General features: G+C 37.6%; 1 protein-coding gene across 1 annotated transcript; it reads right to left on the bottom strand.

Moving 5' to 3' along the window:
• Positions 1-44,245: 44,245 nt before the first annotated feature.
• PXDN (peroxidasin) lies at positions 44,246-128,785 on the bottom strand (the record flags this gene model as incomplete). The annotated part of the gene is made up of 23 exons (XM_080342528.1): positions 44,246-44,368; positions 45,015-45,128; positions 46,172-46,304; positions 48,702-48,822; positions 57,252-57,460; positions 59,547-59,681; positions 60,466-61,969; positions 66,293-66,450; positions 66,897-67,005; positions 70,754-70,910; positions 71,937-72,049; positions 74,414-74,572; positions 75,738-75,854; positions 77,260-77,532; positions 78,480-78,649; positions 80,695-80,812; positions 82,416-82,585; positions 84,546-84,617; positions 85,148-85,219; positions 93,547-93,618; positions 100,413-100,484; positions 102,119-102,190; positions 128,559-128,785. The coding sequence occupies 23 exons, from the start codon at positions 128,783-128,785 to the stop codon at positions 44,246-44,248; spliced, it is 4,470 nt and encodes a 1,489-aa protein (XP_080198654.1).
• Between the last annotated feature and the right edge of the window lie 15,394 nt (positions 128,786-144,179).

Genomic DNA, 144,179 nt, shown 5'->3' with positions numbered 1-144,179 from the left:
ATAAATTGACATCTTTAACAATTTCAACTATCTTATCGAAGTTAGAACAAAAATGAGAAAATTTCAGCTTATTCCTTGAAGTAGATTCAGAATTTATGGTATCTTACAGAGAAAATGATAAAAAATCCTCTAAAATCTCGTTGTTTAGTTGACTGCAAAAAGAGGCTAAGACTGCCACGGTTTTGGAATTTTGTCTGTAATCCATAAAGAAACGCAGAACTCAGACAAAGCTGAACTGGATTTTTGTTTCGCTCCATTCTTTTTGTGCTAATGGGCTGGCAAGGTGACAGGAGCTCAGCCAGAGCTGTGGAGGATCAGAACTCCATGCTCCGCAGCCTTGCACAAATTGTGGCTGCTTTTGTGAGGAAGCATTTGGGCAGCATTTGGGAGGTAAGGTAGGAAGCTAACAGAGAAACCACATATGTGACATCCTCACACCTTGAGTTTTCTGGAAGAGTCATTTTATGCATCAAGAAGGTGTCATACATCATATTCTCAGGCTGCCATATGTTGCTTTTTCTTCTAATAAACCAGTAACTAGCTGAGATGTGAAAGTACTTCCATTTTTTAAGTGTGACCTTCCTGCCAGAAATCATTGACGGCAAGGTCTGGACCCAAACAATTTGTAATTGCCTCAAAACAGATAACTACCATTATCTCAAATCTGCACTGGAAACCATTATCAACTTTCCCAAGGCACCCTTAACAGAGAGTTTTCCCTCTCTCAAAAGCACTGAATGTGCACACAAATCAAGGAACACCTTACTGAAGAAAGAAACACATGCAGTATCTACTTGGGAAAACACAACTGTGATATATTTAGTGATTTTAATACATATTTTCCAAATCAATTCTCTGATTGCCATGATAACACAATAAGTGCCACTTTGCCACCTGGCAAGCCTTGCTAACATTTTAGAGTCAGTACAAAACCCCAGATGCAGGAGTGTAACAGCTCAGGTTGGCCAGTTGTCAGTGTCTAAGGTAGTACCTCTTGTTCCTATACTGTCCTTCCTCTGGAAGTGAGTAAGCACTGGGATCATGCAGCCCTGCAGAGTCTCCTGGCAAAAGACCACCTGTGGTGGCTCTCAGACACGTTTCTACAGTGGACGCTCTCCTTGAGAAGGATCTGTACCTGAAGAAGGCACCGCAGTTTCCCTAATTTCCCCAATTTCCCTTGCAGTGCCACTTACCAGTGACTTTTAAAACTACACGCTGCAGAGATTTTGGAAGCAGTATCCAGGTTTTCATTTAACAGAAGAGCTCATGGTTAAAGGGATCACTTCATTAGCATGGTCTATCCACACAGGAGATCTGGAGCCTCTGTCCAGATGTAGCCATGGATAAACATACCATATAGAAAAAAACTGCAGATTTCCTGCTGATCACCAAAAGATGGGAGCAGCGAGCTCCTTCCTCTGCAGAGCACTAAGACACAGTGTTTACATAACGTCCTTAATAATTTTTTTCAAATGTGTCACGCAGAAGTTTTACAGTGCTGCTCATCTCAAAGCTTCTTCCTTTCAAGGTAAGAAAAGGGGCAGCTCTTGAGTCTGATCCAAGGTATTGTTGCAGCTAAAGACAGATTATGGCTCTGCATTGAACAGAGCTCTGTTTGTAGCAGAGGTTTTATATTTTTTTTGTATTTTAAAGGTAAATACGGGTCTGACCTCATCTCTTCAGACATTTAAAAAGATCAATAGCATGTATTTCATGAAAAGAAGGGGTTAGATTTTTGTTGTTGTTACATTTGAGGTGCCTTGACAACATATAATATGTAGAGTTTGTATACTATATGTGTACTATGTATAAAATGGAGGCTCAGTCAGTATAAGAAGGGCACTGAATGAAAAGCACACTGTAAAGCATTGCTAAATTATGATAAACAACTTGATTTTGAGTATCGTAAGAAGTATATCACAGAACTTACTCCTAAACTAAATCAACAAGACCTTTAAAAAGTTTTCCATTTGGCCCTCACTTTCTCAGGTTATTCAAAGAAAATACGCACTGAATGAAGTGCCATTGATTCAACATACAAAGCACAAAAAGCCAAAAATAATGTTAGCTGGAAATCCTCCTGCTTTACACACAACATTTTATACTGCCAAGATACTTTGTTTTCTTTTACATCCTGGAGATTTTAGCATAAATTATTGGTTTACAACTGACAGCTGTTAGCAGTCATACTGTTCAGCCCACTCTAATGAACTTAATTTGAGATTAAATTATGTTAAATCATTCCCCAATTAGCAAGCTATCCACTAGCAGTGACTTCTAACAATTCCTTACAAAGGCAGGAGACACTGAACGTATTCTTCACTACATCTATGAATCATATGTCAGGATCAAACAACCTTGGGATTGCCGAGAAACACTAGAATCACTTCAGATAATGTGAAATAAGATGCTGATGCTGCTGCACAAAGACAAGAAAGATACTCCTTCCAGATCAGCGCTGGAGGAGTTGTTTAGCATTGGCAGACTAGCAGTCTGGAAAGAGGATATGCATTTTCAAGCAAGCATAGACAATACCTTTCATCTGCAAATGTTTGTCCAACCATTAAACCTCATCTAGAATGAAGCTGAAAGAAGATAAATCTTAGGAATTACCTCTTGAAACAAGCATTTATTAAGTTATTTATTTTTAATTACCTATTAAATGTCATTTTGGCAAGTTAACAGCAGTAACAATAATTCCAAAACTGCATGATGTCAGTGAAGGAGAGTGAGGGCGCACGTTAGAGCTCCTATAAAGCCGCTCCACTTTAGCAATTCTATTGCACTTCTGCTCTTTAAATTCCACTCTAGATTAACTGCTAACTCTTCTGAGAGAGGCTGCTACACATAGCTTCTTGCTCCTTTTATAAGGGCATTATAAGACAGTTGAAAATACTCTACAGGCTGAGGGGAAGGATAGTCACAACAGTCAGTTTTATACACCCACCTTAGCTAAGTTGAAAAGCCATTATGCTTTGAGTTGTGTGTGAAACCAGCTCCTTTGAGGGATATTGAGAACACGAATACTTCATGTACTGTCTGGTTGGATCAGCACAAGCAACACAAGGCTGGAACAAGGCAAACAGCTAAAAAGCAGAGAAGGGCCTGGGTGTCCCAGTGATATGAACTTGACTATGAGCCAGCAAACGGCCACCACAGCAAAGGCCAACTGCCTCCTGGGCTACATTAGGGAGAGCATTGCCAGCAGGATGAGGAAGGTGATCCTTCTCCTCTGCTCAGGACTAGTGACACTCATCTGGAGTGTTGGGTACAGTCTGAGTCCCTCGGGACAAGAGAGACATGGACATACTGGAGCAAATCCAGCAAAGGGCCATGAAGATGTTAAGCAACTGACATATGAGGAAAGGCTGGGGGAGCTGGGACTGTTCAGTCTAAAGAAGAAAAGCCTTCTTATTCCTGTTTCAAACTTTTTCTCGCTTCTTGAAATGTAACTTACATCACCGGTATAATTTTCACATCAATAAATCACTTCTAAATTATCCCAATACCATTACTTAGTGGCGGGAATTTTGAAGGAACTAAGGGAAACTGATTTACATATCACCCTCATGCTTTTGGTCAAAGGCAAAGAGTATTTTAATCTGTTCACATACCACCCTTACATATAAAGCTATTCATGCTGAAGCAAGGTAATGCAATTGTAAATATATAACCACAGAATGAAAGGCCAGCAAGTTAGAGCCAGATTTCTGTTCTGGGATCGGCATTACATTGCCCATATACATAACTTGCTAATTCTTCTCTGTGTATCTTATTCCTTCACTCTAAGAGTTTTTACTTTTAAGAAGTGCAATCTTGCTAGCAAGAAATGTACCAAGCATAAGATGTGAAAATAACCAGTAATAACAACAGAATAAAAAGTCCTTGAGCCATAAAACAGGTCATAAATAGAAAACATATTTCAGGAAGCATCTTGACAATAATGTTACAACTGCCTGGAAGAATCACACATCAGGCTCCTTTTACAGCCATTCTTCATACCAATTTTACTGTCTCTACCCCAGACAGCAGGCTAAGTGTAGTATCACTAATATATATCAAACCAGATGGCAGCCAGTGTTCTTGCATAGCTTCCAGCTCAGCTGTCATCCCAGCTGATTCTCAGTGGGCTCAAATATAATCCATTGGAGATGTCATTCCCACAGGAAATGAGGATCAGTTCACACAGGACTTTGTGTTTGTTTGCATATGTGTATTCACTGTAGTTAATGTCATTTTACTGACTGCACTTAAAAATTGCCTTCCCCCCTGCACCGTGTGAAATGAGATTAAGTCTCAAACCATGAGACAGTTTCTGACAAAATATACTTGAATCAAGCCACAGAATGTCTCCCACGTTCTCGAGAACTTCTGATTTCAGGGGAAAAAATAAAAAAGGGGGGGGGGCCGCAAAAAAAACCCTAAATAGCTTCACATCCTATTTCGTCTTTATTACTCATTACTCCTAATAGAAATAAAGGAAAGGTTACCTTGTTAAGTTTATAGTTCAGAATGACTACAAAGTGATTACAAGCAAATCCTTTATGTCTCAGGCAGAAATAAACTTCTTATGTCATATCATCTTCCCAGGATAAATTTTGAAAAAAATGAAATTGTTTTAACTCAAATGAAATTACTGTAAGGATGAATGTGAAAATAAAAATAGCAAAAAGCAGAATTAAATAGCAGCATTCTTATCGACTTTTGAAAACGTTATAGCATCTCCCATCGTACGAAGTATTGTTAATAACACAACCAAAAATCTTGACTTAAGAATCAGTTCCCTTATAGATAGAACTAGAAGAGATGCATTGCCACTGCTCACTATGCCATTGAGCAGTGAGAGGTAAATAACTGCTACAAAATGACCTTAAGCTTCTTCAAATTAGTTCAAACTCACTTCCCGTAAGCATTGCCTGCCAGGTTCTTTTCCGCTCCAAATTCTGTGAATTCACAAATAAAAATAAAAAAAAAAAAAAAAGAGGCAAAATTCTGCATTTAGTATGCTAAAGAAACAAGGATTTGTGTATATGTTCATGTCTGAATACATAATACATCTGTGTCTTTATGACAGGCAAAAGAAAAAGGGAGCTAAATTGAAAAACATAACAACTGTAACAACTGTTGAGATTAGCCTGCAACAAGAGCAAAATAAATCCTAAAGAGCTGTGTAATCCCATATCAGCGAAGTCCAAATGAGTATTTGTAGTACATCTGTGACCAGTTTCTGACCAGTACATCTGTGACCAGTACATCTGTGACCAGAGTTTCAAGAAAAATCTTTTTACAACACCTTTTAGCCAGGTGAAACTATTGAAGTCAATGGAGGCACATCAATTATTGAGAGAAGAGTTGCAAGAGAAAGGTTAGAAGAGAATGAAGAAAAAAGAGTTTTTAGAGAAAAGCTCTGTAATAAGTGTTCCACAGCACAAAATACAAGAATTACATTTTTTGATACCCAGACTGAAAAAAAAAGAAAAATACTAGAGAAGGTGGCAAAATTCTATACTAGCAACAAGCATCTCTTCACAAATCATAAGCAATCATCATGTGATAAACCTGTGAAGTTCCACCGCTGACTAGAAATGCATGGCTGTAAGACTATGTGGAGAACAAACGTGCATTCCACAAAGCTGAAGAACACATATAAATAAGAAAGAGAAAAACAGAAACCCAAATGTTGGCAGCTAGGATAATAAAAATGCAAAAATAACCATCTTGTGTGTATCCTTAACCATAGGAAGTCTGAGATCTTTCTGTTTCGTGGTGTCTTAGTCATATCTTAATGTCTTATGTATAAGAGCATAGCATCTCATACGCCACAGTTTCCAACTATAGCAAAGGCAGCCAATACCCAGTCGCCAGTTAGGATGCATTAAGTGCTAGGTCTTTACACTGATGGGACCAATCACCAGTTTACACTGTCTGGATGACCGAGTACCCAGTATTGGTATTACAGGACAAATCTTTCCAAATCCTTTAGCATCACTGACAATACAAATATTATCCTGTGCCAGCAAACTATCAAGAGCTGTGATGCTGTCCACAGCAATCTCACAGAAGAAATGAAAGATGTAGAAGGTGAAGAAGAGCAAGTATGAGATCATGGAGAACAGGTTGGAAAAGAGGAATAAGGAACTGAGTACAGACCCCCCGCCAAGGGCAGAGACACCTTCCACTAGTCCAGGCTGCTCAAAGCCCCATCCAAACTGCTCTTGAATGCTTTCAGGGATGGGGCACCCACAGCTTCTCTGGGTAGCCTATTCCAGTGTATCACCACCCTCGTGGTGAAGAATTTCTTCCTTATGTCTAATCTAAATCTACCCTCTTTTAGTTTAAAGGCATTGACTCTTGTCTAATCACTACATGCCATGTTTAAAAGTTCCTCTCCAGCTTTCTTGTAGGCCCCCTTTAGGTACTGGAAGGCTGCTATAAGGTCATCCCAAAGCCTTTTCTTCTCCAAGCTGAACAACTCCAACTCTCTCCCACTGTCTCCATGGGATTGTTGCTCCAGCCCTCTCATCATCTTCATGGCCTTCCTCTGGACTCGCTCTAATAGGCTCATATCTTTTTTATGTTGAGGGAAGTGTGGAAACAACCTTTCTTTTCCCATCAAATTTTCCCTCTCACAGTCTTCAGCCTTTGAAAAAGATCACTCTTCTGGAAATTTCCTTCATTTCTTGACCAAGTCTCTATTAAACAGGCAAACTCTTTGATAATGGCAGAATAGTTTTATGCTTTGACATGCATAGTTGTGTGGCATCCAGATATTGAGGTCTATAGTCCCAAAAAGTCTCTTTTTTGGGACTCAAACTTTGTTTCAACTGAGGAGGCCAATGCTGAAATATACTTAATTAAGTATACTTAAATCTCTTAAGGAAAGCATCAAAGCTGATGGGTAAGAGATTTTAAAGATTACACCTAAGTTCCTTACTGTTTTCTGGTTTATTTTTGTTTGTTGGATTTTTTTACTTGTTAGTAAATAAAAACAATTTCTAATAGGTATTGTAAAAATGGATAAATATTCAGGCATAGTTTGGCCTAACAAATATTTTCAGGGAAATTTGCAAGGTACTATGGAAACAAAAATCCTACCTGGCAAGAAGCCAAAAGCCGTTATACATGAAAAGGTTTTTGCATTGGAAATGAGCATGCTAACTGCAGAACATAATATGAGAGAAGTTCTAATAAATCTCTCAACTTCTCTAGCCCCAGAAAAAATCTGTTCTACACAATGGTTACTGTTGCTGTGTGATGATCTCCTGCATGTCCCTGTGAAGAACTAGTATGCCAGGGTTTTTTTTGCTTTTGATGACTGATCTTCAGTCTCAGCAGCCAGCAGGAGTTTGCCCTTGACTTCTACAGAAGCTGGGTCAAGATCCAGAACAAACAGTAACAGAGATTTCTATTCTCAGTTTCATGAACTGAGTGGGGAAAAAAAAAAAAAACGAAAAAGTATAAGTGTAAGAGAAGGGGACAATTAAAGGAATTTAATGCTAGTGCAAATTCCTTACCTGGGGCACCAAACAATACATTTTGGATCAATGTTAGAGGCCCACATTCCTTATATCAAAGCAGAAGCATGCAAATAAAAATAGCAGATCCAACTTGGCAAACTGATCTGCTGTTTTAGTGGAGAGGCTAAGGATTGACCAGACACTAGATCTGGCAAAAATCCTCATGGTTGTACTAGATTGATTTATGCTGACTGAAGATCTAGCTATACATCGTCCTCTAATAAAGCAAGGCATCCAGGAGGCATTGTGCAAAACTTGTTTGGTGGCTTTCTCTGCACTGTATCTATATTACTAACAGAAGACTTCACAATTAATTCTGGCAACATTCAAAGCATCTATTTGCAAAACATTTAGAGTCAAACCATTCTGGCAGCAAATACTGGGAAAAGATTTGAAAGGTATTATCCATGACAATCTTTTATTGAAAAAGAAGATTTGTTTCCAAAAAATGTGCACAAAAGTGTTACTCTATAGAGCAGCAGAAATGCAAGAACTTTTCATTATGTGTAAACTCTAATTTAGCAACTAGATGTAAAAAAAAAAAAAAACCAAAAAACCAACAACTAGCATTGCAGGAAATTCAAGAGATTGCTACTGATTGCATCCAAGTATAATTTCAGTTAGATTATTTCTGATGTGAACATATCTAAATCTGATCCCAGAATATTTTAACTTTTCATCCATCATAAAAATGTTGTGTAATCCCAAAAGTGCCACTTCACACAAACTTACTCTAGAATGTGCTAATTTAAAAATCTCACTTGCAGCACTCAGCTAAAAGTTTCAAATCTGAAACCAAACAGGTAGGAAGAAATATAGAAGATGGTCAAGCATCTGGAAATGTGTCATTATCTTTGTTCCACATCTCTTCAGACTGTTGCATTATCAGCAAATCTCTACTGCTGGTTGTTCATTTTCACCAACTTTTAATTTGACTTCATACAATACCTCCATAAATGATTTTAATATAGATTCTTCTTCCTGTTTTGGCCTTGATCTGTGAGACACCTGTTATTAAATGATATTTCTGCAATATGTGGGAAAAAAAAAATTGAACCAACTCTTCACAGATCACAGGGGATTTTTTACTTAACCATTTACTGTTATCACATGTTGATTTATACCTAATGTAACACAAATGCAACTATGCAAAAGTCCTGAGGGCTGGAGTAGCCAAAACTTGTCATTTAGTACTGGCCCACTGTCGGGCTGATTTCTGCTTTACTCCCAAACCAAACCTGCGATTCTCTGCCAAGATTAAGAGTCTGCCATTTTAAGTAATTTTTACAATTAATGTAGCCCCTTATCCTTCAACTTTCTTTCATGTCATGCTCTGCAAGACCTGCATGGAAAAAATGTGTTTTAAAGCCCAAAGTTGCAAGTATAATAGCAGACATACAATATTTAAAATATATGGTCCAGATCCCCAGCAAGTATCAACTTCACTGCAAATATTGACAAAAGGACCTGTTTGTGATGTTCTTTGGTTCTACAGTTCTCATGTCTGAACTGGATAGACTATAGAGCTGGATTTTTTTGCTTATTCTTTGGATTTGAGCTGTGCCAGGGAAGGTTTTGACTGGATACCACAAAAAGTATATTCACAGAAAGAGTTGTCAGGCATTGAAACAGGCTGCCCATGGAAGTGGTTGAGTCACTCTCCCTGAAGGTGTTTAAAAGATGTGTAGATGTGGTGCTTAGGGAGATGGTTTGGAGGTGGACTTGGCAGTGTTAAGTTTACAATTGCACTTGATGATCTTAAAGGTCTTTTCCAACCTAAATGATTCTATGATTCTCTGATTATCTCACTACATTGGATGCATCAAGGAGATGGGAAAGCCATCCTCACTTCTGACACAAACCACACACTCCTAATGCAGCTGTTCGTGCAAGCAAAACCATCTGGTGCCCAGTGCAGTTACGTTAAGGTTGACATTAGACAGTTTACGGAGCTCTACCTGGTTATTCTCCAAGTATTATTCCTGCTTACATTGCTACTATGCGCATAGCTGCTATTCACAAAGTGCAAGGTGCAGAGAACTCTTCTCGACTTGAGACATACTATTTCTCTTCTGAATAAATGTTTTCTAGACCATAAATGTTTGTGGATATAAGGGCTTTCATGGCGGGACAGCATTATGACAGCACCATAGTAAGTTTGTCTGTATAGAGGTCTTTAGCGAATGATGCAAAAACAAGTACCTTAGGAGGAAAAAAAAGGTGGGACATTAAAAATCCTATTAAAAAAGAACTTTAAAAGTCATTGTGCATTGTCTTCCGTGGAAATATCACTGGGTGACTTCTATTGAATCTTGCTGTTATTACAAACCTCATTGCCACACATTATAATTTCCCAGCTTTGAGATTGGTTTGTATGTTTTTTTAAATTTCCGAAAAGCTTTATTGAGAATGTTATATTTACCAGTATGTGCCTGATTCACAACCTATTCTGGTCAACTGAAATACTCCCAAAAACATCAGTGTGAGTCAATTTGCAAATTTTTTGCAAATCGTTAGAAATTATATCAGGAATCAACAAGAAATCATACTATTACATTATATGACTTAGAATTTTGGGAAAAATAATGCATGACTAAGACTGCCTGATTTGCATTAATAACCATATAGTGTAATTATTCAATGAATCCAAATTAGTATAATACATTTTTTAAAGCTAAAATAGTGTGAAACATTCACACAACAGCTAAACTCTGACATATATTCTCTCAGGCAGATATACTGGCAAATACCCCTCAGAATTCATGCTTGTCTTTGATATAGGGTATTCACATGGACAATTAAAACTCCTATACTCTCAGCCTGAGGCCAAGCAAGGTTTTGCTGGAATCCTTTGGCTGCCAAATGAGCAGAGTCCCAAAACTTTCACAAACTTTCCTTGCATTCTCCTACATTAAAATGGCTGCCAAGGTTAACTGTCAAATATTTCTAAGGAGCAGTAAATCTCACAGTGAGAAAGGTATTTCCCATTGTTTAGTGATATATTAATATAGAAATAAATAGATATAGATACATAAATATATCTCATTGGAATATGTCTGAGAGAGAAAGAAAAACTGTGCTTTGAAGCTGGACCTTTTATAAGACTGAACATCTTGAGGCTTTGCACCAAAAACATTTGCAAAGAATTAATATGTGAATGGGAGCTAGCAATTCAGCAGCTCTTATGGAGCTAATTATGGATCACAGTCTGAGACTTTCCAGGGCACAGTCAGTTTTATATACTGACAGAACAAATCTATTAGCTTAATTTCTCCTGGACTGACTATGAATAGAGCTCATAATTAGTTTACAGTTTCTTTAGGGTGGTTGTCTGATTTTTCTCAGTATCTAAATATCTAAATAAAATTCCTTCAGTAGCGCTTTATAGAAAACAATATTCCTGTTCTTGTATATGTAGCACTTCCAAATTGGATTTTTTAAGATATTTTCTTACTAGAAGCTAAAATTGGTCAGAAACACCTGTGAGTTCTGCATTCTTTAGCATCTTGGTTTTTATAGGTCAGAATCTTGTATTTACACTGTAAAAGCAGTAAACCTGCTGTTCCTCTAGGAGACAAATAAAAAAATGTAACCAAAACTGTGGACAGTACCATTTTTAATCAAGATAAGAATGCAATTAAAATGGACAAAGCCTCAGGATTGGTAGACAAAGCTAAAAGAGAAGTAGACACCTTGCTTTGGTGGCCAAGATGACAACGGATTCTCTTCTATGCCAATTGGTCTCAGTGCCAAAGCGTAGTCCCAGGCACACAGTTCCCTTGTAAATGTGTAGCCTTTTGAGTTGTGTCAAATAAAGCCAATATCCTCTCACACTTTTGGCTAAGAGTTTTAACTGTTTCCAGAATTAATTTACTTTATTTGACTATTTTCAACCTGTACTTTGGGTATAATTATGGTGGTACTATAAGCTCCAGTTTTCTATCCACTTTGCATGTTCAAATCCTGATAATATAAGTTTCCTTTAGACAGTTTTATCAGCTATAGTGTGCCCCTTTTCTTTGTAAAAAACAGGTTTAGTACAGAGTGTGCCTTGAATATTTCTCAGTCATTTTAATCTGTCTTTCTTTCTTTTCCCTGGCTCTGTTAGTTCCCAGCACTACAAAACAAATCTGGTTGCTTTCTAAAGGACAGTATGCAAAATCCTTCAAACCTATAGTTTCCTATGTTGTTCCTATGTTGTTCCTATGTTGTCTTTCAGGCTTAGAATCATCTAGGCAGGGAGCTGCTGACATTTTCCTGCTGAAGGTTCCCATTTAATAACTGCAGTATAAGTATGAAATGAGCATTTAATGAACTTATGGCACTGTCTATCTGAATAACATTTAAAGTATGCTATTTGTGAACCTGAAGTCTGCCTGTCTAAAATTAGTGCCTGAGTTCCCTGTTCAGTGGACAGAGACACCTCTCTAAACCAGAAAAGGGACAGCCTTTCTGCCCAGCAAAAGTACCTTCTGCAGCTCCAGTGGTATACAACAAGCTCACCTTCCTCTTAAGACTTTGGGTAATTTAGAAGTCTACATCTGCCTTTGAAAGTACACAGAGCAAGGATAGAGTCTATCCTTGGACTTCTCTTGTTAAGGTCATGTAACCATATTCAGTGGACATATTTTTATTTGGCCTAACAGATTAATGATTAGAGAACTCAAGCAGGAAAGAAGAAATTTGATTTCTTGGCTCAACTTTGTTCAAACCAGAAATCTTTAAGCATACACACAAACACTGAGTGGATGAGCAGAAGCTTCTTGCCTCACATTCTCTTTTGAAGGCAAAGAGCTGAGTACTGAAGTAAGCCAGATCTTGTGCTGGGGGAGTAATTGAGAAGGCACCACTTTCCTGTGCTGTTGCTCAAGTAATCAGGTGAGACAAAATAGAGACAGAAATCTGCTGCCTGCCTGCAGGAAAGTTTTATTTGTTTCTTTTTTTTAAGAGTCGCAGATAAAACATATGCACCTTCCAAGAAACAAGATCTGAAAATCTGAACTGTATCAGCACTAGCCAATTGGCAACATTTAGGCACCTCTTCTCCACTCTCTTTTCACATGAGTAGTAGTGCATGTAGAGTGCTCGTAGACTGAGCTGCACAGTGGGCTGGAGTTGAAGTGAATAATATTTTCCTTCATAGTCATGACTTATGAATTAAATAACTGTCTAGTAAGGTGATTTCAATATGCTTACATTGAAACCTGTGCCTCCCACTTTCTGAATTAGTGCTTTAAGCACCTGGGTATCTTACATGAAATAAGTGCTATGGATGTCTGTTGAAAAATGGACAAAAGCAAAACTCCCTGTAGAACAGCACCTCTGCAGATGAATGAAAAATGCCCAAAAAGTGTCATGGGAACTTCCAAGCAAAGCTAGGATGTGCCTAATAAATACTGGTGCCCAGAATTTTAGAACATCTTGAAGTTAAGACTGTTAAGATTCCTGTCTGAAACCTAGATGAGTTTTAGGAATTCAGACTCCAATTTGGGAAGGAAGAGGGGCTTTAGGACTACATCTAACTGTTCAAAAACCACTTTTGGCACCAAGGCAAGCTGGCATGAAATAGCCCATGTCACTAAAAATATATGTTTTTACCCCTCCAAGTCAGTGTGGCTTCATTCAAATTGCAAAGGGGAATTATCATAATGTTATTTAATTTATTACTATAGATGTTTCACGTGGAATGGAGCTCATCCAAAATTATCAGAGTTCCATATCTGAGACAATCTTCAGCAAATTACTGTATTTTACCAGCTTGTTTTTTGCTCTGTTTTCCTCCACAAATGTATAAATTTCTTCTATGTCTGATTAGTGGAGCCCCTACTCTTTAACTGGTTCTATGGTTATATGATCAATATTGTTAGAAGAAAGAAGATTTATGTTATCCACAATGCTCATTTTTTCCAACTTTCCAAGAAGCAGTCATCTTAACACACATCTAACCTTCTGTTACTCTTGATCATCATTTGCATCTGTTATTGCTATAAGTGGGAGTTGGATACGGGGATTAAAAACAAGCTATTGCCTTTGAGGACTGATGTTAATACTTCTGTTTAACAACACTGAGTCATCACACTTGCTCCAATGTTGTTCACTTATCGTGTGCTAAACTGAAAAATCCAGATCTTCTTTTGATTCCAGCTCACAATTTTAGCAATATCTCTCTCTGCTCTAAACACTCAATTTTATTCTCTTTCCAGTGCATGAGTTTTGTTAACTTGAATTTTCGCTGTGTCATGAAATATGCCTAACGTTTTATGGGCTATGAAGAGCAAAGACATTTTGACAACATTCAGACATGACATTACTGAAGCCAAACAGCTTAGCTGTTTTCCAAAAAGTGTTGAACTTTTGTATGAATAGTAACATTATCTAGAGGATAGAAAAGATTCAGGGAGCTTTTATTTGATATACATGTCCTCAGATCTTAAGGTATGAACCAGCTAACTTCCAACTGCTGAAGGAGAAGGAACTTCCCATAGGTAATATCTGCCACAACAGCCTATTAAACCAGGCTGAAACATCTGCTTCCAGCCACTGCTGGACTGAACACATGCATAGTTGTCTGGCAATAATTAACATATTTTGTTGCTTTTACCATTATTAACATTCTCCACAAACATTTCCCACAATTATTCACAGTTTTAACATAGTGAATTTGCCAGTGTCATAACCATTGTTTGTTATCATCTTTCATCACATACGCTTGTACAAATGAATGCAAATAAAAAAGGTGGGAAACAAGCTGGTGTATGCATCCAAGTCAGAAAGGCAATTATAAGAAAGACTTTCAGCTAACGGGAAAAAATAAATCCAGATAACTCATGCAAACTTTTCAAGTCAAGGAACAGTGGCTGATTTCTGGGTTTCTATGTTTGACTGCCAAATAAAACCGTAGAGAGTCAAATAGTAAGTCCTGTCAAAACTTACTGAGAATCCACTGAAGCTCAAAGAGTAAAAATTTCTGGGAAAACTGGAATGCCATTGTATGTTCTTCTCAAAGAATTCTTACAGCAAAGCAGACTGGACGCATGTGCATGATTAATTACAATGACCTGCCAGGAGTATCCACACTACCATGATCCAAAAATGGGAGCAGAAAGGATAGCAAAGCTACAAAACAGGCTATGAAAAAAGTCTGAAGGAAGGCAGAAGTGAACAGGGAGCCAGCAAATTAGCTGTCAGGCTGAAGAAAACAAGACAGGAAAAGGAGTAGCTGAACAGGAGACAGAATGTTCAAGGACTCAAGCTGTCATAATAGAATAGCTGGAACAGAAGAGCCTTTTCCTATGCTGGTGATTGCTTCACATCTCTATTCTATGCTGGAACTCTGAGAGAAAAAACAGACTACATGTGTGCCTTCCCTTTTCTTTGTTCAGAAATGCATTGGAGTATGGGGACTCTGATGACGTGAAATCATTTAAGACAAATAAATTAGAAATTACATCAGCAGAGATGCTTGCCAGTGTAGTGCTTTCTAATATGACCTAGCAAGCTGATCGTGTTTGATCCAAGTGTGAACATGCACAGCATTCACCTAGTTTTGAATATCCATTAAAACTGACAGTAGTTAAAAAAACAGCTCTCCTGACAGGAAACAGGCAAAATTGTCTAAAGCTTTGAACACTGCACTGGGAGGAATGCATTTTGTTCCCAGTTCTGCCAGTGAGCTGCTGTTCTTCCTCCATTTGTCAAGTTACTCAGATCATGGTTGACAGTAATGAAGTTTCATATGAGAAATAAATATACCATAAACTCGATAAAGAGGCTTGATTATAAAATGCTATTAATTTTAATTAAGGTTGTTTGTATTAAGTAAATGTCAGTTGTTACCGTGGACTATTTTTTTCCTCTCAATTAAAAAGGCAAATAACTTAAGTCACTCATGCTTCCTACTCTTCTCTTCTTCTAATTAAAAGTGATGTGAAAGCATCTAGTGTTGCTTTGATTTGCATATTGTTTAGAATAAAATAATTTTGGTTGGTAGGTATCTCTGGAAGCTGTTTAGTCCAATATGCTCCTCAAACCAGGGCCAGCTACCAGGGTCTTGCCAAGCGGCGTTTTGACTGTCTCAAAGATGAAGATCCCACAGCCTTTCTAGACAACCTCCTCCACTGCTATCACAATGAACATTTTATGCTCATATCCATCTGGAATTTCCCTTGCTGCAGCTTGTGGCTGTCTCCTTTCATTGATCACATCTAAAAAGAGTTTAAATCTGTCTTCCCCTGCTTAAGTGGCCAAAGATAACACTTAGATATCTCCCATTTTCCTTCTCTTCACTGCAATGAATAAGCCCATCTTTCTTAGACTCTTCTTATACTTTATGCACATGACCACTCTTTGTCTTAGTGGATGTCTGCTGGGCTTGATCCAGGTTGTTAATATTTCTTTTGTCTTGAAAGACCCCAAACTGGACCAAACACTCCAAATGTTATTTTTATGAATGCAAGGCAGAGGATAATATTCACTTTTGACCTGCTAGCTACACTCTGGCTAATGCAGCCCATCATATGGTGGCCCTGCATTGCAAGCAGGCACGGATGACTTGTACAACTTGCTATCCCCCAGGATGCCCAAGTCCTTTCTAGAAGAGAAACAGTGCTAACTCCAGCATCACCCCAAAGGAACACAATCTGCAATTAACTACAAGTTAGATTTTAAATCACTGACCACTGTCCTTTGAGACAAAAAAGATCCATCCGTTCAGTCCATAGAATAATTTTATAGGAATGATATGCAAGATTGCATTAAAGCCTTGCTAAAATCAAGTTAAACAACATCCACTGTAGCAAAGATAAGTTATTTTAGTGCCAGCTGAGCCTCAGCAATTTTTCTGCAACATTTTGGATCCATGCCTCTGGTAAGCAGTGAAACTGCTAAGACAGCAGCCTGCTCAGCAGAGAAGTGCTGCCTTTCCCCACAGAAGGTGGTTTCTGACATCTGTCACCCATCGCTGCTTCTTTGAGACAGATATTCTACCCTTAGACCAGGTATGGGCAGCTATGACACCTCCCTTGGATAGTCTGGAACATTTCTTATGGAAGATGAATTCTTATTGACCTGGAACAAAACTTTGTTTCTACAAACTCCATGCTTTGCCTTGGAAAAATTAGTTTTTCTCACTTTTAAGGAGTCTGACAAAAAGGTTTGAGGTAGTACTCAGGAAAGTACAGAGCTTACAGCCATCATCCCTGAAACTGAAATACTATAAGGGTTTTCTTTGAGATATTAGTAAATCAGAAATGGATTACAAACATTTTTCTCATTTAGAATGGCAAATAACCCCAAGGACTAGAATCTAGTATTACAACAGTCCTACTCCTGTATGTTGAAAGAAAGTTTTATTTTTTTGCTTCCTTTGCCCATCATAAAACATTTCTCCGAAAAGAAAGAAAGAAAGAAAGAAAGAAAGAAAGAAAGAAAGAAAGAAGGAAAGAAAAAAAAATATTAAAAAAGGGCATAAAAGAGATGTTGAAAGATGTCAACAAATTCAGTTCGGAATTTATTAAAATGTTTAATGTTAGGGAACACTGGGCTTTTCTGGAGTTCTCTAGCAAGTGAAGACCTCATTAATCTTCGATTATAATAGATCCTTGCACTTCAAGGAAAATTCCCAGTCATTATTTAGGCCTCAGCAAGTAAGTCAGCTGAGCAAAGCTGAGATTGTGTATCCATCACCAAATGTGTGCAATCATCTTGCACTTCTACATGCTGCCGTTACCATTCATTATGGATTTTAATTTTTCTCTGTAACGAGGAGAAAAACCATCACCTAAGACAGCATGTCCTAGGATTTTGGTGAAATTCCTACTCTTTCCTTTGTAATCTCAGCATCCTATTTTCTCTTTTCAGAGAAGGGAGGAATTGTGAGAAACTCCATTATATTGCATTTACGTGAGGATGAAAATGACCATTCTCTTCTCAGCAATGGAGTTACTCATCATGCTAGGCTATATTAAGATCTTAAATTTGCAACTAAGACATGTAAGTATCTGTCAGTGTGACAGGCTAAGTTCCAGTTATAGTGTATGGAGTTCTAATGCATGCTGTCAGTGGAGTCCAGAGAGCACTTCAGTCCCCCCTCTATTAAATGCATAAGGGCTGATTCAGTTTATCAGAGGGATTCAGTGCTATTTGTAAGATGCTAGGCTCTCCTTTTTGACACCTTGCAGCCATCTGGTAGGGTACAGACATCTCTGAGTTCCTTACCTTCCATGTCATTCTGCTGTGGATGTCTGGATCAGCCTATGGCATCTTAGATGGCACTCAGGAACAACTGTGCTGATGGGCTGGCTAAGTAAATAATCCTCAAGTACTCAGAAATCACATTGAACCTTATTTTCACTGCCTGCAGTGGAAGTATAAGCACTTAAAATGTATGTAGATATCTACCCTCAAACATTTGAATGGAGGTATCTTCAGTGTCATCACTGCCTGGGCTACTCTAGTGCAAAGTGGCAGAATGGCACTGCAAACATTACCTGTGCTAATGAGGCACCAGTGACAGTGGCTTTAGCCACCTTCCGCTAGCAAGAGTGGTTCTAAAAAAAGGCTTACAGCAGAATCGCTGAGCAATTTTAAAGAAATCATCTGGGGAATAGTGCAATGCAAATTCAGCAAGAATTAATGTCAAGTTCTGCACATAAGTAAGAACAATCAGCTGTACAATGACAGGATGAATAATTATGGTCTCTGGTGTGACAAAAAAGGGTCTCTGAACTACAGTGAGTCACAAGTTGAAAATGATTCAATATTAGACTGTTACAAAAAAACCCAGAACATACCATACTGAGATAGATAAACAATAGTTTTGTTTGCAAAACACGTGAAGTAACTCTTTCATTCTACTTGTCAGCAATATGACCTCAGGGGGCGTACTGTGACCATTTTTTGGGCAGTGCAGATCAAGAAGAATGTGGGTCAGTTCAGACAAGCAACAAGAATGACTGAAGGTTTTAAAAACATGTCCCATAAAGAAAAGTTGAGGGAATAAAGATTGGGTAATCTAGATAGGGCTGAGGGGAGAAAGCCTGGCATGACTTAAACTTTTCTGCCTCTGAGAGTAACAAAAGCGATAAGTAGGAGAGAAAGACACAAGGACATTTCTGGTGCTGACTCCTACTAAAGATTTTTGGCCACTATGATTTATTTCTCCCATGTGTGTGCATCAGGAGCGGGGCCCATGCAGCCAGTTCGTCCTTCACTACTGCTTAGCTCACCCTCATGAGCTAGACTTTTGGCAGGAGAAGGTCCTCTGGAAACATGCAGCTACTGCCAAATACTGAGGACTGTCCAATCCTTTAACCCTTTTTCCTCTAAACTGGATATTAGCTTGCATTTGTACAAAGGGTGTTTACACCACATGAAGAGCTGCCTGAGTCAGAAACAGAGGCAAGCTACACAAATCATTTCATGAAGAAGCTTGACCATCTCTCTGTTTCCTTAAAGGCAGAAACAGAGTGCAGCTATCAGCTGAGATTTAAGTGGTGCTGTGGAGTTGTACACAAAATGTACTGCTGTTTAAAAGAAGAAAAAAAGAAAAAAAGAAATCCATTAATTAAAATCTGATGTCATGGAGTAGCAAGGGCTAGCTGCTGCCTAAGGACATGAGAACTGAAGGTGATCCAGTGCAAGCCCTGCTCTCACCAAGAGCATAGAGTCCCACAAGGGCTGAGCATGGCAGGCAGAGCTGGGGGCTAGAAGCAGAGTCCACCAACAGCCCCAAGTCCAGGTCCATAGTCAAAACTGGGGATCCCATCAGGAGCAAAAGATGGGGCCAAAGAAATGACTGCAAATAGATGCAACTACAAAATAGTTTGAGTAGTTTGAGACAGGGAGCCCCAGGCAGAGCTTAAGTGGGGTCCTGGGCCTATAGGCAGGGATGGGGGAGGCTCAGGCAGGGCTGGGCAGGGCTAGCAGGGTCTGTTGGTGCTCTCAGTGCCCTAGAAAATTTTAAATGAACAAAAAATAACATACTCTTGATTTAGCACACACCTGATTGATTCTGATTGATTTCAAGGATATATGTATTAAAAAAATAATTGATTCCACATAGCATTTTGAAGTCCTAAAGATGACAGAAAAAAAATCAATAAATACAATGATTTGTTCACTACTATTGAGTTCAAATACAGGCAATTCTACCAAAAGTAAAATGTTAGATGTATATGCTGGTAAATATGGGCTGAAGGAAAGATTTTTAGTCTTGGTTTAAGTTTGAAGGTTAAATTTCCCAGAATTACAGTTTGAGTTGGTGGCAGAACCAATCATGCCAAAATCTTTTTTAACAGTTATGTGGTTTTGCAAAAATCTCATGAAATCTCCTGAGAATTGTTTTTTGAGAAGCAGGCTGCATTTCAAATGGGAATCAGGCTCTTCCAGCTTTGGGATCTTACTGAAAACCATAAGTAGTCAGAGATGTTGAAGTTGGGAATTCAAATGTTTCTCCGCCCTTCTTGGCCACAGATTAAATGAGTTGGATATGACATCCTAGTTTCGATCCATCTGTTCTTTCAGGCACATTCAAATGTGTAGCTCATTTAACTGACAGCAAATTCTCAGAATAATTTGTATTACTTGCATTCTGCAATAGCATTAGTGATCTCTTCTCCTTCTCTGCTTCACTCACAGACACAAACTTAGCTATTCATCATGTGCTCCTCACCTCATTGTAGTATGAGACAGCTGTGCTCTCATGGCTTGCTTTAGACCATTTGGCTGCAAAAGCTGGCTGGCAATACTGTACAGCTGTAACCTTGGCCCGCTAACTTTCTAATGAAAGCCATGCCACTGTGGGTACCAAAGGGAAAAATATACCAGTCAGTCACTCCTTTGACTTTTTGTCACAGTTAGTCAAGTTGACTGAATAGCCAAGAGCACAAGAAGATCTACAGTACTTCAGGCTACAGCTTTCAATTATTTGAAACAAAGGTTCTATGAACAATTAGTGAAGAAACTCTGCTAAAATAATTCTTAGAGTACTGCCTTACTGGGAGGTGGTTTCATTCCTCAAACTGGTTTCTTTTTTGTACACACACACACACACATTCAATAAAAAAGCCTTGAGCAGTGTGGAATGTCTGGCATTTCTGCTGTCAGTGTGCATGTACATTGGAGTGCGATATTTTTAGAAGCCCGTCACATCCAAGTACGCATGAATTCTCACGTAACCTCATAGTGCGAACAGCTCACAGAGTCAGGGATGTGAGGGCTTATCAGATTAAGCACACAACTTGGTTCCTGCTAAGCATCCAGCAAATACTGAAGATGTGAAGTTTTCCACACAAACAGACACTGCATGTTCCAATCCAGGGGCTTTCTATGTTGTAAGAGAAGCAGGAAATGCTATGGTAGCCTGGGTATGGCATGGCTCTGCAGGGCAGAGCTATAATTCATTAGCCTGGAAACTACATGTGGAAAGCTGGATGTTCAGTGCAGTTTAGAAAGACACGTCTTTTGTAAGTGTATCTAAGAAGGTGTTCCTTAGGGGAAATTTTCTGTAAATAGCAGATTACTGCTGGGTCTACTGTAGTTTTCTGGTCCATACCTAGAATTAAAGCCTTATTTCTTCTCTCTTAGCTGGACCATCTGACACACAGCTTCTAAGTGCCTTCACAGAAGAAGAAAGACAGGGTCAGCTTTACAAAGAATGCCCAGGGAAGGTCAGCTTCAGAGGATGTCCAGTTTGAGACATACATTTATTCACATAACAAGGTGTATGTCAGAAAAAGGGGCAAATTTGGACTAGAATCTTTCTGGAGCTTTTCCATTTCCCTTTATTTCTGAAAGGATAAAAGTACCATTTATTACAATACCAAAGCCTAGCAAATACAAGGAAAACATTTAAAAAATATCACAGTGCTAGGGATAGAGGTTTTACTAGTTGAGCCATAGAACAATTTTACAGCAACCTTGCACTGAAAGAGGGCACTTTTTTAAAGATAGGGTAAGAGTCTCTAAATGGCTAAGTGACTTGACATCCTTGAAATTTTGTAGGCCAAGCAGAGAACAGTTTAAAGACCCTTGCATTTTGCCCTAGCACTGAAACATCCAAAATCACTTGACATATAAATGATTAGGTGGACTGAAAAATCAACAGGATAATATTCCACAGAGTACTTTCGAAAAAAAATGAGTTTTTTGCAGTAAAATGGGGCAGAAATAAATGTGAACCTTGGGTCAAGTATTTTTTTTATTTTTTTTCTCATTAAAGTGCTTAATCAGACTTTAATTATCTAATTTAATCACCAAAGCTTGGGCCTAAAGCCATTTGCTGAGTGAAATCAAAGTTTAGAATATAAATACAACATTCCTGCATAATGCAGCTTTGATCTAATAGCTAGAAAGGATAACAAGGAAGGATTCTTGTTCTGTTACTCCCAGAACACAAACGAAATGGCCTTTGTGTTAACTTTCTCTAATCTTGATTACATCTGTAATTCTTGTATGCCTAAGAGGGCAAGACAAAAGTAATTATAATTGTGCTAGTTTAAGGGCAATCTCTGCTTTTGGATCTAGATAATTTTAAATTGGTTGAAGTGACTTATTTGTTTTTTCCTTTTTTTTAAAAAAAAAAAAAGTTATTTTAAAAAGAGAGAATGAAGAAATGGAAAAAATAAATGAGCTAATGAGATGGCTAGTGCTACTTATTCTTTCTTATGAACTTGTCCAGAATTCAAAAACCATTTTATCTTGAGAGAGGAGATAAAGTCTTAAATAAATAAAGATAGCATGTTGTCGCGCTACTGGAATTGTGCAGGCTTGTAGAGTAGCCTGCAAAAACACTGTGGAACAATATGCTGAATATCTTTGTAGTCCCTATGGTAACCACTGGAGCAATAAGTTGTTCTGAGGACAAGTGGAAAAAATGCTATGAGAAAAACAGACCCTTCCTGACTACAGCAAGGAAAAGGCATGATCTCTGTAGCTTCCTAGCAATAAAGTACACTGTGATTATAACTTTAAGTATGCAAACAGAGATCCCAGTGTCACAAAGGGGACGAAAAATAAAGAGCTGGCCCAAGGTTCTGTGGTTTTATGATGGGGCTTGAGGTACAGAGGTAACTTGCAGACTGTAATTAATATTTCCCTGCTGCTGCCAAGGCTTCCACAGACTAACCTCTCCTCTTTCAGGGTTCCTAATTGGATATCCTCTGAACAAAGTCCCATGGCTCTAAGTAATACAATGATCACAATAAAATTACCACATAGTAGCAGTTCTCCAAGTAGTTCCTAAGCACTGTAGGTGGCTCTGCTGCTGTTTCATTTCCTAAATTCTCGCTTTCTCACATGACCATCTGTGCATTTTGCTCAGTGCCCAACATCAATCATCTCTAGAGGTGCATCCAAGGCATGAGCAGGATTTCCTTACTCCAGGACAGAAATACTTATGAATTGTTCATAATTTAATGTATAAAAGATCAGGTTGGTACACTGAAGACAGGGAATCATGCTGTTTCTGCTGGAGAGATCTCAGAGAGCAGGAAGGAAATGTTGCTGAGGAACAAAGGGGAAAGGAAGAGGATCAGGAGCATGAATGTTCCGCAGAGAATTGGAGGAACTAGCTGGGGAAGATGAACACCTGGCATAGTAATTGGAGTTCATATGATTTTACATTTGAACATCATATCTGTACCAAGCATTTAAACCCAGGTATGTTAAATACAGTTTCTAAAAACATGTATCTAGAATCCAAAACATATAAAAATGTCACTAGCATACAACAATATATTAATAAGTGTAATAATGAACAGCTTCTCAGGGAACCAAAACACAGGAACTGTGGTTCTGCAGGAGTCCAACTGCAAAGCAACTAGTAAAGCAAACTATTACATAGGAAAATACCAGCAGTTCATAGTAGCCAGATAACTGTTATACCAAATTTTAATCATAGTCTAAATAACTAATTGAACACTCCACAACACTCAAACTAGCAAAATAGTCTTTTCTACCAATGCATGATTGCTTTAAAGTATTTAATTACACCTCACTCTAAAGGTCGAAGAGCTTTCTCCTGCAGCTCACTAGAGCAACGATTGCCACCCTTCAAGTTATGCCTCTGATCTAGGAAACACTTACTCTAAACACAAATTTAGAAATTCTTCACCTCATCTTTCTCAGCAACCCTTGCCCCTTGACATATCTCTCTCCCATTACTTTAAAAGGAGGAAGAAAATATCCAACACATTTAGTTTGTTAAATAGAGAAAATATATTCTTCCTTCTTGTATACTGTTTCCAGAATTTCAGCAACAGATTTAAGTCAACTACTGAAGCCTCTGAAGCCAGAAGGGTTGCAAATTCCCTTCCTCCTGACCTAGGTAAGGTAAACTGTTGTCTAGGCAGTTTTTGACTGATATTTCTTAAGCTGAAATACATGTGCATGTGCTCCACAGCACGAATGGAATATGCTGGACATGGATCCAGGACACATGGAACCCACCATATATGCGATGTACAAACTGACCTCTCTGGGTGGAAGGGTACATTTGCAATATGTCTGGTCCGCCCAAAACATGGGCTATCAGTGAACCGTGCACACAACACACTAATCCAGCAGTCCCAATACACATAGTGCACTACTGGTCTCCATCATAGTAGATATGGTTAGTGGCTAACATAGAATGTCCTGAGTTTGAAGGGACCCACAAGGATCACCAAGTCCAACTCCTGCCCTGGCATATGACAGCTCTAGTCCTTGAGCAGAAACTCGGGCACACTCTGCAGCCTGGGACGCAGACAGCTGCATCTTCCCTCCCAAGCTCAGTTTGGGTGGCTGCATCAGTTCTTGCAGCCAGAGGGACTATGAGGGACACTGAAGGCACTGCTCTTCTATGGGTGGATACCATGCCTCCTACTGTACTTAGCTCCTTGCTAGCTGCTTCACCCGTTTGCAGGCCCTGGTCACTGTGCTTTTGGTCACCTGTGCTCCCTGAGGGTCATTTAAATCTCCTGGCAAACCCCCGCCATGTCAGCTTCTTGTGTGAGATCAGCCGGTTTCCGGGTGGTCTCTCTGCTTGTCTACGGCTTTGCCTGACACCAGGTCTGCCCCTCTAGTCTCCTTGATCCAAGACAAATTGTTCTCACAGATCTCCATAATCATGAAATTCTATTCAGATAAAATCTTCAAGTAAAAAGAGGACAGACCCAGGACATGATCATGACCATTTGGTAAAAAACTCTACTTCTGGGGAATATTAACAGCCTGTACTAATTTGCTCTCCAAATCCAGAAATCGTATTTTTCATCTCTTATACCACATGAGGCAGAAATTTTTGGTCATTTTTGTTGTAGTCACTCTCCTCTTGAAGCAAGGAACTCAAATCCACTATGTTTCATTTTGCTGCATTTATTTAGTTGCCAATACTCCTTCTCTTTCATTGCAGAAATCAAATCTCAGAAAGGTCATGGCCGTGAAAGAACACAGCAGCAGCAGGAAGAAGATGGATGGAAGATCCAGTTTTGACAAAGCTTCAAAGCAAAAACCTGTGCACTTTTGTCGCCTTTTATCTCCCTTCCTCTTTATCAAAATTCATATCTTGCTACTCTTAGCAGGATGCTCCAGGGCATCCTAAATAGTGTGAGATCTGTCAGCGTACTTTATAAAATCAATGAAAGTCCCTAGGTCTATAGGGTTATGGGGGAATGAATAGTGTCACTTCAATCGCGTGAACACATAATTAATCAGACAGTAAACGAGCGCTAAACTCACAAAGTCGTACTCCTTCTCCAGTTACACTGGACTTTATCACTTTCAACAAACGGTTGGGACAGCATGACAAAAGCCGAAAAAGAGCAAGGTCTCTGGATTATGACAGCTCACTGTTAATCAATATGTCAACTGCAAATATTGATAACATCCTGGGCTGGACACCCAGTTCAGGCATCCAAGTGAAGAGCCATTTTCCACTCTTGGGTGTGCAGAGGGAGAGCCTTCAGGAAGCTGTCCACAGGCGGAATGAGATCATTGTGCTCCCACGCCACACGCTTCCCAGTCAAAAATAGGAGGGGAACTCGTGAAAAATATAAATAAGAGAAAAAAAAATACAAAAAGATAGAAAAGTGGTTAGAATAAAACAGAAATTGGAAACAGGCGTAAGTTAAAAACAAGAAATAGTCTAAATAGAGACAGGCTGGCATCAGTTCAAGCTATAGGACTTAAAATAGTTGAGATAGTCACCGTTAAAGAGAAGTCATAAAAATGCCTTGCCTGTATCAACAACGTAAGCCCTACTATACAATAAATCCTCCGTTTCTCTTTCTTTGCCATTTTCTCTGTTTTCTCATGCATCTTGTCAATTCCCTCAGGTCCTATCCCTCACATATAATTTTCCTCATGTTCAGAAATTATTATATAGACCACTTAAAACCATGTATTTTTTTTTTAATTATACTGTTCTGCATCTTTGACAAGGGGTGAAGTTTTTAAATACTAAGTTAATATAACAACACAACTGACACAACAATTTTTACTGTATTATGGCTCAAAATAATAAGTCAATCAAAGGTATAAACATGTCTGAAGAGATAAAAATGCTTAAACATTGCCATCTATTAAGATGAACAAATAAGAAAAACTAGCATGTGAAAATAAAGGTAGCATATTAAAACAGCCCAATATCTTTAAGAGTAACTGTTTTGTTCTTTAAATGAGGATAAAATGTTGTTGAAAATTCTTTAAAAAAAAACTTTTATAAAATACTCCATCACAGAAAACACGAATGGTGTCGGCTGTGTCCCAGGTAGACCCAAGCTAAAATATCCACCGTGAGGTCATAATGATTGTCCGGGACCTCCTTGAAAATGTGAATTGTGTCACAAGGAGGATTTTCCTGATGAAATAATGTACAAATAGCTTCAATAAAGTAAGCAAGGGAGTTAATTCTGGCAGAAGGGATCTGCTTTGAGTTTTTGGGAACATGCTCTCTTCTCATATATCTTTCACTGACAATTTAAATCAGTGGATACTAGAACTCAAACCACCAGAAACAAGTAAAACCTGGGACTGGTAACTTGTTACCTCATTCCCAGTCACAGATCTTGGGCTGCCAGGAACCTCCTCGGTCCCTTTTGGCTCAGCACAGTCCACTGTTCAACCCATCTGTCTACCCTGTTGCCTTCCTACCCCTTTGCTCACATGTACAGAGGAAAACCTAGCTACAGCTAACTTGTTTAGAAAAGATAATTTGTTCCAAGCTGTTATGTTTCTCTAGTGAATATCAGATGAATTCACAATTGTGAGAACTCTTGAAACATTTCCAGCTTTACACAATATGTTTGTTTTAGGGCTCTGGTGATGGCTGTAATATGTGTGTCTGCTGAGATTTGGAACAGATGCATTATTTTCCTCAGCCACCTGGAAGAAAGTAAAATATTGAGAAAAGCTCGTTCATAAGGACTCCCTGGTGTCCACAAACTGGTCTAGTGAGTAAGAGAGAAAATATTTCTGATTTTTTTCAACTGCAAAACAAATGCCTAAATGTGTAATTGTTGCTTTATTTGAAGGAAATAAAAATGTCAAGAGACTTGCAAGGTTTGAAATGAACACACAGTAGTTTGCCTAGTGTGCTCTTTTGGGGAACACTAAGGGTTTGGGAATGTGTTCTCAGACCTTCTTACAAACCTGAAATTGAAGAGACCAAAACCTCAAAACTGTGTGCAAATTGACAGCTTTAGCAGGAGTTAGAGGACATTCAGAAGATTATTTTAAGTTCTTAAATTCTTTTACTGAGGAAAAGACACACTTTAAGTATACACTTGAGGTTGAGAGCAAAAGATCTCTGCAAAAAAAAGTGGCCAATTTCAAAAGGCAGCCTAGAAAATGGGTTTTTACCCAGAGAGAAGGTGTTCAGCTTGTTGCAAATATCCTTGAAATTAACAGGCAAGCTACTTCCCATACAGAAACATCACCTGCCATGTAATTCATTGAAGTTTTCCTTTGCTTCCACTCAATAGAATTAAATGTCATGCAATAGCTTGCAGTCCCCATTCTCTCTTTTGAAAGACAGGCATCTGACTTCATCTTTAGGCTGAAAAAAGGAAGCCAGTCCCCTACAACCCTGAGCCTGTGAGCAGACTGAGTGGACTTCATCTGCCGGTGGTGATTTACTAGTTGGAGCAGAGCCTCAGACGGGGATCTGGAGCCCCTTGAGGTGATCCTGCTAAGCTGCAGAGGAATTGCAGGGCTTGATGTGCCATTTTGTTCACAAGTAAGTCATTGTATGACCTTAGAGAGGCCATGGTGGCCTCCATAAAAAGAAATGCCAAAGTTGGCTTAATATGGAGCTTCTCTTACATAACTGTAATTTCTTATCAACTGTGTATAATGAATCTTCCTATATGCAGAGGCCACAGGTTGTTACACGTCAGTCTACAGAAGCTGTGTATTTAGTTCAAACCTTTAAAGTACACCTATAGTGTCTCTTAGTTTTGGCCATGCTATAGCATATAGACCAGAACCCCCAGATCCCTCTTCCACAGAGCTGCTCCCCAGCATCTTGTCCCCCAGTCTGTATGTACAGCCAGGGTTGCCGTGTCCCAGGTGCAAAATCTGGCACTTGCCCTTGGTGAACTTCATGTGGTTGGTTGTTGCTCAGTTCTCCAATTTGTCCATATCCCTCTGCAGGGCCTCTCTGTCAACAGCTCCCCCCAGTTCTGTGTCATCAGCAGACTTACTTAAATTCCCTCAGGTCCTATGTCCGAGTCATTGATAAAGACATTGAAGAGGTCTGGCCCTAAGATGGATCCCTGTGGAACGTGCTAGTGACGGGTCGCCAGCCCAACATAACCCAGTTACTATAACACTTTGTTCATATTTAGATAGGTAATCTTCTAAAAGAGAGAACTGTTTGTCCAGCTGGGTTTGCAGGCTTTACAACCCTGAATCTGCCTCTCCTTTACATGCTACAGCTCAGCTCCAAGACATATACACTGGAATTTCCAAAGGATGAGGTTTTAGCCCTATATCTTCTACTGGAATTATTTCTTTGGAACTATGAAATTTCCAGGAAAACGATCTGCACCTATTGTCAAGAGAATATCAAGTTGAGCTGAATTTTTCTTTTGTCTCTGCATTTTGGAGACTGAATGGCACTGATTAAAATATGATTTTGTAACAGATTTTTATGCATCACTAACAAAATTCTTGCATTGTTGTTGTGTGCTGGCTATTGCATAAGATCAATTCTTTGCCACAGTCAGTTCATCTCATCTTTGAAATACCATGACATTTACATAGTAAATGCTGTGTAAATCAATGTGAAAGTAGTTAGCATTTCTTAAAAAAAAAAATAAACCCAGTAAAATGTTTATTTTTCAAGCCTGCCCTCTTCTAAGTAAGCTAGAACATAAAAACATTTTATTATAGTACGAGGAAAATAAAATAATGTATACATTCCTCTCTTCTTCACCCCCCAAAATTTAAATCTTCATTATTTAGAATGTATAATTAGCTACATCTGTGAAGCTGCATTACTGCATTTGAAAATCCTGAAAGTCCTAGTGCAATTTCTAACAGATGTATCGCTGCTCTTACACAAAGGGGAATAATGGTTCGATCAGCTCTTCAGCCCACTAACCACAAGAAGTACATCAAGATATATATCCCACATCTGGTGATGATATAATGTCCCAGTTTGTTTTCCAGCATTTTACATGGACCTAGGGCTAGGTCTGGCTGTGAAGCTCAGCAGAGAGTTACACTACAGTTCACTTCTTATTGCCTTTTCAGAAGTGCTATGAAACATTTCATTGAAATGATAATGCATTTACGAAGTTTATTATTTAGTGAGCCATTTGTCATCCTTGTAACGTGGAAATAATCCAGGTATCAGGTTTACAGGAAATGTCTGCTTATGTTAGACTCAAAATTGCTCTGCTGAGTCTTGTTGACATGCTTGATTTTACCAACTAAGCCCAACTTGGAGCCAGTGTGGGAGTGAGATGAGCAGATTTGGGTAAAAAGCTAATGGGAGTATAAAGACCAAGATAAGGAGTTAAGGATGGAAGGAGAGGGAAAAGAACTAGTAACCAATATGACAGAGAAAGCAAGCTGAAGGATGCACTAGAGAAGTGACAGCAGAGCTAGATCCAAATAGGGATTGTCAGCTAATGGGGGGATTACATAGAATTGTAGTCTTCAAGGAGCTCATGCAGTTGCCACTTATCTCAGGCATCATCTAGCTCACTGGTTTTTAATTGTCTAAAAATTGCCACCCTTTACAACTGTTTTGCCTGATTGTGCCAACCGTTTGGAAAGCACTGGCTGGAATGAGCTGAAAGTATGCAGGTTCTTTCTCAAAAAACAGTCAAGTTTGCAGGTGTGGAGCCTGCGATTGATTATTTACTATCACACAGAGCCTCATCATCCCGATCTCTGGGAGTCAGCTGTGTGTCCGCATCACTGCCCTGGCTTACAATCAGCTATTCTTGCATTTGTTCTCAAGTCACTACAGTGACAGTACTACTACCACTGCTGTGAATTTTCTCTGCCTTCATTCCATGAACATTTAATATTAGACAACACCTAGTTCTCAGCCTCTCAAGTACTCCTCTGCCACTTTACAAGTCATCAAATTACAGTAAAAGCATTAAAAAAATAAAATCTCAGTAGAGTTTTAAATTAAGTGTCAACAAGTATCTGAAAATTAGCAGTAGCATGCGCTTTCTCAGTTACATATGAAGGAAAATGTGAATTCACAGCAGTTTTGTTTTAAAAGGATGGCTAAAGCACTTTTTCTTGGTACAAGGAATAGTGCTTTGGACTCATGGCAAATGGAATATTAAGTCCAGACGGGTGATATTTGATATTCAATCTTATTCTCAGGGTGTCCCTTTGGGTTAGTGTAGGTTGCTCACTGTTCAGCATATTCTTTATCATACATCCCATTTTCAGTTTCTTAACTCTCATTATGCATGATATTAAGCTTAATATCCAACACTCAGATTTCAGACTTTTTTGCAGGATCTGAGTACATCAAAGATAAATATTTATTTAAGGTAGTTACTTCTTAATATTTTCAAATGTTTAGCCAGCTGGTGAGCTGTTCTTCCTATTAGGGATATAGTTTAATAAAAATTTACTTTTGATGTTACAACATCAAGCAATTAATGGTGGTACAGAAAATCCGTCATTTTGTAACAAGATCACTGGTAATTCTCAAACGAATTTTAGCAAAACCAACCAGGCAAATGAGGTAAGGAATTCAAAGACTGGCAGGGAGTAAGAGCATATCTAGGAAATGCCCTGCTTCACTTTAACTCTGCTCAACTTTTTATAGGGAAATCTCTAATTGAACCTCCTAAATGGAATGAAAGCTGTCAGCCCCTGTTGAGGGATGGGAATGAAAATGTAATTCATGCCTATAAAGATACAGGTAACTTCAGTCAGAAGAATTTGAATTCAGCAGTGGAATCCTGTTCTTCATCAGGTGCATTTACAAAAGGTGCATCTCTACAACTTCATCAAAACGCCTGTGATGCAGAAGTTGGAAGAAATAAACTCCTTACTGAAGAAGATTGGACATTGCATGGCTGCAGAAGCTCTAGTTTGTTGAATAATGGAAGTGTGTCTCATCTGACCTCACGTCTGCCTGGGAAAACCTAAGGGAGGGAGGGATGACAGCAGGCTGTGAATTCAAAATTTTCCAGATAAATTTAGGCTTAAAGTTGTCTGAAAGAACATAAATTCTGACAAAAGATGGTCTTGAAGTCTCATTCAACATCTCAGAAAGTGAAACTGATAAAAACTTAATTCTATCTATCTGCTAGCCGTGTCAATATGCTTGTGTATATCTCGCCTGACAATTATGACTTTAAGTGCACTGGGGTTCAGTGAAATTCTGGGATGTTCTACGATTATTTTCAAACTATATTAACTGACATTTTTTTCTTCAGTTTAATCTTGGGTGACTAATCTGATTCAAGTGATTTGAGGATTTATTTTTACGGGTATAGGCTATCTGACTGGAATTAGATATGCATATATACGGTCTCACTGTTACTGATTCTCCATATGCTTAATTCTATGTACACGAAAGGAAGGGAGGAAGGACAGCAAATGTCACTTCTAACCCTTAATCTCCCCTGCAAAGCAGCTGGTGGGAAATGACAAGCACAACAATGCCATTATCAGCCACTCTCAGATTTAGAATACTTCTGTAATAATCAGATCATCTAAGACTCACTTTCCCCTTCTAGTTAAAAGTTCACAGAGATGTCACGAAAGGCAGATTTGTCTTCATTTGGTCAACCAAATGCCTGTTCAAAATAAAGGCAAGGATAGTAAAAATTAAAAACAAACAGGAAAAGGAAATAATAGAGCAGGAGGAACAACAGAAAGCTTTATCTGAGAGGCAACAGACCACCAGTGAGATTCAGAAGATTTTAAGACTTTACAGAGGCCTGCGTTATTGCGTCTCTTGTACAGATGGGAGACTTAAACATTGATAGATTACATGAATTGCCCAAGCACGCTGAAAGCTAAGCCAAGAGTAAAACCATCCTGTTTCTTATCTTCAGGGCCATCCTGCCTTCAATTAACTGTTCCAGGTTCAGCCAGACAATGGTTAAGAGATGTTTTTCCCTCTTTGTGGCTTGGTCTAGATTAATTTTTACGATCAAGATGACAAACAGTATCAATGTAGAATCCAGCAACTCTGGGGACAGGAGGGCCAGCAGCTCTGTTAGCCACGCATCCCTTCCAACCATCCAGCGATCCAGATGGTTTCTTTAGAACTCTTCTGATAAACAATCTCTACAAACATGTTACAGCCAAACCCTTTTAAATTACTCATTCGAAACACAACCCATTTTGATGTGTTTAACAGCAAAACTTCCTCCCAAATTCTATTTAACTGCTTGGGCTAATTTACAGTTTGACTGGAAGAGCTGAAAACTTTTTTCTCTCTTTCTTATTCTACTTTGGACAATTAATTCTAACTTTGACATCTACTTTAAAAAGAAAAAGTTTGATTTTAGTTACATCACTTATATAAAACACATAAAATACAGGGTATTGTACACAGACTGCAGAGTACTCCCGAACAGCACAGTTCCACTTCTCAGTACACAGGTCTGTGCTGCCTTCAGGCCAGGGAATAGAATAGGCAGATACTGAAAAGCAATATGTAAAAAATATGTAAAAACTATTAAGCTAATATCAGATACTGGGAACTTACTCCTAAGCAGGATAACACTGTCATGTTAATTTCATTAGTAAAGGAATACGCAATTTAGTAACATGGTAGTAGCAGTTTATCTTCAAAAAAAACCCAAACATTTCAAATACTGCAGATGGTTCTTACACCATGATATCCTTTTCACAAGGAATGGAACTTTCTAGATACTGATGAATAAATCAGCATAAAAATAAAAGCAGGTATGACGTGTTTAGTTATGCTGCAATTCTTGCAAATAAGCAATTTATTATATATTTATTTTTGCGCACCCTGTACTGAATTTTGTGGAAATTTTACCATGAACCGAACAGATTAATCTGTTCAGTTTACTTCAGGGATCATTCCACACTTTGAGGAATTGAACAGAGTTACCTAATGCTCAGTAATCCTTTTTCTCTTCCAAAACTGCATTCTGTTTAAAACACCTCAAACAACCCTTTTGTTCTATTATAAATATTTTCTTCAAAATAATTTGGTCACTCCATGATGGCCATTTGGCAAGAGCTCTTTCAACCTCCATTATGAAACCAGTCCCTATGGTACCATAAATGTTGTTTTTCGCTTACATCCACGCCCTTTGACAGAGTGCTTTGAAGAGAACTTCAGATCCTTTTTAAGGTGCAGGGTCACCAGTGCCACGTAACAGAGAGGCATGCAGCCTAGTCGTCACTAGACAGGCATAGGAAACACAACATGAATTGTAGAAATAAGTACGTGTAATCACTACAGTCAGAGAAGACTTAATGCATCATAATATAAAAGATTTCATAATTAAAAAAATATGTGTAATAAAGCAATACCCTATTCAGTGAAAATTTCTTTCCTGCCTACAGCTGGAAATTCATGTATTCCATAGAGATATTTTAACTAATTGTCTCTCAAGTTTACAAGACAAAAGGGAAGTATAGTTTTTCTGCCTGATTGCCAAAGATTTTCTTCAGAGCTTGAGAGAGAAATGTATTCATGTAAGTCATGACCCTGTGCATGCTTCCTCAGTGTGCTGTGCCAAGACTGATGTAACAAGCTTTGGGAATCTTCACTGAAGACCAAAATGCGCTAACTGAGATCTGAGATAGCAGCCATCATCCTGACAGCCTGGCAAGCTGCCCAGGAGAATTCACTCTATCTGTTGGTAGGGTTACGCATGTTCTCTGAAGAATGAATTCTCTTGAATTCTGGCCAAAACCACTTAAATTTGTTTTTACACAGATTTCAATTTCATTCGTAGCTAGGCACTCACAGGGATGGCCCTTCTTTAATAAAAATGACCCAGAAAAAATAAACTCTAGTATAATATCACCAAGGTTTTTATTGTAAACTGACAAACCTGATGGTCTCCTGTGAAAGGAATACTGTTGGTGAAACCCTGTCCTTAAACTGTAGTTACGTATTATCACCAGCAATCTAATTAGGAAAGATTTGTAAGTAAACTGGTTATAAATGTTTCTTGGGATACTTCCATGTTCAGGAAGTGCAACTGTCACTTTTCTGTTCATTCAGTTCTGTAGTACTGAGCACATGCGTAAACAAGCCAGAGCCAGGACACCAGCCTGGGCTGTTACAGAAAACAGGATTTCTTAATAAAAATATATTGTTCAGTGTTGTCGTACTGACCTGTAGTAGACCGACATTACTGAAACTGCCTGATCATGTGTTTTAGACACCAAATTCCTTCTTCCTCTTAACACATAAAATCCAAAACTACAGGAATATTACATTATTTGGGGTGAAATCTTGGCCCAATGAGGGTCCTTTCCAGGACTGACCACACAGTGTTGATGACATTACCTCATCTGCCTAGTGGAGAAATTATTCCAGACCTGTTTTTTATAATATCCCTTGTTAACAGATTTTCATGGCATTTCAGGATGAAAAAAAAACCACGTCTGGATGAAGACAGGAAAGTGAAATGGAAGAACAATGGTCTATTTAGGGAAGTAGTTTCTACAGTACTTTTGCTACATCATACCTTATTAAAATCTTAAATCATAAGTGTTTAAATTTTCCATAGGAAAATTAAAGAACGTGATTTTAAAACAGCTGAAACAAGCTGGCACTGTGATTGCTGTTATCTTTCTTTAGACCAGACTTACTGCCTTGTTTCCTTTGCAAGAGTATATAGTGACACTATATAATTTTCTGCAAAGACTGGGATGAACACTCTAGTTTTTATTGTAGTAATAAGTAGTCAACCACTCAGTGTTTGGTTTATGAAATAATTTTGTGTGATTGTTGTGGTATTCACATTTTCTATTCTAAAACTTCCCCTTTATTTTGACAATTTAAAGTAGTAATCCATTTTTTTAAAAAGCAGCTTTTCTGCGTATAAATATTCCAATATTCCAAATAAGAAATGTTATGGGTTTTAAGGTGCTCACAGTCACAAACTACTGTTAATCTGAATGCTTCTAGAAGACAGGCAAGCTGGCTTGCGCTGTTTCCACTGGAAAGTAAAACTATTATCAGAAATTCTGCACAGACTAGTTACTCCTTTCTAGCCCCTTGCAAACAAGTAATTGTCACAAAACCCACCAAGACTTGTACTTACTTGCAATGCTAGTCTCAATAGAGACAGCAAGATTTGAATGAACTCAGGTCTTCATCTGTGTCTGAATAATTTTCCAGAATTGTGGTGAAGTTCACTGGCGCTGGAAAGTTCTCACGTCTGGAAACCATGGATGGCTGTTCAGTAGGCCAGCAAGGCATTTTATTTTCCAGTGGTGCAAATCCAACACTAAAATATGCAAAATTCCTGACCACAGCTATAGCTTAATGTAGCCCAAACTCTTTAAACATTTTCATTTCAAACATTTTCACCAACCATATTTTTCTGCTCTTTCATAAGTGTGGGCTATTCTTGTTTCGATTTAATTTAAATTAAACACAGAAGTACAAGCTGCAGTACAGACAAGTTTGTGGCCTGCGAGGGAGAGACAAGATTATCACTAGGAACACACAACCTACAAAGTATGTTACTACAGTGCTAATCCTGACTTTGCTATCCAAGCCTCTTTCAAAGTTGTCATGCTTCTAAATAGTGTATCAAGAGTGAAGTAAACAGCAGCACAAGGAAAAAATAACAGCAACCATCACCAGATTTTTTTCCTTTTGTGAACAGCTTCTCACCACGCAAAACAAGCAGCAGCCCAGCCTTTCTTTATTTTTCCTTGCTTGCTCTCAGGTGCGGTCAGTCATACTTGCCTGATTTTTTGCTACAAGGAATGTGTAAGAAGGATTCACCTGTAGCTGCATCAGAACTTCTATACCAGATTAAATAATTTGAAACTTGAAGTGATTCACTTTCTCAAATGAAAATTAAAGTAATTACAGATGAATCTGGATTCCTTTGTAGACGGAATTCATCCAATTAATGTAACAGTGTCCTGGTTTCAGCTGGGATATGGTTTATTTTCTTCCTAGTAGCTGGTATGGTGCTGTGTTTTGGATTTAGGACCAGAAGAATGTTGATAATACAGTGATGTTTTGGTTGTTGCCAAGCAACACTTAGAACAAGTCAAGGACTTTTCAGTGAGAAGGCTGCAGGTGCACAAGGTGGGAGGGAGCAAAGCCAGGACAGCTGACCCAGGCTGGCCAAAGGGATATTCCATATCATATGATGTCATGCTCATTATATAAACTGGGACTGGCTGGGGGGGAAATACCACTGCTTGGGAATAAATGGGCTATTGGTGTCACAGTCAGTGAGCAACTGCATTGTGCACCACTCGTTTTATATATTCTATTATTATTATTGTTGTTGCTGTCATTATTATTCTTTTCCTTTGCTGTCCTATCAAACTGTTCTTATCTCAACCCACAAGTTTTCTTTTTTTTTTCCTTTCTCCCTTTCATTCTTTCCCCCTCCCCACTTGGGGGTGGGAGTGAGCAAGAGGCAACATGGCCCTAGTTCCTGGCTGGGGCTGAACCATGATACACAACCATGCAAGAGGGAACAAGGAATGTGCCTCCTACTTACAAAACTTGGGGCTATAAAATAGCTAAAACCAGCTTTAGGATCTGGCTGAATATGAATTCTTGGTGTAATTTAGGAAATAAGAATCACAGAATGGCCTGAGCTGGAATGGACCCACAAGGATCATCGAGTCCAACTCCTGTCCCTGCATATGACAACCCCACAGTTCACACCATGTGTCTGAGGGTGTTGTCCAGTCTCTTCTTTAAACCATCTTAAACTGTGAATGTGAATGCATAAAATCTTGCAGTTTTTGGTTTTTTGGGTTTTTTTTTTAAAGAAATTAGAATAATGATCTGTTTTGCAAATACAAGTGAAAGTAAGTATCATGATGATCCAGTGCAGTAGCTGAATACCTGCACATACACACATAAACTATTGTAGGCTCTAATTCTCTGTGAGAGTAGCCCACTATTATGATTTACATTATGGTGGTGCAGAAGTAATGTTTAAAAATTTTCTGTCAGGACTGCGTGTCTTTTTAACACACTATTCACACACAAGACAGTGTCTTAATGGAAGAAACATTGGATGAATTGAGTTCAACATGCTATGCAGATGCTAGACAAAAGGCAGTGACTTCTTTGAGCTTTAAAAGTCTATTAATCTAAAGCAATAGGCAGGAGCTATACCCCTTTTTACCATTCTAAGTGTGCAAAACCCTTGGTCTTAAAAACCTAAGGTGACAAGTTTCCTGAATACACCTGAAGTTGAAATGGAAAATATTAGCTGCTGTGAGGTGAGATGTGGGGTAACAATAGCATTCCACCACAGGAAAAAAAAAAAAGAAAGAACATCAGATGAAGGTTTTAAAATCCAAATTAACATTTGCCTGCATCAGAAACAAGCTGTCATTCTTTGACCTCAAGGCAGCTATTCTTTGATATTGTCTGAACTGATTGTTGGTATAGAAGAAAATCCAAATAATCCCATGGCAGTCTTTAAATACTCCCAACACAAGAGAACAGCCTGGCAATACATGAGGCTATATGCTACCATGCCTAGCCAGTTCCTCTGAAAGAAAACATTTATTCCATTCCTACAATGTCTCCAGTCTGCTGCACTGCATTCAAGGCCTCTTCTAAAAAGCTTAATTACAAAAGGACAAAAAAGTCTTCTTTTTCTGTCACAGCACTTCAGGTTTTAAATAAAAGCCTGGGTTGCAAAATAACTCAATTTTACCCAAAGGGAGAGAAAACCCTTGATTAAAGCAGCTTGAAAATTCCTTTAGTAACTAGAATTGTTCCCTATATATGAAAGCTGCCACACTTGCTTCTCGTGTGCAGCAAGAAGATGCCTTTCTGCAATAACAGTGACTTAGGGAAGAGCAACCCCCAGCTTGGTGTCTCCTCACAGAGTTTCTTGGAACTATGAAAACTATGTTAAGGAAATCCTTTAAGAGAGTGCTGAATATGGCATCTAAGCACAGGGCAAGGATAGGAACACCAGTGTGGCCCTTTGGCTACAATTTCTAACTGGCTGACCTCGTCTGAATCCTCCTGTGATGCATCCTATTCAGGACTTTAAGTAACTCCTTGGTTACCAGCGAGGACCTGCTCTTCCGAGTGGTCAGGCTGATGATTTACCCCAATAAACTTTTTGGCCTGTAGTCCTGAGTTCATACTTAGCCCCCGTAGCTGTGCAAGCATGGAGGTGATCTGCACTAGAAGAGAGGCAATGCCTCAGGAGAAGGTAGAGGACTAAAATCCTGCCTTACTGCCACTCCAGCAGCTGGTTCAATGAACGGTGAAATTGATTCTCTATTGCCATCTAGCATATGTGTTGTTTTGGTATATTTAAGCAGTTCCTATATTCCTGATGCACAACTGCATTCTGCCTGGAAAAATGCAGAGTACTTGATTAAATCTTTCTTCTTTTCTCCCCACCAAAACAAAGCAATAGTTTCTTTTCCTTTCTCAGGACAATGCCTGATTACTATTTTTCCCTCTAGGTACTTTTTCATGCTAATCTCTGTGAAAAGAGACATGAAGCACTTTGTGCTGATCCTTGGAATGGCTGCGAGCCAGGTTAACAACAGACAACATCTCATAAAGATATAAGTAGGTAATGGAATTTCTTTCTGGTGACATAGCAACATTTTTAAAGCATGCGACTTGTGGGAATGTAAAGTTGTATCGCTGAGGGACGCATCAAATGGGCACAGGCATCTTTACTGAAAGTAACAACTAGGTTTATTCCTCAAATTGTGGTTCTGTTCCATTTCTGAATCTAAACAGAGTTATTAAATTCATATTTTTTCAGCTAAACACAGCTGGCCCGATCTTCTTGTAACTTAGACATATCTGGTCTGTACTCTGCTCCACCTGTTCCCAGGCTGGAGTGCTAAAGCACAGGGAAAGGACCATTCATAATGCTGGTGGTGGGCAGCAAAGATGCTGGGCAGAAACCAAAAGGAAAAGCACAGTGTAGGTGCAGAGGTATCCTTGCTGTGTCACAGCAGGCTAAGTAAGTGTGAAAAAAAGAAAAAAGGAAAGAAAAGGAACTATTGTATGTAAATAAGCAGCCAGGATAATTGTAAAATAACAGCCTGATATTGCTGGGATGTCTGCTTTAATATACGGTATTAGCAGACAAAGCTGCCTTTTCAGGAGTCAGTACAATCTCCTGCTTAGGTACATCATAATGCAAAGCTGGTAAGGATAGCATCGATATCTAGTAATTTATTACATGTTTAGTATTTCATTGATTCCCATTAGCTTTAATAAGGTTAGTGTTTCATTCCATTGGGTGTCTGATAAACTTCCAGCATGAATGAGATACGTGCATATGCTGATATTGGTATTTTTTTCTGACATAGTCTATTGAACATGTTTTTTGTCACATATGGGATCGTATTTTTTCTTGCACATAATAAAAATTAGTGTAGTGAATTCTGAAATATACTTCACCAAACCCCACACTGTAGATAAGCGAGACCATGAGAAGACAGTAAAAATTTTACAATTGTATTATCCTGTATATGCAGAACATTTCATCTGTTTTAACAATACAACAACAGAATAATGCAGAAGTTTTGAGAAAATTAGTCAAATATACAAGCTTTTGCTACCTTATGCTAGTTTCCAAACTAAAGCCATGGAATAGTATAACATGTCTAAAAATCCCACTGCAGGAATTACTGATTTGGTAAATAACACAGGAAAAAGCACGAAACTAATAGAGGCTTAAAAAGAAAATATAAGGAAAAATATTTTAGATCATATAAAGACTTATACTATGGCAGCAAAATATTATTTTACAAAACAAAGTTACTGAGTATGGGAGGTCATTCCCTATAAAGACAACTTTAATCATACTGTGGCCAAATGATTCTTAGCTGTAATCAACTAAAACAAAAAGGCAATTTACTCAGTTTATTTAAAATAACTGAATTTTTCTCAATATATATCAATATTAGTTCAAGAGTCCGAACTTTGTGAGTTTTTTGATTTGCTTTGTTTTTAAATAGCTGTTAGCAAACTTATTGGCAATTAACTGTGTTGAGCCCTGGCTGTTGTCTTGCTTCGACTAACACAAAGTTGTTTACTGAAACAAAACCTTCTGTTCATCCGTCTGCCTGGTTTAGTCTCATGGTTAAAAAAAATAAATTGAAATGTAAACATTCGAGTGTTCTTAGATTAGGATTAGAAACTTAGGAACTGACTATGTCTGTTAAAAGAAGCAGGCAGTACCCATCTAACTTACTAGAAAAATGTATACCAGTACTTTGCCAAACTAATTTGATCTGAAGTTGGAGAAAAAAATCTGATTGCCCTAAAATTTTTTTTAGGACAATGATTGAATACTACTTATCAACATTTTGGAAGAGCAACAGGATAATATGTTCAGAAGCCTGCTGGAAAAAACATAAATGAACGTATTGCAGTTCTGCTTTTCTAGATTTGCCTTCTGCAACACTCAAAGTCAAACTATAGTGAAGCACAGTCAGCTGCAACCTGAAAACAAATCTTAACTCTGTGTCTCAGAGTCCACCTTTAACTTCCCCCATTTCACTGTAAGGCAAATGAGAATTATATTAATTGCAAGGATATTGTATCGCAAAATACTGTACTGCATGAAGTCATGAAGAAACAGATGAATCTCAGGTGGCTCTAGCAAAGGAAGTGACCCCAGTGCCCTAGAGAGCCTAACACCTCACCAAAGGATAAGAGTAACTCATCATGTATTCAGCAGTAATTCATATCCTCTAACAGAGAAACAAGATGAAGTAGAGGATCTCTTTTGCATAGAAGGCTTATTTTGAGCTGAGATTGCATGAACCTGGATATCCATTTGGGAAATGATGTGTATAAAGAATGAACATACAATCAAGTGCATTGGAAGGCAAGTCATGACGGGCTCTATAAGAAGACATTAGGAAGTTAAGAAACTGTGCAGGAACAAGCTGTAAGTATTATGACATTCCCCAAAAAAATGTTCAGCATTGTTTTCAAATACACATTTGTGCTAAGAAATAGGTGTATTTTAAATGACCTTTCTGAGTCTACATGCATTTTTCTCCCATCACCTAAAAGAAAAGTAAATAGATATTTAATTCGATGTGTCATTATATTAAAGAACCTACTGAACTTATATGATTCATTAGCTCATTGCTTAGTTCTCAGAAATGGAGTCTTTGTCATGACAATCCAGCATAAGTAAGATGGATGTTCGATAAAAGCTTATGATCAGGAATCTTCAGCAAATAATCTAAACAGTACATGTATCAACAAGAAATCACTTGGAATTTACTTGGAAAGGTGGCCCATTTTATTTTAACTGAAAAGCATTCATTATACAGTGCAAACAATTCTTTGGTAAATTTACTGATCAAAATAAAAACAACGACTTGTTTTAGGTAACATTAACACAGGAAATAAATATGTAAAATTTGCAACATATTACAGCAATATTCTCACAGTGGATACTGAGGAAATGGTCATCTAGCCATTGGCCACTGTTTCAGAAGTGTTAAAAATCAATGCTGATTCTGTAGACACTGCAATAAAACTGAATTAGTACAATCCATGACTCATTACATTTTAAACTGTGGATAAAGACCTGGTTTTCCTGAATGGTTTATAAGCAGATGGATGACAGAAAATAACTCAATATTACACTTGTTTAAGCATATCCAGACTCCTAAGCCCATTTTATATACCATATGAATAAACAGTGACCAACGAAGGAAACCTCTCACTTTACTTTGGAGGCTGGAGAAAAGGAAAAATCAGATATAAGGTACTATTTTATAATGTATAAATGGAAACTCTCTTCTCCTATAAGCAAAAATCTTGAGAAAGTTTATTTAATATAAAATTGGAATAAAAGAATGCAAGTAGAAATGAGGTGAATGTATTACTGCCTTATTTAACTGTTTAGACAGTTAAATTCTATTTGGTTTAGCTCTGCAATCCTTCCTCTTGGAGGAATTCCTGCTATAGGTCAATGGGAGTTCCATCTGAGTTGAAATTACAGGATGAGACATGTGGTTTGGACTCTCAACAAAAGTCAACGTAATACCAGAGTATCAAAGAAATACAGGAATGACAACCTCTAGGAACCATATGATACTCAAACGTACTCGCCACACACAATTTCTAGAAGCATTAACATAGAAAATTACATAAGTCAAAACATTGTATATAAAATCAATTAAAATATTCTTAAAAATATAAATCATAGTTCCATGTGTACCTCTACCACACACCTTTAACACACCACTCACGTGTACATACTGCTCCTACCGTAGTAAGAAACAAGTTTCTGCAGGAAGCTTTAAAGATACACCAATGTTTGAACGTGTGTCACGGTTTCAGTTTACCAAATTAGGAACTATTAATGTTAGTAATCAGAGAAATTATGTGCCAAAATATTATAGTGGAACTCATATTGCTGTGCTAGGTTAATTATTAGACAGGTATTTGATCTACCATGCAATAGCTAAGTATTCAGTTTGTTTGCATAATTGGAAATGCTTAAGATGAGAATATTTGATTTTGTGCAGATTTCTTTGATACCCAAATCTCTTTTCCCTAAATTTGAACAATAAACTCACAAGTCAGTGAACTATGTAACTAAAGAAGCTCTCTGGTTCTAGTTAGTCCTGACTTGGGACTTAAGGATAGAGCCTTAAATTCTAACATATTAGGTATTCAGGGAGAGAATCAATTCTGAATAAACGCAAAAAAGCTGTAAAATGAGGTATGATAGTTGTCCTTCACTGAATATAATACATAATTCCTCATCAAAAATATGCAGTTTGTATTCTAAAAAGTACACAAGTTTGAAATGCTAGTGTAGACATTTACTCTATAACATTAAACATTTATTAAATGGGAAATAAAGTCCATTGGTAGACCATCTTTAACATGAATGATAAAAATATTGAGGTAAAAATATAAATGCATTAGATGAAACTGGAAAAAAACAAACAAAAAAAAATGAAATGCCTTGTCAGAAAAAGTAGTCAATCCACAATTACTCATGATCCTTGATTTTGTTTGTTCTTTTTTTCAACAAACAGTGCCACAATATAATCAGGAACATACGTCTATTGACAATATGCACAATGAATCAGTAGAAATCTTTGTTTACAAAATGGCATGTGACATCTTTTTACGTTTTCAGAACAGGGCCATACAAACATGTGAGCTGATCTGAGATAACAGAAGCATGCTTTAAAACTGGACTGCATGGTCATGGTACAATGACTTAAGATAAAAGAAACAAACAAACAAACAAGTTGCCAAGAAATTACATATGTTTTGACAAAAAGGATTACGTTCATTTTAAGATCATATGCTACTCTGTCATGTGTGTTTTCCTAGAATGAGGAACACTGTCAATTACATCTGGAATATACATTCAGTTGCTTTTTGTATCTTCCAATTATATTTCTTTATATTTCCTTAATAAAACTAGCTTTTTGTGTGTGTGAAAATTTTGATTAATTTTGCTCCTTGAATTAACGAAATTATAATTAAAGGTGTCATGTAGCTTGCTTTATTTCCTTGCTGGTCCAGATGAAGAAATGATAGTGTGATTCAACAGAATTTCCGTGCATAGGTGTTTGCGGAAACTGGCCCTTACGGCATTGCTTTGGGCACAGTGACCTTGTTTTCTGTTTCCCTGCATTTACTCAATACTATGAAAGAGCTAAATATCAAGTCAGACTGGTACTGAAAAGGGATAGTAAACTTCTGATGTTGATAATTAAAGGTAGGAAACAAGGTGTTAATTTCAGAGTAAGTCTTAAGCCCAGTCATTTTGGGTACCTAAAACCACCTGACAGTGTTCTTTTAAAGTAGCACCAGTTTGAGTTTGTCTAACCTGAGAAGCTTAACACACAATTAACTTTGACCTGTTTGTTAATTTCCCTTTTGTTAATTTTTGCATTGTGATTACCTTCATGGGCAGAAAATAAAATGATAAGTTATGTTACACTATTGCAGCACCATTAGAATGTTGTAAAACTTGATTTATTGCTGTTGTTAAGACTGTAGTTACCTGGTTTTGCCATCAGCAGGCATTGAGATTTGAGGAGTATGCACCCTAAATTCTTAAAAAGCAGACTTATGGCTTCTTTTTATTAATATTTTGTTTTAAGCAGACTGGACAGCAATCTCCTTTAACCTTCACAGGCGCTTCGCAGTCAGCCAGCGGGCATGACTCTACAAAACAGGTAATCTGACCAACCTGTGACAGGAAAAATGTAACAAAACCAGAATACACTTAGCTACATTTTCCAAAAAGGAAGTACATTTTTCATTTTATTGAAGAATATGTTCTCTCTCATTCATCCTCTCTAAGATCTTGGCTACTATGACTAACTCCACATAGTTTACTTCAGCATAAACTTATATTGAGAAGGCTTTTGCATTATACTATCCTTAACAGAGCAGTGTACAGTTTTATCTAACTTTCGGGCACGAAACTCTGGGATATCAAGTACCAACATATTTATTTTACTACCTTTTTAAAAATTTCACCATGATGAAAGAAAATAAAAATCAAGGACTAAGGTAGATGAGCTTTCATTGATTTTTATGCATTTTAGTAGACTGTTTCAAGAAGTCTCTCACTTTGCAGTTAATTTTGCCAGTACAACTATATATAAATGTAAATAGAAATGTAATAGAAGTATATAAAGGCTAGACTGAAAATCAGTGACCAGGGCAGGGACATCTGAATAATATAACTTTTTGCACCAAATAACTAAAAATCTGTAACAAACCAATTAGTAACTATTACACAGAAATTAGCAGGCACAAAACTGAACTGCTGTTTTGGAAGCAGATCCTAATATAATTTCTTTCTCAAAAATAGGTTTCCACATACTTACTTTGCATTCACACAAAGTACAAGGGTCCCTTTTCCAGGTTTCATTGCTGGAATATGATTTACCCTTTTCATCAGTGCAATCAGTTTTACTGAGGCGTGATTCAAGTTTTTTTATCTGAAAACATTAAAAAGAGTTAATAACTGAATCAAAGAAAGGTTTTTATTTGTGCAAGGTATTCTGTCTTTTCTCTTATGCTACCTAATCCATGAAAAATACTTGCCTGGGTTTTTCTTCTGACTACTTAGCTTTCATAACATTAAAAGACTAGAAACGTGTAATACATGTGCAAACAGCCTTTCAAAAGCAAACTAGCAGAAGACACATTTTTCCTACCATTGGAACATACAACTAGAGCACATGAAGAGAAGCAAACTATATGTGACATATATGGACAGACAAATCTAATCTTTAAAACATGTCTGAATGAAAAGGAGGTGAAATAAAAAAAACAAACCAAAACAACTTAATATTGTTTACTTGGAATTTTGACTATCTGTTTTTTCCTTAATGAAGATGAGTACAACAACGACTAAATAATACCATCAAAGATGTAATCAAGTTACAATGTAAATTAGTATATGAATTGTATCTATAAATTGCACGAAAAAGCTGCTCTGGAGGAACTTAATTATTCTAGGCAAACATTTTGGCGTACTATGGACTTGTCAGTCCTGTATGGTGTACATTTTTAAAACTGAATTCCACTATGGCTGAATTACTCTGAATAAAGAGTTTATGCCACATCACAGAAGTCTTCTCTAAGCGATCTACATCTTAACTATATTCACAGCTGTTGTCTCGCATATTACTTCTGATGAAGTCTACATTTTAATCATAGTTTTACATAGATACTATACATTTCAGATAGGAAAAAAGATTTTAATAACATTACAGACAAATTTTTACAATGGTTACACAAAGCTTCAGTTTCAAAAGTCAAGAGGATCTATTTGTAGAATATTTCAGTATGATTTCAAAAGAACATAGAAATAAAAAATAATAACACACCCTGTTCTGTGATGTGTTTTGTTTGAGGTACTATGTGCTGGTTTTGGGTTGCAGTGGATGTCTAAATATTAAAAACATAAGACGAGTGATATTAGGAAAATATTATAAATTAAATCTACAATTAGAAACTATCCATTATAGCACCTTACCTGGTTTCTGAGGCTTGAAATAGTTTCTTGCATTTCCAAAACAAATTCTTTGAAGTCATTCACTGCAGGCATGTTTGTATTCTCATTAGATGCTGATGTGGCATTACGAAAATATTTACTATGTTTCACAGAACTGCAACAAATGAATGCCAAGTCAGAGTATTAATCTAATTCATTTTTATTTGGCTAGATATTTTAGAATACTTAGCAAAAAGGTACAAGAAGGGCAATCAGCAAATGTAGGAACTGTATGAACCACAGCGGCATGCAAGACCCACTGGTGCTAAAGACAGCCCCAAGTCAGGTGAGCTGTGGATTACCATTAATATCACTAGCAACAGGGAACTTCTTCTACTTAAAAAAATAATGTATGTATTTCATGCCGGGGGATCACACACAAAGTTGTCATCAGTGACACTGTAGAGTACCACCTTAAATTCACTGGGAAATCCCTGAGCTTTCAATATGAAAAGCATACAAAAATGAGTCTTAAAAAAATGTTAATTCACATTTCACATTCAGATTCAAAGTTTCTCCCTCTATATGCTCATTAGCAAAATGTGTATTTAAAGAAGTTTCCTTTAAAAAGGAAAAAGGTGTTTTTCATGAAGAAATGAGAAGCACTTTTAGATATGAACATATCCATGTGTCCCATTTTAACTAACATTTGAAAACAATACTGATTATCATACACAAAATCTAGAGTCTTTTGTCTATAGCACTTTCCAGCTATCTATTCAGTTCAATCTGTTGACTGGAAACTGTTGTCAAAGGAACTGTCCATAACTAATAATATATTATTTGGCACCACTTTAAAACCATGTATTCAAAAATGAGGATAACACTAATTATTAATTCACTTATTACATTAAGATCCTTGAATCCGTAACAAGCATTCCTTTTTTTGTTAGCATGTCTTCTCCAGAGCTAAGAGATAACCAAAGAATGAACTGGCAAAGAAATCTTCTCTTATATAATAGGGCTCATGATTTATAACCTTTCTGCATAAATTAAAAGAGCACTTTTTGGCAGGTGTTCAGTCTACTTAGTTTCCCATAGTTTTTCATCTAAATTAAAGAAAAAGAACTCTAAACAACATAACATGCCAAAATTCAAGTAAACCAGCTGTTATTGTATAACACAAAGTTTACTCTTCCCCACCTGCTCAATCTATTGAAAAAAATCCTCTCACCAGGAATGCAGTTTAAATACAACAATGAGCATGAGAACTGATGAGAATCTTAAAGGACTGAGGTTGCTTTAGCTTTATTTATGCTATAAATAAAGTATTCTAAACTTGTAGTTCTATAGTCCTAATTAGTAATTGGACTGTTGTAGCTTCATTTCTGAAATACAGTCAAAGAGCAAGTTAATATAAAACCAGCTGCTGCTTAGATATAAGCAATTCTTTCTCTTGCTTTCATTTTTATTTAATTTAACCCTTCTACAGCTTTAGAATTATGGGACCAGCATCTTTAAAAAGTGAATTACTGTTTTGTAAATTTCAAAACTTCGAACAGTGCACTGGCAAAGACGAATAAAATATCCACCTTCAAAGGTTGCTTCAAAGGAACATTTTCTTTCCTATTGTTTATAAGTAAGCCTATACTTAGATGCTGACTCCCTTTTCTAAAATCCTAAGCACCTAAAAGCTCTGTTACTTCAGGACAGCTTCCTATCAATTAAGTGAAATATAGTGGCGGTGTTTCCTCAGTGCGATAACATCCACATGGGTATTTGAAACTGCTGAAATAAATTTACCTGTCTACATATCTGTCTACCTGCTTTCCTTTCCAGAGTGGGTAGACTCTGCCTAATCTTCTCATTCAAGCAGATAATTTTATTTGCTAAAAGAACACATGCTATATAGAAAGAGCTATAACTCAAAAGAGTCACAAATTAGCTCATCAGGAATGATTTGCACAAGAAATGTCTGGTCTGAGCAGAACTGGAAATTTCAGGGACCCTGTGCAGTTGATCGTTTGCATCTGACACTGTGATTTACTTCCTTGCTAGAGTATTTTGAGTATTAGGGAGTTATAAACAACACTGTTGCACCACTGTTCTCCATTCCTGCATGGAATATTTTGGTACTAGAAGCAATCCCTACCATTATCACAATTTTTTATGCTAGTGTTATTAACATTTGGTTTCCTCCTATTTCTCCAGGAGGACCTAGCAGCTCCAAGAAGGAAAGGAAATAACTTAGTTTGGTTACTGCAGGCACAGTAGCAATGTGGGATTCCAAATTCTCCAAATTGTGCTTTGTTACTAGAGTTTTTTCATGAAAAGCACAGGAAGAACAAAAGCATTAGACTGTTTCATTCTCAAAGGGTCCTACACAAAACTGAGCTTAAAAAGTGGTTTACTGTTAGCAGACGTATAACGTCAGAATGAAATACATCAGTCAAACTTGGGAAAGTAGACATTGGAAAAACGTGGCATGCACTTACAAAGAAATAATTCAGTTCCATTCCACTTTGAAAACAATTTTTTTTCATACTTCCTTAAAGAAAAATAATAATCTCACCTTACTGTTTTTGACATTTTTATTTTCTTCAAGGGCTTGTCCTCCTGAAAGCTGTAATCAAGAGAACGTCTTCCCCGAAAGTGATAAGAAAATGCATTAAACTGTCCTCTAGTTCTACAGTCTGAAATTAGACAAGAAATTATACATTGTAAATTAGAGTATAATTCAGCAGTTATATTTTTAATACAGTTTTACAGTATCTTCTGAATTGGCAAAGGCAATTTATACATTCAGTGTGATCCCTCTGGAATCAGTTTGATAGCAGCTGAATATGTCGCAGTGATACAACATTTAAACAAGTTGGCTGCAAAGAATTTGATTATTCACAGACCAGCTTTTTGGTATGAAACAAAGGAATAAATATTATTTTCACAAATATATCAGTACTACTTTAGCTATTCTTTTCACTTCCGAAATTTCCACTCTCTCAGCTTCTAATTACTTTTCTGTTTTTGGAATGGGGTAGTTAAATACGGAGGAAAATGATAGAAAAAACAGCCTGTTGCTTCCTCATATATTCCAGGCATTGTTATTTGTTATTTTTGGCATTTGAAAAAGAATCTTTAATTAAATCCTGGAGAACATTTGCAGACACACTTTACTGGCTGATCAGTCCTATTTCCAAATTTGAGGGATTTGAAAATATTGCCAGTCTCTTAGAACCTAAGACCACACTATAGAGCAAAAATCGCAAGCCTGAGAATAATCATGACAGAAATCTCCTGTGATCCTAAGGGGACGTCTTCACAAGATGAAGTATGTCTTTCCTTTAATTCTTTATATTTAGCCTTCCAACTACAGTGAGTATTTGGAAGGAGTCCCATTTGAAAAAAAGAAAAGGAAAACAAACCAAATCTGGAACAACATTTTGGAGAGGAGACAATGAGAAAACAGAAGTTATCTCATATCTGTTCACAGAAGCTTTAAAACAAAGTTATAATGGGTTAAGCTGCAGTGGGAACCAACAGCATGTTCAACTGTTAGAAGCAAAGAGTCTGCTAAGAAAGGAGAAGGGAGAGCTGAAATACAGAATCCCACGGACGTACGCCAACTGAGTCTGGTATTAGCAGAATGAGCCATGAAAACAACCGAACAGGGGAAGAAGTGATTTTCCCTAATGTTGCTCTTAACTTGTACCACAAGAAATTTATTCGGAAAGTCAATAGCATTCTACAAAGTATTTTCCTGGAATTTAGCAGTAGCTAGATAGAATACCTAAAGTATTAATCCAAAGTACTTCAAACCACTGTTGAACTGAGCAACTTGAGAAACAAATTTCAAGTTTCTCGAGATTATACAAAAATAAGTATCTTGGAGTACTTTTATTTGTATTGGACTTTTACTTATATTAGCTTATTATAATTTCGCTGATAGGAAAAACTTAGTTTGTCCATGGCTTCATATCAATTAAGACAAGAAAAATAAGACTGACAAAAAAAAAAGTAGCAATAGATTTCCGGTTCAAAAACAATACCTAGAAATCATTCTTGAAAGTAATTTATCCACACAAATCTCCTTCCCTTTTCTTTCCTTGCATCTTGTCCCATTCTTGAGTAAATTTATTACCTTCCTCCTATAATAACAGCACCACCAAAGAACTAGATGATATTTACTGCCAACATATTGCTCATTCTTCTTGTGTGTTCTGCTGTTTCTCACACAATCTTCTTGCTGCCCCCTCAGACACTAAACTCTTTCAGACAGGAGCAGACCGCTATGTCTGTAAGACGCTTGGCATGAAGGCACTTCTTAGACACTTCTACATCTAGTGTGGTGAGAAAAGGGCTCACACTCCGAAGGGCCACTGGAGAAAGAACTAGAAAGAATTTTTTTCTTAAAATAATCTGTTGCTTAAAGTTTTCCTGAGTGTCATAGAAATTATAGTTTCTCTTGGAAGCAATTTGTGAAAGGTTTCTGCCACCCTCCTTTGTTTAATAACTGCTAAGGTCATCATGCAGAATATATATGTGTATAGTAACACAAGGGCCCATTGTGGTTCTTTTTATTCCTAGATTGGTTTTCAGAAACAAAGGTCTGAAATCCTGGGAAGGTTTTATTACATTAGACTAGTAAATATGAGACCATATGTGCAGTGGCAGCTTCAGGTATGCAGACCTGACATTTCTGTAATTTTTTAAGACTTAATATGTCAACTTGAAAATTCCCTGTTTCTCACAAGGTTTTAAAAATGCACCTATAACGTAAACTGGGTAGAAAAAACCCTGGCACTTTGAAGCATTGAGCACTCTTAATTCCCAGTGAATCACGTCTAAAATCAGGGCCAAGAAGAATTAATCAAATGGTAGTTTAAGCCAAAACAACCTGAGAGACTAAGAGAATGTGAAGAAAAGCACACATAATGTAACTACTGCTTCTATTTGATAATATTTCAGTTCTCTGAGATTTATTGTAGTGAATTAAGCTGCTGTTACGGTAAGCATTTTTGGTTTTAAGAACTTCTGCTCAAGCCAGTGGGAGCAGTAAAGGGGAGAAGAAACACTGAAAATATCTGAGTGTCAAAGATTTTTTTTTACTAGATGTTTTCACAAAGCAGCTACTTAAAACTTACACAACATTGGAAAAGACTTTTCACCCCAAACGAAGACCTAACTCAAAATAGTTGGTTTTATTATTGCACATTACACTGCATTTCTTCATTTCTTCTGTTAAATAAGTCTTTCTAAAAAATGCTAAATCTAATAGCAGCAAAAAATGTAATTTCTTGGTCTAAAATCCAACACTAATCTGCTCAGATTGGAACAGATGCATTTTGCATAAACATCATTTAAACATCTGGACAAAAATAATGGTGTAGAAGACAAAGTGGCAACCCAGACTGTTATCTTCCAGCTGATACACTGAGGAATTCTAACAATATAAAGATGTTCTCTATAGTTGACCTCAAAGCTCACAGACTGATGTTACCAAAACTAGAAGGTTCAGACATCATTGGGAAAGCAAATATCCAAATAAATTACAGAACACGACTACATACATTGTTGACACATCTAGGTGTTCCTGCTCTAGCAGGGGAATTGGACTAGGTGATTTTTCAAGGTCCCTTCCAATTCCTAACATTCTGTGATTCTGTGATGGTTAATGATAGCCTAAAGACATTTAAGAATCTATGATGTCTTTGTGTTCTGAATAGGTTTTGGAAGGTCTGCAGGAAGATATAGGAGAACCATTGGTTCCTGAAACGAAACCAAAGCAAATCCAAACTCCTCAGCAGAAAAAAAAAAAAAAATAAAAATAAACAGGATTAGTTAGAAAGTTTTGCAGATTAAAATCATGCATCTTTTGGAACAAATATATCAATGGTCAGGGAGAAAAAATAATTACAGACAGACTGAAAATACATGGAAATTCGAAAAGTAAGGATGGGAAGAACTCAGCTGCCCACTAGATTGTGAAGGTATCAGTGTTTTAGTAAGGCAATGACAGAACACAGGGAAGATGGAAATCATCCAACTGCCAATGGACATTGACAGAGGAAGAGATTGCAGCCTGAACTGCCCTCTAGAGACATCTCTTCCTCTACTGCCTGCAATGGGACTTCAATAGGCTGGGAACTTAGATTTGGTGATTCATTTAGGAGTTTGCAGTTAAACAGTATGAATGACAGCATGTCGTGGTTTAACTCCAGCCAGCAACTAGGACCATGCAGCCACCCACTCACTCCCACCCCTAAGTGGGAGAGAATTGGAAAGGGGAAAAAAAAACTTGTGGGTTGAGATAAGAACAGTTTAATACGACAGCACAGAGGAGAAAATAAAATAATTAAAATAAAAAGTAAAAAAACAAAACAAAACAAACAAGCCCCAAACCAAGCAAAACCAACCAACCAACCAAAACCAAACAAAAAACAAGTGATGCACAAGGCAATTGCTCGCCAACCGTGACACTATAGCCTGTCCGTTCCCAGGCAGTGGTATTTGGCCCCTGACCAGCTCCAGTTGATATGATGAGCATGATGTCATATGGCATATGGTAAGGAATACCCCTTTGGCCAGCTTGGGTCAGCTGTCTTGGCTTTACTCTCTTCCAAGATTCTTTTGCACCTGGCAGAGCACGGGAAGCTGAAAAGTCCTTGATTACTCAGCAACAATCAAAACATCAGCATGTTACCAACATTCTTCTCACACTAAATCCAAAACATAGCACTACAGAAAGAAAACTAACTCTATGCCAGCCAAAACTAGGACACAACTTCTCGCTTCTCTGTTGCTTTTCACCAGAGATGGCAACTACTGGCATGAGTCCCCTGGCAGTAAAGACAAAGCAATGTCATCGATTAAGTCTCCTTAATTTAAGTTCATGATATAGAACTATATTTTACTGATCATAAATACCTGAAAAAGAGAAAATATCCTTGATTTGGATGAAACCTAAATAAAAATACTGATTCAATAAAATTTGTAATAATCCAGAAATGCTGAACTATAATAAATGTACTTCTATCCTTAAAATTACAGAGTGATGAACTTTATTTTAATAGCCTGGCATAGTTTGAATTGTTATTAAGCTAATAGACACTGCCCTTAAAAGTAAATTTAAATGTAAAAGATACATTTGAATGTAGAAAGCAAAATTAATGTGATATGGCAGAAGCAAACTACAAGATCTATGTGAAGAGAAAACATGTTCAGTCATAAACTGCATCATGTTGTTATTTTGAAGAGTTCTTGGTAAACAATTTCCATTGTCACAAAAGATCTGGCAGCCTCACAGTGAAATCACTGTTAACACTTTAAAATGTTAAGTCTTCCACAGCATTTAGTGCTTAGGCCAGTGTTGCTTACTATTTTCATTGAAGATGAAAGGGAATAAAGAGAAGGGAATAGTAAGATACAATACTGTAAGTAAATTTCAGACAAATTTAAATTTGGAATAAAGTACTATCATTAAAACAAATAGTTGATGGCTTTCTAGAAGCAATCCTTAAATCAAATACACTAATGTGGTCAGTACAGAAGCAAGAGATGGCATAATTGTTGGTCTGGTCTTAAAATGCAGGAATTCATAATATAGGTCTATCCTACAGGAAGACCATGTATAAACGCACTGATTTGAAGAATGTCATAACTCTTCTAGTAAAATTCAGTGGGATTTAAACAGGTTTAATCAGAATTTGTATAGGGCTGTTTCCTGAATTAAACAAAAAAGATAAATATCTGATACAGGAAACAGGTTTGTTGCTGAGAACCAGTTAAGAAAAATACATTCCTATATCAGCTTACACTTAGGAGGATGACTGGATGACTTGCATCTTGTCTGAGTCACTTCCTCGTGTGTCATTGTTTGACATAAAACAAAAGCCTAAAGAAATTTTTCATTCTGATTTACCAAAAAAATAAAAAAAAAAAGAAAAGTGTGACACTCACAAAAGTGTAAAAACTCACAATGGAAAACTTTTCAAATTTACACATTAGGAGTAAAAACATGTTTCCATTTGAGCCATCGTGTCTTTGCACCTAATTTCTAGTCTTATTCTTACATAATTTAACTCAAAAAAAGATGTTACATAACCATAACAGCATGTTTATATATGAGAGAAGAGAGATTTATTATTTTTGTGTTTCGGATTGAGAACTGAGATACAAAGTCAGCAAGAGTAATCATGGAAGCATACACTGACTACTTAAAAAAAAAAAAAAAAAAAAGCAAAACAAAACAACAAAACCAAACCCAAATTAAAAAAAAACATCTCTGTTATTTTTTCTTTTCCTTTTCTTTTTTTCTTTTTTTCTTTTTTTCCCACTAGAGAGCCTGAAAATAGCACCAAAATGTTATTGTTTAGAAAACCTGAAGGTTGAATGCTCTTTGCTCAAATAAAGAGCTTCAGTAAATCTGCAGTAATGTCTCACCATCTCTGACAAAACAAAGAAAGGTAGAAAGTAAAGGAAACCAGAAGAAAAACTTGTTTACCTCAGCAGAACCCCTTCTTTTTCCCACCATAAACTAGCAATTCTGTTGTATGATTCATCAATTGAAATCTAAAGGTAATCTGATATTGTTATTATAAAAAAGGAATAATGCTCTGCTTTATAAGGAATAAATGCTAGTTTTAGTCAAGAAATCTAAGAAGTGGGTTTGTAACCAAGAACTTTTTCTATTCTTCATATGGAAAAGCATTTTGACTTGAACAAAACAGGAAGGATAACAAAAACAGATGTGTTTTTTAACCAAACTGAAACAGTTGAACATATGGGTCACTTATTAATATACATAAAGTGCAATGAACAGTACTCTGTATTCTGTATTCTAAATTTTAACTTAGCAAAATTTTAATTATAAAATAATCAGAAGAATTCTAAATGTGGAGAATGGTTTAGTCTGTTTTTTTTTTCAGAGTAGTGGTGAGTCCCTAGTGCCACAGAGTGAAATACATTTTTAAAATTAATTGCTTAAACCTGGATTCCCACAGAAAGCATCACGCCCAGTCACCCACGCAACAAAGCAGCTCAAGCCATGCATACTTTGTTTTTTCTTCACTAAACTCTGCACAAATGAGTTCAGAAGAAGGGGATACAAATAGGCAATTTTTTAAAGAACATTATTGCTTTTGCTTGGCAGCTGTTTAACTGTACTGCATCCAGTAGTACTCTCTGGTAGTAACATTCTTGAATGAAAATACAAGCCTAGGCTGTTGAATGGCTGAATACTCTAAAGACTTTCCAAAGACAACATCTGCTCCAGAAGGCTCAGTGATAACATAACATTTAGAGAAGCAACATATAATTTCCCAGAACAGCTTTACAATTTTTCCAAATTGATATAATGAATGTATTTGTGAAACCCTCTACTGAGCTTCACGAACCATGGCAAAGAGAACTTACCCTGAACTGGTAGAATATGATTTACTTGCTTATGATTAAGAATTTGAAGAGTGATAACTGATTTTCTCTCAATGCTCCTGGCATATGTCAGGGCTCTTTTGAAGAGATTCTGGAAAACTTTACATTAAATATACAATTTGTCAATCGTATCTAGAGCTTTATAAGCTATTATTATCTATTTGGGAATGACAAACCTAGTAAATATTGCTTAAAAAATCTGAATAACCTAAAAAGAACCCTGGTAAAAACAGAGTAAGACCGAAATGAAACGATAACTGGGAAAACTGTAAAAGATTTCATTGAAATCTCAAGTATTTATTTATCCTAGCCTCACACAGATAACTGACATTTTGAACCAAGTCTTCCAAGGAAGAATTTTCTTAGGCAGGGATTTATTATTTAAAGTGTTGTTCAGTGGACAACAGTAGCCAGTTTAAATGCTAAATTATGCAATATCTTTGAATAGTAAATCTGTATCTACTTTTGTCTTTTTTAATGATACCTGAATTTGTTCTCATAGCAAAGTCACACTACTTAGAATTCTTCCTCAGTATTTACTGTATCTATACCAGGTTGAAGGGACATCCTCCATCAGTTTACCCTTTACCTACTGCCCTAAATTCTGAGCTATATCACCAAAAGCCTCTCTGTCACAGGAGAGAATTATATCTGACCAAAAGAGTTAAATGGACACTGGTGGAAGAGTGTGAGCTCTCTCAGAAATACAATCCACTGGTTCTTTATTCATGCATATCTTTTGGTAGAATATTGGATAGCCTACTCAGCAGTAGTAAACTCATGAGAATCATCAGCAGAAAAGGTTAAGAACTCAGATCCAGATACTGTTCATCAGAAAATCTACAAGACACTGGTACAGAAACTACATTCTCGCTGGGTTAATCATGAGAGTCTAATAATCATCAACTGACCATTACCATCTCTAATAACAGCAAGCTTTTTCCAGTTAGTAATTTGTCTGACAGCAATTTACAGATAATCAGAGTTCCACAGAGAAGCTCCCAGAAAACCTGAATATAGTTTTCCAGTCAGGGCATATCATTCAAATTTTGTCAAAAGGAAATAATAATAACACTGTCAAGGAGATCTCAATAAAGAGAGGTCATTGTCCTCTGAAGTATTTTGTTGTTGATGCTACTGCAAATCATTCTGCAAATCTGTGAGATCCAGAAGAGTCTCTTGGGAAGGGATCTTCTAACTACGTTACAGATGCAATGAAGTCTGATGTGATGATAGCTAAAGACAAGCCATGAGGAAAATCTGTGTCTGTAATACAAGCCAACATATAGGCTACCAAGCAACATGGGATTCTCAGTGTCCTGTGCTTCATGCAGCTAAGTAAATCCTGTTTCTGGAGGAAAAAAAAGTTTATTTCTGAAGAAAAACAAATCACCCCACTACCCTAACTTTTGAAGGAGACAGCAACGAACAAGGAAGTTTATCCACAAAAGGAAGAAAACAGGAAAACAGTTATCTACACCATGCAATGCTCAGATCTATGCTATATTTAGAATGCATTCCTTTAATATAAAATATGGAATGATTGATCACATAGCAAGGGTTGTGCTCCAGATTTGAGTTTGTAGCATCTTAACAAAACCTGAACAAGTCAAATATCTTCTTACAATTATTAACATAAACAGACATTAAACAAAGTGCACATTTATATACTTAAATCCACCTGTATACAGACCTTCACAGCAATCCTGCCACATCCTCAGGTCCAGTTTAGGAATTTCTTCACAGCTACTATATCCATGTGGGAATTCAGCCACCTTAAAGACATCATGTTGTACCCTGGTTATGTTGTCACCATTGTCACACAAAACTCTGGCAAGAGATGTCTGCTTGATCTGAGTGAGCTGAGCAGGCGTGAACACACCCGGGTTCTCATACCATAACCTGTAATCTCACAGAAAAGACAGGTTTTGCTAATTATAAAACATATATATCACATATATATGTCACATATACATATATCCTGAGATATTGCAATACTGTATGCAGTATGAAATTAATTATTCCATAAATCCTGTTCTCAACTTCACATAGTATCTGAGAGAGTGATTCAGATGCCAAAATGTCACTTCGTGTCACTTCAGCCATATTTGGTATCATGCTGACACTCTGAAAACTCCCAAATCTTCAACAAATCCTTTGACTTCTCTTCTAGTCCAAGTTTGATGTCTCGGATGCCTTTGGACATAAAAAATAGCACCAGACTACCAGCTTTAAGTTTCTCTTAAGGTAGAGGTTAAAAACACCATAGATTTCTTTCTCCAGGCAACTTTCTTATGGGTATGAAAAAAATGTGATAGAATTGCTAAGATTAGAATAGTTAATCTATACCTAGTTTGTTATCAAGATACACTATTCTAACATACAAGAATTTCCCACTATGATATTGTTTACATCTCACAAAACTGAAACATCATAGTTCTATATTGATACTTTATTCCACCTAAATAAGAAAAATCCATAACCATTTTATATTAAACCTAGAAGAATTTCATTTTACCTACTTATTGTATCATTTCATAAGGCATTGGACAGTGGCCAGTGTACTTCCAAGTACTGGGATCAGAAAACCAGATTCCAAAATTTCCATGTTGCCATGAAGTTAGGCTCCCTTCAAACATCACTCCTTTTCCCTGCACAGGCACATTAGTTTTGGGTGGTGCTGGCAGCTTTGATCCTCTGCCCATTGTAAAGGCTTTTCAAAGAAGTGAGGGTTGCTTTCATTATGTCTAATAATATTTTACTACTGTTGGCATGATGCTTCAAAACATTTGTATTCTTTGGACAGCAGAATCCCATTTCCTAAATATTCAATGTTTTCCTATGGTTTGTAAATGTTATTTCAGAAGAAAAAAAAAGCTTTTGCTGGAGAAATGCACACAGACACACACACAAAATGCAGTATCATAAACCTGTTGTGACACAAATAGGTACTTGTCACTAGCAATCTGGAGCTCATACTGTGTATATTTCTCCTTTTACTCCCTCTGCCTCCAGGCATGAGAGTCTTATGTTTCACAGCTTAATTTTAGAATAAACTTTACGTAAGAAAGTTGTTTTTAAAAAAGCAGACAAAAAGGATTGTGCTATTTACTACAGAAATAAAAAAGGCTTTATACTATGTTAAGTCATAATTTTACAACTTAGATAAAGCAAGTAACATTAGACAAAGTGAAGCAAATCTGATTTCCCAGTTCTTCATCTGCTTCTCTTTCACTAGTATGGGACTAATCACTCTAAGTGTGCCTACCCTCATGCCATGCAGAAAACAGGATTCTAGGTCATGAATTATGTTAAAATGAAGGAAATGTTGATTTTCTGATTCCAAATAAGTCTGCTAAGAGTATGTAAAGGAGATCTGGATGTTGTAACAATAGCAATGACTATTTTCTTATTCCAAGTACTGTCGAAACTGAAAATGAGAAATTTCTCATTATATGTATGTAAAGTAATTTTAGAACAATTACCAATTTGTGTTATTTGGCATAACCTGTCTGCTTTTAACACTTTTGGGGCACAGACTGCTTGCATTCAAATATGTATAGGGGCTGTATACACAGTGTGACACTTTTCCAGTCTATGCTTAAGTAACAGAGATGGTGAAAGTGTCTCAACCACCACAGCTCCTTTGCCAATAAAATAATTAAATATCAATGAAAGGAGATGAGTAATATCCACTTTTCAGAAAGGCTGGTGACTTGAATAACAGGCAAAAGGAAACTCGGCATGTGTTGACTGTGGTGCTTGGAGGTCACCATGACATATTCACCATAAAAAGTCACAGATTTGAAATATTAATTAATCATAGCTTCTAACAAAGTTTTGAGCCTGTATTCTTCATCTTTTCCATTACATATTAAAATCATAAATGAAAAGAAAATCCAGTTTGATTTGGAAACAAGACACTGCAACTGTTATTAAGCATCCTCAATTTTAAAACAGCTTTGGTTTCCATGGTGTTTCAATTTACCTGTCTCCATCCCGAATACGCCTAAATTGTGTGCTTAACAGACACATCAAAGTTGGCCCCAGGCGGCTCCCTGGAACTAAGTCTTCTACCATTAGAGCAGGAAATAGATCTATGTTCAGTGGGGAACCATACAGCCTATAAACAGAAAAACACAAATATTCAATGTCAAATATTCTACATTTACAAAATAATCAGTATGTGGTAAAACTAATGCCAAGAGATATACACGAGTCACAGTAAAGGTGACAGTGATCGCGCTACTCCTTTTGTGAACAACCTGTGGGTGTATATACAAGACATCCCGCTACGTAGGTTGAGTATGTGAGAACATCATGGGGGTCTGCAAGTCTACCCTACAGTTTCCTCTAGTAGCTTTCTTCTGATTTCTTAGAACCGTTTATTTTTCAATAGCTTCTCTTTCCTGCCCCTTTGTACACTTTTACTGTAGCTGAGATCAATTCTCTGTCTGATGTTGTGTAGATAAGCTAGTGGTAGCAGGTAGCTGAAGACATACTTTCAAACACACATGAAAATACAATGAACAATATTCCTATTTGTTTTAGTGTACAGAATGGATAGAACTGAACATGTAAATACTTGCATAAGACTATCATTAAAGACTATCACCTTACACTGAAACAACATCCATATTTAACAGCATTTATAAAATCAGAATTTCAAAGTAATACTTTAATGAACACATACAGTGTATAGGAACTTCTTATTGTTCACAGAGATATATAAGTGAAGAAATCATCTACATCTGGGAATTTTCCATGTCTATTCCCTGATATGGATAGAAGTTTCTTAAAAAATCCCTTTACCCCTTTCTTAACAAATATTTTCTTCTAGGTAAGACATTTACGTACTAATTTTGCATGCACAGTCAAATAAGTGTTTTTCTTCATCTCAGGCTCACCTGCTAAGTTTCTCCCTGATTTCAGGATTCTTAATTTCATTTTTCAGATCTTCAAAAGTCTGAGCTGAAGAAAGATTACAGTAAACTCTAAAATCATGGTAGGGAGGAATTCCATGATCTCTGCCTCTCTGAATATTCATAGCTGCCAGATCTAAAGCCACAGTACGTGCCATGGAGAAGAGTCTTTCTGTTAATTCTGTATTGAGTAATTGTGATGGGACACGCATCTTACCAGCAACACCAAACAATCCCCTTAGAAGTGGATCAATGCCTCCTTCATTTACAATCCGAAATGGAGAGAAGAATGCCTTATGAAGAGGTAGATGGCCTTGTGGAATAGGTTCAAAGTTTTCATCCAGTCGATACAGAAAAGGATTAATGAGTGTGTGACCAAACCTAAAAGCGGCAGTTGCAAACTCATTAGTTATGCCAGAATTAACACTGGGATCATAACCCTTATATTCGCCAAGCATCTTCATGCCTACCTCTCCAAAGATCTTAGGCAGCCAGTGGCTAAATGTTATGTGTTGCATTTCTGCACCAACAATTTTGCGTGTTTCGTGATATATTGTGTCACCATCCCAGTGTGGATTGAGTTTCAGTAGCTCTGTGGCAATTCTGTTGTGTTCTCTAAACCACAGCGTGTGGATGCTGGTAAGACCCAGCTGTTCATTAGAACGCTGGTCACCAGCCAAAAAGCAGGGAATCGGGCTTTCATTTTCATCTCTCATACATTCCGTTGGTGGGCCAGTAGCAAATGGAAGAAGGGGTTTGCCAGATCTCTGTACAATGCCCTGTCTCAGAAGACCCCTTTGACTTGCCAAGTCTCTGATTTCTAGTGCTTCATGGTCCGAACTGCCATACACATTGGATGCATCGATGTATGATGTCAGCTGGTTGATCTGCTCTCGTGGGTACACAGAATTCATCAGGAGAGATGTCATGCCACTTCCACAAACTGGACTGGAGCGTACGAAAAACATGCAGCGTGCACCGTTTCGAACTCTGGGATCATTTGGTGGTATCATGATTGAAAAGCACGGAGGATCATTTGTACAAACTGAACTGCAATGCTGACCATCTGAAAACCTGGCCTCACTCAAAGCAGCCACGGTGAGGTCAAGGTCGTGGTCGAGGAACTGACCCCACTGCATGAGCATGTGAGTGTACTGGTCATCAGGAGTGATTGTTTCTGTTCCGATCAGAGTAGTCGAAACCAAGCGAGGCATTGGGAGCGCGTAGCCATTAGAAAGCCTCCTGGGTTCAATTCCCCGAGGCAAATTAAATCCATTTTCATAGACTGACTTTAAGAGACGTTCAAAGGCTGTCAGAGAAGCGCCCCACATGGGATGCTGAAGGTTGTTGCATGTTCCGTCATGTGTCCTGTACTTCTGGTGGAAGCACATATCTGAGCAGTTGTTCACTCGTCGATGGGCTGTACAGCCTGAGAGATTTGCTATCAGATTCAAGTACTGTGGGGATACAAGGTCATTATAGTGATAACCTGAAATCAGAAAAGACACAGAGAGAAAAATCAGAGACTTCATAGACTCATGGTCTCCACAGATCATTAATTTATTTGAAATGTTATTTTTTATATTGAGTTTTCCACCACATTAAATATCCCGACTGTTTCAAAAGAACAATAATAATCATATAGGTATAACAGACCATTAGATCATTTAAGTAACATCCACTATTAGGTCAGGAGAGAACTTTGTAAAATGCCAGTTCAAGTACTACTTTTATAAAATATTTACAAAAGGGGCTCATTCCTTATTTGCTCACTTAAAAAGCAGAGATATTTTCGGAAATAAAAACATCATATTGAGAAAAATGGCAAATTTTTGCCCATGTCAGTAAAAGCATTTAAAAAACTGTTGGTAACAATTACATGGATTTCAAGGCTTCGTCTCTGAGACTTGATAATTCACTGAACATGACTATTTTGTTTGGCGTTATTACAGTTAAAGTTGCACAATCTTAAGAAAAAATCAATAAAAACCACAAAAGAAAATAATCACAGGCAATATAGATAAAGAGAGGAGTGATTTCTAGGACAAGTGGTGTCAAATAACTCACGTTCACATTACCCAAGACTAGTTTCTAAACATAACACAACACTTGGCACAGGTTCCCTCTGCAATCCACACCATTCACCCCTGGGACTGCAACACATTTATCATGTTCCTGCATTTTTTTCTCAGTTCGCAGAAAAATAATATAGACAAAATAGATAGTGTAACTCATCAGAATTATGTTTTTATAACTTTAAAGTAAGGCTATGTTGCATGATCTCTACTGTGATATGACAGCATATTGAAGGACTGAAGACCATAAGGCCTCCTAGTACAGTGTAGGACGATGGCAAATGACAGAAAGTCAGGCTGCACCTTGTCCATGTTGCCTATTAGGGGTCACTCTGAAAGTGATTTTTTCTTAGAAACATTTGGGCTTCATTTCAGAAAAAAAAAGTCATTGATTTGGGCTATATGTAGATTATCAGCTTGTGTAGACCAACCGAAATTTGTCCATAAAGCAAAATTTTTGATGCTGAGAAAGACATTCTTATTGTATCCATTGTATAATAGATTTCCTTCAGAAAAGCTTTGTTTTCCTGCACTGAATGTGGCTGTGGAACAAATTTTTCACTTAATATGAGAAGAATCCACACTGTTCAAGACGAAAGCACAACTCACACCAAAGCTCAGTAGGTGGGGACAACTGGGAGATTCACTTCAAATGGGCCCTGCTGATCCAAAGCACAGGTATTCATTCATGGATATACAGTGTGGATGAGTGAGGTTCCAGGATCCAGAAGAGAGCCCAGGAGGCAAAATATTGGGCAATGCATATTTACTTCTGGCTCCCTAGGAGCCATCATACACCCCCATGGTTCTCAATCTGGAAAGGCTACAGTCAGGAGTAAAACCAAACAAGCAGAATAAAGGCAGAAGGCAAAAAGGGAATGAGTGAATCTGCAGTGATACTGTATTCCCACAGGCTCACAGGGTTCCCACCATGACAGTAATCACTCAAGAATATGAAGTGAATGCAGTTTTGCAAGAAGTTGGCACAGGCTAATTGCACACAGTCAGGGAATGTTCCTTTTAGTCCTGAGCTCAGTCCCAGCGTGCGAAGACATGGACCTTCACCTCCATTCAACACATCAATGCGTGTTAGACACGCTCTCTGCCAATTGCTACAGCGCAGGGCAATTACAAACCAAGCCCCTAAAGCCCTGCTTTGTCTTTGCCTTGAAAGGGACTGGCTTGCTCATAGCTGCTCAGCTGGGACGGGACCTGTGCTCAGTCTGGGCATCTCTTTTTTCTCAGCCTCAGGCCATGTGTACTCTGAGTGGTTTACAAGTCAGAGCAAGGATATTAGAGACGTAGTGCTTGCATTAGGCTAAACTGTCCTGTTCTTGTAGACATACATAAATTATTTTATGGAATGTTCCAGACTAGGAAAAAGAAAAATAAACCACAAAGTAAAACTGGTAAGTGCCACCGGGTAATACAGCAAAATACTCTCTTTAGGATATTATTGATAACATATTATAATATGCTGGCTACTAGGGCAGTTTAATTCTAACACTACAACCAGAAAACATATCTTCTTTATAATAACATCCATTTTTAAATGATCTTAATTCATCATGAAGTTCTTTCATTAAGATCATTATTCCTACAGTCTTTACATAAACATTTGTCTGCTGTGGTTATCCTGGTTGCCACCCACATTTCTGAAACCCAGCTGTGAGCAAAACTTGACTATGAATGTTTTCAGTGGATTGACCTTCATTACTAAAGTAAAATAAAAGGTTCAACTTCCCTGTTTAGAAGTTCAAGTTGGAGGCAATGTCTCGTCTATGGTTTAGATTCAGCGACTTTCTGAGCAGAGTGAAGGCTGCCATAAATGACAGTCTCAGATCCTTAATTAGCCTCACGTTCAAGGTAGTAGCTCTGGCTCTGTTTTCTGAAAGGCTGGGTGCTGAGCATCTCCAGTGCTTAGAAGCTAGCTAGCTCCAGTCACATAATGTTAGCTATATTTTTTCAAACTGCAAGGAAGATTTTTCATACAGTCACAGAAATATTGATTAGAAGGGACCTCTTACTCAGACCAAGTGCCTGCTGGAAGCAAGGCTGTCTCCAGCACTGGATCAGCTCAGCTGCATCCCTGTCTAGCAAGCTTGCAAACCTCCAGAGACTGAGTCTCCTCAGCCTTTCTGGATAAGTTGTTCCAGTGCTGCACTGTCCTCCTGGTGAGAAAGTGTTCTCTAACACCCAAACTGAACCTCCCAAGCAGCAATTTGTGGCCATTCCCCTTGTTATACAGTCTGGCACTGAAGAGGAGAATTTGGCTCTTTCCTTGGGATATTCTAAGATTTTCTGAATGGGAAACTGTCAAGTTTCTCAACTGTCCTTAATGCAAAAGCACTAAGTAACACCTTTCATTCGGCTCTGAATTTTGAAATAAAACCAAATAAGGACAACTATGAGTATTAAAATCTGAGCATTAGGCTATTTAAACGAAAAAGATTTATTTTGCTACTCGAGTTTCCCTAAAAGTCAGGTTTCTATGGATTTTGTAGGGGTGAGATGCAAGCTCTGATTGTGAACAGAATTTCCAGTATCACAGAAAGTTGCCTTATTTTGTGTTCATTACTTTGTATGCTTTAATGTCAATTTTTGGTAAACTTTAGGTGATTGAATTTCACTGTTCCAAACCCTAGTGAAAAGCAGTCAAGCAATTATCACACATCAGATTTCAAATGTTCATAGTATTATATTCAACATGCTTGCATATGCACCTAACCAGAGAATCAAATTAAATCAGGTTGCTCTTTTAAAATGTAAGCCTTCAAAGAATTTTGAATAAGTTTTTGTAGTAAACTATTAATCACAAATTATTTACTCAGCTCTAATAATGAGTAACAAGCTTCTTTTACTAGTAAATGTTGCAGTACTCCACAAAGTTTGCAGTCTTTGGCCTTATAAATAGTTGCCCAGTTCACAGTCAGAGTTAAAGTTATCGGAAGTTATAATAAATACTCAATTATAAACATCAAAAAGAATATAATAAGTAAAAATATTTCCTCTAGATTTTCACTGTAGCTTTTGGCTATGTCTCAAGTCTCAAAAGCTCTCCAAAAAGTCTATCATTATGTTCAAATGTTTCAGTTCTGTGTCTTAAGCCTTTCCACATATATATCTACACACGTTTTAGTTGTATAGGCTCCAGCTGGACTTCATGAATTTGCACTTGGACTTCAATAACTAAAAAGTAGAAAAACTAAACCTGGAATTTTTCTGCTGTTTATAAAAAGCAGCAAAGACTCTATTTCTCATTACATAAGTTTAGTGTTAAAGAAATATTCTTTCTTATTCTTCAATAATTCTTTGAATACTATTGTGGTACATGTAGAAACCTTGGTTTGTAAAGTATAGAAATCCTTGTTATATGGTCTTTTCTCCTTGCCAAGGCATGTCACCACTAAATTGTTTTACTTAAAGAGACATGAACAAAATCCTGATTATTATTTAATACATAACATAAAAGTCTGTTCTGCTATAAAACGATGGTCTTAACGAATTATCACACAGGCAGTTAACAAAAAGGACGTGTTATGCACTTGCGTTATACCAAATTTGACCAGTAGAAGAATCTGAACACGAATTTTTTTGCAAAGTCAAATACTTCACTGAGTTCAATGTAATGGTTCTGCAGCTGAGACCTAGACTCAGAAAATAAATGTCTCTTGAAGTAAAATGGCTTAAGAAGGCAAATACACTTCAACACAGAAAAATAAGGAAAGAGTACTGACTTGTTCCATTCAGGTCAACCATTAGACCATCTTGTACATGATCTTGAATAAGCTGTAATGTCCTTTCAAATATTTCTCCAGCTCTTGCTTGCTCAACAGTGTATGGATCCCTTGGGTATCGAAATAAGGCTAGCAAATCATTTGGAGAACGAGGACGGCTGATAGATAATTTGAAAAATATAGTAAGTGTACACAGGAGTTACAAAATAACAATAAATCATGTAAACATTCAGCAACATGAAGAGCACATCAACATGATTAGTACATACCTTAGTTACTCATCTCAAAATGGAAGGCAAATAGAAAAAATATATTTAATGAAGTAATAAAATATTAACATTGAGTAGCAATTAAACATTTAGTAGCTTTTTAATACAAATTATCTCAGCAGAAAGACTGCTCCAGTGAATAGAGATCTTGATAGGAGCGTTTAAATAATAGGAATTTTTACATGTTGAACTGTTAGTATTCTCAGAACTAATCAGATGTTCACAATGTCTTTTAAATAATAAAATGGTTTCTTGCCTAACAAATGTTCCATTATTTCTAGTATAGGCAAAATTAATTTTAACTTCTCTCAAAAAAAAAAAAAAGGAGGAGATACCTGTCAAATAGATGTGTACGTGTTGAATTTATTGCTCTGTCAACAGTTGCAATTGCTTCCACAATTGATGTTTGTACAAAAGGATCTCCATTTCGGCTGACATTAGGGACTACAGAAAGAGGAATTCACATGTTATTGCAAAAATGGCCACACACAAAAAGATACTTCTATAAAACAGAGTCTAGACACGACATCATTTCAGTTGTACAAAGTAAACCGCTGTTCTTTAAGTATTAGTTTGTCCAAATATAAAATTCTTAACCACTTTGGAATTCTACCAGAGCATATTACAGTGGAGCAAAATTTAATTTTAAAAAAGAAAAAAAAAAAAAAGTTAATATAGGTTTAAAAGTCAGCTTGCTTATAATTCTAAAACAAAATAAAATGTAGATAAATGCACACAGCCTTTAACTCTCCATTAATTAGTCCTACAATTTCAAGTAAAAATGACCAAAATAAAAGTAAATTAAGATTATTGTCTTTTTCCTGGTGTGGTGTATTATCAGCTTTCAGGTGTTGATACCGAGAGTCTGACCTACATTCGCTGAAATCAATGCAAGTATTCCCTTTGATTTCAATTAAAACTGAATTAGTACTGAAAGCAATGTAAGAAATGAAGGGGTTAACAGGAATGGGTAACAAGTGGAAAATAATTACAGAATTAGTTTGCCCTTTAGAACATATGCATCACATAAATTCCAAGAGATTTCACCATAAAATTAATAAAACACATACAAACAAAATTTTTAAAAATCCCATAGAACTTAATATATTCCCAAATAGCTACAGTAAATTAACATTGCTTCTCTCCTGAGCTCTTACTCTAATAAGCAATGCACATTAATTTTAAAGAGCTATAAATATTTTATTTATTTTGATCACCACTTTGTTTTCTACTTTACCTAGCTTTTCAATACTACATCAAAAATCATATGCTTAAAAGCTATTTAACGACTCTGAACAATACTGGAAACTCACTAACGCAGAGGCCCATTCATCAGCCTTTTTATACAGTACTCAGTTGCAGCTGGATGTTTGTACAACGTATCTAAGGCTAATAACCTTCCTTTCAGCCTAAACCAAGAACTACCAGATCCAGGGGCAACTGCTAACAATTTCCAGAGTGTGTTTGGATTGGAACAGTCACACAGGAAGAAGGGTAAAGTAGCGAAAAAGTCCAAAGCAAATACACAGGACTAAAAATCAGCAGATGTGCAAAATCAGCTGACATAAAACCCGTTGTTCACAAGCTTTTAGTGACTTTTTTTTTTTTTTTTCTAGGCAATATTTCATTATTTCCTCATAACTGGCAGCTTAGGCAGTGTCTATATGAGTTTCAGAGTCTAGACCTGGGTAATCAAACTTAACCATCTGTCCTGTCAAATAAAACAGTCTCTGGCACTCGGTAACTGAAGCTCCTTTTTCTCTGCCCCGAGGCAGCTGTCTGGGGCTGCTGACAACACGCTCTCAGCATCCAAACCGGGGTGACCCTTTCCACAGTGCCCAGCGGCAACAGTCCCTGATTCTTCCTAATTACCAACTGTCCTCCTTCCTTGACAGCTTCACTTTCACAGAAACCGTACAGAAATATGATCAGATAAGCTATTTATTTTAAGGAGAAATATCACTTACAGTTTTGCGACCCTCATTTTAGTTTTTTTCAGAGACTGTGTGTGCACCATGAACCATCTTAATGCTGCAACATTGCAGACTGTAAAAATCCAGTGGCTTGCTACCTTCCCTAGTGCTCTCCATGGCAGATGTAATCTCGGTGTTCACTTTAGAGATTTGTTTTTCTGAGCTATCCTTCTGATTAATGGTACACATGGGCTAAATCATAACCTTGGTCAGATGTCAACTATACTGTACTTTATTTTTGTTTAGACTATTTGCTGCCCGCAGTTCACTTTTTAGACTGATAAATATTCAAAGTTAAAGCTTCATGCCTTTCACAAAACACCTTTTCTTTTTTTTTAAGGGGGTTAAAGTAATGGCAATTTTTTTAAGCAACAAAAACTTCATCCATACACATCCTGCCTTACACTTAAATAGAAACTTTTACAAAACAACAGAAAAGGACAGAAGAAAATGACAAAAGTATATTTAAAATATTACCAAATATGGCCAGCAAAACCTGCCCCTCCCCCCAGCTTCCATACACTTGCCTTTATTCTGTCTCAATGATAAGATATTTATGCACTAGAAACAGTCATAAAACATTAAGCTTGATTAAAAGAAATGTTGACATGCAAGTTTTTAGGCCTTTCTGGCTATGCCACAATTAATACTGTCCAGATAGCAAATATCCGGTACTTATCATCTGTCCACTTCTCCTCCTTGCTTCTCTGACAGCTTCATTTTTATAGCAACATAAAGAAACAGCATCTGATATCCCATTAGTTTTAAGGAGAAACATCATTTACATTTTCAGACTGAATGCAGATTAATCAAGGGTAGTTTCCCTAATCTTAGGTTTCTGGATCATATAGTTTACAAGAAAAATCACCACATTACAGTTAAATCTTGCAGATCAGCAAGCACCAAGTTTTGTAGGATCCTAATTTCAGTAGATGAGAATAAGCAGTTGACAGTCACACTAAGTGAATGAAACTGGTTTCCATTGGGTTTATAGCTCAATTCATGGTTTCATTTGTCAGAGTTCTTATTGATTTGAGATCTGGCTATTTTTTATTTTAAAAAGCCATCAAACAAACAAACAAAACGCCAAGCTTTTTCTGTGAACCTCCAGAGTAACCAAGATTAATTGATTTTTACAGATTTTCTTTCATTTGCAGACTTCATTTATATAGATGAAACCTCATCATTGAACGATTCCCAGTTCTGCAATTTTTCTCTCAGAAATCATCATTATAGACCAAAGGAATATTATTTTTTATAGAGGAGGGGATAGACTGATAGTCTACTAAAAGCAACTTAAGTGAGGAAACATCATAGTTTTACTGACACCATGTGAATGATATAATGGTAATCAATACATTAGAAAAATCACTGATACATATTTATGAATTTAGTAAACAAAATACAGACTTAGCACTGGGAAACAATATCCAATATGTAAAAGAAATCATTGCTCAATACTTATTTTTCAATGGTACAAAAAATATTGTGTTACATTTTCTACTAAAGGACAAAAAAAAACCCAAAACATACAGTTGCCTTAATATTTTCTATCAAAATGAGTCTGAACAATCTGTAGTTTGACTTAATAAGTCAGAAGAGCATTAGAGTCAATCTGTGTAACAAAGTTATTTCCTTATCCTCTTTGGCTGCTTTATTGCCAATTAGTATGTATTCATAATTGATAACTATTATTTGTCACTGTTACTTTCAAATAATTAGAATAAGCTCAAATATTCTCTTTTTCTTCCTGTTTTCTCCTTTAGCTTCTCAAGATCATTATGACTTTCCTGAATTCTTCCACAATGGTTGCAGCCTAATTTTCAAACAAATGCTGTTAAGTGCGCTTTTAAAGATGACACAAGACTTTTTGTCAATTTATCCGTAAAGATTAGACTGTATATTCAACTAGCAAATTGTAATAGGTCAAAAGGATATCTCAAGAGGAAACTACTATGATTAACTGGAACTCAAAGCATTGTTTGTTTTGAATCTTAACTCCTAGAGGTATTTTGGCTGACATATCCCCATCTTACTCACATCTGTGCAGACAGTTGCCTGAACTGAATGAAGAAAAAAAAAAGAGAGAGCGCATTATGGGAGAAAAATAAAATTATGAATAAATAATTTAACATTTTATTAATTTTTTGTATCTTAAAAATTAATCAACTAGAATAAAACTAATAATCTAACTCATACCTCTGATTAATACACCTTACCGTTAACACTAAGCACCATACTAACAGAGGAGTATCCTATGGTATTCCGGGCAACACATTCATATCGACCTTCATCAGCTGTTCCAACATCACGAATGGTAAGAAATCCCTCTGGACTCACATGAAATTTTCCACTCTCAGTCACTTGCACTCCATCCTGCAGCAAAGGATAATGTTTAGTTATCTAAATATTCTTTGTTTTCAAACTTGAATTTTTGCCTTCTTTTTATCTTTTATTTTCACATTTTAATTTATATTTAGATTTTGTATGCCAAGATAATAATCAAATAGATTCAGATAAACTTATATAATAAGCTCACACAACCTTATGTTGTCAGGAAGATTTGCATGTACTTCTAAATTGTATAGGGTATTTATTTACTTCTAGAAGTACTCATTATTATAAATCAAAGTATTTTAATAGTTATAGGTCTTCACTACATAAAATCAAAGACCCAAAAATAAGATAGCATCTCTTGAGAACATATATATTTCATTTTACTCAAAATTAACCAACTAAAAAAGATCTCAGGAGCTCTATCTATATTAGTTCTTCATGAGCTATGCATTTAGAAGCTATTTAAGGTACCTTCAAATATATTTTCTAATGCTCACTAATTGAAAAGATAATAAGATAATAAGGAAAACTGAAGATCAATATTAGCAACCCATTAATTCACCCATAATTCTGCTAATAACTGTAAACAATAATTTGATATAACCATTATTGCACCAATGGAAATCAAAGCCGCACAGAGGTTATCAAATAGTTATCGAAACATGTCCTGCCTGAAGTGTCAACCTAACACCGCCAAAGAGCTCAGCAATACAGTGTTTTATATTTTTTTATATCTTTAATATCACTGAAAGTGTGAATATTAATAGGATATTCACAAAGAACTGTCACTAAATTATGTAGACTTTTTAAGGGCTACATTATGAATTTTAGCTGGTCTGTATTGTGATTTGCATAACAATAGATATATTTATACATATATATATAATTCAGGTTTGATATCTCTATACATGCTCTGTATTAAAGAAGATTTGTTGATCAAACTCCAGGTAACGTGATCAGACATCAGAGCAAACAATAATTTGATAACGTGCACTTTAAATAACTAGTTATGAAGAGATGGAAAGGCCACTGCCTTTCTGCAACAACCAAACAAATATCTAGTACCTTATTCCATGTAATTACTGGCTCTGGCTCTCCTTGAGCACTGCATGGGATCTGTACGTTTGTGCCAACCTCCACCGTCATGTCACTGGGAATGCTGGCAAATACAGGAGTCACTAAAAACAATAAATGATACATATTGACAAAGTATGAAATACAACTTGCGTGAAAGATGATCTAAAAAGAGGCCAGCACTGACTATTTTTTCCGGTTACTCAACATTTCTTAATCTATAACCCAATTCTGTCTGCAAGTTTTCAGGTGCTTATAAGTTTGTCTTAGAGCTAAAAATGCTTCTTCCTGACATCTGCTTCAGACTGATTTTTAAGTACTCCTAACTTCTAAAAAACAGGCTAGTAGTTGCCAAAACCACCAAAGTTCCATAAATCAAAAACTCTGAAAAAAATCTAAAAATTTCTGTGAATAGCTAAATCTGAACAAAGTCACCAGAATCAATATCCCATCAACTTCTGTCATTTTTTTAATTTTTAGCCTTCTAAATAGCAACAACAGAGATTTCTTAGATGATAAAAGCAAAACGTTTCACAACTCACTAAACTGTGATTCCCTCAGCCCATTTAGTTGAGGTGCAGAGCCTTCACAGAGCTCCTACCTCCCTGACGCCAATGACCCCTAGGCCTTAAAACATCAGAAAATCACCTTCAGTTTTAAGGACATGGGGCACACAGTTACCTAAATCCAGTGTGAAGAAAATGAATGCATTTTTTAATCCTAATTTCCTTCAAATCCAGATTGACATCCAGCATCTGAAATATCATAATGAGAAGCACATCCAAGATCATGAAAACACTAAGAATTGCATTTCTGCTGTAACATATCAATATTTTGAGGAGAGTGGGACAGGACTGCATTTTTACAGTGAAGTATTTGTCCACAAAGCATACATTTATACTACTAGCCAAATCTGGCCCTGGTGTTAAATTGTTTGTATACAAATGGCTGTCATGGACCAGAAACCTTTTCAAATCCAGAGGGAGGTATCCAGGCCTGGGGAGTCAGAGCGTCTGGCTCTGTGGCTGTGAGCAACGTCAAGCCAGCAAACACACCAGGACCATTAATCTCAGTTCATTAACACAGATTTAGCCACAGCAACCAATGACTAAACATTCCTCAGATGAACAGTCTTTTTGTTAGAATCCCAGAAGAAAAAGGGTTTTTTCTTGCACAATGGAAAACAGCATTGCAATGAATGTATGGAGAGCTCCAATTTCAGGCTGCATATGCAGCCTCGGTGACCGAATTTTGCAACCTGAATTACACAAAAAATGATTTCATTAAACTTTACTCAAGTTTAACATAACTGGAAGGCTAGAACACTTTTTAAAACTGAGTTTTGTTTTGTGTAGTCAACAATTTTATACAGGGGAAAAAAAATCTTGATTCTGACAAGTTGATCTCCCAGTACTGCTCTTAACTAAGAAAAAATAATGTGGCTGTTTTTTTCTGAGAAACATCTAAACTCAGGAAGACATTTGAGCCTCTTTCACTAAAATACTGTTTATGTTACTAACAACAAATGCTTTGAATTAAATGTTTAACCTCCTTGAATTTAGTTTAACAGCAAAGTACTTAACTAAATTAATACGATTCTAATTATTCCTAGAAGTAGCTTGCTTAGAACTTACCTGAAGAAAAATACAAGAAAAATGGGATGATTTTTTTTTTTCCCTGTCTCACCTTATTTTAAGGAATGATTTTTCATTATGAAGGTCATTCTGCTGTTGTAAAATAAAGTGTTCTCTTTCTGGACATCAAAACATTATGTTAATAACACTATTTAGTTAAGAGCATAGAGTCTCTTAAGAAACAAGATTTTTCACAAAACATTTTCCCAAGCATAGGAATACTGTCATCCTCAAAGCAAACCTACATTCTTTACAAAAAAAGATAAATAAATCAGATAAACCACTTTCACAGAAGATACTGACAAGCATCCATACAATATCTATTAAAAAACACCTGGAATCTAAAAACAGATATACCCAGAAATAATTATCAGAAATGTGAAACGTTTGCAATACCCTGAACAGCAAGTTTCTTAAACAACAAAAGATATAGCCTCATTCTAACAAGTTTTTATCAAAACAGGCCATGGTTAGTTGTAAGCGTATGTAGTCTCCAAGTGACTTTGAATAAAGTCTATCAGGGTACACTTGTCCCACATGCTCTATTTACAAAAACTAATAAAACAACTTGTAACTGAAAATCAACAACTTAGATCCATTTTAGAATGCAACAAAAGTCCAGAAGAAAAAACCCAAGCACTATTCAAGCTGCTGCAGAAACTTTTTAATTCTAAACAGAGGTAAACTACTTCATATTAACATTTTGTGCCATCAAAAATAATTTATTCTCAATTTTAAATTTCAGGGAAAAATAAACCACACAAAGTAGTGTGTATGGAGTGTAAGCTTGAATTTTTGCTTTGTTTTCCCAGCAGCTATATCTAGAGAACATACCTCTAGGCTGTACAGTCAGGTATACAACAACTCGTTGAGATCCAATAATGTTGACAGCTTGACATTCATACTGTCCCTGGTCATGTAGAGCAACCCTGGAAATCCTTAAGGTTCCTGAGGACAGAACTAAGTGTCTTCTGTCAACAGACAACTGGCCTCCTGAAACACAGAGCAACAGCATTTGCTATTTATAGCAGTGCAGAATAAAGTCCTTTTGTGTCAGAAAATGGGAAATTCAGTAGATTTTAAATTTGATAAAACATTGGGAAAAAAATAAGTATCTCATAAAAAAGTTTGAAACATTTACTTCTCAGAAGATAAACATACAAAGCAAACAAAACATACATATGTACACAATCATAATCCTGATCTTTCTTCTGTTTGTGGTAGAAATAAATATTTTTGTTTAAGGAGCATGACAAAGCAGCTGAATGAGAAGGTATCATAAGAAGAACACCAACAAGTATTACTGTCTATTTCATATTAATGTCATGAGAGTAAGACACAATCTCATATGCCTAGACCATCTAGAGAATCCATAGAAAAATGCAGAGAGCCTTGAAAAAATTGAATAGAATAAAAACAAAATAAAAGGCACATCAGTGCCTTCTTCTTTTCTGGACATTTCATTTGACTGAAGCAATCTTGGCAGAAGGAGAAAAAGGGACATTATCAGCATCAAAGTGACAAAGAGTTTGTTAAAAATCTACTTTATCTACCATAATCTAGAATTTCCTAATACTTCTTTTGCCTGACAGAGCTATTTCTGGAATATTTACTTACTAATCAAATATCCACTACAGTATTTCTTCCCACTGGATTTGGCTTAATGCCTTTAAAGCCACAATCTGATAAAACAGCCTGCAGAGTACACCCCAGTGTTCCTGTCAATGCACATTAAGTGACAGAAATGCAGTTATACTGATGTCAGTTACCGCTTGGACTGTTCTGATTTCTGAAGGGAGCACATCCTACCTAATTTCCAATCTCCAGTTAATGACAGCTATCCCCATTTCTTCTGCAGCAGACTGGCAGTGACAGGTACCAAATGTGATTTGTCTCATAGTTCTTAAACAATTATTATAAGGAATCAATTATGGAGACATATATTGAGCGACTTTTCTGCTGAATAATTAAAAATGCTGAGGTAGCTAGGTTCTGTGGGACACCTTGCCTTTTCTAGCTAAAGCAGAGAGAGATGAGCCCTGTTTCCTTCAAAGACTGAAGTATCGAAACACACGGAATTTCTTTCAGTGTACCAGTGACTCCCAAATAACAGTCAAACTATTCTAATAGTTTAAAAGTAAAAAAGGAACACATTTACCTCCTTTAGTCCAGGCAATAACAGGCTGGGGATAGCCTTGTGCTTCACAAGGGAAGTCAACGGTTTGTCCCTCAATCACTGTTTTGTCTTGAGGAGTGACAGTAAACTGAGGTAGAGCTACAGAAGAGAAAACAAAATGTTTTAAAAAACAAACAGACAAAACACAAACCAAAACAACAACAAAAACCACAAAACAAAACACAAACAAAAAAAAATGAAACCTGAAAAATGTATGACTGTTTGAAATGATGAACAGTTTTTTGTGTGACTTGAATATCTCATATGGGTGGTAAAAGAGATGTTAATGACACTGTTTTATATCGTGACCACTATGGGGCACAGAGTTAGGGCAGCCACTTGTGCAAAAAGAACATCTCCCTCACAGCTGGCCCTGGTGTCAGCGAAGGCCTCTGGGATCTGCGGCCATAGATCTAACATAAGAAGTATGGTAAGACTTGTAGAATCAAATACAGTGTTCCCTGGATTAAAAATACCTTCTCTTTCTCTTAAAAAATCCTCAGCTAAATCATGAAGAAAATGCAATGTAGTCAGAATCACCCTGAGCTGCTTGTTTTCTTCTTTACACAAAGGAAAGCAGTGAGTGGAGTGTGGGCCAGTTTCTGCAGTAACATCACAGCATTATCAGCGTGAGAAGGAATTTTGTTCAGCTCTCAAAACACAATCAACCATTGGTGAATGAAAAATGAACAAACCACACAGACAAGTTGTTATGTACAGCTTTAAAAATTGAACAAACCATTTGTAACCTAAACTGTTTGCCAACTAGATATCTTAATATGATGACAGAAACAAATCTAAAGGTTACTCAAAAAGTTCTGCAAATAAAAGTTTCAGCATTAAAACATTAGTAAAAAAAAATAGTCTCCACCTATGCAGGAAACTTTTTGATATATATATGAATATAAATACTTTCTATTCATACTATTGACATATAATGCCAAGGTTATTGTGATCACAATAAGTTAGAGTACTCAGAGTTTTGTTTTCCAGAAAAGCTATGCTAATGTCTCAACTAGCATAGTGATAGTTTCCAGAAAACTCAGGAGAAAATGTACCCACATTCACTCAAGTGTTTACAAAAGAAAGGCAGCACAGATCTGTACTTGAAACTCCATTTCTAGTACTCCACACACAAGCTATATTTTCTACAATTGCTACCCATTACAGAAAACATTTAGTTACCCCAAAGCTGGACACTGGCAAACAAAACGTATAATAAGAAACATACATTTCAAAACACCAATTATTAACTTCTGAGAATAATGAATTAAACTTAACTTTCAGAGGATTAGTATATATAATATACTGTCAATGAAATGTATAGCAACTTTCCTATGGACTACACTAGAATAGTGTAATTAAAAGAAAAATCTGTTATGATTTTAGTTCGGCTCTGACAATTCAGAAAAAAAAAAAAAAAAGACGAAATCACACAATTTGAAGGAATATGCTCCTCCTAATATGTTTTCCAGCATTTCATTCCTAGTGTAATGTTGCTCACCTTGGACTATGATGTATGCAGTCGCATGGATATTATCTATGCTGTTAGTTGCAAAACAGGTATACTCGCCACTGTCCTCCTGCTTCACATTTTGTATGTAAAGTCCTCCTGATGGAGTTATTGTGACACGAGGGTCACTTGGTAAAGGGGTTCTGTCGCCTTTGGTCCAGGTGATTCGTGGCTGAGGGTGCCCAGCTGCGCTGCACTCCAAGGTAACGCTCTCTCCAACTAGAACTTCAGTATTTTGTGGATGAATCACAAAACTAGGCCGGGCTGCGAAAAAAAAAGAGCAATGCCTAAATATGAACTTTAGTTCACATAGCTCTAATTTAGCTGAATATTGCAACAGTTTGGGGAAACTAGGGGTTTTATAATAGTTCTGTTCCAATATACTTCTAATCTTGGTACAAATTCTGCCTCGTTTTAAGCCATATCTAGCTGCAGACATTTAGAAATATCAATAGATAAGAAATAAAAGCTCATACAATTGCACTGATGTTTTCTCTTAACTCCTATTAAAACAATTTTCAAATATTTCCTTTTCATTTTGTGATCTTTATCAAGGTCTCTTCAGAGGCATAGAAACTGAGACCCAGAAAACAAACTGCCTAAAAATTGCCATAAATGCACAAAAGCAAAACTGATTAAGCTACATTTTAGTAACTTTTTTCCAAACACAGGTGTGTGTTGCAGTGACATTTTAAGACCACCTGACACTCAGTGTCAAAACAAAATTTTCTCACAGCAAAGTTTAGAATTTAAAAACATTACAGACCTGGACAGGAATTTAGTGCTTGCAAACATGAAGCACTGGCTAGACAGAGACTCAGGCTAAAAGGTTCCTGAGAAGGATGGCTGTGTTGGGTGTGTCAAAGCTTTCATGAGTGGCCTGTTTGGAAGCTTGTGGTTTTCAGGTACCCAAGGACAACATCATTGCACTGAGCAATGTCTCAATGCAACAGCTTCTTTTCCTAACCCTTCTACAATTAGCCTACATGACTATAATCAGAATTGCACACTACAGTGAAGATACTAATTAACTGGCTGATTTGTTTTTTTGTTCCAGAGATACTATAACCTCATGATCTAGTTCTTAAGATGCCCAAGAACAAGAAATCTACATGTCAATAAAATACAATAGCTAAAGCATCTTATTTTTAGCAAACTTCTTATCAAAATAATTCTCTATCTGAATGCAAAATTCAGACGATATTCTTTACCTGGTGACTCAAAGTATCTAAGAGTAACTTCCTGAGTTTTCACTTCTCCAGCCACATTTTTTGCCATGCACTGATAAATGCCTTGATCTGTTTCTTTAGTATTCTGAATCATTAACGTGCCATCATCTAGCAAGTTTAGACGGGAATCTTCTTTCATACTGAGCTCATTGCTGTGAAGAAAACAATCTGCTGGAGTTAAACCTTTAAATCACAAGCACAGAAAACTACCAAATAATAAAACACAAAATATATTAATCAAATAACTCATGGGGAAAAAAAAAAAAGTTTTATTGTGTTAAGTAAAATAATAGAACTTTTTGTTTTATCCAGAAGAGAAGAAATATAAAAAATAAACCAATTTTGCTTATGCAAATATTACATATTCAACATGAAAAGTCAAAATACTTTTATAAGTAAATGCTTACGGAGAAAAGAGTGAAAAAAATACATATAGCTGGTCTCATTTTCCTTTAAGATTGTTTCTGCTGGAAGTATTTCATGTAAGTTCAACACTCAAGATACTTTCTGCTAGGAGAGAGGTTAGTTGCTGTAAAACCATCTTTGTGCAAACCTCTGTCTGGATTTCTCAAGGAGCACTAATTATTAGAATTTGTACTGGCTTAAAATGTAGGTTAAGACCAGGTCTTCAGGCTTCTATGTCATGGATAGTTTTCTGTGATATTAACTGAGAACAATTAAGGGTTTTTTATTAAAGGAACTGTTTCTCAGTCCATTCCTCACTACAAGATGAACAAAGCACAGAGGAGGGATGAGATCTCACCCTCCATGTACAAAACCCAGTCTGACTGCTGATCTATTCAACATACTGCTCAACAGGTCAATGGCTTTTGACTGAAATCTTGCCATATTCAAGTACCTTGCAAAGAGCTTTGCTCTCATTCATGCAGCCAGGAAACAAGCCAGAGTCAACAATCCCACACCCCAAGTTCAAATTTCTTCTTAAAACTCTTTCATATGTGTATTCTGAATACATGTTTTCTTTGTTTATTATAAAAAGTACATGAGCCAAAGAAAATTTTAATGAAATAATTATACCATCCAAGTTCAAGGCTCTGTTCTTGACATACTCCATAAACGCTGTACCCTTGCTGCACATGAGGTTCTTACTGACATCAGCACAAAGCTACAGAACCAGGACTCCAAATTGTTCCACTTTATCAGCAACTAACAAACTAAAATGGTTCATTTGATAATATAAAATGTGAAGAAATTTATTTTCCAGATCAGGTTTTCCATTTGTATTAGAGCATTATTTAGCCAAAGCCTGAATAAACTAGAGGTAAACTCACAATTAACGTGTCTGTCATAAATTAACAACTGTTTATGAGGGAGCAACATGCTCCCACATGGCTGGTTGGCCATGCTGTGCCCAGTGCTGCTGGAGGGAGCCAGGCGCAGGGCAGAGCTCAAGCAGCTGCTCTGCAGCAGGCTGGCCCTTGGGCTGCTGGAAGATGCCTGTCCTTTATAGGGCCTTCCCTTCCTGCCCTAGCCAGTGAGGAGAAGCGATGGAGCAGGCTGCCCAGAGAGCTTGTGCCACCTCCATCCTTGGAGGCTTTTCAGACCCAACTGGATAAAGCAACCTGGTATAATCCTGATTTGAGCAGGAGGCTGTACTGGAGACCTCCTGAGATCCCCTCCAACCCAAATTGCTATAACTCCCATTTTCTGGGATGGAGCTACACCTTGGAGGAAAGCTGCCTCTGAAGAGCTGGGGCTCGTGGAAGGCTTCCTCTGAAACCTAACTTCTATCCAGCTGAACTCCTTTAAAAAAAGTAGCTTTTGCTCTGCCTCAAAATGTAATGCAAATAGATCTGCACAGAGTATGCAATCACTGGCTAAACCCACAGACTGCACATGCAACATGTTCATATTGGATTGCCAGGTACTTACATACAAATGATTCACAGCTCTACAGGTGTGAGCGACTTTTCAGGTATAACTACAGCTGAAAATTTACCAATGGTACTATAGTTACAAAGTAATATTTTCTAAAATTATCAGCTCTTAAGTGTTCAGAATTACTAATATAACAGATCTGGGTCATTATTACTTCATATACTTCTTTTAATTATAATGGGTTTCTGATGTAACTATTTCATATATTAGCCAGTAAGGCATGTGGACATGCACCCAAAAACATACACACAGATAAACATACTTACATCAAGTTTCTTACTTCCTCTTTTAAACTTACTTGTTTCGAAGCCAGATAATTTCTGGTTTAGGATTGCCTTCAGCTCTGCAAGTGAAATACACTGTATTCCCTGAGGTAACGTCCACATCCTGAGGCTCTGATGTAATTCTTGGCCTCTCTGTATCAACAATAAAACATATGAGGAACACTTACTTGTTCTAAAACTACTAAAGAATGGTAAATAAAAATTTTTCCATACACCTTGTAGAAAAATATTTTTCACAAATGTTTTACCTTAAAATATTTATATGCTTAATCAGGATTAAACACACTTTTCCACATGCAAAAGTGACTGTGGGGTTTCTGGCCTCCTCCATTGTTCCATAGGACCTTTTAGCAGACTGGAAATGGACTGTGCAAATTTGTATCAGGTTCTAAAGTAGCTGTTTTATTTATTTGAACAGGGGCTCAATTTGCTTATGAAGGAAAAACTTGAAAGCAGCAAGCACAAGTGCCATTTAAAATAACTTCCTCTAGATAAGTATCAGTGCCTAACCTGCCTCCTACAGAAGAATTTGTCCAGCTTGCTTCCTGCCATTTCCATATTCAGGCTCCTTAGATGTGCAGAGAGCTGGCAGAATGCCATATGAATTATTCTTGCACCAAATTCCCTTTTTACTGTATTTTTCAAGAACTTCGTAGGTGCTTATGGTCACAATTTTCATTATCAGAATTATATCCAACAGATAACCGAAAGGACGATTTACTTATTTTATATCTAGCAGGCAAAGGCCCATCACACGATGAGAAACCTTCATCTTGGCTTTGGAACAGGACAGGTGCTGGGGCCGAGCCCCAGGACACCCAGAGTGAACAGCCTGAGCGCTCCTAGGCTGAAGGAATACAGGTGAACAAAAGGATTTTCATGGAAGTGCTTATTCATTGATCTTTCAGTGGTGTGATTTCAGTGCCAGTGCAGGGCTCACTTTGCAAATATAGCTGAGTAAAAAATAAATCAAATGACCCAACCCAGATTCCAATAACATAAACGAGAGTTTTAACAATCAGAAATCAGAAGCAATTCTGTATGTCCTGTATCAAAAATAGCGTGGTCAGCAGGACAAGGGCAGTGATCCTTCCCCTGTACTCTGCATTGGTGAGGCCACACCTGGAGTATTGTGTTCAGTTCTGGGCCCCTCAGTTCAGGAAAGACATTGAAGTGCTGGAGTAGGTCCAGAGAAGAGCAACACGACTGGTGAAGGGACTTGAACACAAGACCTATGGGGAGAGGCTGAGGGAGCTGGGGTTGTTTAGTCTGGAGAAGAGGAGGCTTAGAGGTGACCTCATCACTCTCTATAACTACCTGAAGGGAAGTTATAGCCAGGTGGGGATTGGTCTCTTCTCCCAGGCAGTCAGCAATAGGACAAGGGGGCATGGGCTTAAACTCTGCCAGGGGAAATTTAGGCTGGATATTAGAAAGAAATTCTTTACAGAGAGAGTGGTCAGGCATTGGAACGGCCTGCCCAGGGAGGTGGTGGACTCGCCGTCCCTGGAGGTTTTTAAACTCAGATTGGACATGGCACTTAGTGCCATGATCTAATAAACGGACTAGAGTTGGACCAAGGGTTGGACTCGATGATCTCTGAGGTCTTTTCTAGCCCAGTCGATTCTGTGTTATCCATGAGAACAGAAGAACCAACTCTTAGCAACAACAGCAACAACAACAAAGTCTGGGTACTTTTTAACACATTAAAGAATCCAGGAGGAAGTGGTAAACCCACCACAATTAAGTTCTTCTGGTGTTATGGTGGCCACAGATCTTCCCTGGATCCTCCGTGGATACTCACAGGTAGCTGCTGCTTGAGCATTACCCGACTCCGCGTACGTCTTCAGCAGCTCCGCCAGCCACAGGATTTCACAGTCACAGTGGAGAGCATTTGAATCCAAACGCCTGCACAAAAAATGAAGCAGTCACAACAGTTTTTAGCAAGCTCTGATTATTTTGCTGAGATCAAAATGGTTCTGTAACCTGGGCAGCACCTTTTTCTGTCAACAGAGACAAGGGGTAATTTGGAACACAGGTGATGGTCACTCGTTTACATGCATTCTGGTAGTCTTTATTACAAAAATGCATATTATTTTCACTGCATGGTTTGGACCATGTTCAACATAACAAGCAGCTGAATGTTTCTTTTTTAACCCCAGCATTCAGTGAATAAATCAGGTTTTATTTAGACTTTATATAAACTTTGCTTAAATAAGAAACTTATACACATTTTTTCCCGTTTAATACTTATTACTGTAGTAACTTGACAGCCAACCTGACATTTTTATAGCTTCCCATTTTGCTGATCAGGCAACTGAGACAAAGACCCACAGTTTTATTTAAGCATTAAGCTCTTGTCGAGTTCAGTGGGTCAGTAACTTTGTAAAACACCTGCCTGCTGCAGATAATGAGAACGCATAAATTCTGTTGACTTTCTTTCCAGTAGTGGAGAGCCCTGTTACTACATGGAGCACTGCACTTTGTGGTGGAGGGCTCTGTAGGAAAAAAAAATCATTAAATACAGAAATCTGTACCATTAGATGTGTGCGTATTTAAACTGGAAATAAAGATGCGTGGTAAAGAAACCTTAGTTTGGTTTATCTTTGGGAGTAGTAAACATTTTGATCATTTTGTCTTTTAATATTTTTTTAACCTCTTGTAAAAATGCTGAAATATTTTTTATTCCCTGCTCTCCTATGAAAAAAAGGGAAGACCAAGGAAAACTAGTTTACAAGCTATTTTAACAAATGTTTCCTAGTATATCAGATGTTATTGCTAGAACTTAAATCCGGAAGTCATGATGTTACCTTTAGGGATAAGCTTTCTCACGTCAGAAGGTATCAGGACAGTCTAGCCCAGTGTACTGTTCCAGTAACAGACACTATTAAAACTCCCCTTTACCGAGGCATTATGTGAAGAAGCATCTTTCTCTGTTCACTTGAACTCCACAGGACTTCTAAGAGAGGTATGTGTGCAGCAGCTATTACTGGAAGGTGTGTTCACCATCAAAATTTACTGAATTCTGCCTTTCACCCCTAATTAAAGGAGTGGCTCCACAACTGTTCAAAGCCAGCAGGACCATCTTCGTGCTGCTCCCTTGCCATCTCTGTTCCCAGTGGAGTGGGCGCTGTGACTACACAGCTCACCCTCTGCAGCCCTCCTGGAAAGGGGAGTGTGAATACCTGACTGCCTGCCTCAAAACAGCAGTCTTCAATATTTTAGATAATATTTATGCTAGATCAGTAGACATCCAAATAAGGGATGGAAAACCCTCTGAAAGTCATCTTACTATGGCACTCTGATCAATATGTAGTTTTCAAATGCTATTGAGGGACTTAGGAGCCTTTTCTTTTCCAAGCAGTGGCAGTTCAAGAACTGGCTTCTGGAGTGGCTTTTGCAAATAATATATTTATCCTTACACTACTGAGTACCTTTTTATAATTCTGGTTTTGTCATCAGATCAGGACAAGGAAAACAATGAAAAGAAAATACCAAAGTAATAAAATATTGAAAGAGATCATAGAAGGATCATCCAGTAACATACAGAGAAGAGAGGCAAAAAAACCAAACCAATGAAGGAGCTGTCTATATTATTTGGTCAACAAAACAAGACCATATGACTACAAATAATTCCAAGACAGGAAAAAAACAAAAGGATTTAGTCAGTCACTGAAGAGTGTAGTATATAAAGCAATGGTCTCTATGTGTGTAAACAACTGGAGCACATCTTAGGAAAAATTATACAGTATTTAAAACAATTACACAATGAAAGGCATTTTCAAGGAAGATAAGATTGCAAGATGAGATACAGTATCATTAGATTATTTAAACTTACTTTAGTTCAATAATAATTCAATTTACTTACAATCTCTTCATAGATTCTAAGTGACTAAATGTTCCAGGAATCAAATGAGCTATTCTGTTGTTATGCAAAAATCTGTTAAAAAGCAGAGAAATATTCATATGATAATTCAGATTTTGACACATACTCATTTCATTTACTTCTTCTGGAAGTCCTTAAAGTAATTCTACAAAATTTTAAAAAATATATATTTTTCAGCTGCTATTTGGCTGCTATTTTTAAAGTGGTCTCCAAGGTATATTTGGTGTGTCCATAAGGGAAAAAAGAAGTCTTAAAAGGCCAAGTTAATCAAAAGAAGAGAGTTCATAAGCATTCAAATGAGAAACTAAAAAAAAAAAAAGTCATAATATGAATCATCTACTTCTTCATTCATAACACTTATTATAGGCCAAACAGAGATCACAGCTCACTGCTGCATGCCTATAAGATCAGCCTGACCCAGGCGTTCTTGGCAAAGACTACATAGTAGTTACAATAAAAAATGTAGATTAAAAATAATCTGCGGGAATGAGAAAAATATTATTTTTCAGTTTCAAACACTTGATTTAATTCAAACAAAGAAGCAAGCTGACTTCTGAATCTTACCCCAAGATAAACAAACTTACAGCCTTTCAAGTTTTGGAAGATGGGTAAAGGATTCGGGTTCCAACGTTTCTATTTGATTAAAGTGCAGATACCTGAAAATACGTTAAACAAAAAGAAAAATACTGAAACAGTTTTCTTAACTAAGCTGAAATATTATAAAGCATTTGTTATTGTTTACACACTGTTTACACACCCAAATGGTGATAGTGACATAGTGGCTTAACTTGTTTCTGTTATCTGAATTCTGTACTTGAATCTGAGAAATACAAGGCATGACAAACAAGAAGGGTTTGTAGACCACTATCTATCTATCTATCTATCTATCTATCTATCTATAGTGTGTGTGTGTGTCTGTATATGTATGTGCAAAGGAAATTGTTTGAAACCACCACTTCAGAGATTTTAGAAATACTACTTTGAACCCTCTTTTGTCAAGTCCAGTTTTCATTGGTATGCATACTTGAATAAATATATATAGAAAAAAAAATACAGGAAAATGTTGCATATTGTTTAGAAAACATTTATAGTTTCCGGAAAAATAACATTTTTAGTGGGCAACTGTTTTCATTGTTATCACATTGAGGGAAAATTTCATAAGGTGTGGAGAAGTAACCTGCTCTGGCCCATTAATTCTGGCATTTAAAGCTATGAACGCTCTCAAAAGCCAAAAACTTAATAATATAAACCCAGGTTTGATTGAATCACTTTTAGACAAAGAGCTTCTCAGCAAGCGGGGCAGAATTAAGCACCACAGCTGTGCTCTGTTTGATGCTCTGTTGATGCCTATGTAAGCTATTAGTATTATACAGCAACAATTTTACACAGCTGTTAATCTTGCAAAACTGAAAAAGTCTAAAATAATAAGAAAATCAACCAGATTATAGATCTGTAATTGCTATGAAAATGGACTGCAGAGGCAGACTTATTTCAGTCTTGACTCCGTTGTGGAAGTATTCCACAATCTTGCAGACGAGCAAACAGGAAGTAATTGATAAGATTTGCACAACGAACTGTGGAAATTATTTATAGACTTTGGATTCTGATCATATCCAAAGCTCCTAAAGTTTCCTACTTGACCTCTGACAATCTCGGGAACATCTGGAGAATGTGCATATATAGAAATCACTGTAAGCTTGAAAATGAAAAAGCCCATCATTTAAAAGCAGAGAAAATCTCAGACTCCCAAATCTCCTGAAAAATCTATCCTTCAGTGTGAAAAGCAAAAGGATGTGGAAACTCCCTTGCAGCGAAACACGGCACGTGCTCTGCTCTGCAAGCTGAGCTGAATGATCGCTGGGGAGAGAGGAAAGCGGGAACAAGCAGCGATTATGGCAGAGCCCTGGGAGGTGCGAGCGGCGGGAAGCCAGGCACGTGTCTGGCGCTCTCCCAGCTCCCCCGCCGGCCGCACGGCCCCAGCGCCAGCCGGCACACGGTGCCAGGGAGCGATGAATGAGGACCACAGAAAAAGCCAATAAATCAGCACGGATGTGATCAGGCACATTGGCGTTGTCAAGTCTGCTCACTGCCAGCGCAACGCGTGGCCACAAATTGCAGTGAGCATAGATGATGATCCTGTTTGCATAAGGAAACAACTGTGTAGTCATGCTGAGCCTGCCAGTCTTCATCTCCCTTTTGAATCTAAATTAAAAAGACAGACATCTCAGAGGCAGATATTTCCTGCAAGGTTCAATGGAATCACCAGCAGAGAGAAGAGATACCTCAGTCAGGTCCAGCCCTGAGGAAGGACAGGCAGGACAGAGCTGGTGGCTGCCCTGCCAGTGACCAGGCTCTGCTCGCCACCTCCCCAGCATCAGCAGCAGCTGGGAGAGCACAAGGCAAGCTGGGGATCACTGCGGTGAAGGAGGACCAAGGGAAAAAGCAGACACAGCTATAGGGTTTGTTACTTCTGAAGCAGCTTTAATTTTGGAAAAAACTACCTACACTACTTCTTGTGCAGTCAACAGGTATTTTTCCCTTTTTAACTTTTGTTAATTCTGCTTGCACTTTTATGATTCAAGAGCACCTTGCAAATGCATCTCCTTATCTTCCCAATAAATTTATTTCTTCTACTTCTTTGGTAATGACAAGGCAAGATTTGCAGGTACAAGTAACACCTCTTACTAGAACAAATGACATTGGCAAAAGCAGGCACATCAAGGCACACAACCCCTTCTTCAGGTCCATGGATCAGAGATGAAATCAACGAAGAAAAAGAAAGGACACCTCTCTCAGACAGCCTAAGTGAAGCAACAGCTCGTAACTGCTGTGTAGTATTCAAGACTACTACAATTACAGATGTAAATAATATTTTATGTGTCTGAAAACTCATTTTTCCAACCAAATTAATCAGTCTAATTAAAACACTAGTTCTGTTACAAACTTTGCCTTGTTTACAACCTCAAAGCATCACAGATACAACTACACCAATTCAGGCACCAAACCACATTTTAACAGTTAACTTCATCAGAAATCACGTTGCCTAAAGTAGCTCAAAAATCATGAAGTTCAACTGGAAAATACTCTGAACTGCTTCATATGACAAGCTAGTTCAGTTTTGCAGGTGTTTAAATTATTACCTCAAAAGCAAGTTTTCAGGCAATTTATGAACAGAACAAGATGTTAAATATGTGGAAAAAGTAAGTAACAACAAGTGCAATTCTGAAAAAAATAGATACAGAAACAAGATTGCATTGTAAGTCTACAATAAAAAATATAAAATATCCTTGGCTTTACAACCTACACTTTAATCACATTTTATGACCTAGGTTTATCAATCATTTACATTCTTTCCTTCTATGTACCACATTAATAGTTTTTTAAAGGATTTTAATATTGTAATTAATATGATAATTTCTTGGACTAGAAGTTCACTTCAAAAGTAATCATATTCAGGAAATAATCTCATACTGACATGTCTTTATAGACATCTTTTATGTTCAGAATATAAAACACTCTTAAAAATAGTAGTATGATGTAATGAATTTGATATTAAAAAGACTTGCATAATGGAAATTCAAAGAAAAAGCATGCAAGAGTGATTTTCAATACTCTTGTGTCTTCATTTTTTAATTCTGAATTCACTATCAAGGATGAAACAGAAGGAAATACATAAAGGCAAAAAAAAAAAAAAGAAAAAACAAAACAAAACAAAAAACAAACCTCCAAACCAAACACACCTAAAGAAAGATAATGATCAAATAAGCATGGTACAGATTTTCTCTTTGTTATTATTAATCTTGGAGGATGAACATTTACAGTAAAATTCAGTCTCACTGGCATTTTTCAGAGCAATAAACTTAAGATTATATCTTCTGTGGCATAGTATTTTTGTAGAGGATTACTTTTATCATATGTGCCAATATTTTGTTTCTAATAGTATCTCCACACCTTTGGGGAAGTACTTAAAAATCATTAGTTGAGTATAATGCATGAATATGTAAACAGGATGTTGCCATTTTTATTATTTGAAAGAGAATCAACAAACATATTTTTACCACATTTATCAAAGAGCCTTCTCTGCCCAAGGGCATGACAAGAATTAACAGGCTTACACCATGAGGAAAGAGAATTAAATAAGATATTATAGTAATGATACAAAACGTTGGAAGAGGATACTTAAGGAGATTATGGAATCCTCTCTTTAAAGACTTAAAATAAGGCTAGATAAATATCTGTTTCCAGTCGTCTAGGTTTGTTGTCCCTAGTTAGTCTTATTTTAGAATAATAAGGATTTACTTCTCAAGAAATTTTTCATACCTTTTGGGTTTGTTTGTTTAATAATTAATTCTCTTTCATTACTGCTTACTGTAGGTATTTTTAGCAGCACTAAGACTTTAATCAGGCTCCACTGTGTTAAATGTGCATACCTTCTCGTATACAGATATGCAAAAATAGGTAACTCTTTGTAATATAAAACTTAAAAAAAAAATCACAGCAACATTTAAGAGGTACTGAAAATTGAATTGAGGGAAATAAAGTGAATATAACAAGCTCCATCACTATATTTAAGATGTTTTTATCTATTAATTTCCCCACAAAATATGTACCTGTGTACACAAACTACAGACAAACTCTAATCATAGCGTATAAAGAACAAAAATAGTATGTTAATATGAAAGTTAAAATACATAATTAGTATTCCACTAAGATCAGGTAAAGAGATTTCAATAAGTCCACTAGTATTTAGGGATCCTGCTAGTTAAGGACGGCAGAGAACACATTTGGTCCCTGATACATACAGCTCTTAGGCTGAGATCTCAAAAAATATAATAGATATTTGGAAGAAAAGCAATGCACACACATCTGGAAACAGACTGCATTTAGAGCTCCATCTTGGGATCCAGATACAACAAACATGCGACCTCCCAAGCCAAGTATTTGTGACATTTCAGGTGGAATTCAGTTGTCTAAGCTCAGGCATATAGAGGCAGCTTTCATTGCCTTCTGGGTGCTCCAGCTGCCTTCTGGCTGCTGCTCTGAAAAAAGGCAAGTTTCCTGTAGATTTGTGTCACCTTTGCCAGACACAAACGTATGTCTTGGAGATCTAACAGGGTTGAAACTGGTACTAAGTGGCTGTTTTCATCAGCTGACTTTCTACCTTCATACCCTGTCATGACTGAAGGTTTAGGTGACGAAATATGTATGGCTTCAGTGAGTTCAAGCATCTAAAACTATGAAGTTTTTTCAGAATTTACTCTGGCACAAGTGAGTTTCAAGATCTGATCCAAAGATCTTATTCTCTTGGCAGAAATTTCCAAAGAAAAAGATATTTCTACTACATAAGCAGCTAAGAATTTTGCCACAGGGGTTTAAGAAGGATCCTGCCAGCCACAGTAAATACTGGGTTCTTTCTTTCCTTATACATGCAACAGGTCTCCTAAATCAAACTAAATTTAGTTTCTCTCAAAGAATAACAAAACCATGAAAAAAAAAAAAAAAAACAAAAGACAAACAAAACAGAAAAGTGTTTTGCTGTTCAGGTTTTTTTCATCGTGCAGAAGTCTCCTGATCACTAGCCCTTGTTCTTATGGGGAACTTCAACCTACCAGATGTCTGCTGGAAGTACAACACAGCAGGGAGGAAAACAACTTAACACAGTTGGTCAGTGAGCCTACCAGGGAAGAAGCCCCACTGGATCTATTATTTTTAAATAGAAAAGGACTTGTGGGCAATGTGTCGGCCTTGGGCATAGTGATCATGGAATGATGGAGTTTTCTACTCTTGGAGAAGTTAGAAAGGTGGCCAGCAGAACTGCTGCTCTGGACTTCCAAAGGGCAGACTTTGACCTGTTTAGGAGGCTGGTTGGCAGAGTCCCTTGGAAGGCAGTCCTGAAGCCAGAGGAGGCCAGGAAGGCTGGTCTGCCTTCAAGAACATAATCTTAGAGGCACAGGCTGTCCCTGTGTGCTGGAAGGTGAGCCAGTGGGGAAGAAGGCCGGCCTGGCTGAGTAGAGGGGTGTGGCTGGAACTTAGGAATAAAAAGAGAATTTATAATCTTTGGAAGAAGGGGCAGGTCACTCAAGAGGAATACAAGAACTCTGTGAGGTTATGCAGGGAGAAAATCAGAAGGGCCAAAGCCCAACTAGAGCTGAGCCTGGCCACTGCTGTGAAAGGCAACAAGAAATGTTTCTATAAACATATCAGCAACAAGAGGAGGACTAAGGAGAATCTCCATCCCCTGATGGATGAGGGCAGAAACATAGTGACAGAAGATGAGGGAAAGGCTGAGGTCCTAAATGCCTTCTTTGCCTCAGTCTTTAATAATCAGAACAGTTACACTCTAAGCACCTAGCCCCCTGAGCCAGAAGACAAGGATAGGGAGCAGAATGAAGCCATGGGGAAATGGTTAGTGACTTGCTACACCACTTGGACACCCACAAGCTTATGGGGACAGAAGGGATATACCCAAGGGTGCTGAGGGAGCTGGTGGGGGTGATCACTGAGCCACTTTCCATTATCTACCAGCAATCTTGGCTAACTAAGGAGGTCCCAGTTGACTAGAAGTTGGCTAACTTGATGCACATCTACAAGAAGGGCCGGAAGGACAATCAGGGGAACTACAGACAAGGTAACCCATGTAGCAGATAAGCGAAAGGCTGTGGATATTGTGTACTTAGACTTCAGGAAGGCCTTTGGCACCATATCCTACAGCATTCTCCTGAAAAAGCTGGCAGCTCATGGCCTGGATGGGCGTACTCTGCGATGGATGAAGAACTGGCTGGATGGCTGGGCCCAAAGATGTGTGGTGAATGGACCCAAATCCAGTGGGCGGCCGGTCACAAGTGGTGTTCCCCAGGGCTCAGTATTGGGGCCAGTTCTGCTTAAACTCTTTATCAATGGTCTGGATGAGGGGATTGAGTGCACCCTCAGTAAGTTTGCAGACAACACCACATTGGGTGGGAGTGTTGATCTGCTGGAGGACAGGAAGGCCATACAGAGGGATCTGGACCAGTTGGATTGTTTGGCTGAGGCCATTTGTACGAGGTTTAACAAGGCCAAGTGCTGTGTTCTGCACTTGGGTCACAAGAACCCCAGGCAGCGCTACAGGCTCAGGGAAGAGTGGCTGGAAAGCTGCCTGGCAGAGAGGGATCTGGGGGTGTTAACAGGCAGCTGAATATGAGCCAGCAGTGTGCCCAGGTGGCCAAAAAGGCCAACAGCATCCTGGCTTGTATCAGGAATAGTGTGGCCAGCAGCACTAGAGGAGTGATTGTGCCACTGTACCCAGCACTGGTGAGGCCCCACCTTGAATCCTGTGTTCAGTTTTGGGCCCCTCATCAGAAGAAAAACATTGAAGTACTAGAGAGAGTTCAGAGGAGGGCGACAAAACTGGTGAGGAGTCTGGAACACAACTCTGATGAGGAGTTGTTGAGGAAGCTGGGGCTGTTTAGCCTGGAGAACAGTAGGCCGAGGGGAGACCTTATTGTGTTCTACAACTACCTGAAAGGAGATTGTAGCATGGAGGGTGTTGGTCTCTTCTCCCAAGTAGCAAGTAATAGGACAAGAGGAAATGGCCTCCAGTTGTGCCAAGGGAGGTTCAGATTGGATATTGGGAAAAAATTCTTCACAGAAAGGGTCGTGAAGCACTGGAACAGGCTGCCCAGGTCAGTGGTGGAGTCACCATCCCTGGAGGTGTTTTAAAGGCATTTAGACGAGGTTCTTAGGGACATGGTTTAGTGCTAGAGTTAGGTTAGGTTATGGTTGGACTCAATGATCCTGAGGTCTCTTCCAACTGAAATGATTCTATGATTCTTATATGCTTCAGTAATCATTTCTAGAGTAGGAAGAAGAGGAAGAGGAAGGCATTAAGGAAACAAATGACATATTTATATATGTTCTATAATTATTGCTCTTGGTTTGTGTAGAAGCTCTTTCTTCCAAAGGTTCAATTGCCCTCTAAAATAGATTGTATCATTTTGTACCCTTATGAAGTGTCATTTTATTTCAGATACACACTGTGTCCACTAATATCCACTAGAGGTTTATAGTAACAAGGAAACTGATACATGTCATAGAAAATTTGTAATACACTGGTAACTGAGAAGTTTCAACATCTATGTTTGTCCTAGAAGATTTTCAACCCCCAAAATGTATGTGCTACAAAACTCATTGGTCTAGTGCTGTTATTTGGCAGTAAAGCTGTGAAACAGTCACGCATTTATAGCTCTTTCTGTTTTTCTAAACATTACCACAATGAACGCATAGCAATGCTTTCTGATTATAAAACAAAATATAGTTAAACTTCATTGAATCACTACAAGCAATTTTTGTCATGGTAATGACTGCATTTTTCATTCTTCTTCAACAGTCATTATTCTTCAGTTAAGATACAGCAAAAGGAGTGTGATTTTAATCAATCTTTCTAGAAGACTTTACTGAAACATCTATATTACAACCAATGAACTTTCATGCTTTTTAAACCTATGTATAGGGCAATGATTAATGCATATCAGTAATAGTAAGGTTTTAATTTTTAAATCTCTTCTTGTTTTAAAATACAACAAAACTGGATTAAACTTCAAGAAACTAATTCAGCTTTAGTTATGCCGTTACAAAACAAAGTAACTGCCGCAATCAAAGGAATTGCAATGTTATAAAACCTACAGAAATGAAATAAGAATCTCTCTCTAAGCAATACACATCAGTTTTCAACATTTTGCACAATAGCACTTCATCAAAGCTATGTAATAATGTATAGGGACACCGGGAGTGCAAATCACAAACAAAAGACAAACACGGACATGAGGAATTTGACACAGAGATTGGTTTTGGTTTTCCACATGCAAGTGATTCTGGGGCTCTCCGCCTAACAACCCAGGGCGTGCAGCCATGCAGAGCATGCAGGCAGGAGGTACGGAGCAAGGCGTGCACCTTCCTCTGCAGGGGAACCATGGAGATGACAGCACAGAAGAGAAAAGGCACTTACAGTTGTTCTAGAGAGGCAAGTCCTTTAAATGCTTGCCTGTCAATTGACTGGATTTCATTCTTGTACAAATAGCTGAAACAAGAAACAATCAGTAATATTAGTACACAAACGAGAGCTACATGAAGGTGGAAAAGAAGAATTAAGTTGACACATGAAGACAGCTTTTCAACTACATATTAGAAAAAATATACAAAACAAAAATGAAACATGTACACATAAAAATACTTTGTCATTGAGATTTCATCCCAAATATTTGCCAGGAAAGGCAAATGTCTGGGGCATTGTAGGCTCTGAGGTTGTCACCTGGATGGTTTGGGCTTCCCAGTGATCGCTGTTTCTGCTTACTGTTTCTTTGCCCCTCAGTTTCTTGATAGGCTTGCCAAAAGCCAAAATAAATTCATCTTAATGGGACAGAATTGCATCAGAAGTGACACATTGGGGATGCCAGTGGCCTCTTACTTTCTTTAAAATATCTTAGGCGGATACTGGAACAAGTATCCAAACTATGACAGAATTGGTCTTTTTAGTGGACTTGGAGAGCAAGCAGTAAGAACTTTTATAACTCTGCCTGTGTCACCTTTTGAAAATTTACAAAAAAACACAAGTTAGAATATTGGCATTGCATCCATAAAACAGCATTATATATTTGTTTTATCGCTGTGTAGAATATGGACATTAGGTCCCCGTTGATACTCTATAATATAAACAGAATAAACACATGCAGAGTACCAGTATGTTCACGTGTGCTGTCTATACCATTTCTACACAATAAAAATAAAACAGGATGGAACACTGTAGGTAATAAAGTTTATCATGCTTTACATATAAGGATGTTTTAGTGAGAGGGCGTTGCAGAAATTACTGATTACTGTAGTTTCTGCAGGGAGGCAGCAAATAAAAATATGTCGGAGTTCAAAGTCAGCCACTCTTTTTGTGTTAGGTTAGGAACAGCTTCACAGTAAGAACTTTCTAACAATTAATGACAAATGGTTTGAAACTCAGTTAATCAGGCATGGATTCTATGAAAAAGGGATGAAGAGACTTCGGACCACAAATGACTATTAGCAGGCATTTTATTAGTAATGGGTTTGGCTTTTCTATTATTACAGTTTTCAGTAGCTTACTGGAAATATAGCAAAGTTCTTTTGATGCAACAGATTAAATAGTGGCTCTGCTGGAACTCATAGTGGTTTTCACATTGACTTGAAAAAGGGCAACATTTCACAATAGGGCCTAATAAGGAAAAAAGTGGTAGACATCTGATGTTCACCTCATGATAACTTTGGGGGACAATATGAAGTAGTAATTTTCCTTTGAGTCCAAATTTAGTTTTACAGTGTATTGCTTGCTGAGAACCCAATAAATAAACCCAAATAAAACATGAGGCTCAAATGTGCTTAATTAATATAGACTTCTGAGTGAAAAGCAGATTTCTTCAATAATAGAATAATTAATAAGCAAAAATCTGCAAGTTTCTTTAAATGCTCAAAACTCTGAACAAATTAAACTTGAAAAAAAAAAACAATAGTGTCATGTGAAATTACTGTAAAAACTTTTAAAATAATTTAAAATAGAGAGAATGTGTATATCACACTTATTTTGGCTGTGGAATTAATCTATTTGCAAAAAACATCATTTCATGGGTATTCAAATATTTGTTTTGACTCAGATTTACCAACTCATTTGAGGATCATAGTCATTCCAATTTTGTCTCTCCCTAATTTTAATCTGTGTGATATCAGATTCCTATCTTATTTTCCAGTGATAGTTTCAAATACACCATTTCTTCCCACTCCTTAGAAAATTTCAAAGACTGAACAGCCAAAGTGTTATTTACCTTTCTTAATACACTCCACTTGGCTGTTCGGAAATTCCTCTTATTTCTCTGAGTGTTATATGTCTGCTCAGACCAGTGAACCTGAGTGGGCTATAATGCTTTTAATAATTAGCGTCAGTTAAGTATCTCTTGTGAGTATGTGAAAAATTTTATTCAAGTAGTTTGAATTAATCAAATTAAAAAAAAAAAAAAGTTTTACCAGAATCACTGATGCAACTTTTATTTACCCTCTGCAGACAAAGTAAGGCAGAGTGAAGAACAAGGGTGGGTTAGAGGCAGACCTGGATAATTACTTTGTAGTTTTGCAGACTTTTACCACCATACTGCAGGGAAGGGAGTAGTCTTTCACATCCACTTTTGAAGCTCTTACCAAGCCACTGTGGTAGGACTTCATTTGGGATTGAACTTTAAACCACAAGTTTTTCCATGTTGATCAGAAAACCCTCAAGCTGCAGGACACTCAGCTGACCTCAGTCCATTCTGTCCCCCCTCCACAGAGAAATCCCAGCCACCCCAAGGGTACAAAAAGGTATATCCTGTGATAGATGGTTAACCACATTTTCATTTAGTCGTGTAGATGTTTCCTTGAGGATATTAACAGAAAGATAAAAAATTACATGCTTGCCTAATGAAGGAGATGACAGAATACAAAATACAACTAAGTAGAACTCATTAAAAATATTTATGTCTTTCTAAAATGCTACTGTGCCTAACAAGTGAAACTGCACTAAAAAAAACCAAAACAAAACAAAACACACAACTCAACATTTACATGTTACATGTTACCAGTTACATTAGCAGAAAACTGATTTCAAGTATAATTAAGGACAAAGTACTTTATAATTTGATTTACCTAAAAGCTTTATTACAGAACTGAATTGTTAGAGTTTTTGAAAGGATTAATACACAGTGGATTAAGATGTGTTTTCTGGCAATTACTACTAACTGTTTTCATAAGAGGTTAAAAAAAAAAAAAACAACCCTCTTTCCAGAAATGTAAGGAAAGCTGCTAGAAGCCAGAGGTACTGGTTCTACACGTGGGAAATGAACAAAAAGTAGGTAAAAGGTTATCATAAAATTAGAAAAGAAGCAGTTTATATTAAAAAGTTTGACAGATACCCTAGGAGGATAATTCTAGGGTTTTATGGACTATATTGCAAGTCATGTGATTTAAGGAAAGTGAAATCCAGATACGTCTGTTTGGAACAGGAGAAAAAAAGATGTTCGAAGTAATGGTATTATCATGCAGTGTAGAGTAAATAAAGCAAATAAATATAGCAAAGAGATATATATAGAGAGACATAAAAGAGACAGTGTGTGGAATCAGCAACATGAATTGCAAAGAAATGAGATCTGGAATCACAGGAGGTATTCAAAGGAAAAAGTCACATGACCGTGACAGCAATGGCAGTGGAAGGCACAGAAGGAAATGTGACCTAGTCCCATTTCTGGAGGGTGAGGTGAGCAACTTCGCACTTTGGCAACTTACAGCCTATCTTCTACCATTATTACTTGCTTCGCCAAATGCAAAACAAATCTCCCATGTTACTTTTTAGTACTTCCAGAAAATATACATTTCATACATTCTTAATTTCCATTTATCATTTGCTTATTGCACTGTTGCCATGTGTGATTCCTCACCTGTCCGTTTCTTACTAAGTGAACATGTCTCAGTGTTGTTGCCTAAGTCATTTTCATTCCCCATTTTTATTTCCTTCACTTTCTTGACACTCACTTCTAGTTTACTGCTATGTAAATCAAGCATGTTCTCTTTATCTGGAAAGCTCTTTGCAATCACTTATCTATATTTTATGTCTTTCCATATACCCGCCCTAAATTCTTTCCTTTTAACTTAACCTCATTGTTTCCACTGCTGATTCCAAAACTTCTAATATCCTACACGTTAAAACTGTGTGTCTCTGCCTCCAGCTCCCAATTATCTTCTGTCTCGGAGAATAAACTGTTGACTTTCAGGATTGGGAAGGATTCTCCCACCAAGTTTCCACAAATGTGCCTGCAACTATATTACACAGTTGGGAAGCTTTTCTTTCTCATCTTTCTGTACTACCACCTCTAGTTAGTAAACTCAATAACTCACAGGATATCAATTAAATATATTCAGTGTACCATATACATCACAGATACATACACCTTGTATCAGGAGCAACAAATTACAGACAAGTTAACAAGTAGTTTGCTCATATGACAACAACTTTTAAAGTTTATTTCAGACAAGACTGTTTCTATAATCCTTTGCAGAGAGGGAATGTAAGGCAAAAAACATTATACGGAATCACTGAAGTGCAGAAAGAAATAATATTATGAATGAGGTTCAAGCTACTAATGCCTTTTTGATCCTTATTAAAGAACCCTATTACCAACACTAAGATATATGAAATAAGAAAGACAGGCAGAAAAGCAGAAATAAAAAGTATCCTCTTGGTTTCATAGCAAAACAATAGTAATTACTTCTATTTCTTTCCAACTTTTAGTATATGAATTTAAAGACAAATTATTACCACAAACAGCAAAGTGAGATCACGCAAGACTGTTTACAAAACTGTCAAAATTTAAATTACATAAAGAACAAGAAAATAAATAATCCTAAAAAATAATATTCAAAAATCATATTTGCATAATTTTCTTTTTCTAATGTAAGGAACAACTTTTACAATAATATTTTTAATGCAAAGGAATTGGGAGAAAATATTATTACTCTGTCAAAATTTGTTGTCAAGACAAACAATTCTGAAAACATATACAACTGATAGAACTCTAATCTGAATTTCAGAAACAAACAGTACAAAGAAGCACTTGAAATTCCCAGGACTTCTTTCGGCCTTGATGGAAAAACCTTTGTTTAAAAGATGGAAAACTCCAGCAGAGATACAAGAATGGGCCTTAACATCTCTCTCTCAGACTTTTAAAAGTATATTTTTATACGTATTTATATAACTATATTTACTAATAGTTATATATTTTATGTTACTATATAGTTATATTTCACTAAATCAAAGCCACTGAGAAATGAGAGGTTTTCTAAAATTACTCAGTGAATTATACATTTTCAGGACCACCTGCAATCTAGTACTTCAGTCTTCATAAGAACATAACATCAGGGACTAATGATCTCATTTTCTAAAACAGGACAATACAAGTTAGATTTGCAAATATCCACAGGATCAGGCCATTCAAACCCTCCAATATTTCATATGACTTGGTTATATAATATTGAATTCTGAACAATATTTTTGACTGTTAATAAATAACACAATTTTCATCCCCCTAATTTCTACTTTTGTTCATCCTATTGGGAAAAAGTAGTCTGTTCAGTTTCCTTTGTTCCATTGAATACACTTAGCATGTACTTACTTGGCTAACATTTTCACAGCTGAACTGTATTTATCTGGTACATTTGAGTCTTCTGTATCAATATCTGACCAGTACCAGTATTTTTATAACGTTAAGGCTATACAGTTCAAGGCTGAACATTTATATCACCATTGAAATAGGTAAAAAGATCTTAAGGTTTATTTTCGCAAAACAGGGGATAATGGCTTTAAAGAAGAGCTCTCTGCAGTTGAATGCGTTACCACAATGAACTTTATATCCAAATTTTCCAGGGAACAAGAAGAAGGAAAGAATCTTCCTCTCAACAGTATATCTATATGTGTATATACATAGATATATATATATAAACTTCACTACATGTATATGAAAACAAACAACACATAGTTCAGTTATCTCTTTTCACTCTTCTATTGAACTGAATGGAGTCCATAGATGAGCTTTATCTCAGGTTTACTACAGCTAGCCAAAGACAAGCATGCCAAAATCAAGAACTAATAAGAACCAAGTAGTATTTCTGCAGAGTTGCTGACTATGGAAGGAAGCTTAGCCATCCTGAATTAGTAGACCTTACGTACTCCACTACCAGATCCACCATACAAACACACGTTGTAATAAACACAATCATCATGGACTTTAATAATTCATTGGGGATAGACTGTTCAGTATTCTTTTTCCTTTAGTTCAATAGAGTTTAAACAATACACATAAAAATGAGACCATGAAATGTAATCAAACACAGTGGGGAAAACTAGGTAATGTGTCTGCACAGATTTATGGGATTTTTATTTTCCTCCCTTCTCCAACATCCTTAGAGACACTGAGGCAGCATTCTTGAAAACCAGATGGAAAAAATAAGCTTCTAAATTGTTTTCAAAACAATGAAATCTCAGGGGGACCATTTTTTTCTTTACTGTCCTCAAGCAATGATCAATACTCCAAGACAGCGGAGTTAAACTCTTCTATGTGACACCACACGAGGTGGACTCAAGAGACTAAAGCTGAGAATCCACAATGACTTACTATTCAACTAAAGTATTTTTTGCAGATAAAAATAACATTTTTAATGCTTTCTGTTTATTCAGATAATGAATACATTTGGTATGTTTGTTGAAAATGGGAGGAGATATTCTTAAAATATACAAGCTGCCTGAAGACACAGACCTTATGGTCATACAGGTACTTTTCTATTTTGACTTTGACTTGATTTTTCTCTTACTATTTTATACTGAATCCACTGACCAATCTATGAGTATTTTAAAAGATTATGTAAGCTACAAGTTTCTGTAAACATCAATCCTGGATTAGCTGCTTTTAAACCACTTTTCAAAACATAAACTTAAACAGTATTTGTGTGATGGTTTCAGTGAACCTTTAAAGAAGTGACCTCCTAAACCTCTAACCATATGCCATTTTAGATTATCTTTAAATTGCATATACTAAAAAGCAATTAGTAAGACCTTTAAAATCTACTGCCTAAAGATATCAGTCTTATATTAGCAAATCTCAAATCATCTACTTTTAGAAACAAAGATCTATAGTTGTCCTCACCTCATAAATTAATTTCACATATTTTTCAAAGCAGTTTATCTGCTGAGATAGTGAATCAGATTAAAACACTTTCCCATTGAAGAAGTTCAGTTACATATTGATACAAAAAAGTCGCATTCATTTAACTTACAGATATTTCAGATTTTCAAGGTCTTCAAATGCCCCACTAGGTATTCTTTTGATTTGATTGTTGTTTAGAAGCCTGTGAAAAGAAATAAACAGCTGTTTACTTTAACATACTTGAACAGTAGAGAAAAAAAGAAGTATAATAGTAGGTGTAAATGTAGCAGTAAAATGAAAATTTAGTAACAAAAGAAAAAGCTTTTTCCCTAGCAGTAACTGTTAGAAGAAAAAAAAATGTGATGTGCTTACAGCTGTTCAGCCACTACTACTCAGGGGAAAACTAAAAAAATTAGACAAAAAAAAACCCCAAGCTAAAAACTGGAATTATGTGGCTTTTTGTGGGTATCTGAAATGAAGATGAAGCAAAAAAAAATCCTCGTCCCAAGTCTACACAGGGGGTTGAAATTAATAAAATTGACATTAACCAAGATTTGTCATTAACAGGTGCATTGAAATGACTTTTCTTAGATGTTTCTTGGTGGTATTGTGTGTACTGGGCACTTTACATAATACAGGAACACAACTATCTGTATTTACCGATTTGCCCTCATCTGTCATGCAATGGTTTTATGAAGAGAATGGAACCCAGACTTAATGAATCTTGTCTTTAATTGGACTTGTAGATCTTGGATCAGTGATTTGAACAGTTAAAACTTGAGTCTGGATTCTGACGGAAACGGGGATTTGAAACTGGGGATCAACTGCCAACACAGATATGATCAACGGTGACTGGGAGTAGGGATAGCTAGTAAAAATGTCTTGGTAGCACAGATTTGGACAATATACTTTTTGGGGAAAGTCACATCATTTCTTCTGATGTGAACATACACTACAAGATGCCTCGATACATTTTTTTATGTTCATGCAGGATAAATAGATAGTAACAGCCCCAAGCTCACTGGTATTATTGTATTCTATTTCAGTTCATACACTACTCGTATTCTATTTCAGTTCATACACTACTCGTCTTCTAGAAAACAGTCAAATTTGCAATCGTAAATTACATACACTTATAAGTATGAACAAGTGTCCCTTGTAATTCCTCCTCATGTCTGCTAATGTAGTAGAGAAACATACACGCATCTGTTCAAAAGTTGATGTTTGGAGGAATGACAAAGGACATACTCTTATAAGTTAAAATAATAATACACATACTATTGGCAATATGGGTTTGTAAAAGTCTTTTAGAAAACATCGACTTCTCTTCACAAATCTATACGTTAATAGAGACATCTGTAAAAGGAAGCTCAGTAGGAACAAAACCATTTAACTTCTGGCAGTCTTGTTGAGCACATTAGAATAGCACAGTTCAAAACATTACAGTTTGTCACATATTTTGTAACTGCAACACATTTGCACATTTGAGCCTTTGAACAGCTTTGACATTACTCTGTTTTATTATGTGATATCCCACCAAAGTAATTTTGCACAGTTTGGAAAAAAAACTATAGTAAAGGTCTGTATTTTTTTGTATTTCCAATTAAAGAATTCTACTAGAACATTAGGATTTAAATAATTTCCTTTTTTATTCTAATAGACACACACCTGGTTTTGCTTTCATTGCTTTGGGCTTAAACCTCAGTCTCTCAGCTGTGTTAAAACTGAAACGTGTGAGACTACTTACCTGTGAAAAGTGAGCAAATCTGGCACATTACCAAATCAATCTTATTAAATCAAAAGAAGAAAGCGCCTTAGGGTTGATAAAGAACTTACAGTGTGTTCAGGTTTTTAAGCCGTCTAAACTCTCCAGGCTGAATTTCTTTAATCCTATTAAATCTTAGGTCTCTGTAGAATAAAGAAAAATAATCATGTTATTAAAAAAAAAAATCAACATATTTTTTCATTTGAAGAACTGAACTAAGTATGAGTCTTTTGTGATCACCATGACCAGTCTTTGTCCATAAACTACAGCTTTTAACCAAAGGAGAAAGCAAAACAAAACCAGACCCTGCTTTGACAAGTTTAAGCAGAGGACTGACCAAACCCAGCCTCAGCAGTCAATGCTGAAGGTTGTATCTAAGTTGGACACGTGATGATGAAGGATGTTCTCTTCCACAGTGAAGCATCTTGTAACTGGATGTTGAATTGTATTTCGCTAAATTAAACTGTCTTTGTATTTTAAAAGTTGCTTGTAAATAATACAGTGAAACAGATACAGAAAAACTGGGATCAAAAAAAAAATCAGGGAACAAGAGATGGCTTTCAAGACTTATACACCACTTCATTCTTCTGTTTTGGGTAAGGGGGCTTAAATGCCTTATATTGGCCTGCATTTAAAACTGTACATCCAGCTGCATGAAGCTATTGATTTTCTTATTTAATTTTATTTTGTCTTAATTTTTGATATGTTTTTAACATATTCAATTTGCTGTTCTATCCATACCTTAATGAGAACTTGTCCCCTGAGAGGGAAACTCCGATTTCCCAAGCAAGGTGCTGCAGAGCAAGCAGGGACAGGGAGGAGATGGCAGCAGCACACAGGTGTGGGGAAACACTACGGCTGTGCCACTCTCACATCTCTCTCCTGATGAAAGAAGTGGGACTTTACCACCTCTGCCCACCTCCTTCCCTTGCCTGGCTCCAAAACAAAACCAAACCAAACCCAAACCAAGCCAAACAAACAAAAAGTAACAATTTTCTGCCTGATTAGCAAACTGAAAGAGCTTCCTGGGAGGTCACACAGGTGAGAGAGGGACTGTGACGAAAGACTGGGACCAGGGGAAAGGAAGGTGTGAAGCAGATCTGGCCTCTTTCCTAAGAGCAGACCAAGGGCACCAGGACATTATAGGGTCTGGCAAGAGAACAGGAGGGAAGCAAATGGAAAGTTAAGTAAAATCTGAAAGACATTTACTGCACTTGTCCTTCCTAGAACACACTTATCAATTGCTTCCAAAGAGTAGGACAGAAACTTGTCTTACCTTCAATCTCGGCACCAAAACTAGTCCTAATAAAAACACAAATATGCAATGCATTGTAACAGGTAATATGTTATCAAAAAGTCCTTCTGGTATTTGACACTTAGTCAAAGGAAATATACAAAAGCAGAGAAAAAGTCAGCTGCATGCTAATCCCATAGAACACCAATGACTGAGACTGTAGGTAATGGCAGGTGTAGTTGCCTCAAGTCTTTTGCGAAGTCTGTACTTCAACATCATTCCTCCTGAACTGGCCAACAAGGGCTTGTTCAGCTCTGGATAATGGCCTCAGAAGGACTTTTTCTCCCTAAGTGTTTTAGGATGTGGCCTACTATTCATTATAAGGAAAGGATTAGAGATGGTTTTGTTTGCATTACACTCCACCAAAATATTTGACCAGTGACTGGAATTAACTAGGGATGCAAACTGCTATCCCTTATTTAGATGTGTAAACTGCCTGTAGACATGCGGGACAGCCCCCTTGCTCAACTCTCAGCTGAAGTAAGGACTTCCAGATCTAGAGAAACAAATTGTCACACTGTGAATTTGCTCTTTACAAAAGCACCTTCTTTATTGCAGCTAAACAGCATCATGTTTTGTTCATCACACATACAAGAAATTCTCACTTACGACACATGAAACACCCATGCACTTGGTGAGAAAGTGATGCTGTCTACAAGCCACTGAATCTGAGGTGCTGAGATTTTCTAAACAAGCATTGAATATCATAGCCTGCACTGAGAGAAGATACAGCAGATCCCTCTGTGAGCATCACTGGACAAGACATTCCACTTTACTGAGAGCTTTCTATAGATTTTCTGAAAGTTTATTGTGTTTAAAGTAAGCATTTTAATTTTAATTAAAGTGATCAAAAGTGCAAAAATCCAATATTCATGAATGAAATATGGAAAACTGATTATTTTTCAAAAGCCTCAAAATACTATTCCAACTAACAATATTTAGCTCCTAAACAACACAGGACTGCTCAAATTATTGTTTGTTTGGTTTTTTAAGTTCCACAATTAAAAATAAAACTTTACCCAAAGTGGGCATAGACAGAATGCAGAATGTCTTTTTAGATAGAAAAGAATATACATTCAGCCATATGAAAAGCAAGCTCATTCTCTATAGTGAAGCAAAGCTGATAAATAAGTATGTAACTTTGATGAATGCAATGAAGGAGCCAGTGCTCTGAGTTAGCATCAAAATGAGCATTTGTCAAATCCATTCCACAGTAACTCACCCAGATAACTAGGGATTAGCAACACCAATCAAAATCATTTATATTATTTTACTATTGTTGCACATAGTGATATTTTATCCCAGCTCCTCACACTATTTCCCTTCTTATATGAAGTTGTTAATACTAAATAGTACATCATGTTTGAAACCTGACCTATTTGTTTTCATTCTGCGTGGAGGTATTAAAAAAGAGCTGTAAAAAAACACAGCACACAAATTTTCTCCAGAGCCCAGTACATTTGATATTTGTAAGTAAAATGTTTCATAGAAACTTATGATGACAAAAATACATTTTTAGAACACTTAAATATATGTTTTGTTTCAAGTTAGTACTACAACTACATTAAAATTGGAGAAAAAAAACCAATGGTAATCTTACTAAAATGTAGGATTGTGATTTTGGTACATTCCTTCAAATGGGAGCTCTTTCTTCAAAGGAAGTAACATTTTTAAATGTTAACTTGAAGTTTTTTCAGCAATTTTTCAGCACAAAATCCCACAAAATAAAGAATGAGGCAAATCACAAATGCTACTCAAAGAACGCGCAGCTATTTTTCTCTCTAAATTGATGTAATTATACTTCATGAGGTATTTCTTGTACACAGAAGTTAAGTCATAACCACTGTAGATTCCTCAGGAAGAAATTCTGTCAAGCTGTCTTAACTTCCTTATATAACAGGATAATAAGTCAAGTAGATAAAGGAAATAGAGTGTACATTGCACACATCAGTTTAAGGGTTTTGACACATTTGACACAGGCCATTCACATAAACAAACCAGAGAAATACGGTTTAGAGGAAATTTCTGTTAACCAAGTGTTCAACTGGTAGGGGAAAAGAGGATAAGCAAAGACTAGTTATTGAACTGAAATGCTATATCAATAGAACTGGGCAGAAATCTCCCGTAAGTTATTAAATCTTTTTAAGACAAGCTTGGTAAAAAGAAAATATAAACTCATGAATTTCACAGATGTTGGCAAATTTGGAGTGGCTGCAAATACTCTAGAAGATGTTTGAAATTAGAAATGAATCTGAAGTTATAAATCCCTGAGAAGTGGAAATAAGTAACTGAACGGCAACGAGACAGGGAAGAATCAGACAGCCACCAGCTTTTTCAAAGCAAATTAAAGTCTCCGTAAATGATTATATATTTCTCAGGCTTGAAATGTCATTCTCATTCTCCTCTGGTACAGAAGCCATGTCCAGCTTATGAGAACTGACCACATTCCAGGGGACAGGAGAAGGGCTCAGAACACGTAACAGCAACTGGAGCTCAGGAAAACATCCCCTCGGAGAGTGGACAGCAGGAGCAAGGCTGTGTTATTCAGCTGTGTTAGGCTGAATAATGAGTAAGGATAGCTCTGTTAGCCCATTACAATCCAGATCCTCAGAGATTTTGTATTGCTTAAATAATGTGTGGTTAATCAGCATAATGAGGTTTCTTGTCTGGTTTTTTTCAGACTAGATCCCGGTCAACCACACTGCCACATGACTTCTTACAAAGCCTGTTCCCTGCCCATTCATCTCTCTCTTCAGGGCTCAGCAAGCCTGATTGCCACCGGCTGGCTGGGGTGCACCAAAAGGTTAAATCAGTAGACTGAGAGAGTCCACCCCAGTTGCTGACTGTCATTTTTCCCATTCTTAATCTCTAAATAATAAATGAAACAACCAATAAAAATGATGCAAACACCTAGGATGATGGCATGGGATTTCAGAGTAATGTAATCACTTTTGCATAATAATCCAAACCTAAGTGTCATGCGTTCAGTTCTTCAAATAAAAATCTAGTAAACCTAACTCCTAAATCAGATTGTCTCCTTTCTTGTTTGTTTCACACTGAAAACATTTACTTCTTAAAATTATACCTAGGCAACATAAGAATACTTTTAAGGAAGAGCATGCTATTGCTGCTTTCTTGTATTGAATTCTCTAAGCTTGTGGTCCTGTACCTAAGCATCTTCCTTCAAAGAAATTCTGTCTGACCTCCCAAAACACTTTGCTAACAGTGTTAGCTCTCATTTGCAAACACATCCACAAGTAACTACATATTTAAAAACAGAAGAGCCATTACAACAATAATGATCTGTCTCTTTTACATAAAACCCTAAAACTTGTCTTTCTGTTAAATCACAAAAACATCCTAAATACTAACAACTGCCATTTTCCTCCTTCCTGCAGCCCTTCACAGCTTAACTATTTATATTGTAAAAATACACTTCAGCCATACAGACTCCCACAGAAGCTCAGCCCATCACTGTGAAGCATTACATCTCCCTCAAATAACACAAACAAAACAACATGCCGATGATACCAAGTAAACCAAATACTCTCAGGACTATTTTCCTGGCCCTGTATCATTTGGTCTGTGATAATTCATGGAGCTAATTCGGAGCTATTTATAAAATAAATAAAGCAATAACTACTAAAAGTCATTAATAAATATTTGAAATATAAAAATCACACACGATACACAGCAAACAATACAGCTTTCAAATATATTGACCTTAAACATCAAGCAACTTACAAGAAAAGTCAACTAAAGAAGTTTTATATCACACTGTTTAAAATACAGGAAACCCTTTTATGGAAAGGACTGGTTTTACTCAGGATAAACCATGTACTGAAATTAAAATTATAACTTTTTTATAAAAAATACTTCAAGTTCGATCTTCCTTTATTCTTTTGGTTTTTAACTATTGAAAAAAAAACAACATACAGGGAGAAGAGTTAAGGCTTTAGATTTCATTACTTTTATAAATACTAGACTGGGTGTACTTCAATAATCTTGATTCAAATTCCTTTTGCATATGTTTGACTTCTAAAGATTCTGTTGCTTTGTCAAACTAAGAAAAATAATGAACAGTTCTACAACTGATTTAAAGAGGGGTGGCCAAGGCATCATTGTGTACCCCTGTCATGCACCTCAGAAGGTGGCCGCCTGCAGATCAAGTTGTGGATACTCAACACCAAAACAAGTCAGAATTCTTTATGAAAAGAGAAAATTTTAGGCACGATGTGTAATTTCATCTTCTGTTCACAGCCCTCCTGATTTTGATAAAGATCAATGCAAAAATCCTTTTCAGATTAAAGAACAAATTTTAAATAATACATTCATTTAAAATCACAGAATCATTTTGGTTGGAAGAAACTGTCGAGATTATTGAGTCCAACCATTAACCTAAGACTGGCACTAAACCATGTCCCTAAGAACCTCATCTACATTCATTTGCTACTGTTTTCACTGCGCAGGCTCAGGAGGACAAGTAACTCATCTAACCAAGCATTCATTGCTTGTGTTAGTACTAACCCTAAAAAATCCTGACTCTAAAAAATAGGTAATAAATCACATTAATATGTTCATACTGAGAAATACCACATGAAAATCAAACTGAAACAAACAAACAAAAAGAATTCCAAAAAAAGTAGGACTTCCAAGATTCTCCAAAACCAGTATTCATCAAGACAGAATAAAGCCAAAGGATCAGATTTACCATTGGCAAAATAGAACAATGCATTTAAACTCAGGTTTAGAAGACAAGCATTTGTACTAGTCTATCATATTAAAAGCATCTGATTTCATACTTTAAATCGAAAATATTTGTATATCTTTTAGCTTTGGACAAGAAAAAGGCAATGTGGATGAAATTAACATAGTCACATAATACCCTGATGTTTGAAACACAATGTTGAGACATTATTGAGTTCTTTAATCAATCTTCATTAAAAAGCAAAATACTGAAGCATTTACCAATGAAACCAAATCTTGATTTTTTTATTAGCTGTGATGATAAGTATCTCATTACCTTATTTCAAGGGTTGAACAGTAAAATATTGATTTAGGACACAAATTAGCTTACATTCAGAGATATTTCATGAGATAAGCAAAATCACCACAGCAGCAAAATAGAAACATCTGAAAGGATTCCACCCTCTTCCAGTAAATCTTAAAAACTGAAACGTTCTCAAATGTTAATTGTGGATCATAAAAGAACAAGCCCTGTGCCCAACCCCCTGCCCCAAAGGCAGATACTTTTAAAACGTCTAGTGAAAACTGTTTAAAGCAAAAACTCTTCATCTCTATGTGATTGTAAACTGTACAGTAAAATAATCTTTATTATTTTCATTTGACAAATTAAGAGGAGGAGGTGGCTTACCCAACCAAGGGTAAGAATCAGCAGAAACAATGCAAACTACTTTCAAAGGATGGATTTATCATTGTGACAGCTTTCTGATATTGAGAGAAATAAAAACCCTGAAAAATGTATATGTCAAAAGACAATGCACTCTTATTCATTTTCATCTGTAAGGCTAGTTCTGAAATGTTTATGAGCAAGAAGTCCCAAAACAGAAAAATAGCAATTCCTTCAGCTGCATGACATATACTGAATCTGGAAAAAAGTGCAAACTAGTTAATCTCCTTTTCCTTTAAAAAAAGGTGGGAGCAATTTAACAGACAAATTTTAGATTCATAGGTTTATTAGATTTAATTGGTTAAAATAATAATCTAAGTTACAAATGACCTCTGCATTTATCATTTGTCTAGCTCTCTTCAGATGTTTTAATAAAGTAGGAGCTGTCAGAACCTGATCACTTTGCCACTGGTAAATTCAAAAGAACAAAATAAGAGAAAAACATTAATTTTTTTCTAACCGTTGAAGATTAATTACTACCCAGCAGAAATAACCTATACCATAAATGCCAAACTACTATGTTTCTCAACACAGAACAAAAGATCTGCAAATGCCAGCAAGACTACATTGCTTATGTCTACTTTATTCTTATTCTTTTTTTATTCAAGGTCATCCCAGCAGGAAATGAAAAACAGCCATCAGCATAGTAAAAACATTCAAACAGAGCAGAGCATGAAAATTGCACAAAAGAGGTTATATAATCAAGTCAGTGCAGTAACTGGATGATGTCAATGGCACTTTAATGCTGCTTTAACTACTGCCCTGTAAAAAAATGTGTCACTTTGTTGAACAAACAAAGAGTAGGCCACCACTTTAAAAAAAAGAAAACCAAGCCCCACTTTCAGCCATAGCACTACTTACAGTAATCCTCACTGCTAACCGTGTAACGTTTTCTAGAATACCAGAAAAACTAGGATTTGGGGGGGTTTTTTGCCTGGCTTTAAGATTTAGCCCTAGTGATTCTTTTACAAACAAAAATACATGGTTCACCTTTTTCTTGGCAGTTCATTTCCTGGATTAACTCTTCCCCAGTCTAATTACAAGATACAATATGTGATTTTCTCTAATTTACTTGGAGAGATTTTTATTATCTGTACATCAGCACTTGGCACATAAAATAAAGCCACTGCATTTTAAGATGGGAAACTAAAACATAATTACTACACAGTGAGTGGGTATTATAGTCTATAATATCTAGTATACTGTAATTTTGGTAACAAAAGTAAATGGTAGGATCACAAAAATATTGAAAACTATAGAACATGATGCAGAACATTTGGCAGTACTCACCTTGATCATAAAGCCATGCTTACAAAAGTATCCAGAATTAAATCTGGATGATCTATCAATTATCCAATTACAGTGCCTGATTTGTAAAATATGCCATATCTGTTGAAACGGAATTCAAGTTTATAAGTCTTAAAAATATATATATATATTAATCAGGTGCAGCTTTGGTGAATGGAGAGCTTATGACACAGCCTTCTCCAAGAGCTAAGGATTTGTTTTAACTAACAATTATTTTGCCATTAGAGTTGAAAGGAAAACATTTAAACGTGAACTCGGTGAAAAGCAATACAGTATTGTCTTACTAAGTCTGTAGATCCCTCTGCTGCCCTTGTTGCCAACTTTTCCAACCAGCTATGTAGTGCCATTTATAGGACTCAAGTAGGATTTGCTGGTTCAAAGTTTTAGGCATGTAGGCTTAATTGCCAAGAATTATACATGGAAATTTCACTCTGACATGATCATAGCTCTTTGTCTCATCCAACTTCAGAGTACTCCCTCCGCTACAGAAACACTGTATTTTGAAACTAGAAATTTTATTTTATAATTGTTTTTAATTCTCATGCTATCAAAAAAATAATCAAAAAACCTTTTAACAGTGTGGGTAGAATTCAAACAGATGTAATGCTATTTCTGCAGTCTGAAGGAATAACAAGAAAAAGTGAAATCTGTCTTTATTCCTCTCAGAGAGATCTGTTTCTAAAACCAAACAATGAAAGGGTTGTGAACAGTGCAGCCAAATGACTCATTACTGATTATTTTTGTCAGAAATATCTCTGGGAATGGGCTGCTTTCTTGTCCTGCATTTGTGCCATGCCCAATAAATTAAGGTACAATAGCTGCACGTGAGTGCTATGTTAATAGAAATACATAACGGATAAAGACAAGCACACAGTGAACTGATGACTGGCACAGTCTGTATTGTAAAGAGCTACTGATACATTGAAATATTTTTAGATTATTAGTGACAGTTGGAGATGATACCTCAGTTTTCTTCTCAATATTTGTTTCAACTGCATTTTTCAATCCAAAAAAAAAAAAAGTATATCCTCTATAGTAGGCAAAAGAAGATAGCAAAAAAAATGAAGCTGGCTAGTGTATGACATACCATGAACCACTGAAACAAATGCAATAACAGTTTAATTTTATTAACAGTCATGTGAATTAATGCCTGTGAGGAAAAAAAAATACAAGAAATACTGCTTTTATGCTTTAGCCTTTCTCCCCTGCATCTACCGCTTTGCAAAATAAATAATGTTTCCGCACTTCTCTGTCTCACAGGGATGCTTATGTCTAAATTCTATGTCCATGAAATATTGATATTCTCAGAGAAAAGAACTGAAAGCCAGGAAGAAATATTATCATCCTCTGACCTCCCACACAGGCCAAGTCACACAATGGTAGAGAAGTTCCTGTCTTACAGCAATTATTGCTGTCAGAGCTGAACCATGCCTTTGAGAAAAATAGAAAATTGTGATTCAAAGGACCATGAATCAAGTAAAACCTAAAGCAAGTCATTCTGGTACTTAACGACATTCACTGTTAAAAAAAAGATAGTCTAGCCATGCATCCAGCTTGAGTGTATTTACCTTCAGATTCCACTCACTAGAAGCAAACAGCAAGTCAGGAGTAACACTGACTATTTTGCTTAAAATAGGTCCAGAGAGGTTAAGCACTGAAGTTCATGTGTGGTTTTTTGTTTTGTTGTTTCGTGGGGTTTTTTTCAGCAGTTCTTAATGATTGCTTGTTTGTTGTTGTTTTTTGTTTGGTTTTTGTTTGTTTGTTTGGTTTGGGTTTTCTTTCCTCGGGGCAGGCAGCCTCACTGATGGAGTGCATGGGAGATTGAATTACATTTATTATACCAATAAATAACATCCAGCATCTATAATGCCAATGACCTTACTAAAGAATACACATTTTGTCTCCTTCAGTTCAAAAAGAAGTCTTGCAATACAAGATCAACATCAAGCCAAAGGATGTGGAAAACTGAAGGAACTACTGCAACTAAAAATAGCATCTAAATTTGACTCAAAAGCCTTTATTCATTGTAAATCTATGCGTCACTCTTCCCTCTGTACTAGGCGGATTTTATTGGAACATATTTCCAACCATTATGTATTTCCAATACAGAGATTACCATTTTAGATTCAAACAGACTCAGGTGTTGTTATAATTTATCTAGATATTTGTTCTTACAGAATGCCAAAAACATTTTCTATTAATATGGAAGGTACTATTGGCTTGCATAAAGTGTAAAAACAAAAATTCAGGTACTCTATTACCCGCTTCCCGGTTTCAGACAATGTGACAGCTCTTCCTTCCACTTCATGGAAAATCCCAGGTCACTTCACTGAAAAAGCTGCAACTCTTGGAATTTTATTTTCTGTTTCCTGAAGTTAATGACAGGCTGCCAGAGCAGATAAATTAGCTGTTTTCTTGCTATGCCTCCAGCTCCTCCTGCTCCTGGCAAAGCAAACTCAGAAGAACTGAGTGACGAGGCTGCGTCAGGACTTCTCCCATATTTATCCTCTCATTCCTCATCAGTACAACCAGCCTCGGCACAGGCACCCATGCGGTCCTGGCTCATGGGAGAAGCTGCTTGTTGACTATGAAGAGCCTCAACCTTAAAGTACCCAACTGAATGACTTTCAGGGAAGGGAATCTCTGGGAATAAAGATAATTCCTTCATTTTTCTTCTTTCTATGCCCATCCTATCAATATCAAAACTAGAAAAAAAAACATAATAAAGCAATTTTAGAGCTACTATTCACTTCCAATTCCTGCTTCCTACTCATTAGAGAACAGGTTACTTTACAGAATGCATCAAGAGAATCAATGATTAATAATAATTATTATGCTTTATACATTTTAATCACATTCTGTAACTTGAATCAATCAACACCCATCTCATTTTACCTCACATTGCAAAAGTAGAACTAAACTAAATAAAATGTACCCCCTTCATAGTGCTTCTCATATTGACAGTAGTAAGTCAACAATTTATTAGAAATCACTTTTTAGTATCTCTGTAATGTTCATTACATTAACAAAGTACAAAAATACCAGAAAGAAGCATGAAACACTTTTAGCCAGAAAATATTTTTGTACGCATGTTGTTCCCAAGGTCAAAAGTTCCTGTCTCAGTATAAGCAAAGATGATTCTGTGCTGCTTCAGTCTTTACAGTTTAATGCCATTTTTAAAGACTTTTCCATTTTGAATGTTACAACTTACATCCTTATTTTCATCACTCCTTATCACTTTCAAACTTGCTATCAGTCAGGCCATATAAATATTATTTGGGCCATATGGAGAGCAAATCCATGCGCTTCTCAGTAACACATTAAATCTAACATGGACTCTCAAGGGGTCATTCCCAGAGTTCAAAAGGAAAGAAAAATGCTTTCAAACATATGCACATGCAATAAAACAGAAGTTAAAAGGAGGGATCTGGAGTTGTTTAGCCTGGAGAAAAGGAGGCTGCGAGGAGATCTTATCCCTGCCTACAACTGCCTGAAAGGAAGATGTAGCAAGGAGAGTGTCGGTCTCAGTTCCCAAGTAGCAAGTGATAGAACAAGAGGAAATGGCCTCAAGTTGCATCAGAGCAGGTTTAGACTGGATATTAGGAAAAATGTCTTCACAGAAAGGGTTGTCAGGCATTGGAACAGGCTGCCCAGGGAAGTGGTGGAGTCACCATCCCTGGAGGTGTTTAAAAGATGCATAGGTAAGATCCTTAGGGACATGGTTTAGAGGTGGACTTGATGATCTCAAAGGTCTTTTCCAACCTAAATGATTCTATGATTCTATGGGTTGATTAGTCTTGCAGAAATAGAATGAAAATAAAATATTAGAAATATCTCTAAAAGACGAAATTAAATGCAAACCTGCATTTCAGAAAAATCACGATTTAAAATAGCCACATAACAAGTCAGAGAGTCATAGAATAGTTTGAGTTGGAAGGGACTTCTAAAGATAATCTAGCCTTAGCCCCCCTGCCATGAGCAGGGACATCTTCAAATAGATCAGGCTGCTCAGAGCCCTATCCAGTCTGCCCTTGAGTGTTTCCAGGGATGGGTCATCTACCACCTCTATGGGCAATCTGGGCCAGTATTTTACCACCCTCATTGTACAAAATTCCTCCCTTTTTTAGTTTAAAACCATTACCCCTTGTCCTATCACAACAGGCCCTACTAAAAGTCTGCCTTCATCATTCTTACTGGCCCCTTTTAAGTACTGAAAGGCTGCAATAAGGTCTCCCTAGAGCCTTCTCCTCTCCAGGCTGAACAACCCCAACTTTCCCAGCCTGTCCTCATAGCAAAGCTGTTCCAGCCCTCTGATCATTTTTGTGGCCTCCTCTGGACCCTCTCCAACAGGTCCATACCTAGCATAACAACTCAACAGAGGGGAGATTAATTAAAAATTAATTCAGGGAAGTCAAAATTTTTAATTTTAATGTTTTTGAAGTAAGACATTTGTTTTTGCTGCTGGGTGGAAGCAGCATGCCCAGGGAAACATGGAGCGAGGGGCAGGTGGCTCTCCCTCACCTGCAAGAAGGGAAAGTGGAAGAGGACTTCTTCTGCAAGAAGATCTCAACAGGGGTGTTTACAGCCCTCTGTGTGTGCAGAACCTGTCCCTTCATGTTGTATCACAATCTCCATTTATTTTTAAGACTTTTCCCTGAGTGCAGGCCCATTCCAGTGAGGCCCCAGGGGCCAGTTAACAGCTTCCTCAGGAAGCAGTTCCTCCCCTCCCGCCGCCTGCCAGGCCACCTTTTCACCAGGGCTAACATGAGGGGCCACAGACATCACAGGCCACAAAATCAGGGAATGATTCAAGTGAAACCAAATGCTTTTCCCTCGCTAATTTTTCTGCTAACTCTGAGAACTGACTGAGAAGACCAAGGGCAGAAACAAGCCACTACTGTTGACACCCAGCAGCCAAAAGAAACCCAAGTACCACTCACAGCGTGTTTCTGGGTTGAGTTTTTTTAACTGTGAAGTGGTACAATCTCTATTTTGTAAATTAAAAGAGCAAATTGAAACAAAGCAAATGGGTATCTACTAGCATTAATGTACTAAATAAACTAACTACTTAAATACATTACTTAATATCTTAATATAAATAGTCATCTCAAAAAAAAAAGTTTGAGTAGTATCTGCAGCCAAAAATTACCAAAGGAAAAAAAAAAAAAAGTCTAGGTTTCAATAAGCAGATATATCTGCTAATTACTTTTCAGCCTCAAATAATAGATTCTTAGAATGTTTCTAACAACTGAAAATACATATTTACATGTCTTGGAAATGTAAAACTACTCCGCTTGACTAAGAACACTGCCACATATATAGCTTAAAAGCCAGTGAAAAAAGTCTCTCCCATAAATATTATCCACCAAATTTTAAGTTCACCTTAAAAAGAATTGTCTTGGACCCACAGCTAAACTATAACCGAGGTAGGACTGGTCAGAAGTATAAATACACCCTCTGATCCAGAGGCATACAAATGCCACTTTGTGGCTGGGATTTCCACAGATACTTAAGACACCTCAAGTAAAATTTAAGAGGCTGAGAAGTGCAAGCCACAAACCCAGCACTTAACTTCTTAAGCACATAAATTTCATTACTAAAGTTTCCTCTGGCATCAGATATTGTGCTACTCCAGTAGTGTCGTGGCTGAAATCTCTCCTGAGAGATGACAGACACGCTCTGGTCTCTAGAGGGACAAATCCTGAAGATAACACTGAGCTGAATTTTATTTCCCACCCACTGACGCTTTGTCACTATGCAGTTAAAAACAACAGATTTACAGAACAAAGACAGATCAACCAAGAGAGGAAAAAAAAGGCAAATTTTAAATCCACAGAGACATTCAATAAGTTTTTCAAATCCTATGCTATTGGAAATTTCTTACATGTCAGTCCAGATGTTAAAAATGATTTATTTTATAGGCATATACCATAGTGCCCAATTATCTCCAGATTTCAAATTAAATTAATTCCACTGCAATCATCAGCTTGTTTTAAAAGTCATTTTTTATTTATACTGTCCAGAAGATTGCCTCCTGAAAAATGAAATAGTCCTTCAGAGAAATAAGGATATTTTCAAAGCAAAGTCAACATGCAAAAGCCAATAAGTACATGAAATACAGTTTAATATTTAAGGATCCTATAAATGTAAATTCTACTCCAGGTAATAGACAAAGGTGCATTTATTATTATAGACTAATGATGATATACATTTTTTTTTTTCTGATTTTCAGGAGAAGACTTTAGGAAGGTAGGTATGGGGAAAAAAAATAAGGATACAAATTCTGTCATAAACAATGTCTGACAAGCAAGATGGGTACTTGCACTATGTTAATACTATTACAAAACAATTCCTCACAGATATCCACAGAAAAAAAAAAGTAAAAGAAAGATAATGGAAAACTGTTACCTGAAAAATCTGGGTTGCACAGATATTACTGTTTTCATATATAATGTGGGAATTCGAACTTTACCAACATTGAAATGGCAAATCTAGTTTGAATTCAACTTGATATTGTTGAATGGTGAGTGCCAAACCACAACTAGTTCTGATTTCTTTCTTTTAAAAATAAGGGATTATAAACACATGCCACAGAGTTACAAAACTGACCTGCCTAATACACCTGAGTACTTGAGTGTGTGGGCCATACACCAGTTATTTACCTGCCTCTTATATCTGTTCTCTTAAGTGTTATTCACACTGCAAGTTCATAAAAAATGGAAAACTTCCCCTGTACTATTTAAAGTGTTTGGCATACCCACAAAATTCTTCAAAAGATGTCTTACATCCCTTGATGGGCAGATATTTTTTATACAGGTATGACCAGTATAAAGATTGACATTGAATGCTGGTTGTTATTGTTTTTTATTAGTCTTGCTTTCTGCCACTTAAACTACTTTGCCAAACCGTTCAGTTGGAAATCTCCAATTAAATGATTTCTGCCTATTTTTACCTTTTAGACAATATTTCTTGTGTTTCCACTAGTTTTATGCAATTCTTCACATGTAAGATGTACCCAAAATGCATAAGGAAAGCAGAACATGTCAAAAAGAAAACACCTGCTCCAGAAAGAACATGAAGTTGACACAGTATAAAGCATCTCAGAAAACACTGATGGCATAACAGGAAGATCAGAAGATTTTCTGGCTAAGTTTTCAAAACTGTCCTTTATTGAATCAAGAAATATGTTTCAGCATGTATCCAAATTTTAGAAATTTCAAATGATTTAGCTCAGGAAAAAGAATAGTTCAAGTTTTAAAAATTGCTTTAGATACAGTATAGGAGACATTTCTATACTAAGAAAGGTCTTTACAGACCTTTAATAATTGCCTGGTAGTAATTATTTACACTTCTGACAGCTGTATCTTCAATCTACACATATAGCACAGAAAATTCTAACTAGCGAACATTTTAATGGGTTTATTTTAGCTGATTCTACCCCTTACATAGGTGCTATCACACTTACTTAAGGTTTGCCCAGGCCAATAAAAGTAAATCAGAAAGTTAATGACTTGAGTCTGGCCAATGCAAACCACCTATTCACATAATCCGATTGCTCTCTCTAGCTCTTGCAGCCCTGTTGCAGCTCTGCAGTTGTTGTTGCCTGATGGAAGTCTGTCCTTTTTCTGGCAATTTAAGCCAAGTATCTGGGTTTTCTTTATTTAAGACTGAGAATGTTACCTAAGCCAAAGATCTGAATTCTATGATAACTTAAAATACTCTCACCTTTCAAATTTATCAGAGAGTTTATCACAATGCTATCAAATCAATACTTTTTTCTTGAACTCAAATTAACTATTATCCCAAAGAGTGACAAAATATCACTTAAAAGGCATCATGCTTTGATAGGCAGCTTCCCATCAGCAAATGAATCATGGTGTATATTTTACACAGGCTTGCCACACCACCATACTGCTGCTCCAGCTTTTTACATTATCTTAGCAGACAATGTAATGCAGCATTTATTTGTATTTATTTCAAATTTTGAAAGGCTCACTAGAGTTATCTGTGCACCAGACCACACACTGCTCCACATATTTTCCAAAATATTTTTGAAAAATGGTAAAAAAAAGGTTCCTTACCATTAAAACATTATAAGACTTTGATTCAGATGCACTTTAAAGATTTAAATATTCATGGCAGATTTAATCTGATTATCATGAAATTTTTCTGATTATCATGATAAACAGTCATTAAACAGAAGCCACCACGAGATATCAAACAGTGGGATTTTATATCAAAGTGGCCCATCAGAACAACGTAGAGCATGGTGGATCTTGGACAGAGGCTACAAGTCTCTGAATGTAGCTGTTTTGAGAAGTCCGCGCTGAATTTCATGCTGCCCCAGCTATGAAGCTCACACTGCCTGGACATCAGTCAAAGCAAGCATGGGCTCGCTTACTCTATATATTTTCTCCTACAAAGGAGACATATGGGTAATAAAAGGCTATTAAATCCATCAGTCTGGCTAACACAATCCAAATAACCTGACATTTAGAAGTCATCATGCTGCTTACCAAAAAACAGTCATTAGTTGAGGTAATGCTGTGTACAAAATAACATTCTTTTCCTTTTTTTAGACCAGCCAGGCAATGAACAAACTGTTGTAATAAGTGATTTAAGGCCAAAGAATGTTGAAAGAAAATGTTTCCGAAAGATCCAGGGAGTGGCATTTGGAAACAGAATAAAAGACCTGAAAGTCTGAATAACATTAGATCACAAAAAGAAAGAGTTAAAACTAACTTAGGATTTAAATATGTATGCTCATTGTTTTGCTTAGTAAAACTTATAAACAACTCAGAAAAACAAACAAACAAACACAAGAGAGAATACTTTGCACCAAACCTCACAGTTTTCATGCTACAAACTTTCATAAGTTTCAAGAAGCCACACCAGGCACTGCACAAACTCTTCAATGTTCTAATCTTTGCTAATATTTGTAAAAAAAGATCAAACAAAAAGACACAAAGCTGAGAGCCCACATTGGTCTCTCTCTCGTGTCTTTCTCAAGAAGTCTGAGAATCTTCGTTATTTGCAATAAATTAAACATTCAATTTCCTTTTTAAAATAACCACTTGACTCTCATTAGCAACAGTAGTAGTTCCATACCAAAAAGAAATCAAATTTGGCAGCCCTATAAGCAAAGGAAGGAAAAGGAAATATTTATGTCATTCCATTCCAGCTCAGCCAACTCTCATTGCACCACCTCTTTGGATTGTCTTGAAACTCTGCCCATGTTTGCAATAATAAAGCCTGCAAAGCTATTTTTGTTTTGGTTGGTTTTATTGGGGTTTTCTTTGTTTTGTTTTGGTTTTTTGCCTTTTTTTTTTTCCATCAAATCCAAATGGAACAAGTGATAAAGACAATTTGGTTCAGTTATTTCCATTTTAGTGTATATATATACCCACACATACATATGCACAATATTTATAGCATGTGTGTATGTATACATATATAGACACAGACATACACAAGAGTATTTAAAATATTAACTTATTCTTATATATAAACTTCTCCAAAAAGACAAGCAATTATAAATATTTAGCTTGTGTAATACAGATTTTAAATGTCACCTTTATAAATGGACCTTTTCTGTAAGTGAAGTCTTAGCCTACAAGGCTGTAAACATTTTGGCTTGCTGGAAAGAGACTCAGCAAAAGTCCAAGCCCAGGAAGAATCAGAAGCCTGGGGATTACTCATGTATACAAAACAAAGCATAAATTCGTTTTTGTAAGATGAGATCTAGAGTGTAGAAAATAGCTGATCACAAAATAATATATGAAGTGGGGAAGAACTCTGTAAACAAGCTACAATAGGCTTTGAACGTCTCAGAAATTTGAATCCAAAAAGAGATAATTGAAAAAATACCATTTTGAGAGATGAATCAATAGGGGTAAAAATGTACAGTTTGTTTTTCAATTGCTCAAAATAGAATTGGGGCCTGAAAATTTTAATCTAACATTTTCTTTTTATCCATTATACACAGTAAATGGCTGTAAAAGGGCATTTTGTAATTAAAAAAATAAAATATGAAGCAATTTTACACTCCATGCAGTATTTCTTTTCTTCTTTTGTCATTTTCTGAATAGTTGGCTGCTATTTTTGATGTCATAGTAACAATTACAATTTCTTATGTTATGTTATGTTGGTTTCTTTCCACAGCTTCATTTTACCTTCATGCTGAGCTCAGTCCTCTTTTTTACTGGCTATACTACCTGTTTTTCATTTCTGTTAGACTTTTAGCTGTTTAATTTAAACTTAGTTTACTTATGAGCCAATCCATAAGTACACATGGGCAGCCTAACATTTACTTAATATCTAAATGATGGAGTTTTCTGCTGGCTAACGACATCCCCATGTCATCTCTTAATGAGCACTGACCTCACCTGGGAAACAAGTCAGTAAGAGCTACTCAAAAAAACAGAGGAGGCTGGAATATTTATTAGTCATATTTTTCTTAGGCATGTGTTTACCACAATGTCAGATGAGACATTCACTCCTCTCCTTGTGTCTCAGATCCAGACCCTTCTGATGATGCAAGAAATAGGCATCTCCCTGTTATTTTTCCACCAGCCTTCTTTGGGAATTAGGAGAGAAAAAAGTATATTTACTCATGTCCAAGCATCCATTTCTTACTCTTTCCAGTGACTAATCCCATGTTTGTCTCTGCTACTCCAAAGTTTCTTATTCAGTGTCCCTCTTGCCTCTAAATTCCCCAAAGTAATGATGAAAATTTATATAACTCACCACTTTAAATGTTGCTGGGTTTTGGGAAAACTGAATAAGAGCACAGACACTGAGGTTATCTGTTAGCAGAATCAGGGAGCCAGAAAATTGTTTAAATTTGTAATTTTCAACTGAGTACCTAGACAACAATACCAAGTGATCCATTGGTTTATATAATCTCCATGGCTTCCTAAAACATTGCAGCAGAACAAACAAAAAAATCTTGTGCTGACCACAGTCCAAACTCCCACACCTTTGTGAATTTGAAGACAATATTTTGAAACAGCTAGAAAACGGGTATCCTACACAGTGCAGATGAGCATATAAAGTGATTTTGTTAGTAAATGGTGACTTTTCATAGTGAGGGAAGGCTACCAGTAGAGTTTCACAGAAAGCCATGCAGGGTTCTACGTTGTTCAATTTATTCTTGAGTGGAAGAGGGATGAACAACAGAGAGAACAAAGTTTTGCTTGTGATTTTGATCTATTTTAACACAGTCTGACTAGAAAGAACAGCAGAAGGACCTATCAACAGTCTATGAATGGCTACTAAAGCCAAGAGGGCCAACTGTGTCCTGGGTGCATCCAGCACAGCATTGCCAGCTGGGCAAGGGAGGTGATTGTCCCACTCTGCTCTGCACTGGTGCGGCCTCAGCTGGGGCACTGTGTGCAGTTCTGGGTGCCACAGGATAGAAAGGATAAAAAGCTACTAGAGAGTGTCCAGAAAAGTGCTGTGAAGTTGGTGAAGGGTTTGGAGAGGAAGCTTTATGAGGAGCGGCTAAAGTCACTTGGTCTGTTCAGCTTGGAGAAGAGCAGACTGAGGGGAGACCTCATGGCATCTACAGCTTCCTCACAAGGGGAGGAGGAAGGGCAGGTGCCAAACTCTTCTCTCTGGCAACCAATGATAGAACCTGAGGGAATGGCAGGAAGATGTGCCAGAGGAGTTTTAGGATGGACATTAGGAAAAGGTTCTTCACCCAGAAGATGGTGGAGCACTGGAACAGGCTCCCCAGGGAGGTGTCACGGCCCCAAGCCTGACAGTGTTCAAGAAGAGACTGAACAATGCCCTCAGACACATGGTGTGAACTGTGTGGTTGTCATATGCAGGGACAGGAGTTGGACTCAATGATCCTTGTGGGTCCCTTCCAACTCAGGACATTCTATGATTCTATAAAATACAGACCTGACATGTATTAATACAAAGTAATATATATGGAGAAAACCAAACTTTACAAACAAAATGGTGGGCCTAGAACTGATCATTACTACTTATGGACAAGACCTTAAACTACCCTTGATAATTCTGTGAAAGCAACAGTTCAAGAGAAGGAAATATTATGTTGGGAATTATTAAGAAACAGAAAATAAAAAGCAGAGGTGATCTTAATACTGATGTATAAATCCTCAGCTCACACACCAGATCCATCCACGTAACTACTGGGGGAAGTTATAATTTCCTCATCTCAAAACACAGCAGACCGGAGAAGGAGCAATTCAGATGATGAGAGGTTAAGAACACCAACCTTTCAGTGAGAAGATATCTCAACTTTAAAAATAAATGAATGGAGAAACTTACGATCAAAGGTCATAAAATCATGCTGGCACTGAGATGACAGAGAGAGATCGAGTATTCACTCTAACAGAAGAAATGGGGGACACCAAGTAAAGACAGCAACTTGCAGGCTTCAAACAAGAGAGGAGAGCAGTTTACACCATCTAGTTTGTATAGTGCTCCTTGTACCAAAAAGCTATCAGTGTACCTAACAGCTAAATCAGTTGGAAAGAAAAAAAAAAAAAAAAAAAAGGCTGTTAAAGAATTTGCAAAGTAGAAAATAATCAAGATGTATATATAATATGGAAATAATCTTTAGCTCAGAAAATCCCTAAACTGCAGATTATTATAGGAATGAACCACTATACACTGTTGTATGCTATCTACTTATTTATAAGCTGCCCTTTCAGTCACCCTCAAAGAACAGATATTAGGTCAAATGGATCTTTGGCTTTACTCATTACAGATGTATGTCTGTAAATAAATACATATTTAGAATTTCAGCACTCAAATGTTAAGTATTTACTGGTCAAGAACACATCTTAGTAAAGAAGATGAAAGTCAGAAATTATATTTATTAACTGCAACATAAGACGATGTATTCATCTGATGACAGCGTGTTAAATGTACATTAAGATACTTGCAGGAAATTATGGGTATGATTTTGCTCCATGTTTCCCCATGCTTCAACAAAGAACTTGATGAAGGTTAACTTGGTGCTGAGATGACAAAAATACTTCCCCACTAGTGGATCTACTGACTCATTTAGGCCTTCTGCTGCATCTCTCAGCAAATTTGCCTTGTCTCCCAGCAAATCCCAAACACCCTATTAATGGTGTGCCCTTCTGCCCCTGCTAATGGCCAAGCATATTCTACAAACTACAAATGTCTCCTTAACGCATTCATGCCCTGGTTTTGGCTTCTTACACCAGTGAGACAGACATTGCCTGGCAATGGTTTTCCAGGGTTCACATCCTGCACACTCCCCAAAGTTGCTTTGCTGGGGAGGTCTGGTATCTTTTGCAGTATCCATTTGATTTGCTGCTACTCAGAGAATAGGGCTTAATGGAGGAAAAATACTCTCCCATTAGCAACAATTAACGTACCTTAAATTAAGTTACTTTCTGTGTTGTGTATGACTCCTTAGCTCAATTTTTGCAAGTTGTTTCCTTCTGCCCAAAATACTATGAAAACATTCTCTTCTGATAAATATTTTCCACTTTTGTTTAGACAAATAAATATCAACATCTACATACACATGTTTAAACTCCTTTTATTGTCAACAGAAGACAAGTCAACACACTCATGCTAGAGAAAGCATAAATAAATTAATAAAACAGCAGCAGCTTAATTCAGTTGTGATCCAAACAGTGGTGCCTGCTGCTAGTTCAGATGTCCCAGGCTATCTGAGACATCTGTTGGGAGCAAGCAGGTATGACACAGGCCCAATGGGAGACCTGCCTCCTTTTTGAAGAGGCAGCTGGAGGCTAAAAATAATTTTCTTACTGGAATATGAATCAAATCATAGGTATTCCCATTCAGTGAGGCTCTTGCTCTGGGAACTATGGGCTGTATTGGCTACTCACTAGACAGGAAGCTCAGATAGCAAACATGGCTGTAGACTCTGGTGTACGGAGACCTAACTGTAGGTGTTTTAATCTAAAATTGAATTCTGCACTTGGTCATAGAATTTCCATGAACTAAGACATCAGATAACTTTTATTCAAATAATCTTATGCTTTCCCTCTGTTTTGTGTAAATCAAGTAAATCATCACTGGCATCTAATGCAGTTTGCTGCCCAGCCAAGAGTCTGTCAAGATCTATATTCAGTTATTCTCAAACACTTCAAGTAAACTTTCAGTATCTGTTCTTCTTTTTTGAACACTATGTATATACAAATCTCAGTGTATTAACTAAAATCTTACTCCAGTGTCATATCTCTCGACTACCTCCTAAATGTAAATTGATGCTCAGCAGTGAAGCGACCAAGCTTATTCCCAGTCTAGATTTGAGACTACAATCTTTTGTCCTTCACAGTGTTGAGGTGTATTTATTTGCTCTCTTAATTGCTTAGCTTACTGGAAGTTATATAAAACGGTTTCAAATATCTTATCTGAAGCGAGGATCCTGTTTTTTCAGATAAGAATGGGATGATGGTGTGCTGACTGAAAACGCATAATTTGCAAACAGCAGATCTGCAAATAGCATGCATCACTCTGCTATATAGCCCAGAGACTCCTGCACTGACAGAATTCATACATATCACCCATTTATTTTCCCTAAATGTCTCTGTTAAGAGGCATAATGTTATCACAAAACAACACTGAAATAGAAAAATGTAATTATGCTTCCTTTACCCCTATCTCTTTGGTAATTCAAGTACACTCCAAACAGATGTGTGATTTGTGTAATTCAGTTATTTTTTTTTAATTGTATTAAGATCAATGCTTTTGAAAAGCATCAGTAATGCTTTTAACTGGCATTGTAACTGTACATCAGATTCCACAAAAATTCTCATGGAGCTATGAAAAAAAGTATAATTATTTCTTACACAGCTGTTTAGAAACTCAGAGAATTAAACAACTAACACTTTCTCTTTTCCATTTGGATAGACCCTTAACATTTACACTACAAACCAGAAATGAAAATCAATAAACAAAAAGGTATGCACTGTAAATGATCCAATGTGTAGAATATGTTGGAATCATGGAAACAAAAACAGTAACAAGCAACACTGAGACTGTTACGTTCAATTTAATTTTAATGACTACCTTCAAAAGCTACTCACCTGGAATGACTGCAGTTTTAGAAGTCCTATTAAGGTCTGATCACTTAAAATTATGCTCACGTGTTTCATTCATAACAGACAAACAAAAGAGCCCAAGTAATAATTCCCTGTAGCAAATATTATTACTAGTGATTTATTTCAAAATAGTTTCTTCTTCTCGATAATTTGCATCCTATTCTTAGTGCAACTGGGGTTCACTTTCTTTTGTGACAGTTATCTTTTATTGATTTTTATATTTTCTGTTTATAACAGAATGCTAGTCTCTGTTCTTGTTCAGTCTTTGAGATCCAGCTGCAGTGAACGCAATGATGCTTGTACAGCTAGCAAAAAAAATCAGAGAGCATCCAAGTGCTACCAAGAAAAACTGTGAACAAAGTTTAGTATTGGTCTGAGTATGTGTAACTTGTCTTGACAACAGGTTTGGATTTTGGTCATATTTAGGCAAGATAGTTTTGAAGCTGGCAGAAGCCACCCTACGGAAGAAGTGGAAGCTGTGGATGCAGCCTGCAGCAGGGAAGGGGGAAGTGCCAGAAAGTGGGGGAAGCAGGAAAGAGTGAGAAAATGTACAGCCAGAAGTAGCACTGTCAAGGTCAGCAACTGGTGATCTTATGAGAAGTTTTCAAAAGGGAGCCTGAGATTAGGAGTAGATGTTTTTGATATGTGCAGAAAAACATTTGGCTGCACTGTTGGTCTGGGGCCCACATTGTTTTAATCCATATAACAAATTATATGTGAAGTAGAGCAAAGTAAACTCAGCTTCCAAGATGGGACAGTTTTCAGAATCAGTGCTCAGCAAAACCCAATATTACTCTATACTTATAAACAATTAAAAACTTCCGGTGATTTTTTTTTCTTTTTACAAAATTGTATCCTCCATCTGTTGTCCTAAGGAAGAAATAAAACAGACAAGAATGTGGGATTCACCAATGCCAGTGGTCTAACTCATCAGCACCACACTTTGCAGGATTTTATAAGTCCATGTTTTAAAGGGGAAGGTATTCAATTAAATGTAATTCATTATTTATAATTATCTGGCTATCAACACCACCACTAAAGAAAGTACATTTAATATATAGGCTCCACATGGAAGGCAAACTGCAACAGCCAAACTGGAGATGAAATAACTGCTTCTTATATTCATACTTAAAAAAAAAGAAACTATTATTGAGCATAAAAAGCCCTCTGTGGTGATGGGCGACCTCCATTAGGCATAACGCTGCTGCGTAGAACCACGGTTCTGCATGGCAGTAAGGTAAAAATGAGCGGTAAACCATCTGGTAATTCAATGAGTACCTCAGACATGTAATAATTATTCTGAAAGTACATACTACAGCTAAAAGTAGGCAATTTATACACAATAGGTAAGCTATTTCTGTATAATTGGTACCTGCAAACTACTGATTACTAAATAAGCGGTACCATTGTTCTTTGTCCAAAAGACTCATATTGCCTGATTGTCTTCTGCCCCATCTCCTTCCCATTCGCATGCATTCAGCAGAACTGTAGCAGGAGTAATTGGGCATTTACAGACGTAATATTACTTATTTTATTTATAACTATCCCCTAGCTCATGGGTGAAAAAAGAGAATACCCATTAGCAGAAGACATGTTTTGAAGAATGCTGATCATCCGCATGTGTATTTTGAAAAGTACTGCTCTTTGTCAAGCGGAAAAAAATGTTTTTAACTTCCTTTTCATTACTTCTCGTGCATTGTGGCTTGTATTATACCAGAATGATACTTCAGATTTGGGATACTAGACAATTCGATACACTAGTGGGGCTAGTCAAGTATAATACATGCATTGTTCACACATTCTCCTCTGACTCATGGCAAAATTATAAATACCCACCGTAAGGGGAGCTCCACCCTGGCTAGGTTTCATCTCATCCTTTTCTGCTGCTGCAGACACTTCTACCTTTAACATGAAACCAAGCCATTAAGACTTCCATACTCTAAAGATTTGCCTTTTTTAGTTTTTTTTATTATTATTTTTTATTTAAGATGGTTTGCTAAACTAGTTTTACACAGTTTCCTGTAATCTCAAGGCAAAAGGTGCTCTGTAAATGTACTTTGTTTCAAATGTAAGAAACATTAACCGCCCACTTCCTGTATTGTTCCCTAAAAGGTTTACAAGTACTGCAGGACTAATCCCATTCTGCCAAAAGGCTGCGCTCCTTGCCAAAGAGGGTCTCAGTTAATGTTAAATTACTGTACTCTCCACATTAAGTAATACTTGCAAGCTGAAACAAACCAAGGCTTTATAGCTCCCTTTTGAAAATATCTGACAAAGTCACAAGTCAATTTATTACAGGAGGCCCCGCAGAAAATTCCCAGGGCCAAGCTCTGCTGAGCTTCCACGGCTGCGTGTAAAGGAAGGACAGAGCTGGTGCCAAGAGCTTTCGGAGCCCAAGTACCGATATAAGGAGGTCAGTGGAACAAATCCAGTCCTTACGGTAAGCCTTGAAACAAAATAGCTTGTGATGTTCGTTTAAATCTTTGCAATTATTACAGGCAAATATGGCTGGAAATGTTGGCATTTTGTTAAAATTAATGTGAATTAAATAAATGCTAATCCTTGTCAATACTGAATTTTATTACCAACACGATCCTGCTCAAAACATTGACCAGACACTATAGAGGAATGGCCGGACACTTCAACTGACACATTAGTGCCCGAATTAAAACAAAAGACAGAGAACTCTACACGTTCGCATGTCCTCAGTCCTTTGCAGGAACTCGAACCGCGCTAGTTTTCCTTACGTCCGGGGTTTGGGTCCCGGTTTGCTCTTACATCCCCACCATGTCTCAGAAAGGAACAGAAAGTGCTACACAGATCCCTAGCAATCCTCCTGCCAACTGAATATGCTTTTAAGCAGGATAGTAAGGAAGCAGCAAAATCCTCTTAGGGACGATTAAACTCGAGACATAATGTCCGCAGGTTAACCAGAATATCCACCTCTAACCACCCCCGCAAAACCCGGGTCACCGGCCAGACCCCGCCCGCCCCCCGCGCTGCCAAAGCCAGGCAGGGGCGCCCCGAGCACCGCCACCCCCCGGGACCGGCCGCGGGGCCAAGCGGGCAGCGGGGCTGGGGGGCGGCGAGCCGAGCCCAGCCCAGCCCAGCCCAGCCCCGCCGAGCCGCGGGCAGCCCCGGGAGTCTCCCTGCTGCCGGTGGAGCTCCTCGGTGAGCAGCGGACAGACGGACAGACGCTGCTCAGCGACGAGCCCCGTCAGCAGTCAGGGGGGCGCCCGGGCAGAGCCACCGGCGCAGGTCCATCTCCCCCGACCGCAGACAAAGGGCTGAGACTCCACCGCCACCCGAAGTGCCTCCCACTCCAGGTATCCCCTCCTCCTCCTCCTCCTCGGCCCTCCCTCCGCCCCTCTCCCTGCCCGCCGAGCCGCCGGCGCGGCAGCCCCCGCCCGGGTACTCACAGGATGGTGGTTTGGGGGGACACGGCGGGGACGCTCTCCAGCATCAGATGCATGCAGCGCACCGTGGTGCGGAAGCAGAGGCAGCGGCTGGGGCACCACACGCTCCCGCGCTGCTGCGGTGGCGGCGGGGGCTGCGCGGCGGCGGGGGGGACGAGACCCCCGCTGCGGAGCAGCAGCAGGAGCAGGAGGCACAGGCCGGGGGCGGCCGCCGCTTCGCGCCGGGCCATGCTGCCGGGCGCGGGGCAGAAGGAGGAGGAGGGGAGGGCTCCGGCAGGTCCGCGTCGCGCCCGCTCCGCTCCCCGGCCGCGGCTGCAGCTCTGGTCGGCGGCGGGGCGATCCCGTTCTCCGCGCAGCCTGGAGGAGGGGACGGCGGTGGGCCCGCCCCGGCCGGCGGCGGGCTGGGCGGCCGCCCCGCCGCGGGGGCTCCGCACCGCCCTGCGCACGCACCGCGGGGCAGCGCCGGGGCCGGAGGCCCGACAGCCCCCCTCCGGGCGGCCGCTCCCCGGCTCTCTCCCTCCATCTGCGGGAAGGGAGGGGGGTGAAGGTACCCCCTGAGACGGGTGACTGCGTGCACCCCGGGAGAGGAGAGAAGAAAGAGAAAATGAAGTGAGGGGAATGGAGAAAGGAAAGAAAAAGGAAGGGAAATGAGAGGAAAAGAGAACAGAATGCGAAGAGGAATAAAGAGAAGGGAAAGAGGAACCCTTACGGGAAGAAGCAAGTTCAACAAACTAAGTCCCATTTCTGCCCCAGTCTGAAAGACCCATGTACGCAATCCCTGGTCTGTTTCCTCTTAGCGCTGCAGCTTTATGGCCAAACAAGGAAAATCTGTCAGATTTGTTCTGAATTACATTCGACTGATGGTTTGGGGTATGTAAATGTGTATACCGTCAAGGAGGTGTAAGAAGACTATCAGAATGTAACTGTACTTAACGGTTGCAGCCTTAGCTGTCAAGATCTCAACTCTTTCTCAAAACAAAAATTGCACAAAAATAGGTTATATTTGAGATTTCTAACATTTCTCTAATATGTTGTCTCTTTTCTGTGATGTCAGTTCCAAAGTAGAGAGATACCTTTTCTCCAACCCTCTTCATGCTTTGACTGTCCCAGCTGAAAACATTGGAATGTCATTTCTATGATGACAATAACAGTCATCACAACTAAACTATTAAATGTAGCAACAACACGTTGTTTTACAAATGATGGGAGTCAGCACCCTCAGTTCCACCCCAGAAATAAGCCATGGCACTTCTGCAGGGTTGCCTGCATGCCTTTTTTCTTCAAGGAAAAATGTAAAGGCCATTCTTGCCTAAAACTTAGCTCTAGCAATTCTTACTTTGAATCTTGCTGTGAAAACTTAGTTTTAGCACATGAGTCAGGGAACAGCTTTTTTGTTTGTTTGTTTGTAACACCAAGTCACACACCTCATGTGGGAAATCAGAACCTGGAAATGCGCTACAAGTGCTGGAAATTACTGATGGGCCTGGAATCAAAATATGCTGAGATGAGTCATTACCTGTAACTTTCTTTCTGCAGACACACTATTTGACTATGCATTCCCTGAGTCGTTGTGTCTCTCTTCTCTAAAGCAAGACACTGCTTATCTCTTCAAAAGGAATTAGCTAATGGAAGCATAGAAGTGTTATTCTTCTTCTAAGGAGTCTCGAGTCCTTTAAAACATCCTTCATCCTCGCAGGGAGCTGGAGGCTGGCTAACTGGGAGCGTGGAGAGGCTTGTGAGAGTTTACAGAAGCAGCAGGTTGAAATGTGATGTAGATTCAGCAAGCAGCTGCTATGTGTATCACCTCCTCTGCATTTGTAATCAGTGTTGGGATATATGCATGCTTTAATCTGAAACTTATATTTGTTTCCTGGTCCAGGAAAAGCTCAGGCACTATTGACCTAAGAAGTGCAAGTGTTGGCACAAGTAAGTTTTTTGTCCCGGGAATGCCACTCACACTAGAACATTTTGGAGGTTGTAAATCTGTCCTCCTGCAGTGCCCATATGAAAAGCAGCAGAACATCTGAGGTTAGATAATTAAACCCAGTAACCTAGAGATATCACTGAATTAGAATATTCATAGCATTTAGGAAAATATGATGAAAATTTATTTTGTGTCATTTTGGTGCTTTTTGATGATTCTTTAAAAAAAAATAATGTACATAGTCAAATTTGTTTTCTACAGGAAATGAAAATTGTTCTGAAAAGTTTTTAGCATTTGGGCACTTGATAGGCTGTTGTACTATGCATTAGAAGTATCTATGTTGTACATATGTAATTCTCAGAGTAAGATTAAAAGTGCATAGATATTTTCACTCTAATTAGGTAATTTAGCCTTAACATGCTATATAGCATTCTTGACATTTAGTTTAAGTTACATGTAACCTCCAGGCTCTCCGTTGATATATTGTTAATGCCTCATAAGTCATTTAACTTAGACTTTTTCATGCCCTGTGGAATCCGGTAGAGTATGAGGTGGTGTGCAATTAGCTTAGCACTAGATACTGGATAGAATACTAATGCTTCTAATTAAAATATAACGCAGATCAACTTGACATTCATTGGGATGCTGAGACAGCAGTCAGTTCTTTCCTTGTCAGTGCACTGACTAAAGACTCAAGGCTACATTGTCTGAGACCAAGAATTGCATCTTGTTTTCAGTCTATAAAATGCTAGTTTGGCAGGGAAGAGATGAGAGAAATACAGGTAGATTGAAAAGTCTTCGCAGAGGTGAATAAAATGATCCAAAAAAGCTTTCACGAGATTTTCTCCAGCAGTAAAAGGAGAGTTTAAAAACGTGTTCAGAGAATGAGTTAAAAAGGAAATCCATTTGAATTAAAGCTGCATATGAACAGAATTTAAATTATTATGTGTTTTAAGTTAGGCTAGCTTTTAGAAGTCCTCACAGTTTCTTAAGTGTTCTTCACAAACTTTCTGGAATAGAAGAATTTTCATCCCCAGATTATCACTAATTCTTTGAACTAAATAAAGTAGGAAAATTGTGAAAAATGTCTGAAGACTATTTTAATGCAGTTGCACAACGGAGAAGGCAAATTTCTGGTGTTTCCTAAGGTTTTTATTGTTTTATTTTACAACTTCAAATCTTATTGTTTGTTTGTTTCTTTCTTTGTTCCTCCACTAAGAGTTTTTGTGTAATAAAACAACAGGAGTAAGAAATTTGTCTTGAGCAAACTTGAGCCACAAATTATTCAGAGCTATAATAGCTGAAATCAATGAGAAACAGTTCAGTGACGTCAGTAAGTAGGAAATCAGGCCTAAAGGCTTTTTCTGTATGATCTTTTCTGGTATTCATGAAACCATAGTTTTTAAAGATTGGAGGAAAACTTCTGCTATGAATTTAATTTAACTCTCAGTCTTCTGGTCCTTGCATGTTTTTGGTGCTGAAAATATAGACATCACTCCATAGTTATACTTTTCAATAATGCTATCATCATTTTTTGATTCTGGCACCTTTGTTACCTTTTAAATTCACAGGAGTTTTTTTGTTTGGTGTTGGTTGTTTGGTTTGGGGGTTTTTTGTTTGTTTTTGTTTGGAGTTTGTTGTTGTTTTCCTGATTTATCTACATCTTATTTTCTTTTATGAAAAGCACTGCAAAAAAAACTGTACAGTGATTTTAATAGCGATTGCATGCTATTCTAAATCAGTGTCAGGAAAGATTTCTGATAAATGAGGCTTTCAAATGGTTTTGATATACCTTTCTATTCTTAGCTCGTTTTCATAGAAGAATTTTTCTAAAATGTGTAAGGTCATTTTTGTTGACCCTGCATATAAATATCCATGGGAAATTTGACTTCTGTTTCTGATTTCTCTAGTTGAGGATTTCATTTAAGAAAAAAATAAGATATTTGTGCTGGAAATGAGAGATCTTTCTTTCTAAATATTAGGAGAAGTGCTTACCTTATAGTTACATATAGTGTAGATCTCCATTTGCTTTTAAAATTTCCTACTTCCCTCTCAGATTTTTGTCGAATACTGCCACTTGCTGGTTTTATTCCGTACTAGTAATTTAGTTTTGTAGTTTTTACATTGCTGAAGCAATAAAAAAGAAAACTCTCCAAAAGATCAAATAGTTAATATTTTTATCTTCTGTTTTGCTAAAAATTCAGTTGTAAGAAATATAAGCTCAAATCCTCTTCAGGTAATTTTGTATCTCCATGTTAACATTCTATCTCTGGATATAAAAGGAGGCATTCAGGACATTTCAATATGTCTTCAGATACCTGAATATGGGAACACTTTGCATTGACTTCAGCAGGCATGAAATTAAGACCCAGTTTATCATTTAGAACCATTTTTTTCCACAATAACAGTAAGTGTTAAAAGGAGCAGATTGTCAAAATAACTGATGAAGAAGCACCACAAAAACTTATATTTATAATGTTTTTATTGTAACATACCAGCACAGGACTCTAAAACTTAAATGCATCTGATCTTTTATTTTTTAAAGGCAGAAGCATAACTCAGACTGGTTTTGAGAGCATATAATTGTGCCTTTTATTTTTATTTTATATGAAAAATGAATGTCATGGGCTAGCTGGATGGCATGTAAGCAAGCATGGTAAACTCAAGATATCAGCTAAATAAATTATTTAAATTCATAAATGTTTGTTTGTTCATAAGATTTTCTTAACTATTCAGAAAAGCTTACACTATACTCAGATACATACTTGCTGAAATACCTCATGCTTCTTCACGTTCAGATCAGAGGCAATGACATCCTTCTTCCTCTTAGTTGGGAAACTGATGTTGACATCCCTTTCCTGAATATAATATGAATGTATAGAAAAAAACTACTCCTTCACTGGTTACGTTATGAGGAAGGTTGCTTCCGAATTCAAACAAGAGTGTACCATTCTCTGGAATGTGCTAGGATGTCTTTAATTGCCTCATTTCTTGCAGATCACCAGAACATGCATTGTTAGTTTCTTTATAACAAGAAATTCCTAGGACAGTTTCTATATAAACTGGCAAAAAATTAAAAAGGTTCTCTTCCAAAGTATCTTTGAGTCTTCACCTCAGCCAGGCTACTGTGTGTGCCCAAGATGCTTACTGTATCTTAAATCAGCCAGTGTAACTTACATTGAACAGATATTTCTTTTCTTTCAATGTGTTTTAATGTCTCCTCCCTTTCAAAGAGAGAGTTTGTTAGGTGTAGCTATAGGAAATTGACCTTGCTAACCCATTCTCTGATATTTAGGAAAATGTCCATAAGCTTTTATTTATTTATTTTTGTAGTTATTTAGTTAGTTATCTCACACAACTGTTACAGGTAACACACTGGGGATAAGACACTTGTCAACCTGTATTGGCTAGTGAAGTCAGGATTGAAAAATAACACAATAGGATAAACTGCTTATTATCCTTTTGACTTTTTAAGTGATATGCTAAAAAAATATTAAATAAACATGAAAAATTACATTGAGGCTTCCTTTGGCAGGCTGCTTAAAATGTAGTAAAACATGGGCCCTTACTGTATAGCCAGCCAACATACCTAGTGGAAGAGGTAGCCTGCAATGTTAAAGGAAAATAAGAAAACTCCCCTGAAGAGACTTTCCAAAAGGCAAGGGTATTTGAACCAATGAGCTCCTGGTTTCCCACAGAGTAATTTTCCTTAATATCAGCATAATGGGAAATTGGGTGTTATTAGCTGAATCCCTTCCCCACACTGAGGAAATACCTCACTCAAAAGAGATTCCAGGCTATTATTTGTACTGCAGCTGTGCCTGGAGGCCTCAGCCAGTGTCAGAGCCAACCGGACACAAGTTTTACAGACATAAATAAAAAACAGCTCCTTCTCTGAAGACAGAAGAATGCAGAAGAGCTGTGCCCATTTCCCAGACAGGAACTGTCAGGGTTCTGGGCACCTTGAGCCCAGGGTTCAAGGCCAGCCTGAGAATGGCAGAGCTGGTCCATGAGGAGAAGACTCAGCCTCCCCCGTGAGGGCAAGCAGCTCCACTTTTAAGCTAACTGGCATTTCCAGCCGTGTCTCAGCACAGCCCCATCCCCATGACCCTGCCCAGCCATTCCAGGGGTGTGTTTGACGCTCGTTCCCCCAGTGGACCTGATCCCAACCCCAAACCATGTGTCAAAATCCTGGCCCAGCCTTGGCTCATCCCACTCCCCAGGGAGGTGCTCATTGCCCAGCACGGGCCCTGCCCTGTGTCCCCTGCTGTCCTGCTCCTGTCTGCCAGGCCCTGCCTCTCCTGGCCATGGGGATACCAAATCCTAGGAAGGGTGCTAGAGGTACTGTTGAACTCTCCAGATCGTTGTAAATGTTTTCTGATCCTAATTTTAGAAGAATGATTATCATTAGGAGAAACATAATCAGCGGATCAAGGGAAGCTGCTTTCCTCCTCAGCTGGTGTATATGAGGTCCCACCTGGAAAGACACATCCTGTTCTGGGCTCTCCAGATCAAAGAGGATGATGAGAAAATGGAAGGAGGGCCACCAAGATGCCCAAGGGCCTTGAGTACATAACTTATGAGCAATGGCTAAGCGATCTGGGCTTGTTTCATCCGTTGAAGTGATGGCAAGGCTGTGATCCAACAGCAACCTGACACCTTGAAGAGAAACTACAAAAACTGATAAAGCAAAACAATTCTTTGTAGTGGCAGATGATATATCTAGCAAGGTGCAATGGTTGTAAATTGTGACTTGAAATGTTTAAGTTGGACATTGCATAAAAATATTTTTCATCAGGGAGGTAGTGTGGCTCTGGCACAGGTTACACAGCAATGCTGGGAATCCTCTTTCTGACAGATTCTCAAGATTCAATTAAACAAAGATGTGACTGATATGAGGTAGTGCTGGCAATAGTCCTTGTGTGAGCAGGAGGCTGGTCAAGAGGCCTTTAGACATCCCCTCCAGCCAACATCTCTGTGGTTTTGTGATCGGATGACTTGCCCTTTGGAAATGCCCATCTCCCTGTTAACAATTGCATGAGGTTAGGCGACTAGCTTGGGCAAGATGCCTCACAAGCCTAAAAGCTGAGTCATTAGCAACTTTACCAGTATGACGCAATCTGGGACAGGAATGGTCTGCTCTAGTCATCATGGCCTTACCTTCCAGTGAAATGCAACAGTTCTTGTGGAGCAAACTCTACTTACCATAGTTTGAGTAGAGTAATAGTTAAACAAAGGTCTTTGAAAAAAAACCAAAAAACAAACCAGAAGTAATGTGATATAACAGAACATTTAGAAAAATATTTTAATCCATATAGATTTTTGTGTTTAAAAATAGTAAACCAGAAAGATACCGTTCCTTGAACTTTCAGGTCAGATACCGAAGTATGCTAAGAGGCAAGAGGGTGTGTTCAGCCAGGTTGTATGAGATTTGGGCTATCAACAGACCTCCCTCATCTCATCCATGTTTTCCTGGCTGATCAAAGTCAATAGGACTGTTCAACTAGGGTGGGCTAGCTCAGTGCTGTTCTCTCCCTCAGGGTAGTTTTGATGTCCTCTAATTGCTCCCTGGATTGCCTAATTCCTGTTTGATCTTCCTCCTTTAGTCACCTTTGATGTTCTGTTGTTGTTACAGGATCTCTGGTTAGGATTAAGTCATTCCAGACAGTAAGACATTCCTGCAAAGGCGAATACAGACAGACAAATAAGTACTAAAAGGAGAACAAAACAAAAATGTGTTCTTTGCTCCAGGTGGCCAACCCTGAGTTACAGTAGCAGTGGAATCAGGGGTCTTAATTTGTAACTCGTACGGTTGCATCATGCTCAAGATTTAATCTCCACTGTCTATGCTCTCTTGGCCCTTGAATATTAGAATGACCCATCGGAGACCGAAACAGCCTTTCCAGATGCAATGCTTAGGTAAGAGTAAGCAAAACAGAGCCTACTGAAGAAACAAATGGAGAAAAACCCCCACTACAAAACCTGTGGCATGCAAATCAATATAATGTATTATACAATTATCTTCAGTTGCACAGATAGTAATTATAGTCTCAATGATCCTTGCAATAAATCCTCCACTAGTCTTTCTATCCTACACCCATGTACACAAAGGACATTTGGCCGGTTTGTTCTTCTTTGTTTATTTTTGCATAGCCTGTGGAAAGGAAAGTGATTCCCATCCAGTTATGACTGGAAGTGACAATATCTATAAAATATGTCTGGGTTACAGGATTTAAGGTTCTATTACGTATCCTTATCATATAGTTTGAAACTTTGGTTAGTTGGAAGAAATCAGTGGTGAAATCGATGTGCTCAGCTCGCTCTCTGAAATGCTTGTCCACCAATGCATGCAACATGGGGAATAAGCAGGAGGAGTTAGAATCCTGTGTTTGGGCAGGAGATTATGATCTGGTGGCAATTACAGAGACATGGTGGGACAGCTCACATGACTGGAATGTGGTCATGGATGACTATGTCCTTTTCAGGAAAGACAGGCCAGCCAGGCGTGGTGGTGGAGTTGCTCTTTACATGAGAGAGCAACTACAATGTATTGAGTACTGTCCAGGCATGGATGAGGAGTGAGTTGAGAGTCTATGGGTGAGAATTAAGGGGCAGGCTGGCAGGGGTGATACTGTTGTGGGTGTCTATTATAGGCCACCAGATCAGGGTGAGGAAGTTGATGAGGCCTTCTATGGGCAGCTGAGAGTGGCCTCACAGTCTCAGGCCCTGTTTGTTGTGGGGAATTTTAACTTCCCTGATGTTTGCTGGAAGGACCATTCAGCCAGCCAGCCACAGTGTAGGAGGTTCCTCCAGTGCATTGATGAGAACTTCCTCATGCAGATGGTGGAGGAGCCAACCAGGAGAGGTGCACTGCTGGATCTCATCCTCACTAACAAGGAGGATCTGGTTGAAGCAGTAAAGGTTGAGGGCTGCCTGGGTTGCAGCGACTGTGAAATGATGGTGTTCAGGATCTCCTGTGGCAGGAGCAGAATAGCAAGCAGAATTGCACCCCCGGACTTCAGCAGGGCAAACTTTGGCCTTTTCAAACAATTATTAGGGGAAATCCCATGGGCAAGGCTGCTTGCAGGTAAAGGGGCCCAAGATAGTTGGTTAGTGTTCAGGGACTGCTTCTACCAACCTCAAGATCAGAGCATCCTGACATGTAGGAAGTCAAGGAAGGGAGCTGGGAGACCCGTGTGGTTAAACAGGGAACTGCTGGGTAAGCTCAAGTGGAAGAGGAGAGTTTACAGATCATGGAAGGAGGGGCTGGCCACTTGGGGAGAATATAAGGCTGTTGTCAGAGGATGTAGGGAGGCAACTAGGAAAGCTAAGGCCTCATTAGAATTAAACCTGGCGAGAGGGGTCAAGGACAACAGAAAGAGCTTTTTCAAATACATAGCAGATACAACTAACACCGGAGACAATGTAGGCCCACTGATGAATGAGGTGAGTGCCCTGGTGACAGAAGATACAGAGAAGGCAGAATTACTGAATGCCTTCTTTGTCTCTGTCTGCTCTGCCAGAGGCTGTCCTGGGGAGCCCTGTACCCCTGAGACCCCAGAGGAAGTCAGGACAATGGAGGAGTCTGCCTTAGTTGATGAGAACTGGGTTAGGGAGGAATTAAGCAACTTGGACATCCATAAATCCATAGGTCCGGATGGGATGCACCCGTGGGTGCTGAGGGAGCTGGCTGAGGTCATTGCTGGACCACTCTCCATCATCTTTGCCAAGTCGTGGGAAACAGGACAGGTGCCTGAGGACTGGAGGAAAGCAAATGTCACTCCAGTCTTCAAAAAGGGCAAGAAGGACGACTCGGGTAACTATGGACCGGTCAGCTTCACCTCCATCCCTGGGAAAGTGATGGAACAACTTATGCTTGTTGCCATCTCAAGGCATATGAAGGATAAGAGGGTCGTTAGGGGTAGTCAATATGGTTTCACCAAGGGGAAGTCGTGCTTGACCAACCTCATAGTCTTTTATGAGGACATAGATGATGGCAGGGCAGTGGATGTGGTCTACCTTGACTTCAGTAAAGTATTTGACAGAGTTTTCCACAGCATCCTTACAGCTAAACTGAGGGAGTGCGGTCTGGATGAACGGATAGTGAGGTGGACTGTGAGCAGGCTAAAGGGAAGAAGCCAGAGAGTCGTGGTCAATGGGGCAGAGTCCAGCTGGAGACCTGCATCTAGTGGAGTGCCTCAGGGGTCAGTACTGGGGCCAGTATTATTCAATATATTCATCAATGACTTGGATGAGGGAACAGAGTGTACTAGCAGCAAGTTTGCTGATGACACCAAGCTGGGAGGAGTGGCTGACATGCCAGAAGGCTGTGCTGCCATCCAGGGAGACCTGGACAGGCTGGAGAGTTGGGCAGGGAAAAATGTAATGGAATATAACAAAGGCAAGTGTAGCGTCTTGCATCTGGGCAGGAACAACCCCAGGTTCCAGTATAAGTTGGGGAATGACCTATTAGAGACCAGCGTAGGGGAAAGGGAGCTGGGGGTCCTGGTGGACAGCAGGATGACTATGAGCCAGCACTGTGCCCTTGTGGCCAGGAAGGCCAATGGCATCCTAGGGTGTATTAGAAGAGGGGTGGTTAGTAAGTTGAGAGAGGTTCTCCTTCCCCTCTACTCTGCCCTGGTGAGACCACGCCTGGAATATTGTGTCCGGTTCTGGGCCCCTCAGTTCCAGAAGGACAGGGAACTGCTGGAGAGAGTCCAGCGTAGGGCAACAAAGATGGTTAAGGGAGTGGAGCACCTCCCTTATGAAGAAAGGCTGAGGGAGCTGGGCCTCTAGCTTGGAGAAGAGGACACTTATTAATGTTTACAAATATATAAAGGGTGAGTGTCATGAGGATGGAGCCAGGCTCTTCTTGGTGACAACCAACGGTAGGACAAGGGGTAATGGGTACAAACTGGAACACAAGAGGTTCCACTTAAGTTTGAGAAGAAACTTCTTCTCAGTGAGGGTGACAGAGCACTGGAACAGGCTGCCCAGGGGTGTTGTGGAGTCTCCTACTCTGGAGACATTCAAAACCCACCTGGATGCCTTCCTGTGTAACCTCATCTAAGTGTTCCTGCTCCGGCAGGGGGATTGGACTAGATGATCTTTTGAGGTCCCTTCCAATCCCTGACATTCTGTGATTCTGTGTAATTTTAGAAAATGAGCACATTTTCGATTTTTTTTTAAATGATTTTCTTTGGTTTTTTGTTCATTGTTAGTTCTCATTCTATTGTCACTGTTTCTCTTTTCTAGCAGAACAACAGCAGCTAAAAAAAGCTGTCAGGAAATGATGAATGTGAGGAAGGAACATTTTTTTTAAAACAACAACTTTTTATCAAAAAAGGCCAGTATTTTTTAAAATCTAGTGCAAATAAAATGTTTTGAAATGCTTTGTAGTAAAGATATATCATGCTTCAATCTGAAACTTTAATTCATGTCTTCTCTCCCCACTGAAAAAGGGAAAATATTTTTACTGTAAATATGTGCCAAATGCCTTTTACCTGACAAATGTATAATGAACCAGTACCAAAATGGCATGTTATAATTTGCACAGTATTTTTTTTCAATTGTGGTGAAATATAGTGACATTGAAATTCAATTAGCTGAAGTCTAATTGAGAATTTTGTGAAGAAACAAACAGACAGACAAGAAAACACCTTGTCCTCTTTAACAGTTGACTGGCATCTTAGTACAAAATACTAGCCCTTAAAAAAAAAAAAAAAAAAAAAAAAAAAAAGTAATAATAATAATAATAATCTCAGTATCATTTGTAACATCATCACAAGCAACATGCTTTTAGTATTTTAGTGTGTAACTTTTGCAGAGACACCAGAATTAAAAGGACACAGTCATTAATTCTTCATTTCAGACTTTCTTTTTCAGCCTTCTTAATGTTTTCCCTGCTCTTTCTCTCCAAGGCACAAAGTGTATTTAGTGTTAGATTTTAAAACCAGAAGATTAGAAGGTGCTTGAGTGATTCCTAATTCCATTTTCTGTCTTTGAGTCACAGTGTTCATTTCATTTGATTGTTATAAATTTGTGCTATTAAAAAAAATATCAAGGAAGATGGAACAGTTGCAAAGACACAGAAAGGTTCCTCCTTGGTGTGAGGAGCTGGGGGTTAAGAAAGTCATAGCAGAGGCTTCCAAGAGTCTCCTGGGACCAAGGGGCCTAAGCAAGGGCTGAGTCAGGGACAAAGGACATGCCGTCCTGGGGAGATCTCTACAATCATTTTTATTTCTCTTCTAGCTGCTTTGAGCTTTCCCTTCTTAAAAAAATCAAAACTCCTACTTTTATTTGAAACCTGTGTTTTTATGTCTGAAATCTTTTTGGCCTTCTTTGGAGAGCTTACTATGAGGAGAACACCCAGGCAGATTCTCTTCAAAGCCAGCGCAGGATCTTCTCACACATTTTGAAGTCCTGCTCATTAAAGTCCCGGTTTCTCTTCAGTGGGATTTTGAAGGAGTACACTTGGAATATTTAAACCAGATAATTTAATAGATGAGTATTAATAATAACAGGCAACATATCTATTTTACCTTTTATCTATTGATTTGTTTGTAATCTGCATTTAACTATGTATATCAGATTCCTTAGGAAATGGTTGATTAATTCAAATTGTAATTTGAAAAAATCAAGGTTTAGCCAGGATTTGAAGCAATAAGAACAATAATATTCTAGGGTGCTGAACACCTCTGTTCAGATAGCTTCTGATCATGTGTAGACAAGATGCACCATGGGATGATTTGCATGATCCTTATCTATAGATTAAATCACGTCATGTGCAATGCAGCCTCACCTGAATCAGCATGTCCGATTAGAGGTGGAACCTTTGCCATGAATATTGCTATCACCTTTTGCCTATTTATCCACCTACCCTGAAAAGGATTCTCTTTTTATTTCAGACAGTTCAATACTTATAATCATATATAGTCATCCAATTTATGACTACAAAAACTTAGCAGTTCAGTTGATCATGCAATATCTGGTTTTAGACATACCACAGTTTTGCTCTTAATTTTAAATATTTTGCATCAGCTGTCCTACAGTAAAAGAAATTGCTTAAAAAGATCACTATTTTCTTTCTTCTGGAATGAATTTTTCTTCCAGGGAGTGTATTCCAGACATGCCTCCTGGGATGGAAATTCAGACAAGTTATTTTCAGAAATTGTCCTCACATGTATTCTGACAACCATAGATGGTACAAATGAGAAAGAGTGGAATAACTGGAAGTGAACTTCAAAAGATTGTTTGTTTGTTTGTTTGTTTGTTTGTTTTTTGAGAAAGTAGCATATAACTGAGGAGGTGACACTAAGAAAAATTGTCACCTGACAGAAATGTTTCTCTTGAACATACTTGAATTAGTTACATTTGCTGCTATAGCTGTTGACATGCCCGTTTTCTGGATGGAGCAGTAAAACCAAATTTTACTGTGAACGTTTCTTTTTGCAGTTTACTCACAGTGTTAGTGGAATGTGAGCTAAAAGATAAAGCTCTTTCTTGGTCCAAGAGGCATACCACAGAAAGGCTCTCCTGATCCGTCTTTTCTTAGGAAATGGGAAATTTTGGAGCATCAGCATTTTTAATCAGAGGAGATTAATTCTAAAAATGTAGACATGAGAGGTGAATAGGTATCGTGTCATGTGTAGTCATAAAAGCTGAAATGTCTATTTTAGTAATAAGGATTAGACATTACTCATATCAGAGTGGAGCCCTGACTTCTACCTAGGCTTAAACATGTCTGTTGGCAGAGGTGTTAACATTGATCTGATTAAATATCAGTGTGGCTCACACATCTTGGGCATCTACCTGGCCAGGGCCTGAGGGCTCTGGGGCATGGCCAGGGATTTTGGGAGGCAGCACACTTCACAATCTAAGATTATGTGCACATATGCACAGTCTAGTCTCTTGTGTTAATGTTACAAGAAAAAAATTAAACCTAAAGTTTCTTGTATGTGGAGGATAAGTCTCTTTAGGAATGATGTCTCAGGCAAACACAACATGGTCCATACAGGGAAAGATTTAAATGTGTGAAAATCTTAAAACCTGTTTTCATTTTGTTACATCTCCTTAATGTGTAAATCCAGTAATGACTTGTGCACTTCTGTTCTCTCTTTATAAAAGCTGTGGTCAGTGAAGAACGGAGTACAAGCAGTTCCATGTTAGGAGGGTCACTGAACAGCTCGTTATTTATGAACCATATTGTTTACTAACTGCACACTGCTCAGATCCTATTGAATGTATCCCGTTTATTTATATTAAGTCAAGTAACAAAACCATTTAACAATAACCGCAACTAGCTCATGATCACCACAAAAATGGAAAAAACCATGCAGCTACTTGTACTGTTCCCATTATAAGTAATTGCTGCGTATAAATTGATGCCACATTTTCCTGACAAATAACCACAGACAGGACATAAACTAAGAGCATGCTCTAAAGCAGGGGTGTCAAACTTATTTTCTCTGGGGGCCACACCAGCCTCGTGGTTGCCTTCAAAGGGCCAAATGTAATTTTAGGACTGTATAAATATACTATAACTCCTACTCCTCCTTCTAAAGTGTGATTTGAGGCAGCTGGTGTTGTGGTCAGCCCAGTCACCTCTCTGTGTAGCTGCTGGTGTCCCTGAACCTGCTGCAGGTCCCTCCCGGTGCCTGCAGCCCCAGAGCTCCTGGTGAGGCCCATCAGGACAAGCATTACCAGAGGAGTCGGGAGCAAGGGACATCCTCATGTGAGGCTACAAGATCTGATAAAGGAGACAACCTGGCCCAAGGCTCTGTTCTTCAGGGGAATACTCGCTTGTTGTCATGCAACACAGTATTTTGGAGTTGGAGAAAGAAACTTGATCAGCAATCCCACCAGTGCAGTTGGTTGCTCCTCAGATGTGTGCTCCATGGGAAGTGTGTGCTGTCCTAACGTTTGATGTGCAGTAGGAGAAAGAATTTTGCTTTTTTCAGTGAAGCGTTGTTTGACTTTTCAGTGTTAAGAATTTCTCATTTTTAGATCATAAAAGGAGGACACATTTGAAGCAAATTTAAGATTAAAGCTTCTCTTGTTCACTGCCTAAATGGTATAGCAAAAGGAGCAAACTTTTCAGACAGGGCAGAGCCCAGAGCCCAATGCAAAAAGAAGAAATAAATGCAAGTGCTAATATGTGAATCTCAGAAAAACAAAATGGCTTCTGAGCAACTTCCTTCATCTTCCAGCTCCACAGTATCGTGCATCCTTTTTCTTCTCGGAATGGTTGTGATACCACAGCACAACTCTTCCTTTCTTTTTTTGTTACCACCTTTAGTTTATATGCCTCTATTCTTGATGGTCTTACCGTCATGTTTCTTTTGCTTTTTACTGACCCTGTGTATCTGTTCTGCAGCTTTTGATTCTTCTTTTTTGATCTTTTCCATAGACAGTTTGGCTGATTGTGCTCTTTGGAAACATTTGAAAGAGGAGCGATTATCAATGTACAGTTAGTGAGCCTTGGAGAATCCAAAAATTATTCCTAGGAGTCCATGAGAGGTAGTCAAGAAAATCTACTGTCAGCAGGGTTAAATGTTCTGTTCAGAGACCAATGCCTCCATTGAAAAAAGTGTCTGCACTAAAAACTCTTGCTCTAGACTTAGATTTGATTTTCTCCACAAAAAGTGTTATGTGAATAATTGATTGCACATGTCCCGTTCCACATGATTTTTCCCTTTTTG

The sequence above is a fragment of the Nesoenas mayeri genome (genome assembly GCF_963082525.1).
Source record: "Nesoenas mayeri genome assembly, chromosome: 3".
Taxonomy (NCBI): domain Eukaryota; kingdom Metazoa; phylum Chordata; class Aves; order Columbiformes; family Columbidae; genus Nesoenas; species Nesoenas mayeri.
This window is presented reverse-complemented; position numbering and strand designations above follow the sequence as displayed.